The sequence below is a fragment of the Balaenoptera acutorostrata genome, chromosome 3 (genome assembly GCF_949987535.1).
Source record: "Balaenoptera acutorostrata chromosome 3, mBalAcu1.1, whole genome shotgun sequence".
In the NCBI taxonomy this organism is placed as follows: Eukaryota; Metazoa; Chordata; class Mammalia; order Artiodactyla; family Balaenopteridae; genus Balaenoptera; species Balaenoptera acutorostrata.
This window is the reverse complement of record NC_080066.1, coordinates 171,402,748-171,545,980: the sequence shown is the minus strand read 5'-3', so window position 1 is coordinate 171,545,980 and position 143,233 is coordinate 171,402,748. Positions and strand designations below refer to the sequence as shown.

The window sequence follows — 143,233 nt, the reverse complement described above, 5'->3', positions numbered from 1 at the left end:
GTTTTTGTAACTCTGTTTACAATAAAAAGGACAGAAGAGCGTGTTACATTGACGAGGTCCCGTTCTTTCCTATGAGCATAATCTTCGCTTGTCCATGAGTCTCTTGAATTCAATGTCTTTCTTTAAGGTGAAAATACTAACTTTGCTGGTTTCTGAGCAGGAGAGGTGCTATTTCTCCAGTCCTTGTTTTGAGGGGTTTATGATGTTACAACCCCTCACTTCTCCCTTAAGAGAGGATGGCATTGGAGCGCTGAATACCAATGAAATTATCAGCACTGAAAGACCTTCTCATAGCAGCTCTACACACGTCTTTGTATTCGTCGTCACACAATCTGGAAATGGCCTAGGAAAGTCAATCAGGTAGAACATAGGTATAATTAGGGGGGGGAAAAATGTTCGGACCTTAAAAAAACAAAAAAAGCATCATTGATAAGCCACACATCTACATTCGTTTAGATAGTTCATAGTTACTGCTACTTTGGATAGCTGATATCTACACTAACTGACAATTCCCTAAGGTAATAACCTTTAAGGGCTATGATTAGATTGCTGGGGCAAGGGGTAACTTGCCCTAATAACTTAGAGTTACTTAAAAATTGGGTTCCTAATGATAGGCTCCTAATAGCAATATCATCTGTTACCTACACACGTGATCCTTAAACGTAATGGACATACACTTGGGCAAAATCAGTGTTTACTCAGCTATTCAACTTCTATTCAGTTTTCATTAGTTATTACATACTCTAAGAAAATTTTAATCAGGTAGGTATGTGCTGAAGGTAGGAGAGGTCTAATGACAAGCTCTGAAAGGTGCTATTTCACTTGCACATAAATTATGGTAGAAAAACATCTTATTCTAAAGTACCACCAAGGTACCACAGAAAGTATCCATTTTAAATGTGTTCATTTCAGTTGTGAATTTTGCTGTATACCCACCAAAAATCATAAGCCATAAGTATTACTTTGTTCCATGTACGTTACCATTTATATTAAAAACTCATGTACTTTCTACAGCCAGTATCTGAATCCACATTATACCTTCCAAGTATAGGTCTCTCAGGTTAGCCACGGATGCTTTGTCTAATAAACTCATGGGACTGAACTGTGATACACATACACACACACACACACACACACACACACACACACACACACACGAACTGCAAGCTGAGTAAAAAACAGTTAAGAGGGAATTCCCTGGTGGCGCAGTGGTTAAGAATCCGCCTGCCAATGCAGGGGACACGGGTTTGAGCCCTGGTCCGGGAAGATCCCACATGCCGAGGAGCAACTAAGCCTGTGTGCCACAACTACTGACCCTGCGCTCTAGAGCCCGTGCTCTGCAACAAGGGCAGCCACTGCAATGAGAAGCCTGCGCACCGCAATGAAGAGCAGCCCCCGCCCGCCGCAGCTAGAGAAAGCTCGCGTGCAGCAGCGAAGACCCAATGCAGCCATAAATAAATAAATACATTTATTTATTTATTCAAAATATCAAGACAGTAGAAATAGTCCAAAACATCAATTATTAAAAAAAAAAAAAGACAGTTAAGAGTGGTAAGTAGATTATGTAGGTACATATGATTAGGGATACAATTTTAAGAAATTATTCATGTATGGTTATATGTAAGTGTAGAGGTTCAAATGGAAAACCATTAAGAACAGATTAAATATGATTTAAAGTATTCTGAATTATGGTTACAGAAGAGACAATTTTTTTTTTTATAATGTGGGATCCCTGTATAAACCACAAAAGACACAGGAAATATGATGCCAACGGGTCAATAAGCTCTTCAAACTGTTAACAGCTTTCCATTTTCCTAATCACTGCTTAATATAATTTAACTACAGATGTGGCTTCAGTGGCTGACAGAAAACCCCAGTTAGTGACTTCACAGCCTTACCTTTAAGTTCTGTGCTCTTTCTTCGCTAAGAGGAGTGAATAGAACATTCAGGTTGTTGTCATCTGCTAAGGAGCGAAGGTCAAAGTAGTATTTGGCATACACACTGAAAGGAACATTAATATTAAAATGAAGTAGCTCCAGGCAGTGCCTTTCCATCTCATTCCTGGGGGAGGAGGAGAAGACAAAACCAACACAGGACAATTTCAGTCAAATGGGCTATCTTCAAAAATACCATTCTGAGCTACTAGGATGGCTCTAAATACTGTTCTGAAACAAATAATGGCTACCCAGCTGGATTAATACCCTAATGTTCAAACAAGGTACAGCTATTTGTGGTCCTTTCTGCGTCCCAGCACTTTGAGTCTGGGACAAGGGGGAAGAGGTTATGGCCCTCTTATGCACTCATGCTGCTGACTCAGGGGCTCATTCTTCAGAGTTCCATTAGTGCAGCTGTACGAGTCATGCTCCACACTCACTCACAAGGCCCCGCTATAGTGATCAGATGAAAGGAATGATGGATGCTGTTTATTAGCTCTGAAGAGCTTGCAGACATTTGCACGGGGCTGAGGACAGGAAGGGGCTCACTGAGGTGGAGACGAGCCAACACAAGGCGTGGGCACATCACCACGGCAACCAAGGGATCCCTCGAGAGCCACTGCTATTATCTCTGAGGGGGGAAAACTCTTGAGGCAACAAGGATTCATCTCAAGTAAATAAATAAATAAGCTACATTCGATGGGAAAGGGAATCCCCCCACCCCCACCCCGTGCATGGGGCTGTGTCAAAGGGCATAACGCAAGTTTCTGTTCACCTTAAAACCTTACTAGGGTGAGTTGTCGTCACCATGACAGGACAGGATGCACTTTTGAAGCTTAGGAAGGCAGTAAGATTATGTCTCAGCTAGACTAAACCCACTTTACGACACGACCTCTGATAGAGCAGTTGTTTCCCCCGGTGTTAGGAGAGCAGCCCAGAATGTTCAGACCTACCGCCCCTTGCCAGGACAGACTGCACACGCCCACAGAGGACGAATTCAATGAAGTGGGAAAGTAGAGTGCTGGGAGCAGGCTTCTGCTATATGACCATATCCAGCCATTTGCTTGCCAAATGTTTAAGTAAATAAATATAAAATTAGAGTAAATCTTACCACTTTCCACAGCAATCACTTTAGAGAGTTGATTATATAAAAATGATAAATACCCAAACAAACATGCAAGTGGCTTATTTTACAATACATTTGGTTTCTTGGTTTTAAAGTGTTAATATTTTATCCATTGGATAAATCAACAAATGCTCCATGTTCTCCTGTATGGAGAGCAGAGTATGAGCAGAAATGAGGTTTCTCATTTGTTGAACTTTAAACCTAACTGAACCTACTTCCAAAATTCATTTCCTGTTCATACGGCCAGAAGTCGATAGCAATGTAAATCAGATAATGTTTTGATAATCAGCTAATCAGGACTTAATTTACTACAGGAATAAATGCACTTCACGATCCCTTTTATATTTTCTCCACTAATACATTTTAATTGTGTGGAAATACAGTACTTCATAGGATTAACATGTCTATTAATAGAGCTTTCATCACTGAAGAAAAGCATTATGCCTACAGAATATGCATCTTCTGTGTTTTCTGCTGTTCTTAAATGGCTAGGTGGCTGAAGAGCCTACCACTTACAGGCGCAGCAAACTGTCTGAACGGCAGCTGCTCAGTTTAACTTACTCTTTTGAAGGGAAATATATATTTAACAAGACACAGAGATGTTAGAAAGTTTTAAGGAAAAGCTGATAGACAGCAATTTTTCAATTCAGACTCAAAATGAGACCATTACAAATAGTAGTCAACAGCAGAGGGATGAAACAAATGTGTATTAGACACTTTGTTGTAATGCTTCCCAACTCCCAAAGATCATAAACAAAAGCAGCCTATTATAAACATAACTCCTGGTGATTCTCCGTTCTACACAGAAAAGCGTTGTTTAGAATTAGTTTCTTCATAGCTGGACAGTGCCGCCAATGCTCCTGGGCTCAATGTCTGTGAACACCCACACGTTTCCCTGCATGTTCTCGGATGTTGTACCTGGAGAACCAGAGCCCCAGTCAGCTCAGTTGCAGATTCTGGGAAAATTTCAGCTGCCATCATGGCAGGGATGGTGTTCACGATTACAAATTTTCCTTCCTTCAAGGGACCAGTTTAAAGACTGATGATAGTGTTGGTCAACGTCACTTTAGTTTCTGCAACTTCCAAAAGTACTTCTGTTCATTTCAAATTCATTATCTGCTGTTACACTGTTCGCTAAGATCGCTACCAGCAATATCACCATGACCACCTGGTTTACATGATCACCAAAGTGGGCATTTTCACCAAAAGCCACTTTGACAGCTACTGACAGTCACCGGTCCCTTCTCTTAGTCACAACTTTCCTCGCTTCAGCTGTAAATATGCACTTTGGTAATTGTGAATTATCCAGAGTAAGGGGCAAAGGTAACAAAAACAAACTCTTGCCCCTGCCTGCCATCTTGATCGGCCTCTGCTGTCCAATATAATCAAGAGGTGTCCTTTCCCATTTTCCTGAATGCCACCCACAAAGACAGGTTCACTGTCAAGCGGGCACTTCGAGAGTCTGCTGGAATTACCTCTCTGGCTCATCCTGCTTCCCACCCTTGGGGCCCTTCACCAGAGCCAGATTGGAAGCCTGGCGTTTCATGCCCATGTGAGCGTGCCATCCGTGAGGAGAACCTGCCTAGTTAACTCAAGGCCCCACAAAGTGCCGCTGTGTTTGCTGAGTGCCCTGGGTGAGGCCCCAGGGATGCTTCCCGGACTACCTGAGAGGTAGGTGTTTCCTAACTCAGCAGACTTTAGGGGAGGAGACAGGAACACAGGGATCTGAAACCTTTATATGTGGCTACCTGTACATCCTAGTTTCTGTAACAACAGAACCTCAGATCAAAAGGAGAAAAAGACCAGCAAAAGCAAATACACAATGGGTGACTCAGGTTGAAATTAGAACCTGTCAGTAGTCTAGAGGCCCTAAGACCTTAACAGTGGCCACTTGCTGCAAAGACCAGGCATGTGCCCCTTAAAAATGGACTGGACCTGGTAGACAGCTTTAAGAAAGCTGTCAAGTTACTGACTGTACCATGTTGTTCTGGTAGTGAGCTTGTAAAATGTTTGGCAAAAACCACCAGAAAAATAATTTCAATTTATCAAGCAGAATATTACAACAATAACACATCAAGACCTACCAATTAATGAGGGGAAATACAAATTGTTATACTACAGCTAGATAGAAAGAAGTCTGTAATTTTATGTCTATTTCAGCTCTCTGCACAAGGTAACCTTTCTTAAAATGTAACATTTCTTAAAAATGTAAACTTTATGAGAGCAAATGAGGTATTGGAAAATGGTTAGAAAGTTCACGGTAACCTTACAAACTCACATGTCCTCAACTGTAACGTCCTCGAGGATCTGGCAGTAGTCCACATCCCATACAGCCTGATCGTCCCAAAGCTTGGAGGCAAGAAGAATGGCTCCCAAAACAATTCTTTTCCAGTTAGTGGGGCACATGTCGATCTCAGCATAAGTTAAAAGCCTTTCTAAGTAAACCTGCAAAAGTAGAGCACTGATCTTTGATTTTAGTTCAGTTTAAGTGCCGTGATAAGAATTGTTAGGAATGACAGATTTCATCTCTTTTTGACACCCCTTTTATTCCTAGGTTCTACAAAGACTTTGCTCAGCCAAGCCAAGGCCAGAGGCCAGGTCACAGTTGTAAGTCAGATATTTCTGTTAGTCTGATATTTCTACTCTGCCCGTGTGAATTTCCAACCCAATTTTGGTCACAGGAATGAAAGGACATCTCAGCAAAGGGCATTCTAAAGACACGCATTGTGTTATTACCTTCCCACTTGTCAAGGGCAGCACATACAGCCCAGTGTCGACTTCAACTGTTCAGTAAATGCTTGAGTGCCTATCACGTGCAATGTTAACTACAAGACTGGTGGTGGTTGCATGGCGATTTTACATAACGCTTGAGTGTGTAAAATTCTGGTCAGACTGAGCACATCTTTACCTTCTCTTCAGAGTCACCAGTCCTTTTGTGGCATGAACTTGAAGATAAAAACTGGTGGTCAAGAGAGCCTCCCAGTGGCTGCTGCGTGGCACAGCAGGACAGGCAGTCCAAAGGGGCTTGACAGCTAGCTGGCAAGTATTCCCATATTTTAGTGCCTTTTTAAGGAACACACATGCATACAAAGGGTAGTCCTTTTCAGATCCCCAATTTTTCACATCTCCATTATCATTTCATTATTCATTTCTGTCTTACATAATCTGCAGCTTAGTCAATTCTTTTGGTTTTAAGGTGGGAAGACCTGCCTGTGTCTGTATCCCTGGGGCTCCTCTAAACCTGCCGGTTTGTGAGATGATTTCATGGTTTCTTTTACATGTATCAAATGTCTACCCTACAAAGAACTGGATGGAGTTAACAGCTGAGCAAAGATTAGAGAGGTAAGCTGTGATTTGTTGTTACCTCTGTAGAAGAGTGTATATGCCATTTGACAAAAAGAAAAATGTCCAGTTTTTAAAGAGTCTGTTTCCTCTCTGAAGGGTTATCAGATTGACAGCTCAGATTCGCCCATGCCCTCCAAACTCTACTGTGTTTTCAAACACGGGTATTGAGATTATATGTTCTTAGTGAAATTCGGCTCCCATTCCCCAAAGAACTCAGCACTCTCTAGTACCCTAAGAACGACTCTCCCCGCAAGGTTCAACTCTCTACTTTATGGGACTAATCAGAGGCACTGAAACGACACTGGCAATCTCTCAACTTCCTCTCACCTTTGTACTGGCAAACTTGGTACACGTGCCGATATTCATTTATCCCACTTGCCCTCCTGTCTCGGAGGAAGCGAGATTTCTTTCTTTTCACTGAAGCTAACTCTCCTATGAATGCAGTTGATCCCACCTCACTTCTGCAGAGCACTGTGCCCACAGTTAGTCTCTTTTTGAACAACTTCTCCCTCTCTGTCAGAGGCTTCCTCCAGTGGGAATGCTTCCATGTCCCCAGCCTGTCCCCCACTGCCCCTAGACGGCGTCCTCAGGGCTGAGGCCAGCTCCTCATCTCCCATCCTCTCCTTAACCCACTTCAGTCAGCCTCCTGCTGCTACCACTCTACAGAGACTACTCTTGCCGTGGTCACCGGTGCCTTCACACAAACAACCCAGAGCTCTTCGTCCCAGAGCTCCACTCCCCAGGCCTTCCCTCATAAATGAAAGAGCACTGCCACACGCCCAGTCGCTGAGACCAAAAACCTGCACTTGAGTGTATCCTGCTCCAATCTGTTAGAACTTCTTGTTATCTCTACCTTCACTGGTACCCTGACCGCTTTTCTGTCTGTCACTTCTGACTTGTATCGCTGCCACTGCCTAACTTCTCTGCCTCCCAACAGACTACAGTCTGTTCTCCCCAAAGCAGCCAGGAGAGCCTCTTAAATTAAGAGTACTTTATGCGCCTGCTCCAGATCTGCCAGAGGTTTCCCATCAAACAAATACCTTCTTCCCGTGGCCTGCAAGTTACGAGGCCCTGTGCGGTAAGGCCTTGTCCTTCCGTGACCTCATCACCTATGCTCTTTCCCTCATTCCCCGCTCGGATCACAATGGCCACCTTGCTTTTCCTTGAACACACAGAACAAGTTCCTGTCTCAGAGCCTTGCACTTGTCCCCTCTGCCCGTAATGCCAGCGTACCTGATCTTCCTCAGTTCAGCCAGGTCCTGGGTTCAAACATTACCTCTTTAAAGAGGCTCTTCCTGAGCTTTCTAGTACGCCCCTCTAATCACTTTATCCCTTTACCTTGCTTTCTCTTCATGGTTTTGACCACTACTTGAAATAGTCATCTCTTAAAAAACACTCATTAAAAAAAAACACTTATACTTTGCTATACACCTGAAACTAACACAACACTGTAAATCAACTGTACTCCGATAAAAAAAAAAAAAAAAAAAAAATTACGTCTTCCACACTTGCTCCATAAAGGCAAGAACTTTATTTATCCAACTTGTTCTCTCCTCCACCCCCCACATGTAGAAAAGTGACACAGAGTAGGTATTCAGTGACATGGTATTTATGACATGAGCAACTTCTTGGTAGCATTTAGCGTTTGGACCATACTCTCCTTCTTGAACCTCTCCTGGTGCCTCTTAGGGTTCTCTGCTGGGTTTCCTACCACTGTAGCCACTCCTCTGGGGATCTGTCCCTTAAGTGCTGACAGTCCCTACAGATCTATCTTCTACCCACTTTTTATTTTACATACTTTCTCTGCATTTGAACAGCTACACTTAATTCCCTCCCTCTAGCTCAGATTCATGCTCCAATCCCATATATTCAAATGATTACTAGACACTGCCATTCTGCTGTCTCGCAGGTACATCAAGCTTAACTTGTCTACAAAGAAATGCCCCTCTTCCAACCCAAATACTCTCCTTCCTGCATTTCCTAGCTCTCCATATGCAAGCACCATTCCTGCCTCTCTCAAGCATGTGCTAAGCACTCCAAGTGGCCTGTAGCTCCAAGAAAAGGCCTGTGTCTGATCCAGTACCCACTGAGGGGTCTCTTTTCAAAAGGACAAGCTTCCTGTCCTAAATTCTGCCTTGATAGGAGCAGGCAGTGAGTGGCCTAAGTATTCCTTCCCTGCAGACCACGCAGCTGACTTTCCCCCCTACAGGTTTGCTATAGGGAGGAGTAAAACAATCCCAACTACCTCTCACTTGAATATGATTTATTATTCAAATGATAAAATCTTACCATAGGAATTAGGAATGGATGACAAAAAGGTCCTTACACAGCTGTAGCTTAGCAGGCTAACTAGAGTAAAGCCTTCTGAAGTCCTACTGGCACCCTAGTCCTGGGCAACTTCACATGCAGGCAATAAGAGGACAGCAGGGATGGTTAACACCATTATCCATTACCCAAGGAACAGAGAACTGAGGGCAGTAGTTCTCAATCAGGACACACATCAGAACTGCCTAGGCAGTACAGTCTGGGACTCAGCTTCAAACTACCCGGAACCTGTTTCTGCCTGTGGACCAGAGCGTTCAGTTATTGCCCCGCCCTACCACCACAACATGCGTCGTCTGTGTGTGCGTGTGTGCACTGTGCGTGCATGTGTCCCCTCAGGTGTGGAAGGAGAAACCAGAAATCTCTCCTGCTGCCTTTAATAGCAATTGTTTTGTGATGAGAAAAGCAATGGCAACATTTTAAATCATAATGATTATTAAAGCTCAAATGTGTATACTTTACTTTCTTTTGATAGCTTTCTCTTAATAAAGTTCTAATGATCATTTCAGGAACCTACTTTCATTTGGGAAAAACAGGACCATACCATGTGTACAAGACAGAAATTTCTACAGATGCTTTATGAAAGAAAAAATATCTTACCAAAGTTACTACTGCACATTCAGCAGTTAGCAGTGCGGCACTAAAAAGAGTACGAACAAATCTGTAAATGAATTCGTGTTCAGGATCATGCTCGAAGTATTCCTCTGGAATCTTTTCTCGCTGAAAGGAGAAAAAATGCAATTTAAGTATCCATGGAAGAAAAATACTTAAAAGTACCCTTAAGATAGCAGTCTTCACACTTGGGCCCACGTGCCCCTTAAAATAATTTTGATTGGGTGACATGTCTTGTAGTCTTTTAAATATAAACAATGGGATCCTAAAATACCACAGTGATCCAGTACTCACCACCATTCATTAAAGAAAAATACAGGCACAACCGCAGAGAATTTATGTATTTCCACGTTCCTCCCCACAGAATTCTAACCAAATGTAAACTATTGGGTTGGCCAAAAAGTTCATTTGGTTTTAAGTACAAATAAAAGACACAGTTTTCATTTTCACCAAGCATTTTATTGAACAATATATTCACTAACCAAACAAACTTTTTGGCCAACCCAATATTTTTAGGCTCAGAAGTCTTGCTGATCACCATATGTCATACTTTTCTGTCATCAACTTTGAAAACACATTCCCAGTGTCCTGTAACCATAAGGCTCTAAGAATGCGCTGTCCTGTACAGCAGTCGCCAGCCACGTGTGGCTACAGAGCACCCGAAGAAGTGAATTTTAAAACTTTGTCATTTTAATTCGTTTAAAATTTAAACAGTTTTCTAATTTTCTTCTTACAGGCCTTATCATATTAGGTTTATTTACAAATATTTATATTGTTTGATGCTAGGGAAAATCATCCTTTAAAAAGATACATTTTCTGTTACTTGGGTATGTTTACTTACCTGCTCACTATTCATACAAAGTGCAACTCGGTTCATATCCATCAACCCCTTATCCAACACGCCTTCGGGAAAATGACTAGACACAACATGGCGTGGGGAAGAAGACTTAAAGGAAGATGAATTTGACTTCGAGCTGGAGGAAGTAATTTTCTTCTAGTAATTAATTTCAAAGCAAATCAGCGTGAAATAAACACAACTGTATAAGAGAAAAATACAACTTCAATAAAACTGACACTTACTGTGAGTGGATGTAATCTCTCATCAAAAATATCCAAGGATCTATCTGCAGCTCTATAAAATAAGAATGTGTATTTAAAAAATTAATTCAGGAGTTACTATCTTAGTAAAATATCTGCTAGGAGTAGAGAGAGGGGTAGAGGAAGCTTAACCTTCAACAAAGCAAACAGTTTTATCAATTCTTCTCCTGGATTCCACCCTTCGAAAGGTTTCCTGACCTGTTTTTACTCAGCACATCAAGTTCTGTGAAATCTTTTCTACAACAACCAGCCAGAGTTGCCTCTATAAGCACTGACCCTCCCTAACAGGCAATGCTAGTAAACCAATATATTTTCACTCCTCTAACCTCACACTGGAATATGCAAGAACATTTTATAAAGCAGTGGTGGTGGGCAATAAATTCTTCTAACTTCAATGAATGTGAATATGAGATTCATGGTTTTTTCCCGTTTTTTTCTCTTTAGTTCTGTATATTCTTATTGTGCATTTCTTCTTGTCTCTTTTAAATAGTTTGAGTTAAAAATGTAATTGTCTTTTTATTTTAAAAGAAACCAGGCTTTTTAATTTAAAATTTCACCACACTAATACACTGCGCTCATTTGAACAGTGGTTCTCTAAATGTGGTCTGCAGGCCTCTGGGATTCTCCCCTATCCCCTCCTTCAGGAGGCCCAAGAGGTCAAAACTGCTTTTATAAGAATACTAAGACACTACCTGCCCTTCACATTGTGTGACATTTGCTATGGATGTATAAAAGCAAAAGTGGGTAAAACTGCTGGTTTCTGAGCATGAATCAAGGCAGTGGTACCAAACTGAATTAGAAGTCATTCAATTATTCACTGCCACTTGCAGTTAAAAATCTGCTTTAAGAACATCCTTGATAAAAGAGTAAAAATTAATAGTGTTCTTAAACCTTGGTCCTTCTTTTTAATATTCTGAATAAGTGGAAAGTATGCATTAAGCACTTTTACATACTGAAATATGGCTGTGTTAAGGAAAAGCACTTGTGACTTGGCGGTAAGTCATTTTTTTCATAGAACACCATCTTTATTTGAAACACTTTTTTCATCGAACACCATCGTTATCTGAATGTACAACTGACACAGTCATTCTTTCAAAAATGAACAAAGTGAGCCTGTCACTTCAAGGAAAATAACTCTAAAGTTATTTGTTGCCAATGATAAAATTCAAGCCATCAAGCTAAAAATATCAGGATTTTTGGAAAACTTCTACCTTCTATTGTGAACTTGACAACTTCTCAACACTTAAAAGACTTTTCTGGTAAGACTGGTGGTGATACCAATAACAAAAGTGAGTTTTTGACACTGTCTAAAGAAATGTGAACCAATACTTTCCAAATGACCAACGTATAATATTATAAAGTCAGGTACAGGTAAAAAGATCTACTCAGTATGCATGACAGATCAATGGGTATTAATTTAACATAGTATTTATTACAAGTTCATTGATATGATTTAGAATTCCATTTTAACTAATTTAAGAAACTAGCACATGCAGACTTTTGGTACAGTATCAAAGAATATACCAAATTATCTGAAGGCTTTAAAAATACATCTTTTTCCAACTATGTATCTGCAAGCGGCTGGATCTTCTTCATATTGTTTCTTCAAAACAAATGACTGAAGACAGAATAGATATGAGAATCAGCTGCCTTCTATTAAGGAGATACTTTTCTCTCAATATTTTTTGTTGTGGAAAATAGTTATTATTCATTAAAAAAAAATGACTTATGTTAAACACTGGGGCTCCCAATCAGGGGTGATTTCGTCCCCCAGGGGACTTCTGGCCATGGCTGGAGACAGTTTTGGTTGTCGTAATGTGGAGGGAAGAAGGTGCTACTGGCATCTAGTGAGTAGAGGCCAAGGGTGCTGCTATATATCCTATAACACACAGGACGACACCCCACAACAAAGCATTATCTAGCTCAAAATTTCAATAGTGCTAAGGCAAACCCTGTTTTAACATACAATGGATTTAAGTTTTTAAATTCTCAATTTCAATTTCTAATACAGTAAATTATCAATATAACCCATATAAACAAATACTCTTTGGGATGCTCAGTAACCTAAGAATTAAGGGTCCTAAGATAAAAATAAATGATTCACTTCTATATTGTAATAAAAGCACTCTAATAATAAAAGCTTATGCCAGTAACATCTATAGTTATTACCTAACACTAAACTTGATACCTTGTAAATTAATTAGCTGGAATAACAAGATAGGTTTTAAAAGAGCTCACCTGTTCTTTATGTGGTAATATATTGCTAAGGTCATACTGTGGAGGAAAAAAAAATACATTGTAATAACTGATTTTTATCATATCAGGCCTGAAGACAGTTTTAAAAAGGGGTTAGCAAGGAGGGAAGACCTTCCAGAGGCCCAGTGGCCCCGAAATCCTCGAATTCAGAACAGTACCACATGGGTGCTTTCCCCCTTGTTTTAGGTTCTTCAGCTTTTAGCAAAATTAGGAGACCCAAAATGCTAGATATGCTGTTAGAAGGCATGTTTTGGTTGATTATTATAATATATAAATTATTACATATTTCCCCTGTCATTTGTCCTTCTACCCACAAAACCTTCTGTCCTGTACAAGTTATATCTATCTATACACATGCTTAAATTTAAGCCATATAGTAGTTGTTTGTGTGTGGGGGTGTGTGTGTGTGTGTGTGTGGTTTTTTTGTTAGCCCCTGCATTTCAGTTGATTTAGTTCGCTATCCACCTACCCATCCGTTTTCCATTATTTCCCTAAAAGTAAATAATAAAAGTGCTCTATACCAAAATGATTTAAAATCACTTTTACATAATTACTAGAAAATTTAATAGCAAAATTTTATAGCCACAAAACTGATGATAGGTCTAGCTATCCTGAAATAAGCAGTGCTAATAATACAGCATAATACTACACAGTATACTATTAATGACAGGTATTTCCAAATTATTTTAAATAAAGTATTAATGAACAGATAGATACAAGTCCTTAGGTAGTCTTTTTTTCTTTTTTTAAAGACAATTTTTTTTAAAGCAGATATTCATTTTAAATTATTTATTTATTTTTTGGCTGTGTTGGGTCTTCGTTTCTGTGCGAGGGCTTTCTCCAGTTGCGGCGAGCGGGGGCCACTCTTCATCGCGGTGCGCGGGCCTCTCACTATCGCGGCCTCTCTTGTTGCGGAGCACAGGCTCCAGACGCGCAGGCTCAGTAGTTGTGGCTCACGGGCCCAGTTGCTCTGCGGCATGTGGGATCTTCCCAGACCAGGGCTGGAACCCGTGTCCCCTGCATCAGCAGGCAGACTCTCAACCACTGCGCCACCAGGGAAGCCCGGTAGTCTTTTTTAAGTTACTATATTCCTAAGTTATTCACAGATGTTGTATATTAGGCAACAAAGGGGTTCTCTGGTTAAGTTATATGCTCCCCTTTGTTCTCAGTGTCTAAAATGAAACTCAAAATAATTGAGGGAAGGCAAATCTGAATTTTATAATAGGTCTATAGAATCTTAGCACTTGTATAAAGGCCTGTAACACCGTTAGCATCAGAGATGGATACTTCTATAGTGCTTCAAAGTTTCATCTTCAAATGGATTTTAAAATCACAGCATTAGAAGTTTTATGATGGAAAGGACCACTGAACCGTAGATGACATTTAATTAAACAACCCATTTTACAGATAAGGGAACCAAGGTTTAAAACTGACTTACCTAAGGTCCCACTAATTATCAGAAGCAGTTCTCTTTCTCCTGCCCTCTAACCAAATAGTGGCTCCCAAGCTCAGCTGCACACTGGGATCATCTGAGAAGCTTTAAAAACTGCCTGGCTTCTGCTTCAAGATGTTCTGATTTAACCGGCACTGGGTATGACTTGGGCATCAGGACTGTTTTTAAAGATCCCCAGATGACTGCAGCGTGCAGCAAAGTTTAGGGATGAATGAGTTAGGGTTAAGATCGGAGAATCACTCGGGATGCTTTTGTCCATATAATCATGCTTCACATCATTCCCCATCTTGTCAGAAGGTGTGTGTCCGTGGGTGAGAGAGAGAGAGACAGACAGACAGACACACAGACACTGTGTCTTGGAGGCGGGGGCAGGCGGGTGGACTTTGTGCATCCAGAAACATATATCTTGAAAAGTTGCATAAGTGATACTAATAAGGTTCACCTACCCCACTGAGAACAACTACCCCACTGAAAACTAAGCCCATGATAAACATTTTCAAAATCATTCCTAAAAGCCAATTGGCCCTATTAATTTTCTCAGTAAACCTTTATTTCACCAATAATGAATGTGATGAATGATCATTTTTAAAACTTAATGAGAGCAAATTAAAATTTACTGTACTTCCAAAAATTAGACTAGGTCGGGAAAAAAAAGGATGAAACCTACTTGTCTGAGCAAGGTTAATCTTTTTTTTTTTTTTAATTTTATTTAATTTTACTTATTTTTGGCTGCATGGGGGTCTTTGTTACTGTGCGCGGGCTTTCTCTAGTTGCCAAGAGCGGGGGCTGCTCTTTGTCGTGGTGCGCGGCCTTCTCACTGTGGTGGCTTCTCTTGTTGCACAGCACGGGCTCTAGGTGCGTGGGCTTCAGTAGTTGTGGCACACGGGCTCAGTAGTTGTGGCTCGCGGGCTCTACGGCACAGGCTCAGTAGTTGTGGCGCACGGGTTTAATTGCTCTGCGGCATGTGGGATCTTCCCAGACCAGGGCTGGAACCCGTGTCCCCTGCATCAGCAGGCAGACTCTCAACCACTGCGCCACCAGGGAAGCCCGGTAGTCTTTTTTAAGTTACTATATTCCTAAGTTATTCACAGATGTTGTATATTAGGCAACAAAGGGGTTCTCTGGTTAAGTTATATGCTCCCCTTTGTTCTCAGTGTCTAAAATGAAACTCAAAATAATTGAGGGAAGGCAAATCTGAATTTTATAATAGGTCTATAGAATCTTAGCACTTGTATAAAGGCCTGTAACACCGTTAGCATCAGAGATGGATACTTCTATAGTGCTTCAAAGTTTCATCTTCAAATGGATTTTAAAATCACAGCATTAGAAGTTTTATGATGGAAAGGACCACTGAACCGTAGATGACATTTAATTAAACAACCCATTTTACAGATAAGGGAACCAAGGTTTAAAACTGACTTACCTAAGGTCCCACTAATTATCAGAAGCAGTTCTCTTTCTCCTGCCCTCTAACCAAATAGTGGCTCCCAAGCTCAGCTGCACACTGGGATCATCTGAGAAGCTTTAAAAACTGCCTGGCTTCTGCTTCAAGATGTTCTGATTTAACCGGCACTGGGTATGACTTGGGCATCAGGACTGTTTTTAAAGATCCCCAGATGACTGCAGCGTGCAGCAAAGTTTAGGGATGAATGAGTTAGGGTTAAGATCGGAGAATCACTCGGGATGCTTTTGTCCATATAATCATGCTTCACATCATTCCCCATCTTGTCAGAAGGTGTGTGTCCGTGGGTGAGAGAGAGAGAGACAGACAGACAGACACACAGACACTGTGTCTTGGAGGCGGGGGCAGGCGGGTGGACTTTGTGCATCCAGAAACATATATCTTGAAAAGTTGCATAAGTGATACTAATAAGGCTCACCTACCCCACTGAGAACAACTACCCCACTGAAAACTAAGCCCATGATAAACATTTTCAAAATCATTCCTAAAAGCCAATTGGCCCTATTAATTTTCTCAGTAAACCTTTATTTCACCAATAATGAATGTGATGAATGATCATTTTTAAAACTTAATGAGAGCAAATTAAAATTTACTGTACTTCCAAAAATTAGACTAGGTCGGGAAAAAAAAGGATGAAACCTACTTGTCTGAGCAAGGTTAATCTTTTTTTTTTTTTTAATTTTATTTAATTTTACTTATTTTTGGCTGCATGGGGTCTTTGTTACTGTGCGCGGGCTTTCTCTAGTTGCCAAGAGCGGGGGCTGCTCTTTGTCGTGGTGCGCGGCCTTCTCACTGTGGTGGCTTCTCTTGTTGCACAGCACGGGCTCTAGGTGCGTGGGCTTCAGTAGTTGTGGCACACGGGCTCAGTAGTTGTGGCTCGCGGGCTCTACGGCACAGGCTCAGTAGTTGTGGCGCACGGGTTTAATTGCTCTGCGGCATGTGGGATCTTCCCAGACCAGGGCTCGAACCTGTGTCCCCTGCGTTGGCAGGCAGATTCTTAACCACTACACCACCAGGGAAGTCCCTGAGCAAGGTTAGCCTTCAAAGTACTTTTGAATTATATACTGGACATCAGACTCTTTTGAATTCAAAAGAAGCTGCGACTCTAGCCAAAGTAGAGTGGTTTTGGTACCCACAGATTCAGTGTCTTGGCTGAATAAAAACATTCAGTGATTCTGTGATAAGTGCCCAAACTCAGGACTTTAGAGATGGGGCTCAGTTTTTGCTGAAACATGATTTGACTGCAACTATTATTGTAAGCAAGAGAGGAAAGTTACATTATTATGACTGTGAACTTGCTGTCTTTAATTAAAGTAGAAGTTACTGATCATTTAAATAGCTAAAAAAAAAGCTGGCACATTAAAAACCAATTAAAAATATAATTAGCTTATAAAATTAAGACAACAAATAAAATTAAGGATAAGGACATTAATATTTTCAAATAGCATTTCCCAAACTGTGTTCTGGAAAATCAACATTCATATCCTAAGGAGATGTTAATGTTTCGTGGACAACCGCGAGGGAGGAGGCAAGAAGCTCTGCATCCCGTTTGGTTTTTTTCTCCTAAATAAGCTTGAAAGGTTCATCATTAGGGTGTTTTGAAAGTGCATCTCCAATTGTGGACTATGAGGTGCTCCCAGAAATTAAAGAACAGTTTCCATCATCATGACACTGTTCGTGTCTCCTTAAGTATAAGCCTGACCACAGCCATGTTTCCGAAACCTCACCTCTTTTCTTGTTCTCTGCTGTGATTGATACAGTGTGTTGGAGATATATTTATATATATAAACAAAAATTAAATGTGTCTATTAAGTTAAAACCTCAGTTGAACAAATTTCATCTACAAAGAAATTAAGCTTGAGTGTGTATTTCTTAAGACTGGTTTGATATATTCTCCCCCTCTCTGGGGGACAGGAAGGAGAAGTAAAATTTCATACAGAAATAGTGCAGGAAAAAAAAAAATGCACAGTGGGATAAATCTGACAAAATCCAATTAAATTTAAATGCAGATTCGCTTTGGTGCCAGTAGGGGACAAGCTGTTCCTTCTTCTAAGAGTAGCTTCCAAAGTAGTATACATTGTTTGAGGACTACAACTCATAAAGAAATAATTTTTTCTAGAAATAGCCAATAAAAAGTACCTCTCTTTCTCATTATGTTCAACAATGGCTTAACAACAGAGATGCGTCAAATAAAGATTTATACTTTTTCTGGGATTTCTTATTTGCTAACTGGCTTTCCCTTCTATCATGCGCTCTAAGATTAAAATGGAAACTGAAAATTCATATTTAGGTCCTTGAAATCAATATATAGTTGACACCAGTTTTTTAACCTGATCACTGAAAAGGACAATTCAAATGAATGAAATTATGTATGGCTAGGATGCTTTTAGCGATAAGGGGGTCTGTCACTCAGCCCTTGGCAACCTAGTTGTACTCACCGTTTTATTGTGGTTCTAAGATTAGGCTGGCTGACTATGCTGTCATCTAGAAATATTGTTGAGCATGAGTTATACTTTTTAGTAAGCTGCCCTGGAGATACCTGAAGGGGAAGGGAAATAGAAGAAAATGTCACAGTAAGTTAAACCTATAAAGTGTTTTTTCCTTGGTTAAAATGTCAAACGATAAAGCATTAAGATTTTTCTTACACTCCATGAACTGCCTGAGTGTGATGTCATGTGCAGCTCTATGGGAAACCTCTATACTCTGACTTCCACAGACGAGCTTTGAGAAATGGGTTATAAAATGCTGCCTTGATATAGTACCTATAATCAAACCTGGCAAGCACCTATTATAAATTACCTTTATAATAATGTAAAAAGTTTAGAATAAGATTTCAGGGTTTTTTCCTTAAGCAATGAAATGCAGCTGAGATTTCCTATTTCTATTCATTTACTACAATAAAACGTAATGCTTTCTATAATACCGATGTAGGAGCATTTCACTGCAGTAAATGAACACCAATAATAAACGTATTAGTTCGGGAGACAGTGTGACGAAACAAACGTTTTCGAATCAGAGGCTGGGCATGCCAGGGCTGCTCTATCACTAAAAAGCTGGGGGCCATAAGTCTCTCTGGGCCTCAATTTCCTTATCTGGAGGACAAAAAGGTACTGCTTGAAGATTCTCTCACATCCAAAAAAAACGGATAAAACAACTCTGAGAATTTAACTTCTCACTTCATGTTTAAGTAAGACTGCCATGACATTACTCAAGTGAGAACCTCAGAGAATACTTGCCATTCATTTCAAACTTGTACTAATTCGGTTCTACGTGTTATTTGACACTCCTGCCTCACCCATGCTGCTCTCTGCCTGCAGTGCCTTTTTCTTCCTCCTGTCCCAGCAAGCTTGACCCCATCTTCCTCTAGGATCCCTCTGCCAGCAGGCACACCACAACACTTCTCACTTTCTGCACACTCACACGTCTAATTTACCAACTGTTCCATGGTCTCAGCTGCTTGCATAGTACCACCCTCTTTAGTAAACAAGCTTCTCCAGGTTAGGAAGATTCTTCTCCTACCTCCAGCTACTGAGCACAGAATCTGGGACAAATTAGGATTCAACAAGTGTTTGAGAAATTATTTAAGATCAGTTACAACTGGAGGTAAATCTTACTAAAGATACAAATTCGTGAGAATTTATCTACAGTGGTGTTGGATAGGTGACAAAGAACTTTTTGAGACCCTCTAGAGAATGAACTATCTTTAAAACACTTTAGAAGTATCCATTTATTTGTGAAGAGCCCATGAACACGGCAATAGTCAAATACTAAAATGGCCTAAACTATGTTAGGACAACTCTCTTCCTTAAAGTAAGGCCAATAACCAAATCCCAATCACTGAAAGCCACTGGAAGGAAGAGTAGCATTCTTTAATACCACAGAATACAAACAATTTTAAAGCTGGGTTTTGTTTTTGGTTTTTGTTTGTTTACTAATTCAGATGAGCCTTCCTTCCTCCTATTAATATAAAACAGTTTTCACCATGCTGTCACACTCTCCCATCAGTGTCCGCCACAAATACATGAAAGGTGAGGCAGGGAGAAAATCTAGTTGATGCTTTTGAAAATACAGAGCATTTAAATAAAAATTGCCAGTATCCAATCATCAGAAATATCCAAAGGGCATATATAAAACACCATTTTGCTTGTTTCAGATGCTTTATGCAAAGCCACTTATTCCTTATTAACAAAAAGTTCTAGATGTAACATATTTGAAAAGTATCACTATTTGGAAGACTAATTTCTCCTTCAAGTTAGAAATGTTTTAAACTAAAACTCTGATATGGTCCTTAAGCTATTTGGTTAATGTGTAATTTTAGAATCTCAAAAAACAAGATACAGCATGAAAAATGAAAATTCACTCATTCAAATACTTTGATTCTAAACGAAGCAGGTTATCTTTTAAGGTCACTACTATTAGGGTATAATATGACATACACTACACGTAATAAAAGTCAATTCTGACCAAAACTCTATATATATGAGGGGAATAAAAATAGTAAGGAAATGTACCAAAATATAGACTAGTTGGTAGAGCTTTGGGTGCTATTTATCCTGTTTTCCTCTATTAAAAACTTTTTTTTCTATTATGAATGTATATTGATTTGTCTTTGGAAATATTACTGCTAAAACATTTAAAATTTTTAATTAGATGTGGTCTATAGTCCTACGGGGGCTCATTTAACGTATCAGCAACTTACAGTCTCCTGGCTCGATCCTACAAAAGAAACACTTCCACAGGCCTACTCCTGAAACTATTCAAACTTTCCAGCATCTAGTGTTCACTAAAGGATGGCAGAATTGAAGCCTCTGAGCAAAGCCTAGATATGTTAGCTGCCAGCAGATTACTTTCCTCTCATCTTGCTTGAAAATTTAAGATAACTGTCCTTTATGATTAAAGCCTTACCATTGCTGGCTCACAACCTCAATAAACTGCACTGACACACATAAGGGTATAAAATGCAAATACAAAAAAAAAAACAACAAGTAGCAAAAAACACTACTGACAGTTTAATGTTCATAGGTATTATTTCAATTGGTCACTGAAGAAGAGTATTTATCTTCATTCAGCACTAAGGACAAAATACATGGACTTTTACAATCTTTATAAGGGGAAAGGTTGCTTAGTAGACTTCAGGTTTAATGGTGAAGACTAGAAAATAATCATACCTAGGAGGCTAGTAAGTAACAACCCTCAAAGCTTATCATTAAAGGTCAAGTACCTGTTGAAATCCCGCCCCCACCCAATGACTCTTCCCATTGTGCCTACTGCCTCTGATTTTAACCCATTAAAAGAATAAAGCTGGAGAGAGCGAGAGTACGAAGCGCGGCAACCCGAGTCATGGCAGGACAGGCATTTAGAAAGTTTCTTCCCCTCTTTGACCGAGTATTAGTTGAAAGAAGTGCACCCGAAGTTGTAACCAAAGGAGGCATTATGCTTCCAGAAAAATCGCAAGGAAAAGTATTGCAAGCAATGGTAGTAGCTGTTGGATCAGGCTCTAAAGGAAAGGGTGGAGAGATTCAACCAGTTAGTGTGAAAGTTGGAGATAAAAGATAAAGTTCTTCTCCCAGAATATGGAGGCACCAAAGTAGTTCTAGATGACAAGGATTCTTTCTTATTTAGAGATGGTGACGTTCTTGGAAAAGATGTCGACTAAAATAAGTCACTATTGAAATGGCATCACGTGAAGCTGCCCGTTCCCCCAATGGCATCACGTGAAGCTGCCACTGAAGTTCTGAAATCTTTCATCCTGTAAATAATTTCCGTGTTTCTTTTATAATAAAGTAATGATATCCAAACTAATGATATTCAGTGTCTCTGAGATTTAGTTTTCTCTGTATTGATTTAAACATTCCCAAATAAAAGTATATAAATGAAAAAAAAAGAAAAAAAAAAAGAATAAAGCTGAAGTTCACTTTTTTCTTCCCCCTTTTCACAAGTTTTGGATACGTTTATTAAGAATCAATGACTTTGGGCTTCCCTGGTGGCGCAGTGGTTGAGAATCTGCCTGCTAATGCGGGGGGCGCGGGTTCGAGCCCTGGTCTGGGAAGATCCCACATGCCACGGAGCAGCTGGGCCCGTGAGCCACAATTGCTGAGCCTGCGCGTCTGGAGCCTGTGCCCCGCGACGGGAGGGGCCGCGATAGAGAAAGGCCCGCGCACCGCGATGAAGAGCGGTCCCCGCACCGCGATGAAGAGTGGCCCCCGCTTGCCGCAACTGGAGAAAGCCCTCGCACGAACCGAAGACCCAACACAGCCAAAAATAAATAAATAAATAAATAAATAAATAAATAAAATCAAGTAAAACTTTAAAAAAAAAAAAAAAGAATCAATGACTTTAACTGAAAAATCTGTAATACTCCATCTATGTTGCACATTAATGGACAATATGGTAGGGTGAGTGGTTTGAATAGAATTCATACTCAAGGCCTTAGTAGAAAAGTATAATATTCTAATTATAGGTATAATCAAAAATATTGTCTGAATTAATATCGTTAATTATATTCAATTAAACTTCAAACTCAGAACCTATATTCAAAGAATAAATCTAAGTTTGAGTAGGCTGACCACAAATCTATTTCCTCTCCCCCTTCTTTCAGATATCATCTCATTAGAATTAAAGGCATTTTTTAAAAAAGCTATACATAAGACAGGATAAACAGCAGATGATTTTTAATGTTTGAAAGGTGAAAAGACTAGATAAAGGAGTGGTAACTGACATGGCAGAACAGAGGAAGCACAACCTTGGTACCTACAGAGAGTGACTTGGACAGGAACAAGAAAACCAGTTTGTCTTACAGAACCCAAGGCAGGCTCAGAGTTCAGAGGCGTGGTCCCCAAATCCTTGCAGTGAGGCCCATCAGTTAACGAGTTGTCCAAGTGATGCTTCCAATTAGATCTTAACAGACAGCCAAGGACCATCACACGTTTGAGGGAAGCCCCCAACAAGTAAGAGATCAAAACAGGAAGAAGGAATGGGACTTCCCTGGTGGCGCAGTGGTTAAGAATCCGCCTGCCAATGCAGGGGACACGGGTTCGAGCCCTGGCCCAGAAAGATCCCACATACCACAGAGCAACTGAGCCCATGCGCCACAATTACTGAGCCTGCGCTCTAGAGCCCATGAGCCACAACTACTGAAGCCCACACGCCCTAGAGCCTGTGCTCCGCAACAAGAGAAGCCACTGCAATGAGAAGCCCACGCACCCAACAAAGAGTAGGCCCAGCTCACCGCAACCAGAGAAAGCCCACGTGCAGAAACCAAGACCCAATGCAGCCAAAAAATAAATAAATAAAATAAAATATAAGGATGCTTTAAAACAAAACAAAACAAAACAGGAAGAAGGAATTGATGGGAGTGATAAAAACTCCGGAGCAAATGAAAACTTGAAATTGCATCAGTGAAAAAAAGAATGACAGGATATAAGAGAACTCTATGAATTGAAAATAAGGTAGACAAAACAATATATTCAATAGAAGGATTAGAGCACAGTCAAGGAAATCTCCAGGAAGCAGGACAAAAAGACAAAATGCAAAGCAGGAGGGGAAAAAAGTTAGCGATCTTGTAAGTCTCAGACTTCCAACATCTGAATAATAGGAACCTGGAAGAAAAAAACAGAATAACAAAGAAACACACAAAAAAGGTCTATACGAAACCAAATTATGAAATTTCAAAATCCCAGGGAGAGGGAAGGTACTAAAAGGTTCCCGAGAAGGAAGGGATGGGGGAAAATGACTAAAATCGGTAATGTACAATGTACCATACAATGTCAACAGGTTTAAGAGCAACAGTGTAAATGAGAAGATGAGAGGGAAATGTCTTTAGAACTGCAAAAATTAGTTTCAACTGAGAATTCTATACTTTATCAAATAGAAGGAGTTTCAGAGAGGCTAGATCTCTATAAACTTTCTGCCCTTGTGCCCTTTTCCCAGGAAAATGTGCTCCAGTAAAACAAGGAAGTATAACAAGAGGGAAACAGAATCTAGGACATAGGGGATCCAACATAAGAGAGCAGAGTTATGTGAGATCCCAGATGACTTCACACAGATATCCCAGGAAAAGAGGCATAGAGCAGGCCTAGGGGAACACTAGTCTATATGGGAGTAGGAAGACAAAAGATTGGGGAAAAGTGTCTCCAAGAAAAAAAATGGAACAGATGTGGCTTAGTAGACGGAAAATAGTTTTGATAGGCATGTGACAAATGTTAAAACATTTGGGGAAAAAAATAGCTGTTAGAAAACAGGCAAGTGAATATAGTCAGGAAATTAATTCCACAGAAGAAATGAAGAATGTGAAAGCAGGGAGACCGGGCAGGGAGCTGCTTACTGCATTTGGCTGTGTGAGATCACGTTGGCTAGGAAAAGGGGGATTGGGTTATCCTAGAGAAGTGCAGAAGGGCTCCAATTTCATTAATATTGAAGAAAAAGAATGAAGGGTGTACAAGGAGGAGGCACAGTCAGAGAACTATATGGCTCAGCAATGCACAATATTTGCAGAGTCGTAGTAATGTAAACATTGATTCTGATTTAATAAAAACTGATACATGTTGAGGGAACACAGGGAGGGAAATAACATCATGGTGGACTGAAGAAGCTAAGCTTTCACCTGCTATGACAAGAAGTCAATGGACAGTGCTAAAAATTAACTTACCTGTCATACTTTTATTACTTTGGTTAAAAAATAAGATCAAAAAAAGAAGGCAAAAGAATTTAAGGCAGATCTTTATACTACAACCATATGAGTGAAATTTAACTTAAATGTCAGAACCCTTAAAAAATGGGCACTACTAAGTCAAAGACTTTCCTGAATACATTTGATAATTAGGAAAATAGAGATTTAGAAAATCTACAAAAAAGAGGTCCATGCTAACAGTATTGGATCCATCATATTTTTAGGAATCATGGCAGACATATTTTTAATTCAAACTATTAATTTCTTAACTTTTCAACTGTTTACTTACATGGTTTAAATGGTTGCTCTTCCGCTTTTGCCGCACTAAGAATAAAAAAAATTAACTGATGAATTCTGATACAAATGCCATAGAAAAATAAAAGTAGTCACTAATTATTTGATGGATTACCAATAACACAATGAGATAAAATTCCATTCTATTTTTTAAAATAATTTCCAACAAAATATATAATTTAAATCACCCAGCAAGATGAGTCCTATAAATAAAATCTAAAAACTTAGTTTCACTTTTTTGACCTAATAGATATTCTGTATTAGGTACAAATGAAAGACTCCCCATTTACAAAAGAAAAGGACAAAGCAAGTTAGGCCAGGTGAGAAACTTAGCTAATAAAAAAATTTACCTGCTGCATAGCTGAACTACTAGCCAGGAGTATTTTCTAATGCTTCATTTACACACAGCTTACTTTCATTACCACAATCTACAGATGACAACTCTAAGAACCAGTTTCTGGCCAGGCACTCATCTCCGAACGCACCAGTAGCTCTGGAAGCATCCTGAACCACTTAATGGTAACCTACTCAAATACCTTACTGAAAAAATACACAACTGGAAAGTAACCTATGTTAAACGTAAATTTTAAAATGAGTGTGCTGACCTAAATGAACATGTCTACAGCACACAAAACTGTTTTGCTCCAACAAAGGCCAGAAGAATAAAAGCCTGAAGAGGGTCTTAGGCCACACTCTTGCTCACATTGCCTCCTTTAACTCCAGACAGGCATCACAGGCACGGATTCCTTAAGGCTGAAGAGAGAGACAGGCATGGGACAGCTTTTCTTTTACTGTCTCCAGCGCCCCTCTACATGTGAGCAGCTCATGGCTCTGGAAGAAACTGAGAAATAGAGCAATCCTAACCAGAAATGAGTGGCTCAAGTACACACACGAGAAAAATGCAAGTTAGAAACCCCAGGAGCTTCCAGGTTGGTGAACATGTAGTACCCTTGCAGAGGGCATCAAAGCTCTGTGCCCTGTCCCCATGCCTGGCCCTATGCATCTCTTCCATCTGGCTGTTCCTGAGTTATATCCTTTTATAAAAACCAGTGATCTAACGGAAAAACACAAAAAGCAAAACAACAACAACAAAAAACCAAACCTCCGTTTTTTATGGTGCTGCATCACTTTAAATATTATGGAATGTTCACTTCTTGTATTCCTGCTCTCGTAATCAACTCAAAAACTTGGTCACGTATGGCTTTTTAGCAAATAAACTAGGATTTAACATAACATTAAGGAAGACAGGCAGGCAAGCAGGAGTGCAAAAAATTCTACGGTTCTGATTCTCATCTTAAAACAAGGAGGACACAGGAAATTTATATGAGTTTCACATGCTGAGGATAATCTTCTGGAAAACCCCATATGGCATGTTGCTCTTATTACCCTGGCACAGCACTACATTGGGATGAGAAAGTTTTGAATAGCTTAAAAGTTCTGAGTAGCATAAATCTGGATGTGAGATAGGCTTGTCTGGTTGAACACTGTGTAAAACAGGGCCAAAATCACAAGGCTCAATTCCCATATATAATAACTGATTTTTCTGATTTGATCAAATGAAAACCTAACTGTGACCTAAACCCTATCATTTGTCTTTAACATATGTGCTCTTCGGAGCAAGGGGAAAAGGACAAAGTAGCATGGAGAAATAGACCACATCTAAATCATGTGGCCAGTTGACTATGTTGATAAAGAGGTGGCAAAATGTATAAACAGATAGTCTAAGTGTTCTCCTCCCTAAAACACTGACAACTAAAGGAAACTGTATCATCAACATATTAAAATAAGACAAGTGAATACATAAAAAAGTGAAACATTTAAACCACTGTAAGAGTTTTTCTAAATACCTCCTATAATACACAAAACAAAAACAGTTTTCACTCTTTTTCTCAGGGAAAAAAAAGCATTGTCTTACCAGCTGTTTGAGATTTGCTCAGAAAGATTGTGCTTGCTCTTGGGTGGTCAGAAGGGTTTGGTTCCAAAGCTAAGTCTGTAGAGGAAGAAGAGAAAAAGGTGTGGTGATTTAGTTGAGTAGAAAAATACATGATTTTAAAGATAGCTACACATTGATTGAAACCACTTTTAATAGTCTTGAGAAGAGCTTTTAGTAATGACAAAAAGGCAATTTTAGTAAAGGCACAATATAAAAATTCTATTGGGAAACAGCAAAATTGTAGAAACTCTCCATACATGTGGAATAAAACCATGGCTATGTCTTAGACTTCTTTAACTTGCACCTAAATAATCTATGCCATTTTTAGATGAATCATATATGTGACTCCCCTCCTATTGATCAATTAAAAATTCAGTCACCCTCTTTTAAAGCTGATATTACTAGCACATTCCAGGAACAGTCTCAAGAAGCAAGTTATGCTGTGGCCAACTACTGTCAATACCAGCTCAATATATCAAATATGCCAAAACGAAGTGAGTTGCTTTTGGCAAATGTTCTTCAGACAATCAAATGGCTAATTCTAACTCCATTCAACAAATGAACTCATTTAATTGGCTGTGGTTTATCTGGGGGCTATTCATCATGGCAGATTTAAGAGGACTACATAAAAGTTCAATGTTCTAATCTATCGGAACACTTCCATGGTAGTGATTTTTAACTTTGCCCTCTATTTCCAAAGCTAAACTCACTTCTTCATTCCACGCTGCATGATTAATTTGGGGCTTCAATAAGAGTACTTTCTGGAGCAGATCATAGGGCTACTGGAAAAAAATTTTGGCCATACCTACACGAAAAGGTGGGTCTGCCTGTAGCCCACCTTGCACCAACGTGGGATAGCGTCTTCTATTTAGGCAGAAATACAAAACAAGCACAAGCTACCACACAGGATAGTAAGGTTGTTGTTTAAAACAAACAACCAAACATAAAAGCCCTATGACACTTCCTCAGCAAAGTCCATCTCAAACCATTTAACCACTCGTTTAAGAAACTGGACCAAGATTCAGATAAAGAGTAATGGTTAAGGCAATTATTTCCCAAACCACATAATAACTGATCTGTTTTTGAAAGATGGGTTTGATGGTCAAAGTGAAATACAAATATATCCCTGCCTCTTAGAGAATCCGAAGAATACACACATTGATGTATTAAAAACTAATTAGTCTAGTAGTGAATTCTGTCTAACCCAGCATTTCACAAATGTATCTACCTAGAAGCCCCTTTTCCCACCCAGAAAGAATTTTGCACGAACAGTAATTTTGGACTTCCCGTTTTAACAGGAATCTGAGCCATCCATTTTAATGTCATTGCCAGCACTAGTAATTTACATAGCTAAACCAACTGCTTTGTTCTTCATGAAAATTCCTTCACTGAATTTGAAGTTTATCAAGCTGCTTTTGGAGAAAATATTCTATTCAACATTTTTATGTAAAAGACACATATAATTATTTTAAAGTTTTTTTCTCCTACATATTTGAAAAATTAAGACAATGGGAAAATAAATTATTTCAGCTGTACACAAAATGGCAGGCAGAGACTTTCACAGCTGCCTCTAACCTATAGCTTCCGAAAGAATTCATGACTACTTACCTATACCAAAAAGAAAGTAAATAGACTACATTTGAATCTAAAAAGTAAGCAGAAATGTTTGCAAAGTAGCTGTATTATTTATCAGTGTCTATGGCATGGTAAAACTTAACAATTTTCAATGGAAGTCCAGGAAAATTAAGTGCCAGAATCAAAGAGAAGCAAGCTTTAACACACACACACACACACACACACACACACACACACCCGCCAAACCAAGATGTGCTACTACAGATCTAAATACAAAAATCAAGAAGGCTGGGATAAAAGAAATGACAACATGCAAAAAAAAAAAAAGTACACTTAGCCCAAGTGACCAGAAAAAAGCTGGCACTCTCCCTACTCTATCCTAGGGGGTTCAAAGGTAGGCACAGGACCCAGGACCGGCCAATCAATCACAGCTGTCCTGGGACTTCCCAAGAAAAGAGAAAGGCAGAACTGTACTCTAGGATCCTGAGCTAGTCTTGAGCTGCTGGACACTCCCCTTGCTATCATGAGGGGAAAGGCTTTTCAGGAGACATCAACAGAGGAGAGCAGAACTGAGGAGATCATTTAACTCCTGGGTCAAGTAGTGCTTAACTCTGTGATTTTCTTTTAACTTGCAACTGAAGGAGACCTGGTTAATCAGCAGTACTGATGATCACACTAAAGGTGGGGAAAGGTAAAAGTCACTTGCTCATTCCTTTAACAAATATCATGAACAAAAATCTGCATGAGACAAAACGATGCTCTGTTTAAAAATTAAACGCGGGCTTCCCTGGTGGCGCAGTGGTTGAGAATCTGCCTGCTAATGCAGGGGACACGGGTTCGAGCCCTGGTCTGGGAAGATCCCACATGCCGCGGAGCAGCTGGGCCCGTGAGCCACAATTGCTGAGCCTGCGCGTCTGGAGCCTGTGCCCCGCGACGGGAGGGGCCGCGATAGAGAAAGGCCCGCGCACCGCGATGAAGAGCGGTCCCCGCACCGCGATGAAGAGTGGCCCCCGCTTGCCGCAACTGGAGAAAGCCCTCGCACGAACCGAAGACCCAACACAGCCAAAAATAAATAAATAAATAAATAAATAAATAAATAAATAAGAAAATCCTTAAAAAAAAAAAAAAAAAAATTTAAACGCAACCATTCACAATCATTAACACACAATGATTCACAACCGTTACTTTTAGTTGCTTTTCTTATACATTAAAAAAAAGCTCTAATTAGTGTACAATCTATGTCTTCTTGTTACTAACAAGCGCTCTCCACCCCACTGTTGCATATTTATTGTTTAATGAATACACACTGGCCCATCAAGTGTTATTCCTATACTGGACTTAGCCAATCCCCTATTGCTGGGGATTGGTGCTTACAAAGTTCTATTCTTAAAATATTATGAGGAAAATCTTCATGTACATAGTTTTTTAAAATAATGGTTTTATCTCCTTAGCAAAGATCTTCGGAAGTGGAATGACTAAGCCAAAAGGTTAGATCACTTTCACGGCTCCATGTACAATGCTAAATTGCTTCCTAAAGAAGGTGGGGGGCACATTAGGGTATAATGCTACCAATCATGACATTTTGAGTTCCTACCCTTGCTTTGGATACTTGAAAAAAAAAAAAAAAATTCCTACTGATATGAATGAGGAACCTCACTGTAGATCTAATTTGTATTTCTTTTGATTACACAGTTTGACCATTTTCCCACAGTTATCAGTGTTATTTCCACTTTGGTGAGTTGGCCTATCATTTCAATGTACTGTAAACACCAGGGCCCTACTGCTGTCAGTTTGCATGAGGTTTTCAGAAAATATTAATCTTTTGTTTATAGCCTATATAACTAACAATTTTCGATATAACTTGCACTTTTTGCTAATGAAAAACACCACATCACTATTTTATAGAATGGACATGTGAGCCATTAGACAGTAAACTCATACATACACACAATATTTCTGCACTTCCCATTAACTATCTTCCCAAGAGCCTAAGGAGACTATGATAAAACCTACCACACTCTTCACTATCACAAAGGTAAGACTGCCAACTATTAAGCAAAGCTTTACCACCCACCATCCCTCTCATCCCTCTCCCCACCACATGCACACACAGTAATTTAGAGACTTCAGGAAATTACTGTGCATTCAGGAAATTACATGGATTCTTCCGAAAGTTATTTCTTTAGAAACCTCTAAGAATGTTTTACCCAGGAGAAATATTCTTGAGCTCATGATTAGGGGTTATGATTAAAACTGTATTTTAAGACCCATCATTTTTGTATTATCAATTTAAATTGCAACTTATTTGACAGCATGATAGGTCGATGTAGAAAAAGTATGATTAAAAAAAAATTAAACTCGGTCTCAATGTACACATTCCTCAGAGGAAACCTGTAAAACACCACCGACACTGAATACTGTTTTTCCTCCAATCTAAGATTCTACCAGTTGTTAAGATCCATCTCAATTGCAGTTGTTAAAAGTGTGAAAATATAGGCAACTTAGAACAAATGAAATGCGCTACTGAAGGCTAAAAGTGTTAAAAACTATGCTATCCAACTGTCGATAAATGATTTTTCCTTGTTAAAATATTAGAGGGAGAGGGAAGTGACCAAGAAAGCATCTGACAGAAGCAGCATATTTCAGAAAGCGATTAATATCACCATATTGGTTTCAATATCTTCCAAAGAAACAGGCGACGTCAGCAGTTTCTGGGCAGCTGCTGAGCACCAGTTTACTTAACGGTAACCACTGCACTTACTGACCTGCCCGAGCATCCCTACACTGGACAGTGTAGTAGTTTTATGGCTCATAATACAAACATTACAATCTTTACAATTACCATGTAAACTGATGACTTCATCTCTTTGAGTCCACACTTGCCACCGCAGTCAGGGAGTTCCTGCCAGCCAGCCCTGAGCTGGGCTGCCTCACCAGAGGGGACACAGCAGGCTCCTGCACCTGCCAGGCTACGGCTCACCCACGCCTTGACCCTGCTTCCCTAGCTTCTGACAATCCTGGCTTCCCAACTTCCCAGCTCTGGTTTCCAACTGCTTCTGTACCTGCCTCTACCCTGGTTCTCAGTTTTGCCTTATTTTAATCCTCAATCAGTGGTACAGTGATCATGACTGAGGGGTGACACATAGGTAAGTACACCTGGCTTTATATATTTCTGAAGAGTACTTTACTCAGTTTCTTGGACTTTTAAGAACCTTTCTGGGTTGCAAGTTACCTTCATTTCATTTCACATTATGCAGTGTTACTGTTTTAACTCTTAAGTTTTATTACTTTAATACACTAAAACAACAACAACAAAAAAGGGTGAGAAAAAAGGTAGTATTCCAAAGAAGCTCACATAATGTCAACAATAAATCCTCTTCCTATATGCCATGCATTTGGAGTTTACAGTCCTACTCTCTATCAATACTCATTTTTAAAACCTTGGACAACTCAATTTATACCTAAGAGAAGAATTCCTACACTACCTAACTCAGAACATGGTGAGAATCAAATGAAATGCAAGAGCAATCTATATACTACAGCCTATTTTAGACCCTTATTAATATCGCTTTTTTGTTCAAGCCACTGCTGGCTCTCACCTGAGCTACCGCACCAGCCTCCTAACTGGTCTCCCTCTCTGCTTCCTTCCACCCTTACAGTCTATTCTCACACAGTAGCTGGTCTGATCTCCCTCCACCCTCTCTACCCCCCTTCCCTTTTTCTAAGAATTAACATCATTCCCCTGCATATAATCCTTCAATGGTTTCCCATTACAATGAGACTAAAATTCATATTTTTTTGTCAAGGCCCACTAGGCATACAAGGTCTTAATCCCCCATATTCCTCCTGGCATTCATTCACTCAGCTGCAGCCACCCATCTTTCTGTCCTTGGCACGCATCAAGCATATTCCCTTCTTAGGAACTGCACAGAAGCCTCTTCTCCCACAGCCTCACATGGCTCTCTTAGGACTGCTCGTGGGTCGCTTAAGGAGAGAAGCTGTCTTTAACCACCCCTTGTAAAACTGTCCTCCTCCCCAGCCCATTACACCTTCATTTTCTTTCTTAGTGTTCTCACTACCTGATGTTATTCTTGTGTCGTCAGCCCCCAGGCACCTCTAGAAAGTAAGGACCTGAGTTAGGATACGGGTTTTGTCTTGTCTAACCACTGTTTGTCCTGCCTCTGGAATGGTGCCTAATAATCATGTTTCAGTGTACCCAAAACCAGTTAAGTTTCTCCCAATTTTCCCACATCATCTAAGATTTCTTCTAATGCTGTCTTTTGATGTGTCTGTCACCTAAGACCAGAGTTAATTTCAGATCTCTTAGAGTAGTAGTTTAGTGACTCAGAATCAAAGACACAAGACAGGTTACCAAGAACCACGAAAACCTAAAAGAGGAAATCTAATGTTCAGTGAAAAATCAATGGTAACTTTAATTTGGGAAAAGAACATTTAATGTTAAAATACCTTTACTACAAAATGACTCACCCTATGAATTTAATTAAGTCGTAAGACAAAGTGTACAATCAGAATGCTATAGGGAAGTATCAATACAATGCATCCGTTTTTATCTGTGTCCCCTGAATAAAGCATTAGAATGGGATTATAAAAGATGCTCAACCATAAAGGCTGGTAAATGAATTATGCGCCAACCATTCGATGGCACAGTAAACAGTTGGTAAAAGGCAGGCTGTAGAGCTATGCGCAGTTGCATGGAAATACATCACCCTGGAGCACTCTCTAGGTGTCAGCACAGTTCCAGGAGCTTCATGTCGTTACTTTTGTTTATAACAAAAAGTTACAAAGTGGCACATAAAGAACAATCCCATCTTTGTAAAATAAACACAGTGCTATGTTTATATGCATACAAAAGGTTCAGGAAGAATCAACACCAAAATATTAATAAAAATACTGGATATTCTGAGTGTGAGTGAAAGGCTTTTCTGTGTTTTCTAAATCTTTTACATCAAACGTTTATTAATACTGTCACCAAAAAAAGGAAAGATCTGTTGCTCAGAGGTTTTTCCACATCATATTGCCAATTCCTTCCCTACCCACTCTTCAGGGGGATGGGAGGTAGGGGTCACTTGAGAGAGCACCTTTCACCAGAAAATTAGCAAAGCTCCTAAGGTCAGAACATAAAGGCTGTATGAAAAGTTGATGAATAAACATAAAATCAGATAACAGGACCGTAGCATCTTATTTTCTATTATGACACTACCATCAGTTATATTAGATATACTGTTAAAGACAAAGTAGTAAAAAATTCTTTTGAGTCTATCTGAAATCTATACTACGTTCTTAGGAGTTACTTTTTTGAGATGGCTTGAAGAAATCATGTTCTTCTCCAATGTTTCTGAAGAACAAGACAGAGCATCATTTATGTACGATTTTCTCTAAGTAACCAAATAATTCTTCCCTGTAGAAAAGCCAAAATGTTTTATATCTGAGTAGGTATTTCTCAGTTTCCAGGGAAACTGATACAAAATTGTCTGAAATAAAGACATTAAGAGCAAACTTCCAATGTGCCTGTACTTTATATTTGGTGTTCTGACCTTGTTTCTATGGAAACTTAATTAATAGGCAAATGCTGAAATTGAGGTTTCTCTTATCACTTTATTGAATGCCCCCCCAAAAAAGACAAATTGAAATGAAATTTTAACAATCATGTTAAACATAAAAAAGTAAATTCTGTACTCATGAACTCTATTTTTCCAGGTCCTGATTTAGCACTCCTTCCTTATCATACATAGTCGTATGCTAAATGCTTAGTACCTTACCTGCCCGCTTACCAGCTTCCCCTAATGTCCCTCTGTCCAGGGCATTCTCGGCTTCAATTGGATTTCACCAGAACAAACTCTTTAAATTATATCAACGTGTTTACCTGACTGATAAATTTAGGCTATTTCATGACTTCTACTTTTATTCATATCCATTGCAATGTATGTACAGACAGAGAATGGAGAGGTAAATGTTGCTTCTGAGTTGTGTACAATAAACTGGAATGGCAATAATCAAAACTGGAGTATGCTGAGATAGGCCTAACTTATGGATAAATTATAAAATATAAGGTGCACTCTAAACAGTTTCTTAAGCATCCCAAGAACTGAATTTGGCATATCTACCACCTCCCAAGTCTGTCTCTTCTGTTCAGTAGCTGTGTTACACAGTCATTTCAGATCTCCAAGTCTTGGCTTCTTCATCGGCAACAGAGGGAGAATATATACGGGCCTTATTTGTAGATGGAAGGGCCAAGTGAAATACACAAGAAAATGCATTGTAAATCTGAAAAGAATTCTATAAAGGTCCAATTTTCGTCTCTCATCCTACACTAGCCAACTACTAACTGTTTTTAAAAATCATTTAGAGGCTTACCTTATACCAACAAGCAGAGCAGTTTTCACAAGTACTTACATGCTTTGTGTTTAAAGCTACAATTAATTCACATAATGTGTTCATTCTTTCACAATATCTAACTATTCTGAAAAGGGAGTACTTTCCACTTACAAAGCCACGTCCATCATAAGGGTGAATCCACAGGCTTAATTATTCTAACTTTTAAAGAAATTAAATAAACCCAACTAAAATTTAAATAGAAGAGCTGTAAGACATTTCGTCTATGAAATAATGAAATAATCTCTGGCATTTCAATGAAACAAATGGGCCAGTGGGGCTTTAACATCTTTATGATACAATGTTTTATACTTCAAAGAACAGTCTTTATTAAAGTGCCACTATGCTACCCAGAATTTTTTTTTTTAACCTAGAGCCATCCCTTTCCAAAATTCTAGAGGCAAAAATCAAACATTTCCTCTCTTCTCTCTCTCCTCTCCTCCTCGACAACACCCACCCCCAGCCACTTAGTCTTCAGAACTTTTACCTGAACATTGTTAAAGTTGAATAGTATTCTACTGGGCGGGGGGGGGGGGGCGGAGGAGGGAGCCATGGAGACATTTTTCTGCAGGATGGATGTGGTATGTTAACTCCCAAACCTTTATATCACAAATGACAATCTGAATTTGTTTTTTCTCCTTTGAAACTTCTGTCCAGCAGTCTCAGGAACCACCTCACCCCTCCCTTACAACAGGCAACGTGCAAAAGAAGTCGGTTAAGGCTGTGCAGCTGAAGACATACTTGTGTCAAGGTGGGAATTTAAAAGTAATCAGAACTCCATGGGGTCTCCTTTGGTAAAGAAAAAAAACCCAACAACTATTCTCTGCAGCCGTGGCAGTAACGTTTCACACCGTTCCCAGTTATTTTAAGCCCCTCTCCCACCATTTTCTTTCCTATCGTGTTCAAATTATAGTTAGAAGAGATAAAGTAGCTTCTATCAGGGCGACTGAAAACATTAAAATCCAAAGAATTTTAGTTAAGAACACCACACTGACTCTGTCCATCTCTATTTTGAATTTAAATGACAAATCCTCTAATGTTTGTCTTAATTGTCTCGAGTATCAACTACCTTAACGAACAGAAGTCTATCATCAGGCCCTTACCTAGTTCCTTCGCTTAGGTACCATCTGGATAGGGAGACGGGATGGATACGCCGAAGTTAGAGTATTTAAGTTTTCATTAAGAAAAGAGAGAATACACCAGAAAGTCTCTGCTAAGTCCCACGAGATGTTAAATAGAACCACGAACAGGAAGGGCTGCGGATTGGAGGGTCTCAGGCCGGGCTGGGAAATGGGAACGGGGGAAAGAATTGGGCATTCGGGTAGGGAAGAGGGAAGGAGACTGGCCGGACGCGACTGGTAAAGAATAAGGGGTGGGGACGCCAAGCAGAGCCAGCCTTCGTCCCCGGTGCCCAGCCCTGGGAGAGCCAACTCCGGGCAAGAAGGAGCCCTAGGCGGCGTCTCCCTCCCGGCGGACCCTGGGGGCGGCGGAGGCCAGAGGTAAGCCTGAGAGCAGATGGCGCCTACCCCGCGAGGGGCGAGGCGCGCCAGCCGCTTCTTACCTTCGGGCATCTCCCGGTCGCTGATGTGCTGCAGGTGGTGGCCTTCGCCACCTGCGAAATCCAACTCGGCGGGTTCCACGGTAGCCGCCGCCGGAGCTACTGCCACCGCGTTCCCGGCCGCCGCCTTGTAGACCTCAGACTCACAGTCCGGCTCCGCTGACCCCCTGCGCCGGCCCAACTTGGGGCTGGCATTGGGGCACAGGCAACAAGACAGCGAGTTCCCCATGGGGCGCCTTCACTCCTCGCCGCCGCCGCCTCCGCTCGTCCCCCGACTCCGCCGAGCTCAGAAGCCGCCCCCTCCCCCAACAATGGCGCGGCGGGCACTGGCAGCCCCGGGCTATGCCGGGGCTGTGCCGCACATGCAGACGCGACTTCGCCCGCCACTCTCCTGTCCGCCTAGCCGCCGGGCCCCGGGCAGGGGCGGCAGGGGCAGCCGCACCCCCGCCGCCGCCGCCTCCCCGGAGCCAACTAGTCTGTGAGGGCGGTGACCAGACCGGCTTATTTAAAAGGGGTGGGAACCAGACAAGCGCTGAGACGCGCAGCCACTGCAGGGAGAGAGCGCAGCCGGAGCTCCTCCTCCTTCCGCCACCGCCTGCCCGACTGAAAGTAGCTAGGCTACCGGAATGTGTCCTTCGGTCACCTGGTTACGACGGACCAATCACGACCAGAGTTCCCTCAGAGCGCAGGCATGTGACTCACAATGCCCCGCCCCCGCCCGCGGCTGCCCCGCCCCCCGAGCGGCGCCCCCGGACTCTGGTTTCCATTCATCTCTCGCGCTCCAAGCTTTCCGGTCCTGCGGGAAGCGCCGTGGGAGTTTGTTAATCGAAGCCGTCCTGAGTCAGTGGGCTCTGTAGAAAGCCCCTATTCCTAAAATGCCAGTTCAGTTAGCAACTCGGTTTCACCGGGTCGACAGTTGACTCATTTGATGTATTGCTCAACGAACTTAGTTTCACCCCAATTTTTGACCGTTTTTTATAACTGAATGCTCCTCCGGTCTTGCCTTCCAAAGAGTGTTAGTTTCCGCCTACAGTTTAACCATAGCAACCCCCGGGGCCCTGGTCCTACTCTCAATAAAGAGCTGTGGCTGTGTCTTGAATGAGACTCGAGGACACGTCACCCCTCCACTTCCTCATCAGTAAATTAGGTACCGAACTCCTCCCTCCCACCTCTGAGGCGCTGGGATTCAGCAACTCGCTTTTCTCGCCTGTTTCTCTCTTCCACGGCAGGAGTTTCCAGGTTTCCCTACTTTAGCCAACAACAACGCATAAAGCACGATTTTCTCATACAAACTTGAGAGTCACAAAGTGAAGTACCACGGTCTTGATTTGATGAAGATGATAACGATAGTTAACATTTGGCAAACACTATGCGCCCGCCCCCGTTCCAAGTGAGGTACTCATTTAACCCTCGGGAACAAAATCCTCAGAAACCTTCATTTTACAGATTTTACAGAAGCTAAGTAACATTCCCAAGGTCACATGATTGCTCAGGGGTGTGGCCAGGATTTGATCCCTGATTGTGTGGATCCCCAAAGGCACCTTATTGTGATCATCAGAAAATAAAGGTAGAAGTCAAATTTGGTTGGAAGTGGCATAGTGTATCAGGATTTTCTTTTTTTAAGGAGGAACAATTTTTTGATGTGGATTTTAAAATACTTTCCCTTCATGCAACATTGATTAGTCTCTCCTACATGCCAGGCACCCGTGTGTGAAAAATAGTCCTGCCCTCAGTGACCTCAGGCACGGTGAGAAAACAAAGGCTTAGAAAGCCCAATAGTCTGAGGTCACACTGCTGCAAAGTACTTAAACCTGAAATTCAAACCTAGATCTATTAACCCCAAGTAGATGCTGGGGTAAAGAGCTTGGTTTTCTTCCCAGAAACCTGAGAGCCATTGAATGTTGTGAAGTTAAGGAGTCACTATCAGGTGGTTTGTAGTGAGGTCACGCTTGAGAATAAGTAGGACTGATGGAAGCAACAAAACCCATTAAGAGACTTTATATTCATCTAAGAGAGGAGTGAGGGTTCAAACTAAAGGCAGTGGCAGAGATTGGAGTGGAGGGAAAGGATCTGAGGTCATTTGGGAGGTAGAATAGAAGTGCTCAGTGACTAGATATGGAGCAGGAAGGGGAAAAGAGAAGCAAAAATGGCTGCTAGGGTTCTGGCTTAGGGAACTATGTAGAGTGTGGTTACTTTTTCTTAGATAGTGCAGGAAAAGGAAGAGGTTTGGGAAGGAAGATCATTTTGGGTTCTCTTAAGCGGAACACGGAAATGGAGCTCTCTGGTTGAAAGTAAGCCTCTGCAGGCTAAGTCCATTTTGTGATATCCCAACTTATGTTTTCAAAAATAACACATTAAATCAATTTAAAAATGTGATTGGGGAAATTCCCTAATGTTGACAGCTAAGAATATCACATTTTTCATGGAGCAACTTGGAATCTATGGTTTTAGTAAATGAGGCATCCTATGTAAAATAAAACTGGTAAATGAGAGCTCTACCCACCACCAGAGCCTCCCATCAAGCCTCTTAGATAGCCTCAACCACCAGAGGGCAGACAGCAGAAGCAAGAAAAACTACAATCCTGCAGCCTGTGGACCAAGAAACACAGTTAGAGAAAGATAGACAAGATGAAAAGGCAGAGGGCTATGTACCAGATGAAGGAACAAGAAAAAACCCCAGAAAAACAACTAAATGAAATGGAGATAGGCAACCTTCCAGAGAAAGAATTCAGAATAATGATAGTGAAGATGATCCAGGACCTCGGAATAAGAATGGAGGCAAAGATTGAGAAGATGCAAGAAATGATTAACAAAGACCTAGAAGAATTAAAGAACAAACAAACAGAGATGACCAATACAATAACTGAAAACTACACTAGAAGGAATCAATAGCAGAATAACTGAGGCAGAAGAACGGATAAGTGACCTGGAAGACAGAATGGTGGAATTCACTGCTGCGGAACAGACTAAAGAAAAAAGAATGAAAAGAAGTGAAGACAGCCTAAGAGACCTCTGGGACAACATTAAACGCAACAACATTCGCATTATAGGGGTCCCAGAAGGAGAAGAGAGAGAGAAAGGACCAGAGAAAATATTTGAAGAGATTATAGTCGAAAACTTCCCTAACATGGGAAAGGAAATAGCCACCCACGTCCAGGAAGCGCAGAGAGTCCCATACAGAATAAACCCAAGGAGAAACACGCCGAGACACATAGTAATCAAAGTGGCAAAAATTAAAGACGAAGAAAAATTATTGAAAGCAGCAAGGGAAAAACGACAAATAACATACAAGGGAACTCCCATAAGGTTAACAGCTGATTTCTCAGCAGAAACTCTGCAAGCCAGAAGGGAGTGGCATGATATACTTCAAGTGATGAAAGGGAAGAACCTACAACCAAGATTACTCTACCCGGCAAGGATCTCATTTAGATTTGATGGAGAAATCAAAAGCTTTACAGACAAGCAAAAGCTAAAAGAATTCAGCACCTCCAAACCAGCTCTACAACAAATGCTAAAGGAACTTCTCTAAGTGGGAAACACAAGAGAAGAAACGGACCTACAAAAACAAACCCAAAACAATTAAGAAAATGGTCATAGGAACATACATATCGATAATTACCTTAAACGTGAATGGATTAAATGCCCCAACCAAAAGACATAGACTGGCTGAATGGATACAAAAACAAGACCCATATATATGCTGTCTACAAGAGACCCACTTTAGACCTACGGACACATACAGACTGAAAGTGAGGGGATGGAAAAAGATATTCCATGCAAATGGAAATCAAAAGAAAGCTGGAGTAGCTATACTCATATCAGATAAAATAGACTTTAAAATAAAGAATGTTACAAGAGACAAGGAAGGACACTACATAATGATCAAGGGATCAATCCAAGAAAAAGATCTAGCAATTATAAATATACGTGCACCCAACATACAAGCACCTCAATACATAAGGCAACTGCTAATAGCTATAAAAGAGGAAATCGACAGTGACACAATAATAGTGGGAGACTTTAACACCTCACTTACACCCATGGACAGATCATCCAGACAGAAAATTAATAAGGAAATACAAGCTTTAAATGACACAATAGACCAGAGAGATTTAATTGATATATATAGGACATTCCATCCAAAAACAGCAGATTACACGTTCTTCTCAAGTGCGCACGGAACATTCTCCAGGATAGATCACATCTTGGGTCACAAATCAAGCCTCAGTAAATTTAAGAAAATTGAAATCATATCAAGCATCTTTTCTGACCACAACGCTATGAGATTAGAAATGAATTACAGGGAAAAAAATGTAAAAAAGACAAACACATGGAGGCTAAACAATACGTTACTAAATAACCAAGAGATCACTGAAGAAATCAAAGAGGAAATCAAAAAATACCTAGAGACAAATGACAATGAAAACACGACGACCCAAAACCTATGGGATGCAGCAAAAGCGGTTCTAAGAGGGAAGTTTATAGCTATACAAGCCTACCTAAAGAAACAAGAAAAATCTCAAGTAAACAATCTAACCTTACACCTAAAGAAACTAGAGAAAGAAGAACAAACAAAACCCAAAGTTAGCAGAAGGAAAGAAATCATAAAGATCAGAGCGGAAATAAATGAAATAGAAACAAAGAAAACAATAGCAAAGATCAATAAAACTAAAAGTTGGTTATTTGAGAAGATAAACAAAATTGATAAGCCATTAGCCAGACTCATCAAGAAAAAGAGGGAGAGGACTCAAATCAATAAAATCAGAAATGAAAAAGGAGAAGTTACAACAGACACCGCAGAAATACAAAGCATCCTAAGAGACTACTACAAGCAACTTTATGCCAATAAAATGGACAACCTGGAAGAAATGGACAAATTCTTAGAAAGGTATAACCTTCCAAGACTGAATCAGGAAGAAACAGAAAATATGAACAGACCAATCACAAGTAATGAAATTGAAACTGTGATTAAAAATCTTCCAACAAACAAAAGTCCAGGACCAGATGGCTTCACAGGTGAATTCTATCAAACATTTAGAGAAGAGCTAACACCCATCCTTCTCAAACTCTTCCAAAAAATTGCAGAGGAAGGAACACTCCCAAACTCATTCTATGAGGCCACCATCACCCTGATACCAAAACCAGACAAAGACACTACAAAAAAAGAAAATTACAGACCAATATCACTGATGAATATAGATGCAAAAATCCTCAACAAAATACTAGCAAACAGAATCCAACAACACATTAAAAGGATCATACACCACGATCAAGTGGGATTTATCCCAGGGATGCAAGGATTCTTCAATATACGCAAATCAATCAATGTGATACACCATATTAACAAATTGAAGAATAAAAACCATATGATCATCTCAATAGATGCAGAAAAAGCTTTTGACAAAATTCAACACCCATTTCTGATAAAAACTCTCCAGAAAGTGGGCATAGAGGGAACCTACCTCAACATAATAAAGGCCATATATGACAAACCCACAGCAAACATCATTCTCAATGGTGAAAAACTGAAAGCATTTCTTCTAAGATCAGGAACGAGACAAGGATGTCCACTCTCACCACTATTATTCAACATAGTTCTGGAAGTCCTAGCCACGGCAATCAGAGAAGAAAAAGAAATAAAAGGAATACAAATTGGAAAAGAAGAAGTAAAACTGTCACTGTTTGCAGATGACATGATACTATACATAGAGAATCCTAAAACTGCCACCAGAAAACTGCTAGAGCTAATTAATGAATATGGTAAAGTTGCAGGATACAAAATTAATGCACAGAAATCTCTTGCATTCCTATACACTAATAATGAAAAATCTGAAAGAGAAATTATGGAAACACTCCCATTTACCATTGCAACCAAAAGAATAAAATACCTAGGAATAAACCTACCTAGGGAGACAAAAGACCTGTATGCAGAAAACTATAAGACACTGATGAAAGAAATTAAAGATGATACCAACAGATGGAGAGATATACCATGTTCTTGGATTGGAAGAATCAACATTGTGAAAATGAGTATACTACCCAAAGCAATCTACAGATTCAATGCAATCCCTATCAAATTACCAATGGCATTTTTTACGGAGCTAGAACAAATCATCTTAAAATTTGTATGGAGACACAAAAGACCCCGAATAGCCAAAGCAGTCTGGAGGCAAAAAAATGGAGCTGGAGGAATCAAACTCCCTGACTTCAGACTATACTACAAAGCTACAGTAATCAAGACAATATGGTACTGGCACCAAAACAGAAACATAGATCAATGGAACAAGATAGAAAGCCCAGAGATTAACCCACGCACCTATGGTCAACTAATCTATGACAAAGGAGGCAAAGATATACAATGGAGAAAAGACAGTCTCTTCAATAAGTGGTCCTGGGAAAACTGGACAGCTACCTGTAAAAGAATGAAATTATAATACTCCCTAACACCATACACAAAAATAAACTCAAAATGGATTAGAGACCTAAATATAAGACTGGACACTATAAAACTCTTAGAGGAAAACATAGGAAGAACACTCTTTGACATAAATCACAGCAAAATCTTTTTTGATCCACCTCCTAGAGTAATGGAAATAAAAACAAAAATAAACAAGTGGGACCTAATGAAACTTCAAAGCTTTTGCACAGCAAAGGGAACCATAAACAAGACGAAAAGACAACCCTCAGAATGGGCGAAAATATTTGCAAATGAATCAACGGACAAAGGATTAATCTCCAAAATATATAAACAGTTCATTCAGCTCAATATCAAAGAAACAAACACCCCAATCCAAAAATGGGCAGAAGACCTAAATAGACATTTCTCCAAAGAAGACATACAGACGGCCACGAAGCACATGAAAAGCTGCTCAACATCACTAATTATTAGAGAAATGCAAATCAAAATTACAATGAGGTATCACCTCACTCCTGTTAGAATGGGCATCATCAGAAAATCTACAAACAACAAATGCTGGAGAGGGTGTGGAGAAAAGGGAACCCTCTTGCACTGTTGGTGGGAATGTAAACTGATACAGCCACTATGGAGAACAATATGGAGGTTCCTTAAAAAACTAAAAATAGAATTACCATATGACCCAGCAATCCCACTACTGGGCATATACCCAGAGAAAACCATAATTCAAAAAGACACATGCACCCGAATGTTCATTGCAGCACTATTTACAATAGCCAGGTCATGGAAGCAACCTAAATGCCCATCAACAGACGAATGGATAAAGAAGTTGTGGTACATATATACAATGGAATATTACTCAGCCATAAAAAGGAACGAAATTGAGTCATTTGTTGAGACGTGGATGGATCTAGAGACTGTCATACAGAGTGAAGTCAGTCAGAAAGAGAAAAACAAATATCGTATATTAATGCATGTATGTGGAACCTAGAAAAATGGTACAGATGAGCCAGTTTGCAGGGCAGAAGTTGAGACACAGATGTAGAGAATGGAAATATGGACACCAAGGGGGGAAAACTGCAGTGAGGTGGGGATGGTGGTGTGCTGAATTGGGCGATTGGGATTGACATGTATACACTGATGTGTATAAAATTGATGCCTAATAAGAACCTGCAGTATAAAAAAACAAACAAAACAACTAATACTAAACTTTCATTGGGTTATTTGTATGGAAATATGTTAATATAAATGTTTCAGACGTTGCATGAAATTTCTAAAAATCTTATATTTGTATTTGTATGGAAATATGTATGGAAATATGTCAATATAAATGTTTCAGACATTACATGAAATTTCTAAAAATCTTATATTTGTATGGAAATATGTATGGAAATATGTTAATATAAATGTTTCAGACATTACATGAAATTTCTAAAAATCTTATATGCTCTGGTATAATGTTATAAGTAATAATCCTAGTTATTACTTTAAAATGTATATCTCAGAAATAACTAATTTTCTTGTCAACTGCATTATTATGAACTTTCATCAAATCTTTAACCGTGGTCATTTTTAAGTCTTTTGTCATTTACAGACAGTTCTGGGTGTACTCTGATGATTTTGCAAATATGTTCCTATAAAAGGGTTTCATCTTCAAGAAATTCATGGAAAAGACTCTGACAAGTACAGGTTTCTGGTAACTGACTGTACTGCTGAACTGAATGAATAAGCATTTTCAGAACTCTAATGAAAAACTGATGAACTCATAAAAGTGCTAACAAAAGATCAAGATGAAAAAAAAAATTAATTACATGGGACTGAGTGAACTGATGAGGATGAGTATAATTTTTGTGACTTTCTGTCTGAATTAATTTAAAAAAAAAATCCCACAAGGACTCAGAGGCAAAGAATATACAAATCAATTTTCACTGCAAAGTAAAGGAGCTGTTACAGTGGAGGATTACTGGACTGAATGTCAATATTATGACATAGTATGAGTGTGTTTCATGTTTGGTAACTGCAATCATTGTTGCTTTTGTTGTGGTCATCCATGTACAATGCTTGGTGTCAGTCTATTTATCTCTTGTAAAAAAAAAAAAAACTGTTAACAGAGTTGGCTCTGTTGGATGTTGGTATTGGCAAAATCATTGGTAAGTTTTGCCACTTCCATTTGTGTGAGCTGCACAATGGCACCAACATTGTTACACGTGTTTTGTTAGTTCATGCTGATCCTTACAGGGTTTCAAATTTCTTTTCATTTGGAGAAAGAAATGTAAGCAAGTGAGTTACTCTACCTACGTCTTGAATCTTTTTTGCCTGGCTGGGTAGTTCCAGTATTAAATACACAGCAGAAAATGGGGGTCTGTAATTTCTCTGTCTAGAAAATTGCCAAAGATCAGACAGCCATCTTGGCCTATCCAGGCACAGGCATAAAAGCTGGAAAAATCTATTGAGAAGTATCAAGCCTCAAAGAAATATCAACCAAGGAAGCTGTTATTTTTCTTTTCAACTGAGAAAGATTATAAAAACTTAATTTTCACCTAGCTTTGAAGATGACTTTGTGATTAAAATGACTTAGGCATCCCCCAAAGGTACCAAATATCGAAATTCCATCTACTGTTGGACAGTTCTTCATCTGGCAGCCCAAATTTCCAAATAAAATCTATCAAAGACCAAAGAGCATTCCTAGGACTCCTGACATCCTAATGAGGTATTTGTCCCTCTTTCTGTGCATCACAATAGTCTCTGTGTGCCATATCCTGCTCCAGTGATCTGCAGGGTAACAAGGTACAAGAGACATCCTTTGGTAGAATGGAGAAGGCTGCATTACCCAGGGGAAATGTAACCAGCACAGGGACTCCTGTGATGTTGTTTAGTCTTGTGCCTGTGTTTTTTGATGTAATATGATTGGCTCTTGTTAGTTTAGTCAATTAAGGATTGGAAAGGTGGAACTTAAATCATAAATGATTTTGTAGTCTGTATCTTTTTACTTAATAAGTCATCCAAAGAGATAATAAATACCCTGTTTGTGAAATTATACCATTTCTATTGTCATGGAGGCCTAACTCCAACAGAGAAGGTGTGCCAGCCCCTAAACACTGCAGCCAAAGTTCTAAGGAAACCCATCCAAAGCAGAAGGATGAAGACACACTGATGATAATACTGACCAGGTTCCTGGATCCGGGAAGCCCTGGCTGTCCTGGAGGGCCGGGTGGGCCTGGAATGGCCACAGCTAAGACAAAGCAGAAAAGAGAAGTTACAAAAAAGCATACTCTCTGCAAAATGCCTCCGAGGTTCAGCTGGTCACTGAGGGGAGCGTTCACCACCCCACTCACGGTGCTTAAAAGTGTTGCACCTCGTAACCGAATCTTAGGAACTCTGTGCCCAGCATATGACTCAGCCACATTAACTGGTTTGGGGGAGAACTGAGATTCTTGACTGTAGCCCTGGATGAAGTCATGCCTAAGACTTTCCAGTTTTATAAGTGAATAAATTCCTGTTGTTTCAATTGTTTGTATAAAAAAAAAAAAAAAAAGAACAGAGCTGGGAGCTCGATTGGCACTGCCTGCGGGGGAGGAGCGCCGCCGCCGCCGCCGCCGCCTTCGCCGCCGCGAGCTGGGAGCTCGATTGGCGCTGCCTGCGGGGGAGGAGCGCCGCCGCCGCGGCGAGCTGGGAGCTCGATTGGCGCTGCCTGCGGGGGAGGAGCGCCGCCGCCGCCGCCGCCGCGAGCTGGGAGCTTGATTGGCGCTGCCTGCGGGGGAGGAGCGCCGCCGCCGCCGCCGCCGCCCCCGCCCCCGCCGTCGCAGTCGTCGTGAGTGAGGAAGCGCCTCGGTCACTCCTGCTGAGGGCCCTCGCCGACGCCTGGGTTTACCCGCCGCCCCGCCAGCTCCGCTCGTTTCCCGTCCCCCGCGGCCCGGCGCGGGGCAGGCCTGCCGGGGCCGTGGAGGACGAGGTGGTCCGCACTGCCAAGAAGATGGACAAGATGGTGCAGAAGAAAAACGCGGTGAGCGCGGCGGGCGGCGCGGGCCGGAGGGAGGCCGGGCGGCGGGCGGGGGCCAGTCGGCCTGAGGGTGCTCCCGTCCCGCGGTGAGCGCGGCGGGTGCCGCGTGACGGCGGCGAGGCCCGCGCTCTGGGGAGGGGTTCCTGGGGAGGGGGGAGCTTCGTGTCCCGCGGCCGCGTCCCGGGCAGGGGTTCTGGGGGGCGTCCTGTCCCGCAGCTGCGTCTCGGGCAGGGGTTCTGGGGGGCGTCCTGTCCCGCGGCCGCGTCCCGGGGAGGGGGTCCTGGGGGGGGGGTCCCGGGGAGGGCGTCCGGTCCCGCGGCCACCGGCGCTGGGACCCGCTCTGGGCGCCCGAGGCCCCTCGTGATTAGCACAGCCCGGTAAACTCCATCGAGGCGTCCTCCTCATTATTTTAAACGTGACGGTGGTAAAGCCTCGCTGGTTTAGCTGAAGAGTGCAGAGAGCCCTCCCTGTTGGAAAGAATTCGTTGTCTTTCCCGGGCTCATTGGCTAGCAGCGAGAAGACAACATCAAACAGAGGTTTGTGATCAGTTTTAGACATGAAACTGTTCAAGCAAAACGTGAATTTCCTGGATCTTATTTTTGAGGAAGGCTGAACATTCCCTTGATTGTCTCAACTCCCCTGCATGTTTGCTTAGCAATTAAAAAAGGTGAACTATGCCAGTGTACTTGGCAAGTTGCTAAACTTTTTTGAAAAAGTGGATCTTGTTAGGCCGCGGAGTGCGGGGAGCTGTGTTTAAGGCACTGCCGCCGACGAGGCTGTGCTGCCGGCTGGATTTGGACACATGTCGTTGCTGGTCCTCTCAGTGGTTTACGGTTGCTACCGGTGGCGTTTTCTGTTACTGATAACGTGTGCACGTGAACGTGTTCTCTTGTGGTTTGTATGAGGTGCTCCAGTTTCTGCATTTCTGTCCACCTGTGTGGGCCACTCTCAGTCCCTTGCTTCCGAGTCGTCTATATTTTCAGCTAAACTTCTGAAATTCTAAGTCAAACGAATGTGAAGGAGAGAGGGGCTGCTCTGATTTGCACAGCACTTTGGAGTTACAAAGCGTTTGTGCAGAATTCTTTGGGGACTCACGACAGCTGTGTTGCATTCATTTTACAGAATAAGAAACTGAGTCAGACCAAGCAGTTCACCTCCTTAAATGAAGTGTGCGTTGTGGCTTAAGCCAGGACCCGAGTTTTCTGCTGGGCAGCATGCAGAAGTAGTGTTAACACCGAATTCTTAAGACTTCAGACTTGGTGTGCGCCTCTTTTCCTTTAACAGGTGCATTGCCCGGCGTGTAATTTCATACCCTGTTCATCTGGATTTGCAATTTTGGCTTTTTAAAGGATTTCCTGTTTGTTTTCTGTTCCAGACGTTGCCTGTGCCATTTATTTTTTCTGTTGATACAGGCCTTTGATTCCTCACTGCAAGTGATGAGCTCTGTATACTTGATTGGCTGAACGTTTCTGTTATTCTGTTTAAACTGGCAAGTTTTTTTTCTTTGCCTAGAGAACCCTAGACTCCCCTAGTAGAAGCTGGCTCCTAGGGAAAAAGGCCGTTTCTTGGGTAATTTTTTTCTCGAACTCAGGCTATAAAATGTGTACCTTTTAATCATCTAGTGCACTAGGTGTTTTTGTTTGTTTCCTTTCCTTGAAATAGACGTTTCCTAGAAATGAGGAATTCCTTAGTGAGCAAGTATGGAGAAGACCAGTTTGTATTTATCTGCAGTTCTCAAATTATAAACACATAATGCGTCAGCAGGAGAATGAGGATAAGCTCCACAGATAATCCTCAAGTCTCATTTTTCTTTTCAAATCTTATATTTCTAATAGTACAGAACTTTACCAGTATAAAAACTTGCCACCCCCCCCCCAAAAAAAAGAACAGAACTGCAGGAAAGAACAAAGAGCACTTAAAGTGTGTGTGTGTGTTTAATATATACATGTACATATACCCAGGTACATACACCTTTATATTTATATGTTATTTTGTAAATAAATGACAATAATAATGTCTTGTGGAGATGTAGAACAGAAGTATACAACAAAAGCACAAACAGCAGGAGGGGGCAAATGGAGTTAAACTGTTAAACCTCCATGGGATGGTTCCATGGAGGAGGCAGAGAGGGGGATGGGATCCTCGAAGAGCTGCTGAAGACCTTGCATTTTTTGCAGATCTCTTTAGAATGCTACTTGCATATTGTGCTCTCACTGAATGCACCTGGCTGAGCTATGGCACATTAGCACGGTAAACATTTGTCAGATTTGCCCTAGTCAGAAAATTTTCTATACCTGCCATCCTGCTTGGCACTTAAAATAATTTTTTTTTTTTTAACCTCTCTATGATATAGGGATGATGGGTGAAGAAGGCAGGCTGCAGGGTAATATGTAGTATGTATGATCCCATTTTGATACAGTAAACAGAAAGTATTAAATGCATGCCTGTTTGTATGAGCAGTGAGTTTGCATGGTTATCTCAAGAGGGAGGGAATGGGACGGGTAGAGAAAGAGGTTGACCACAGACTATTGTTTTACTTGTTACAAGAGGCATGTGTTGCCTTCATTTCTGATTAAACTTTTTGTTTACAGATTATTGTAGGTTTACATGCAGTTGTAAGAAATAATAGTGAGATAGCTCCTGTGTGTCCTTTACCCAGTTTTCCCCAATGGTAACATCTTACAGAACCATAGTATACTGTCACAACCTGGGTATTGCCATTGACACAGTCAAGATACAGAACATTTCCATCCCACAGGATCTCTCCTGATGCCATTTTATAGCCACTGCTGCTCCCCCACTCCCCACCAAATCATAATGATCTGATAGTGCAGTGGATAAAGTTGCAATAAAGTTTTTGTGCAGATGATCAAGGGAAAATACCCCCTGGGGAAGATGGCCCATCTCCCACTCCCCCGGCCCTATCTGTCCCTGGCAACCTGTCATTTCAAGAATGTTATGTGGGACTTCCCTGGTGGCGCAGCGGTTAAGAATCTGCCTGCCATTGCAGGGGACATGGGTTCGATCCCTTGTCCGGGAAGATCCCACATGCCGCGGAGCAACTAAGCCCATGCGCCACAACGACTGAGCCTGCGCTCTAGAGCCCGGGAGCCGCAACTACTGAGCCCACGTGCCACAAGTACTGAACCCGCGTGCCTAGAGCCCGTGCTCTGCAACAAGAGAAGCCACCACAGCGAGAAGCCCGCGCACTGCAACAAAGAGTAGCCCCCGCTCGCCGCAACTAGAGAAAGCCCACACGCAGCAACGAAGACCCAACGCAGCCAAAAATAAAATAAATTAACTAATTAATTAAAAAAAAAAGAATGTTATGTGAATAAAATCATATAGTGTGTAACCTTTTTTTTTTTCTTAAGTAAAAAAAATTTTTTTTTGGCTGCGCTGCCGGTTATGCGATCTTAGTTCCCCGACCAAGGATTGAACCCAGCCCAGGTAGTGAAAGTGCTGAGTGCTGAACACTGGACCGCCAGGGAATTCCCAGTATGTAACCTTTTGGATTGGCCTTTTTCACTCAATGTAATTCCCTGGAGAGTCATCCAAATTGCATGAATCAATAGTGCTCCTTTTTAAAAAAAAAAAAAAAATTATTTATTTATTTATTTATTTGGCTGTGCGGGTCTTTAGTTGCAGCATGTGGGATCTAGTTCCCTGACCAGGGATGGAACCTGGGCCCCCTGCATTGAGAGTGCAGAGTCTTAACCGCTGGAACACCGGAGAGGTCCCAGTGCCGCTTTCTTTTTAATTGCTGAGTAGTATTCCATGGTTTGGCTATATACTTCAGTTTGTTTAATCACTTGCCCATTGAAGAACATCTGAGTTTTTTTCCCATTTCTTGACTATTACTGATAGAGATGCTGTGGACATTTGTGTACCTTTTTTTGTGCGAACATGCGTTCTCTGGGATAAATGCCGTATGGTATGTGTTGCTTTTTTTTTTTTTTTTTTTTGGCTACGCTGTGCCACATGTGGGATCTTGGTTCCCCAATCAGGGATCGAGCCCGTGCCCCCTGCATTGGGAGCTTGGAGTCTTAACCACTGGACTGCCAGGGAAATTCCTGTATTGCTCCCCCCGCCCCACTTTATTGATTGATTGATTGATTGGTTGATTGGCTGTATTGGGTCTTAGTTGCGGCACGCGCGGGACCTTCGTTAAGGCATGTGGGATCTTTTTTGTCGTTGCGGCGCACGGGCTCTTCATCGCAGCATGAGAGCTTCTCTCTAGTTGTGGCGTGCGGGTTTTCTCTCTCTAGTTGTGGCACGTGGGCTCTGTAGTTGTGGCGTGCAGGCTCCAGAGCGCGTGGGCTCTGTAGTTTGCTGCACGTGGGCTACCTCATTGAGGTGTGCGAGCTCAGTAGTTTGGCGCGAGGGCTTAGTTGCCCCGCGGCATGTGGGATCTTAGTTCCCCGACGGGGAATCGGACCCGCTTCCCCTGCATTGCAGGACGGATTCTTTACCACTGAACCACCAGGGAAGTCCCTGTATTGCTTTTTTAAATTAAAAAAAAAAAAGAAAGGAAAAGCAATTAGAGGTAAAGCAACTAATTATATGATTGCCTTTCAAAGTACATCTTCAAACCCTACATTCTTGGTGTACATAAGTTATTTATGTTGATTTCTGGTGTTTAGCTCTAGCAACAAGGCAATAATAATAACGCTGTAGTTTTCCTTGTTTCTTTCAACTGATGATCTGTGTATTTATTACAAATAATAATTAACACTCACAAGCTACCAGGAGGCAAGTAATGGTTAGCGCTGGTGTGGTTAACTCCTTTATAGATAGGGAGGTTGAGGCATGGGTATTGTGGAATTTGCCATGTTGAGGCATGGGTATTGTGGAATTTGCCTAAGGTTATAGCACTGTGTTCTGACTCAGAATCATTCAGATTTATTCCTTCTCTTTCTGTCTCCTGAATTAACGCTTTGTAATTTTGACCTAGGTGTGAGGACACGAAAAGGGTTTTTTTTCTGTATCTGAGACTTAGTGCTTGTTTTATAGAAGCAATATAGTATAGTGGTTATAGTATACACTTTAGCATCTGATTTTTTTTTCTTAAGTCTTTAATGAATTTATTACAATATTGCTTCTGTTTAATGTTTTGCACATGCCGGAAAGGTAATAGGCCTTGGCCCCTGGGCCTGGGCTTCGTCTCTTGTGCTGTCTCCTGTCCCTGTTGCCCCCGCGCGCTGGCCCGTCCGCGCTGTGCCAGGGGGTATTGGTCGTCTCGCGGCTCAGATCACAGTAGCTGAAAGGGACAGTGTGTGATGTTCTGATTTCTGCCCATCGTTTTCAAAGGGAGGCTCTGGCCATTGCTCCTCGGGTAAAATGCAGAGGGAGTGCTTTTTAAGATGGGACTGTCAGTGTTGGGGACACTCCTTAATTAACAAAACGGAATCCCCTTCAGTTCCTCCAGCTGTGTTGTTTTGGCACAGAAAATGTGAGTAATAGGAACTGGAACTAAGTTGGAGTGAAAAAACGCACCGGTCCCGCCGAATTTTCCATCGAAACAGTTGATTTGTGTTGTCTCCAGGAATTCTAAAGGGCGTACCGTTGCTTCCTAACCGGTGTCATTTGGGAGATCTACCTCTGTACGTTCAAATGATTAATTTTGAGACTTTGCTCATGTGTGCAGTAAACCCTTGAATTCCCTACGACCTTCCTTTCCTCCATCTCATACCCCATTAAGCCCGCTTCAGTTTATCTCCTGCATTTCTTTGGAATCTGTCAGCTCTTCCTCAACATCCTAATACTGAACTTGCCTGTCTGTTGCGACTAGGTCCTAACTAGTGTCCATATATCTTGTTTCCTTCCAATCCATTCTTCACACAAGAAAGCTTCAAAGCAAGTTGGAACATTGCTCATAAACATCGCTCACAAACATTGTTTGGAGAATAGAAAACACAGTGTTGGCCTTGAAGACTCTGCGTGGTCTAGAATCCTCTCTGCTCCTCTAGCCCCATCTTGTGCCACTTTTGCCCTCACTTTCTATGCTTCAGATACACTGAATTAACCTTAGTTCTCACTCATCTGACAGAAGTCAGTTCAGATATTATTTTTCACTGTGATTCCTCGCATTAAGGAATTTGATTATCAGGTTTTGTATGAGGACTAAAACTAAACTGGGAAGTGGAAGAATTGAGTTTCAACTGTTTCAGTCAACACGCATGTATTAATGATACCTACGTATTGAACACCGGGCTAGGTTTCATGAGGGATACAGAAGTTCTGGCCATCTCTGGTTTTGGATATCCCTTATTTGTTGAGACCTTTGCGTTGTTTGGTTGCCTTTTGTCTGTTTTCCAGATGGGAAAACAGGAACAAGGGAAGTATAGGTTATTACTAGGTGGGGTTGAACAAGTGGAGCAGCAAACTGCCAAGCAGAAAGAAGAGAGATGTACTCTAGAGGGATATGATTTCCATTTTCAAGGCGCCTGCATCCTGTGCAGGGAGACAGCCTAACATAAAATGTGCCTAACAACAAATATATTGACTTCTTACTAAAAATCTCCAGTTCATGTAACCAAGGGGTTTATAACTTCTCCTTTAAAAGTGATATTCCTGGGACTTCCCTGGTGGTCCAGTGGTGAAGACTCTGCGCTTCCAATGCAGCAGGCGTGGCTTCAATCCCTGGCTGGGGAGCGAAGATCCCACATGCTGCGCAGCCAAAGAAATGTTTTTCGAAAGTTATATTCCTGTATTATTGAATTTAGTGGTTTAGATTTTGTTTTAATGTTAAGAAGATTACAGTTTATTTACCAGGAACAAACAAAACATAATGTAAAAATAGTTTCCCAGAAACGATTTCCATCATTCTCTTCTTCCCTTTCTCCCGCAGACTGGTGTTTCATCTTGACAAGTTCTCTGTCAGTCCATAGGAAAGCTGTCTGGCTTGGAGGTTGCAATCCCAGGGAATTTTTCATCAGCGGGGAAGTCTCCATCACTACAGAGGAATCAAGGGAGAAGTCAGTCCCTGGTAAGTGAGATGCTCCCCCTAAACACCAACACAGCAGTCGTGTACCTTTCAAGGGGTTCAGGGGCAAGATGGGCAAGGCATTTCTGCTAACTCTTCTTAAGGATCATGGACAGTGCCCTATGCTACGAGGTAAGCGGTGACTGTTGTAATTCTTACTGGTGATCATTTCATGTCACTGATTCTTGGCTTTCTTTGTATTTCATAGGACTGTTGTAAGTCCAATACAAAATGAGTCTTATTTTTAAAAAACTGAAATGTTTTACAAAGCCTAGCATTCTCATATAGAGTCCTTTCAATTCTCCCCACTTTCCTGAGAGGCTAAGAACACTTCACACCATGAACTAGGAGAGGGGGTAGAGCCCTTTCTGATGAAATATATCAACAAAGACAAGAGTCTTAGCCTGCTTGCTCTCTGGACAGGATCTCAGACCACAAGGTCTTAAATCCTGGTATAAATTAAGGAAGTGAGGACAGTTCAACTGGCACTCTCACAACAAGAGTTCTGAAACACCTTCCAAAGAGACTATAGCAGTAGATGAGGGAAGGGAGTGCTACAGTGTGGTATAGTACAGGGGGAATGATCGGCTACAGCAGTGAAAAATGTGGTACCTATTGGTGTGCTCTCGGGGTTCTTGTACATGTAGCATAGATGACCTTTACAGTGGCCCTCCCACCTTCCCTCCTGCATTAGATGTTCTTTTTTTTTTAATTTATGTTTATTTATTTATTTATTGTTTGAACTTATTTATTCTACGTATTTATTCTTTTGGCTGCACTGGGTCTTCATTGCTGTGCACGGGCTTTCTCTAGTTACGGCTAGCGGGGGCTACTCTTGGTTGCGGTGTGCGGGCTTCTCATCGCGGTGGCTTCTCTTGTAGCGGAGCATGGGCTGTAGGCACGTGGGCTTCGGTAGTTGAGGCTCACGGGCTCTAGAATGCAGGCTCAGTTGTTGTGGCACATGCGCTTAGTTGCTGCACGGCATGTGGGATCTTCCCAGACCAGGGCTCGAACCCGTGTCCCCTGCATTGGCAGGCGCCACCAGGGAAGCCCTAGGTGTTCTTATATAGAGTCTAAAAACAGAGAGCACTGAGAGAAGGTAGTGGTTATTAAAGGCTCAGGATCTAAATTCTACCTGTCTCTACACCACTTCCCAGCTGTCGATTTGACCCCATTTTTGAACGCTGACCTCATTCTTCAACTTTCTCTGCCGTTTGTATACTCACCTTGAAAACTTGTTTCTGTGATGCGTTGAGCAGACACAGGGTGGCCGATTGCAGAGGTGGAAGCTGGTGGTCGGATATTTGTGGGCTGAATCTCCTTCAGTCCCATTCCCATTTCTGGTTACACAGAGGCCCTACTTCCTGTGTATGACGCAGAGCCATAGGATTGCGGGCAGGAGCCAAGTTCTCCATACAGTAAAGACCCCAGTGTGCCTTGGTTATAGTAATATACCTGGCTTCCTTCCTGGTAGGGAAGTGACAGGCGGCTATGCCCCTGATTTGTTCGTGGGCCTCCTGATCCAGCAGTTCCCTTGGCTCTGCCCCTGTCGTCAGCTGCCCCTAGGATAACTGTGAGCCCTAGCCACTTCTCTGGTAGATTTCCCTATTCCCCCACTATAATCACACCTGAATAAGGCAACTCAAACCTTTCAGAGATGTGTCCTGAACCTCTTGTTTTCTGAAATACCTATCTGGTGGTTGTGAGACTTAAGGACAACGTCCCCAAGAGACTTTTTCTATTTCTCCTAGTAAACCTAGACTCATCTTTTGTCACCTTCAACTCTACTCAAATTGTGTTCTTTCAACCCAGACCTCTGACCCTGCTTTTTACTTCTGCCATTTCATCCTCACTCCTGCTTCCTTTCCTAAATCCATACCTCTCTGTTGGCCTTCCTAGCCCTGGGCCAAGTTCCTTCCTCTTTCCTCAGTTTTTAGAAAGATAGAGAAGATGAAAAAGCAGAGGGCTATGTACCAGATGAAGGAACAAGAAAAAACCCCAGAAAAACAACTAAATGAAGTGGAGATAGGCAACCTTCCAGAAAAAGAATTCAGAATAATGATAGTGAAGATGATCCAGGACCTCGGAATAAGAATGGAGGCAAAGATTGAGAAGATGCAAGAAATGATTAACAAAGACCTAGAAGAATTAAAGAACAAACAAACAGAGATGACCAATACAATAACTGAAATGAAAACGACACTAGAAGGAATCAGTAGCAGAATAACTGAGGCAGAAGAACGGATAAGTGACCTGGAAGACAGAATGGTGGAATTCACTGCTGTGGAACAGACTAAAGAAAAAAGAATGAAAAGAAGTGAAGACAGCCTAAGAGACCTCTGGGACAACATTAAACGCAACAACATTCGCATTATAGGGGTCCCAGAAGGAGAAGAGAGAGAGAGAAAGGACCAGAGAAAATATTTGAAGAGATTATAGTCGAAAACTTCCCTAACATGGGAAAGGAAATAGCCACCCACGTCCAGGAAGCGCAGAGAGTCCCATACAGGATAAACCCAAGGAGAAACACGCTGAGACACATAGTAATCAAAGTGGCAAAAATTAAAGACAAAGAAAAATTATTGAAAGCAGCATGGGAAAAACGACAAATAACATACAAGGGAACTCCCATAAGGTTAACAGCTGATTTCTCAGCAGAAACTCTGCAAGCCAGAAGGGAGTGGCATGATATACTTCAAGTGATGAAAGGGAAGAACCTACAACCAAGATTACTCTACCCGGCAAGGATCTCATTTAGATTTGATGGAGAAATCAAAAGCTTTAGAGACAAGCAAAAGCTAAGAGAATTCAGCACCACCAAACCAGCTCTACAACAAATGCTAAAGGAACTTCTCTAAGTGGGAAACACAAGAGAAGAAACGGACCTACAAAAACAAACCCAAAACAATTAAGAAAATGGTCACAGGAACATACATATCGATAATTACCTTAAACGTGAATGGATTAAATGCCCCAACCAAAAGACATAGACTGGCTGAATGGATACAAAAACAAGACCCATATATATGCTGTCTACAAGAGACCCACTTTAGACCTAGGGACACATACAGACTGAAAGTGAGGGGATGGAAAAAGATATTCCATGCAAATGGAAATCAAAAGAAAGCTGGAGTAGCTATACTCATATCAGATAAAATAGACTTTAAAATAAAGAATGTTACAAGAGACAAGGAAGGACACTACATAATGATCAAGGGATCAATCCAAGAAAAAGATCTAACAATTATAAATATACGTGCACCCAACATACAAGCACCTCAATACATAAGGCAACTGCTAATAGCTATAAAAGAGGAAATTGACAGTGACACAATAATAGTGGGAGACTTTTAACACCTCACTTACACCCATGGACAGATCATCCAGACAGAAAATTAATAAGGAAATACAAGCTTTAAATGACACAATAGACCAGAGAGATTTAATTGATATTTATAGGACATTCCATCCACAAACAGCAGATTCCACTTTCTTCTCAAGTGCACATGGAACATTCTCCATGATAGATCCCATCTTGGGTCACAAATCAAGCCTTGGTAAATTTAAGAAAACTGAAATCATATCAAGCATCTTTTCCGACCACAGCGCTGTAAGATTAGAAATCAATTACAGGGAAAGAAAACGTAAAAAACACAAACACATGGAGGCTAAACAATACGTTACTAAATCTCTTCACCAAGAGATCAGTGAAGAAATCAAAGAGGAAATTAAAAAATACCTAGAGACAAATGACAATGAAAACACGATGATCCAAAACCTATGGGATGCAGCAAAAGCAGTTCTAAGAGGGAAATTAATAGCAATACAAGCCTACCTCAAGCAACAAGAAAAATCTCAAATAACCAAGCTAACCTTACACCTAAAGGAACTAGAGAAAGAAGAACAAACAAACCCAAAGTTAGTAGAAGGAAAGAAATCATAAAGATCAGAGCAGAAAGAAATGAAATAGACACAAAGAAAATAATAGCAAAGATCAATAAAACTAAAAGCTGGTTCTTTGAGAAGATAAACAAAATTGATCAACCTTTAGCCAGACTCATCAAGAAAAAGAGGGAGAGGACTCAATGAAATTAGAGATGTAAAGGAGAAGTTACAACGGACACCGCAGAATTACAAAGTATCATGAGAGACTACTACAAGCAACTCTATGCCAATAAAACGGACAACCTGGAGGAAATGGACAAATTCTTAGGTATAACCTTCCAAGAGTGAACCAGGAAGAAATAGAGAATATGAACAGACCAATCACAAGTAATGAAATTGAAATGGTGATTAAAAATCTTCCAACAAACAAAAGTCCAGGACCAGATGGCTTCACAGGTGAATTCTATCAAACATTTAGAGAAGAGCTAATACCCATCCTTCTCAAACTCTTCCAAAAAACTGCAGAGGAAGGAACACTCCCAAACTCATTCTATGAGGCCACCATCACCCTGATACCAAAACCAGACAGAGATACCTCAAAAAAAGAAAACTACAGACCAATATCACTGATGAATATAGATGCAAAAATCCTCAACAAAATACTAGCAAACAGAATCCAACAACACATGAAAACGATCATACACCATGATCAAGTGGGATCTATCCCAGGGATGCAAGGATTCTTCAATATACGCAAATCAATCAATGTGATACACCATATTAAGAAACTGAAGAAGAAAAACCATATAATCATCTCAATAGATGCAGAAAAAGCTTTTGACAAAATTCAACACCCATTTCTGATAAAAACTCTCCAGAAAGTGGGCATAGAGGGAACCTACCTCAACATAATAAAGGCCATATATGACAAACCCAAAGCAAAACATCATTCTCAATGGTGAAAAACTGAAAGCATTTCCTCTAAGACCAGGAACAAGAAAAGGATGTCCACTCTCACCACTATTATTCAACACAGTTTTGGAAGTCCTAGCCACAGCAGTCAGAGAAGAAAAATAAAAGGAATCCAAATTGGAAAAGAAGAAATAAAACTTATTGTTTTTAGATGACATGACACTATACATAGAGAATCCTAATGATGCCACCAGAAAACTACTAGAGCTAATCAATGAATTTGGTAAAGTTGCAGGATACAAAATTAATGCACAGAAATCTCTTGCATTCCTATACACTAACAATGAAAGATCAGAAAGAGAAATTAAGGAAACAATCCCATTCACCATTGCAACAAAAAGAGTAAAATACCTAGGAATAAACCTACCTAGGGAGACAAAAGACCTGTACTCACAAAACTATAAGACACTGATGAAAGAAATCAAAGATGACACAAATAGAGGGAGAGATATACCATGTTCCTGGATTGGAAGAATCAACATTGTGAAAATGTCTCTACTACCCAAAGCAATCTACAGATTCAATGCAATCCCTATCAAACTACCACTGGCATTTTTCACAGAACTAGAACAAAAAATTTCACAATTTGTATGGAAACACAAAAGACCCCGAATAGCCAAAGCAATCTTGAGAACGAAAAATGGAGCTGGGGGAATCAGGCTCCCTGACTTCAGACTATATTACAAAGCTTCAGTAATCAAGACAGTTTGGTATTGGCACAAAAACAGAAATATAGATCAATGGAACAGGATAGAAAGCCCAGAGATAAACCCACACACATATGGTCAACTTATCTTTGATAAAGGAGGCAAGCATATACAGTGGAGAAAAGACAGCCTCTTCAATAAGTGGTGCTGGGAAAATTGGACAGGAACATGTAAAAGTATGAAATTAGAACACTCCCTGACACCATGCACAAAAATAAACTCAAAATGGATTAAAGACCTAAGTGTAAGGGCAGACACTATCAAACTCTTAGAGGAAAACATAGGCAGAACACTCTATGACATACATCACAGCAAGATTCTTTTTGACCCAGCTCCCAGAGAAATGGAAATAAGAACACAAATAAACAAATGGGACCTAATGAAACTTAAAAGCTTTTGCACAGCAAAGGAAACCATAAACAAGACCAAAAGACAACCCTCAGAATGGGAGAAAATATTTGCAAATGAAGCAACTGACAAAGGATTAATCTCCAAGATTTACAAGCAGCTCATGCAGCTCAATAACAAAAAAACGAACAACCCAATCCAAAAATGGGCAGAAGATCTAAATAGACATTTCTCCAAAGAAGATATACAGATGGCCTACAGACACATGAAAGAATGCTCAACATCATTAATCATTAGAGAAATGCAAATCAAAACTACAATGAGATATCATCTCACACCGGTCAGAATGGCCATCATCAAAAAATCTAGAAACAATAAATGCTGGAGAGGGTGTGGAGGAAAGGGAACACTCTTGCACTGTTGGTGGGAATGTAAATTGATACAGCCACTATGGAGAACAGTATGGAGGTTCCTTAAAAAACTACAAATAGAACTACCATACGACCCAGCAATCCCACTACTGGGCATATACCCTGAGAAAACCATAGGTCAAAAAGAGTCATGTACCAAAATGTTCATTGCAGCTCTATTTACAATAGCCAGGACATGGAAGCAACCTAAATGTCCATCGACAGATGAATGGATAAAGAAGATGTGGCACATATATACAATGGAATATTACTCAGCCATAAAAAGAAATGAAATGGAGGTATTTGTAATGAGGTGGATGGAGTTAGAGTCTGTCATACAGAGTGAAGTAAGTCAGAAAGAGAAAAACAAATACAGTATGCTAACACATATATATGGAATCTAAGGGAAAAAAAAAAAAAGGCCATGAAGAACCTAGTGGCAAGACGGGAATAAAGACACAGACCTACTAGAGAATGGACTTGAGGATATGGGGAGGGGGTGGGGTGAGATGTGACAGGGTAAGAGAGTGTCATGGACATATATACACTACCAAATGTAAAATAGATAGCTAGTGGGAAGCAGCCGCATAGCACAGGGAGATCAGCTCGGTGCTTTGTGACCACCTAGAGGGGTGGGATGGGGAGGGTGGGAGGGAGGGAGATGCAAGAGGGAAGAGAAATGGGAACATATTATATATGTATAACTGATTCACTTTGTTATAAAGCAGATGCTAACACACTATTGTAAGGCAATTATACTTCAATAAAGATGTTTGAGAAAAAAAAAAAAAGATGACACAAACAGATGGAGAGATATACCATGTTCTTGGATTGGAAGAATCAATATGGTGAAAATGACTATACTACCCAAAGCAATCTACAGATTCAATGCAATCCCTATCAAAATACCAGTGGCATTATTTACAGAACTAGAACAAAAAACCTGAAAACTTGTAGGAGACACAAAAGACCCCAAATAGCCAAAGCAGTCTTGAGGGAAAAAAAACAGAGCTGGAGGAATCAGACTCCCTTACTTCAGACTATACTACAAAGCTACAGTAATCAAGACAATATGGTACTGGCACAAAACCAGAAATATAGATCAATGGAACAGGATAGAAAGCCCAGAGATAAACCCACACACCTATGGTCAACTAATCTATGACAAAGGAGGCAAGGATATAAAATGGAGAAAAGACAGTCTCTTCAATAAGTGGTGCTGGGAAAACTGGACAGCTACTTGTAAAAGAATGAAATTAGAACACTCCCTAACACCATACACAAAAATAAACTCAAAATGGATTAGAGACCTAAATGTAAGACCGCCGGACACTATAAAACTCTTCGAGGAGACATAGGAAGAACACTCTTTGACATAAATCACAGCAAGATCTTTTTTGTTCCACCTCCTAGAGTAATGGAAATAAAAACAAAAATAAACAAATAGGACCTAATGAAACTTAAAAGTTTTGCACAGCAAAGGAAACTACAAACAAGACGAAAAGACAACCCTCAGAATGGGAGAAAATATTTGCAAATGAATCAACGGACAAAGGATTAATCTCCAAAATATATAAACAGCTCATGCAGCTCAATATTAACAAAAAACAAACAACCCAATCAAAAAATGGGCAGAAGACCTAAATAGACATTTCTCCAAAGAAGACATACAGATGGCCAAGAAGCACATGAAAAGCTGCTCAACATCACTAATTATTAGAGACATGCAATCAAAACTACATTGAGGTATCACCTTACGCCGGTCAGAATGGGCATCCTCAGAAAATCTGCAAACAACAAATGCTGGAGAGGGTGTGGAGGAGAGAGAACTCTCTTGCACTGTTGGTGGGAATGTAAATTGATACAGCCGCTATGGAAAACAGTATGGAGGTTCCTAAAAAAACGAAAAATAGAATTACCACATGACCCAGCAGTCCCACTACTGGGCATATACCCACAGAAAACCATAATTCAAAAAGACACATGCACCCCAATGTTCACTGCAGCACTATTTACAATAGGCAGGATATGGAAGCAACCTAAATACCCATCAGCAGACAAATGGATAAAGAAGATGTGGTACATATATACAATAGAATATTACTCAACCATAAACAGGAATGAAATTGGGTTATTTGTAGTGACGTGGATGGATCTACGTCATACAGAGTCTGTCATACAGAGTGAAGTTAAGTCAGAAAGAGAAAAACAAATATCGTATATTAACGCATATATGTGGAACCTCGAAAAACCAGTTTGCAGGGCAGAAATAGAGATACAAGTGTAGAGAACAAGGGGGGGAGAGTGGTGGGGGGGTGTTCTGGTGGGATGAATTGGGAGACTGGGAGTGACATGTATACACTAATATGTATAAAATGGATAACTACGAAGAACCTGCTGTATAAAAAAAATAAATTAAATTAAATACAAAAATTAAAAAAAAAAAATAGAGAAGTCACCCTGCTCCTTGTGTGTATCCTGCCTTGTGGCTGAAGCCCCTGGCACCACGGGGCAGAGCATGCCTGGACCATGTTGAATTGCTGAGAGCTATTGGGGCTGGCAGGGACATATGACAGGGGCAGGGACTGGGGTGCTGGGGCAGCTGGGACCAGGAGTTCTGGAGATTTCAGGAGTTGCAGGAGTGAGCTCAGCCAGCTCCCCACAAAGAGGAGCCTTGGTCCCAGGCAAGGGAGAGAAGGTACGAAATCAGGCTCAGACCTGCAGTCATTTCTTGAAGTTTGCAGCTCATGGCTCACCATCACCTCTCCTCTCCATCAGTACCCCTGACCTGTCTTGAGGGTTTCCGTTTCTGCACAGATGATATTTCCAACAAACTGGCCTTGAAGTTCTCATGCCTCACTTCCAAAGATCTTGAACTCTCTGCCACACACACCCAAGGTCATACACTAGGCCCATGCTGGCCACTATAGGAACCACTAGCCATGTGTGCTATTTAAATCTTAGTTAATTAAAATGAAATAAAATTTAAAACTCAGGTCCTCAGTCCCACGGCCCACATTTCAGGGACTCGACAGTCACACGTGGCTAGTGGCTACCATACTGGATCACGCAGAGAGCATGCTTACCACCGCAGAAAGGTGTATTGGACGGTGCTGCCCTAGACCCTGTCACTAACAGAAACTGCCCCCTTTCTATTACCAATGTCCAGCACCCCCCTAGAGACTCCCACCTCCTCCTTGTATAGACTCTGACTCTAATGCAGCCTTCAACCACAATGGGATTTTCAATCTCTGTCCAGGGACACCTCAGAGATACTGAGGGGTCGGTTCCAGACCACCGCAAGAAAGCGAATATCACGTGAAGTTTTTGGTTTCCACAGCATATAAAAGTTATGTTTATACCATACTGTAGTCTACTAAATGTGCAATAGCCTTTTGTTTAAAAAGACACGGAGTATACCTTAATTTAAAAATACTTTATTGCTAAAAATGTGAACCAATATCTGCCAATGCTAGGTTGCTACAAACCTTCAACTTGTAAAAAACGCAGTATCTGCAAAGTACGATAAAATGAGGTCTGCCCGTATTAGTTTCCTGAGGCTGCTGTAATTAACTACCACAAACTGTGTTGATTCTCTCATGGTCCCTCACAGTTCTGGAGGTCAGAAGTCTAAAATCAAGGTGTAGGCAGGGCCAGGCTCTCTCTGAAAGCTCTAGGGGAGGATCCTTCCTTGCCTCTTTCTAGCATCATTGTCTAGGGGTTGCCAACAATCCTTGGCTTGTGGCTGCATGACTCCAATCTGTCTCTGGCTCCACCACTGCCACCCTAGTCACCATCACCTCTATGGAAAATGTACGGCAGTTCCTGAGAAAATTAAAAGTAGAAAACCATATGATCCAGCAATCCCATTTCTGGATATATATCCAAAGAAATGGAAAGCGGGGTCTTGAAGAGATATTTGCACCCCCGTGTTCACAGCAGCATTGATCACAATTGCCAAGAGGCGGAGGCAACCCAAGTGTCCATCAACGGATGAATGGATGATCACCATGTGGTATATACACACAATAGAATATCATTCAGCCTTACACAGCAAGTTCTGACAGACAGGTGAACCTTGGGAACCTTATGCTAAGTACAGTAAACTAGTCACAAAAAGACAAACACGGTATGATACCACCTCCGTGGAATTTAGATTAGATTAGTCAAATTTTTAGAGCCAGAAGGAACTGTGGTTGCCAGGAGCTGGGGGCAGGAGGATATGGGTAGTTAATGTTTAATGAGTACAGAGTTTCACTTTGGGCAGATGAAGAGAGTTCTGGAGGTTGGCTGCATGGTAATGCGAATATAGTCAACAGTACTGAACTGCACGCTGACAAATGGTTACCTTGGTAAATTTAATGCTGTGTGTATTCTATGGGCCCCCCCCCCAAAAAATAAAACAAAAAGCCTGTGTCTTTTGCTGCCCTGGCCCCAGGCTAGCCCCACCCTTACACGTGACACTGCTCTGCGAGGGTGTGTCCTGGGTGGACTTTAACAACCAGGCCCTGGGGCATCACGGGAGGAGGGAAAATGGAGAAAGGGTACTCACCCGCCTTGGGTGCTATGGGGCCAAAAGGTCGGGCACGGCCAGTGGACTTAACCGGCAAGGAGCCGTGCCTGAGCCTGAGCCTGCGCCTGCTGGCTGCCCTGGAGCCTGAGCAGCACCTCCGTCCCTCCTAACAGAATATGACCTGGCTCTGGGAAAGCCCTAAGAGGGACCTCATCCTACACTGTGCTTAAAAGGAAACCATTCAAGGCCCAGAGAGGGCAAGTGACTGGTTCTGGGTCACTCAGCAAGTCAGAGGCAGAGCCAAGTCCTGAAGTGTGGCTCCTCTGATTCTAGAGCGTCATTTATTTCATCTCTCATGTATACTGTGCCCTTTTTCTGACAATGTGAGTGTCAGAGCGATTCTATCAGGAACGTGGGCCTGACACTGACAACTCAGAAGGCTGAATTAAGCAGTGGGGAGTTGGGTGAGGGCCCGTGGATTGATGGTCAGGGATCAGTTACCTGCTTTATGGGAGAAATTGCTGCCTCCATCCTTGGGTGGGTCTCTGGGGTCAGAGCCAGATCCATCTGGCCCCTGGGGTGGCCCCTGTGGTGGCTTGCCAGGAGAACCATCAGAGGCCTGGTTGGATGACTGGGAAGGTTCATCCTCCTCTGGAAAAACAAAAAAAAGAGGTGGGGGAGCTCCCAGCAGGGTGGGCAGCTGAGGGACCAGAGGCCCCACACGGTGCCCTCCACCATCTCCCGAAACTCCCAAGAACTCTGATGTTGGGAGGGGACCTCAATGGCAGCTGTGCTAAGAGGTGACAAAGATGCTTGGAGGTGAACCCAAGGAGAAGACAGAGAGAGGGAGACCCAGCACCAACGCGGAGCTGGCAGGTTCCAGACTTCACAGAGCAGGAGTGTGAGGCCCAGGAGGTTAGAGACCTGATGGGGCACAGTGCACCTGGTGGCAGCTCCAGGCCAGAACCCAGACCCCCTCCGCCCTCGTTCAGGTACCCCAAGCCCTGGGCCACCCCGCCCTCTGGAGCTTCCCTAGGGCACTCACCATCAGAGGGGGATTCCGGCCGGAAGGGGTCAGTGGCATCTCCTCCCCCGCTCTCTATGTCTTTAGCTGACATCTTGGAGGCAGTGTGGGAACACTAGGTGGAGAGCCAAGGACACCACTATCTTTCCGAGAAACGGAGTGTGAAAATCAGAAGTGCTCTGCCTGATTTATGATGGACTGGTGGGGGGAGGGCAGGGGCACCTCTCTGTTGCCCCAGACTTGTCCTCTGTCCTATAGGAGCCTGCGGGCACTTCCAGCCTGCCCCCCAAATCTGCACAGACCACAGCTTTTAAAGTTAATAATGACTTTACTTGGCTCCCTGATCTCCAGAATCCTGTTCACCTCTAATAATCCATCTTTCCCCGCCCACTGCCCACCCAGCCTAAGTCTTAGGGCTTCAGAGTGACCTGGGTTGATACAAGACTGGAGGTTCCCAAAGTCTCCTGGTAAAGGTGGGCTCAAGCCCCTTCCCAGCACACTCACCTCTGGTCACAGTGACAGCAGCCCTGGATGGAAGCAGAGAGGGATACAGTGAGTGGAGTCCTGTTGCTCTCTCCCCCCCCCACCTCCTGCGCCCCTGCCTACCCTGCGAGGTCACTATCTGCGAAAGAAGAGCAGTGTCAGAAGTTCTGCAGGTAGTGAGGCTGCCGAGGACGCCAGCTGGGTGTTAACGTCCCCTACTGTGACTGTGTTACTGTCAGCTTCCCCTTTCATGGCCGTTAGCATTTGCCTTATGTATTGAGTTGCCCCTATGTTGGGGGCATAAATATTTACAATTGTTATATCTTCATCTAGGACTGATCCGTCGGTCATTATGCAGTGTTCTTCTTTGTCTCTTGGAAGAGTCTTTCTTTTAAAGTCTATTTTGTCTGATATGAGAATTGCTACTCCAGCTTTCTTCTGATTTCCATTTGCATGGCATCTCTTTTTCCATCCCCTCCATGCTGGATGACGTCTAAGCCCAAAAGTCCAAGGAGGAAGTGAATCTATCTCTTCCCAGGCTTGGTGCCAGGTAGAACTCACCTTTGCACGCTAATGCAAGGGTGAGGCCCGCGTGGGTGAGTCTTCCGCGGGAGCATTATTTTCCCTTTCAAAATCCCTTCTTGGATATGTGAGAAATCCATAGTCCTCCTTTTCATAAAACTCGACTGCAATTCTTGTGAACTTTATTTTATATGAGATTGTCCTTCCCCTGCCTGCCATGATTTACAAATTCGTAGCACAAAACATTTTACCTTGGCTGACAAATGGCACAGAGCCCTAATCTCATATCTGTAATAACCAAGGAGGCAGTATGGGTTGCTGGTTAACAGCATGATCTCTGACCAGTGCCTGGGTTGGAATCCTTAGTTGTGACCTTTGGCAAGTGAATTACCCTTGATGTGCCTTAGTTTGGACGCACATAGGCACTCACAAAATAGGTGCTATTATTACACTTACTTCTTTCTGTTCCTTACCCCTAGTGGAATAAGTCTCATGAGAAGTGTAGATTTGTCTGTCTTCTTCCCCTGGGTCAGGAGCTCAGTAAATTTTTTTTTTTTAAGATTTTTTTTGATGTGGACCATTTTTAAAGTCTTTAATGAATTTATTACACTATTTCTTCTGTTTTATGTTTTGGTTTTCAGACCGTGAGGCATGTGGGATCTTATCTCCCCGACCAGGGATCGAACCTGCACTCCCTGCATTGGAAGGCGAAGTCCTATCCACTGGACCGCCAGGGAAGTCCCAGTAAATGTGTTTTGAATGAAAGAATGAATAAGGAGAAAAAAGGGGAAAGTGAGAATCTCAGTGTGAAGCTGGGGGGAAAAGGAGGGGCAGGAAATGAAAGAAGGGGCAGAATCAGGGGTGGAAGAGGCCTCTGCTTGGAATATGCTTGAATGTCCTGGGAAATGAGGCTTTGTCCCTTGTGCAATACAAGGACATGAGGGACCAGACCTAGGACCTGTCTGTCCCCCACCCCCACCCCTGCTTAGCTTTAGGACAACAGCCCCAAACAGCTCAGCAAAAACTGCTCCAGTTTCCCCTGGGATACTGGGTGACACTGTCCATGGGACACAGAGGGGAGAGGTTTTCACAGCAAGGTTGCAGGAGCCCCTCCTCCGCGTCACTTGGTATCCAGTCTACTTTCCTGGCAGAATTCAGGGCATGAGGGACATCCCCCTCCTGGAGAAACAGGCCTATTGGTTTCTCTGAATTTCCTGTCACTAGAAGACAGCTAGAAAGACAACCTATGGAACAGTAGAGATTGGTACCATCAGACCACATGTGACATTAAAAACACCACAAACAAGGGTAAGAGACATGGAATCTACTGAGGGGAAAAAAAAAAACACGCAATACTCTTTGCATCATTAGAATCCCCAATGTAAAGAGAGTTCTTATGAAACAGTTTTTCAAAAGAACTGTCTTTAAACAGGAACTCAGATTATAAGACGTGGTTCCTAAAAAGAGAATTATACATGGCCGATAAATATTTGAAAACGTGTTCAATCTTGCTAATACTAAAAATCATTTTTAAGAGATAACTTTGTGCGTGCGTGCGTGTGTGTGTGTGTGTGTGTATGTGTTCAATGCATCTATTAGTCAGGGTTTGGCTGCAGATAACGGAAGTCACTCTAGGTAACTTAAGCAGAACAGGTTTTTTGGGTTGTTTTGGTCGTGCAGCGGTCTCCATGGGTCACCGACCATGGGACTGGCCTCTGTCTGGGCGGCCTGAGGAGCCTGAGGGCCCTTGGGGTTCTGGGAGCCTGGGTCCCTCAGTGATGACAGCTGGGCAGCGTTTGGGGACCTGGCCCTGCGGGCGCCAGCAGCTGAGATCTGCCTCCTTAGCGGGGCCTGGGCACTGGCGGGAGGACCCAGACCGGCTGCTGGACTAAGGCTCCCGGGCAGGGTAACCTGTCTGCACAGGGAACCCCTCCTCTTAGGCAGTGCCTGGACCTCGAAGGGTGAAAGTTGTGCCCTGGGACCTTGCCCTTCCTTGTCAGAACAGAGAATAACATTTGTTTGGTGGAGGCTAACAGGAACATGGTGACCCGACCGTGACCTGACCTCAAGAACAAGGGATGTGACACCAGGAAGTCTGCAACCACTCACCACGCCCCTCCCTCACCTTTCCTATAAAAGGGCTTTGCTGAAAGCTTGGGGAGTTCTGGGTTTTTAAGGCATGAGCCACCCGTCTCCTTGAAGGGCCCTGCAACATACCTTTCTCTGCTCCGAACTGACGTTTTGGTATTGTTTGGCCTCACTGTTTGTCAGGCACACAGACTAGCCTTCCGTAACATGACCTCTTCCTTGGGTTTGATAATTTGCCAAAAGGCTCACAGATCTCACGAAAGCACTTTACTCACCATTACTGATTTATTACAAAGGATATTAAAGGATACAAATGAACAGCCAGATGGAAAAGTACCTATGAGGAAGTCCGGAGCACAGGAAGTGCAGTCCCCGTAGGCTTCAGGCACCAGTTGGGCACAGACTATGCCACCCAGGCTCTTGGGGACACACTGGCAAGTTCCTCCAAGAAATGAGTTCAGCTGTGTCCCATGCTGGCTCCGGGGTGGTGGGGAGGCTCACTCGACCTAAGCTTAGTGAATTTCCCCGTTGTCCTTTAGGACTTCCCAAAGTCACCGGACATAGAGACAGTGCGTGGGAAAGGTTTCCCAGATGGTCTGGTGGTCCCCACATCGAAAAAAAGATTAACTACCGTGAAGCTGATTTCTCTGCATATAACAAAGGACCCAGTTTAGCTTGATTATTGGAGGCAGCCAGACCTTCCCCAACCATCAGTGAGCAACAGGCGAGGCATGAAAACCTGCGGAAAACAACACCTCCAATACAGGCTGGTTGAGTTGTAAATTAAATGCTAAAACGTTTGCGAGGCTTCAGGCACACAGCTAGTACGTAAACAGCCCCTGCGCTAAAACCAAAGCAAGAATACAAGAACTTACGTTCCCATACATGAGCTAGAACAGAGCCCCTTCAGAGGAGGTACGGCGGGCTCCACCTGTTGCTCCCGCTCCCTAAGCCCGAGAGGAGGACCTACCCGCGCAACCCATTGCACCCACCGTCCGCGCTCTCGGTACCCGGACTGCGAAAGCCGCCCCGCGCAGCGAATTAAGGGCGGGGTCTAGAATGGGGGCGGGACTTCCTTCCCAACGCAAAGGCATGCGTGAGCGCAAGCCCCTCCCCGGAACTGCGGTGGACTCGGCCGAGGAGGGCTGGTGCAGCAGTGTGTGAGGTGGTTGGTCGGCGTCCCTCTACGGTGAGTACCGAGGCCGGAGCCGTAGTGGGGCCGGGGCCGGAGCCGGCACCCGAGAGCAGCTGGAGGCGGCCTCCCAGCGCGGGGCTCTCCAGGCCGTTGTGTTCTCGGGACCAGAGAGGGCGGCCGCCGGCCTCGTCAAGCGGCCTGGTCGACCCTGCGCCGGGGGCCCCTCGGTTTCTCTGCTTCGTGAGCCGGTTCGTGCCTGACGCGAGGCGCCAGCGCCGGGCTCCTGGCCGGGCGCCAGGAGGAGGGACCCCACCCCCACCCCCACCCCGCTTGCTCTCTCGGTCGCAGTCCGCGTCCTCGCCCCCATGTGCCTCCTCCCTTCGCCCCATCGTTGATCCGGGTTGCTTGTGATCGCGGCGTAGCCCATGATGGGGGTGAACCTTCGTTGCGCTCTGGGTTGCTTTGCCGGCGGGGCGCCATGCTGAGCGGTTCTGGGCGTGCGTCACCTTTTTGTCTTCGCGTGACGATCCAAGGAGACACACACCCTCATCATCCCCATTTTCCAGACGAGGAACGAGGCTCACAGTGATTAATACGTGCACCCCAGACCCAGAGCTGGCCAGTGACGGGTCCAGATTTGAACCAAGGTTTCCCTTTGTCTTTCCACAGGATCTATTTTTCTCGGCCTTTCTGAAAAGGGAGAACGTGGCTCGAGTTCCAGTCTGACGACTTGTGCATAGATCACTTGTTTTTAAATCACTTAAAAGGTAATGAAAAAGCTGGTTGGGTTTTAAGCCATCTGGCAAAGGTCAGAGTGGTGGCAAAGGCATCTGCCCTCTTGGGGCAAGGCTTGAGAAGGAAGAAGGCTCTGTGCACTCTTAATAAAGCTGTCCCCCTCACCCACCCTCCAGCGACCCCCTCAGATTCTTATTCAACCTTCAGAGTGGCTTGGGAGTGGCAGGCTTCACCCACCATGCTTTAGAGAATGTTATTTATTGCAGAGAACATTTTGTGACCTAGCTAGTAAACCCCTCCCCCCTTTTAAAAATATGAGAACGCTGAGGTTCAGAGAGGATTAAGCAGGAGCTGCCAAGGGCACACGAGCGGTCGTCATTGCATCTGGAATGCACACCAGATCTCGCTCATGTGTCTTTGCCACACCTCCTGTGTCCCCTCTGTTGCAGGCCAAGCTGCCCGCTCTGCGGGTACATTTCTTTCCTTCTTTGATCTTCTCTAGCTGGCAGCATCAGCGTTAGAGCCATCTTTGTGTCTTCACTTCTTTGCAGGGCGTGATACTCTGTAGGCTGCTTAGAAACTATCTGTTGCCTCAGAACCCTGTGCTTCTCAGTTGCCAATCTAATGGAACATTTCTCTCCTTTTCAGCAACCATGAAGCTGAAAGAGAAAAAATCGAGGCCAGAGCCACCAAACTATGGCAGAATTCAGAGGAAGGGCATCAGAGTTGTGGGAAAATGGAAGCAGGTGAAGATTGACCCAAATATGTTTGCAAACGGACAGATGGATGACTTGGTGTGCTTTGAGGAACTGACGGATTATCAGTTGGTCTCCTCTGGGGAGGGTTCCTCCAGTCTCTTCTCAAAGGAGGAGCCCAAGAAGAGAAAGTCACAAGCTGTTTCAGAAGGAGAGGAGGAAGGAGAGTCTACCTCCTCAAAGAAGAAGATGAAGTTGAAGAAGAGTAGAGCTGTGGAAACTGAAGGAAGCAGTGCCCAGAAAGTGTTTGAGGGCAAAGATACTGAGCCAGGGCCCCAGGGAGATGGCACAGTTTGTCCTGATCCAGAGGTAGGGGAGATGGCATCAGAAAGCCCGGCCCAGACGGTTCCAAAAAAGAAGAACAAGAAAGGGAAAAAAAAATCAGAGCCTCCCCAGGGTACTACTCCAAAGGTGCCCAAAAGAGCAAAGACGTGGATGCCTGAAATGCGTGATCGCAAGGCAGATGTATCAGCTTGGAAGGATCTGTTTGTACCCAAGCCAGTTCTCCGAGCGCTCAGCTTCCTAGGCTTCTCTGCGCCCACACCAGTCCAAGCTCTGACCTTGGCACCTGCCATTCGTGACAAACTGGACATCCTTGGGGCTGCTGAGACAGGTAAGGGCATCCTTATCTGGCCAGGGCAAGATTGCTTCTGGATTGAGCTTGTGGCTGCTAACAGGCTGGTTGGCTGGGAGACGGGAATGTTGGGGGCATGACCACAAAAGCACTGTTGAGTGAAGGTTTTCAGAGGTCGGCTAGCTCTGGGTTGAAAGAGGCCACTTCCTGATTGGTGCCCTAGGCAGGTCACTTTATTTCTCTGCGCCCTGTAGACCCTATTATAAAATGGAGATGGACAACTACAGTACCTGCTTCTTTTGCTATGTGGGTTAAATGTAAGTGCCTACTAAATTTATACATTTACACAATAGCAAACGAGTAACAAAAAACAATAGTAAACTAAAATTTACACAGTGCATTGTAAGTGATCTGTAAATGGTAGTTTTTTTCCAGGTCTTGAGCCTTTTCTGAATGGCTCAGAGGTAAAGTAGGGCTAAGATCAGCCCTCTGGAGAGGTAGATCTTCATTAGTATAAGGAAGAAGTGTCTCATTCACAAGAGTTGTCCAAAGATAAAAAGGGCTGCGTTGGGAGTTGGTGGGTTTATTGGCATTGGAAGGATTTGCGTTTGTGATAACCTTTGGGTGGATTTGGTAGGCAGATTTGGGCAGGAGGTGACTGTTGGGACTAGGCATTGTTTGAAGATCCCTCATTCCTTGGGCCATCTAAGACTTTGTGAAGCCAGGACAGGTTGACTCACCCTGGGGAGACTCAACTACTGATGGGGGAAAGAGCAATACAAGCCTGGAGCTATTAGTCTAACTTGACCAGCAATAACCAATAGAAATATATATGTAATGTGAGCCACATATGTAACTTAAAATTTCCTAGGAGCCATATTAAAAAAGGTTTTTAGAAAGTGAAAATTAATTTTAACAATATATTTAACCAACTACATAGCATATTTCAGTACGCAATGAATGTAAAATTATTGAGATATTTTACATTCTTATTTTTATACTGTTTTCAGACTCTGATGTGTATTTTCAACTTGCCGCCCATCTCAGTTTAGAGTAACCACCTTTTAAGAATGTGACAGCTGTGTGTGGCTAGTGGCTACTATATTGTATGGCATAGAACTGTAACCAAAAGTGGGTCCAGCTGCTCGCCGCTCAAAAGCCAATAAAGAGGCCAGCTTGGTGGAAAGGAAAGTTAGCTTTATTTTGGATGCCGGCAACGGGGGCGGTGGGGGGGCAGGGTGGGGGGTGCTCCTGTCTGAAGGCCGACCCCCCGCCCCCATCCAGTGGACAAGAGCTGTTATAGATGGAGGGGAGGGGGCCGCATGCAGAAACAGCAGAGTCAGCTGTTGACAGTCATCTTGAAATTGGTCATTGGTGGTCTGACCAGCATCGTCTTCATTGTTTTAAGTACAGTCAATCTTCAGTTCCAGGGTCGGTTTGTTTCCATTTTCTTGAGGCCAGTTCTCGGAATGGCAGGTTATGTCATGGCTACAGTCTGGTCATCATGTAGTTAACTTTTTCCACCTGGTGGGCGTTTTATCTGTAGATACACAGAAGGTATCTACAAGACAGCTCACAGGATATGGCTCAGAATATTATCTATAGCCCTTGAGAAGGAACTAAAGGTCCTTAGCTATGCTTATTGACTAAACTTTTATGATTTGGTCTTGTTGGACTGCTTTCCTTTGCTTCTGCATTTTCTCACTTCTTTGATTAAACTTATTCTTTGGCTGAAGTTTTTCCACAGACAAAGGCAGGCAGAGGACATGGGAGGTGAGGACCATAGGGTCCTGCTCCATTTCAGAGCTAGACCATGTAGACCAGCGGTCCCCAACCTTTTTGGCACCAGGGACCGGTTTTGTGGAAGACAGTTTTTCCACGGAAGGGGATGGGTGGTGGTTTCAGGATGGTTCAAGTGCATTACATTTATTGTGCACTTTATTTCTATTACTGTTAGTTACATTGTAATATATAACGAAATAATCATACAGTTCACCATAATGTTGACGGGAGGCCGAGCTCAGGGAGTAATTTGAGCAATGGGGAGCGGCTGTAAATACAGATGAAGCTTCGCTAACTCGCCGGCCGCTCACCTCCTGCTGTGCGGCCTGGTTCCTAACAGGCCACAGACCGCTACCGGTCCATGGCCTGGGGGTTGGGGACCCCTGATCTAGACACTCTGTGCCTTGGATTTCTGGAAGTGTGGTCAGGAAACTTGAGGTGAGGTCCTGTATAAGAGTCATAAAAATGGAAGAGGGAGAAAAAGCCAGGAAAGGGGGATGGAGGTAACAGTAATAGCTTAGAACATTTATTTAACATTTAAAATACGTCACGCCCTGTGTTACCTGCATGAACTCAGTTTCTCAAAACTACCCTGAGGTAGGTTCCGTTATTATTCCCATCTTACTGAAGAGGAAACTCGGCCTCATAGAGGGTAGACAGTGTCCCTAAAACTGCCCCACTGAAAAGCGGTAGTGCTTGAATAGTTCTAGACTAGGTCTATGTGCTGTTAAGCATTCGGCTACACTACTTTGGTATGTGCAGAGAGGCCTGGAAGTCTGTTTCCGGAAGGCAGAGGAGAGATGTGAGCCACTGTGGCTAGAGATTGACATTTGGATTTATACCACAGCTCCTATCAGGCTATTTCTATGGAATGCTGTGAATCCACAGGTCCTAGTCTCAAAGACTTTTGGGGCTGTGGGCAAACTGCTGCCAATGCAGATAATGAATATATCCATCACCCCCAAAAGATGTTTGGGCCCCTTAATAATCCCTCCTTCCCTACCTAGGCTCCCCTCCTTGTTCATCCCCAGGTAACCTCTGATAGTCTTTCTATCGCTATCAATTAGTTTGCATTTTCCAGAATTTTAAAATGGAATCATACAATATGTATTTTGGGGAGGGAGAGTGTCTGCTCTTTAACTCAGCATACTTTGAGGTTCAGCCATGTTACTGCAAATACCAATGGTTCGTTTCTTTTTATGGATGAGTAGTATTCCACTGTATGGATAGAGTACAGTTTGTTTATCTATTGATGGATATAGTTCTGTTCTTCCTAGTTTTTGGCATTTACAAGTAAAACTATCATAAATATTGGTGTATCAGTCTTTGTATGGATATATGCTTTGATTTCTGTTGGGTAAATACCTAGGTGTGGAATGGCTAGGTCTTATGGTAAATGTAACTTTTTAGGAGTTTTCCAAAGTGATTGTACCATTTTACATAATCACCAGGTTATGAGAGTTCAGATTGGTCCATGTCCTTGCCAGTACTTGGTGTGGTCAGTCTTTAATTTGATTTAGACTTTAAAAATTTTAGTGATATTTCCTGGTGGCTTTCATTGGTATTTCCCTAGTGACTCGTTGAGCAGCGTCTTTTCCAGTGCCTAATTGTATCCATATTATCTTCTTTGGTGGTGTCTGTTTAGTTCTTTTGCCCATGTTTTAATTGGGTTGTGGTTTTCCTATTATTGAATTCATAATATATTCTAGATACACCTCCTTTATCAGATATGTGATGTGCTTTTTTTTCTCCCAGTCTGTGGCTTATTTCTTCATTCTCCTTGCAGTGTCTTTCGAAGAGCAAGAGTTACTTATTTTGATGAAGTTTAAGTGATCACTTTTTCTTTTACAGATGTGCTTACCTAAGAATCCTTTGCCTAACACAAGATCACAAAGATTTTCTCCTATATTTTCTTGTAGAAGTGTTACTAGTTTTAGGTTCTGTGTTTCAGTCTGATCCTTCCTGTGTTAACTTTTATGGGGAGAAATACAGATCAAAGGTTTGGTTTTGTTTTGCATGTGGCTACCTAATTATTCCAGCACCGTTTGTTGAAAAACTACTCTTTCTCCACTGAATTGCCTTTGCATCTTTTTTGAAAATCAGTGACCATATAGGTGTGGGTCGATTTCTGGAGTCTTTTCTTTGCCATTGATCTATTTGTCTATCTTTACTGTTTTCCCAATACGTCACTATGTTGGATACAGCAGCTTTAGAATAAGTCTTAAAATCAGGTAGCATAAGTCCTCCAGTTTTGTTCTTTTTAAAAGTTATTTTGGCTATTCTAGGCCCTTGGCGTTTCAAGGTGAATTTTAAAGTCAGTTTTTCAATTTCTACAAAAAAGTCAGCTGGTATTCGGATTGGGATTGCATTGGTTATAGAGCCAACTGAGGACATGACATCTGGACAATATAGAATCTTCCAGTCCATGAATGTGGTATAGCTCTCCATTTTTTTTAGGTCTTCAGTTTTTCTTAGCAGCGCTTTGTAGTTTTCAGTGTATGCACATCTATTAGATTTATCCTTAAGTACGTCATATTTTCGATGCTTTTGTAAATGGTAATTTAAGATTTCCTATTTCTGATGCTAATAAATAGAAATCTGCATTTTTGTATATTGATCTTGTATCCTGCAACTTGGTACCATCAACTGGTTTCTTGAAGATTATATAGGATTTTCTTCAAAGATGATTATTCATCCAGTCTGGGTGCCTTTTGTTTATTTTTGTCTTATGTGTTGCACCGGCTAAAACTCCAGTACAACTGGAATTGAAGTGCTATAGTGGGCATCATTGCTTCGTTCCTGATCTTTGGGGAAAGATATTCAGTGTTTCATCATTAAGTGTGATGTTAGCAGTAGGTTTTTTCCTATTTGTCCTCTGTCAGGTTGAGAAAATTCTCTTCTGTTTCTAGTTTGCAGAAAGATTTTTATCAGGAATGGTTACTGTGTTCTTTTAAACGCCTTTTCTGCGTATATTGAGATATATGTTTTTTTTATTTTCAGTTTGTTGATAATGATGATAAACTGAACTTAGTCGCAGTGTATTATTTGTACATTGTTGGATTTGATTTGCTAAAATTTTGTTAATGGTTTTTGAATTTCTGTTAATAGGATATTGGTTTGTAGTTTTGTCTTCTTGTAATGTCTTTGACTGATTTTGGAATCAGAGTAATGCAGGCCTCAGAGTGAGTTGAAGTATTCCCTTCAATTTTCTGAAAGAGTGTGTATAGAATTGGCATTTTCCTTCCTTAAATATTTGGTAGAATTCATCTGTGCTTGCACTTTTCTGTATAGGATGGTTTTTAATTATGAACTTAATTACTTTACCATATTAGAAATATTTTTATTTTTTCTTGAGTGATAGTTTACTACTTGCAGTTCAGTTAGTTTTTGTTTTGTGAATGTTGAAACCCTGTTATTAGATGCATAAATGTTTAGGACTATTGTATCCTCTAAATGAATTCAGTTTTTTCATTATGAAAAGGCCCTCTTTTTCCCTGAAGTATTCTGTGTTCTAAAATCTCCTTTGTCAGGTTATTAATGTAGCTTTTCCAGCTTTATTTTGATGAATGTTAGCATGGTGTGTCTTTTTCCATACTTGTACTTTTGTCCTATTTATATCTTTCTATTCAAAGCGAGTTTCTTATAGGCAGCATACAATTGGGTCTTGCTGTTTAATCCAACTATCTGTCTTTTAATTGTGTTGAGGTCGTTTACATTTCATGTGATTATTGATAATGGTTGGGTTTTAATCTGTTTTGCTATTTGTTTTCTATTTTTCCCAACTATTGTTTATTCCTTTGTTACTCTTCTACCTTCTTTTGGATTGAATATTTGTGATACCATTTTATCTTTTTATTGTCTTATTAGCTATAACTCTTTGTTATGTCCTTTTGGAGGTTGCTTTTGGGTTCGCAGATGATGTCTTTAGTATATCATACTCTGCCTTCAAGTGATAATATACTACTTTACATGTAGTACAAGAACGTTAACAAGAGTATAATTCCATTTTTTCTTTGCTTTGTGCTTTTTGTTTTATACTTTATGTGTTAGAAATCCCCAAACACATTTTTATTATTTTTGCTTTAAATAATCCATTATTTTTTAAAGAAGTTTTAATAAGAAAAAGACATTTTTAATATTTATCCATGTCACCGTTTCTGGTGCTCTTCATTCCTTCGTGTTGATCCAGATTTTCAGCGAATATCATCTTTTGTTTTACATGAAAGACTTTCTTTAATATTTCTTGTATACTAGGTCTGCTGATGATAAATTCTTTCAGCTTTTGTATACCTACAAAAGTCTTCAGTTTGCATTTTGTTTTGAAAGAGATTCTTGCTAAGTGTAGAGTTGTAGATTGTCAGATTTTTTTCCCCAGGTCTTCAGATAAAGATGTCATTGCACTGTTTTGTAGCATTTGTTGTTTCTGATGAAAAGTGCTGTTTTTCTTATCTGAAGTTTTATGAGTTTGTTTTTGCTTTCTTTTTTGTTGTTGTTATAGTTCTTGCTTATAGTACCTCGTTCCTGAGAGATGCTCATTTTCCTCTGAAAATTACCTCTGAGAGTTCTTTGAGTTCTGTGATAAAAGTTTCTTCATAAAGAGATCACTTATTTGCTTCTGCTTGAGGCATTTTAATTTTGGAACCACTTTAAATTCTCAGCTTGAAGTGTTTTGTTTTGTTTGTTTTTGTCCACACAGATGGTGTGAATACTTGGGCTCCATATACGTTCAAAGGCTAGTTTGAAAATGTTCAAGCATAGACAGAAGTTTTAAAGTTTTCTCGAAAACTAAGAAAATTTTCTTTTACTCCCTCCTTCCCCACCAGAGAAAGGTTTTGGGAAAGTATTGTACAGATGTTCATTCCTTACCCTTCAATTTTGTGTTCCTTCACAACAGCAACAGACACACACACACACACACACACACACACAACTTGCCCATCTCTTTAGGGTTTCATTGTTTGGACATTTGTCTGTAGTTTATTGGTGACCTCAGCCCGCAATGCCAGTCTGTCAGACTTTTCCTCAGACTCCTAATTACAGGTGCCCTCTGGTTGCAGAGCTGTAGGGGTGCTGTACCTGTGTAGGGTAGAAGGAGCTTTGGATTGGTCAGGGTGGCACTTGGCTATGTCAGGGTCCCTCATTCCGTGTAAAGGATAGAACCTCAGGCAAAAGTATGTACATCTGTTGATTGACACTGTTTTTGTTTGTTTTTTGTTCTGCTTCTAAGGAAGTGGGAAAACTCTTGCCTTTGCCATTCCAATGATTCATGCGGTGCTGCAGTGGCAGGTGAAGAAGAAGCCTATCCCAGCTCTAAGTAACACAGGAGCACCACTTGGGGAGACCAGTAATGAGGCTGGCGTTGAGACAGGATCACCAGGCAGGGCTGGAACTGAGTCTGGAGCTTTGCCTGTTGAGATTGGAAGCACTGCCCAGGGAGGCTGGAGCGAAGGCTAGAGCACCACGCAGCCAGGCAAGAGCCAAGATTGGAGCTACAGTCTCAAACCAGGTGCTGCCCTCCTGTGATGATGCTGATGATGATGCCGGTGAAGGACCTTCTTCCCTGATCAGGGAGACGCCCATTCCCAAACAGGATGAAAACAAGGAGGACAAGCTTGATGAAGAGCAGACTAGAAAGTTCAAACAAGAATTGGGTGGCAGAATTGCACATCCAAGGCGTCCTCTGCTTGGACTGGTTCTGGCTCCCACTCGAGAGCTAGCCGTTCAAGTCAAACAACACATTGATGCTGTGGCCAAGTTTACAGGTGAGGTTTAATTCCGTTTAATAAATGTTGCCTGAAAGGATTCCAGTAGCTGGGGTGGCAGAGGTGAATCAGCTGTGCCCGCCCTCTAGGGGGAATCTTTCTCTCCTGCCAGAGAATTAAGCCCGACAGAAAACTGTTTGAGTGACACATTCTTTATTCTCCCAAGGATAACACATAGCTAATGCTATTCTAGCTGCATAGGAAATTGGTTAACTTACTGGATACAGTAGATACTTGGGGCAGCGTTTGGCAAACCACTGTTTGGGTTTCTTTTTTTTTTTTTTTGTAAATAAAGTGCTGCCACACCCACTTATTTACATATGTCTATGGTCACTTTTGCATCACCAATGCAGAGCGGAATAGAGGTAGTAATTGTACAGAGACCATTTAGCCCACAGGGCCAAAAATGTTTACTGTTGGAAAGGTTTGCTGACTCCTGCCTTAGGGCATTAGAACTTAACTTTTTCAGGGAATTCTTTGGGGAAGGCTGCAGAGTCGGGGTTTCAATTTTATAGTAAAAGGAGCAGTTACTTATCAAGCTCTGACTGTGTATTACAAGGCACTTTACTAAGCGCTTTGCTTGCATGATCCTTTGTGTTCCTTCCATACTGGCTACCTTGCGAAGTCCTCCACTAGAGAGGAGAAGAGAACACTAGCCATCAGAGGAGATTCAGTTTAATTTTAATTGAGGGGCATGGGCAGGAACTCCTAGGGGAGGTGTGTCACAGCTACAAGTTACATCTTTCCCAGCACTGTGGTGCACCACTGCTCATTTTTTCCAGAGCTTTGGATGTCACCATGCCTGGGTTCAAATCCAGCCCTACTGGTGTGGTTGGAGGGGAAAGAGTAGAAAAAAATGAGGTTGGGGAAATAGTCAGGGCCTAGATCATATAGAAGACCTGGTAAGCCCTCTAGCAATGGCATCAACAGGGCAAGCCAGCTCTTAGCACCCCCCTGGAGAGGGGAGCTGTGCTGGTGACTGGCAGCCTTTACTAATCTGGGGGCGCCTGTGTCAGCGTTGGAAGAACTGAGCAATTAGTCTGAATAACAGTGTCCCTTTTGTTTTGTGTACCATAGGCATTAAAACTGCTATTTTGGTTGGTGGAATGTCCACACAGAAACAGCAGAGGATGCTGAACCGTCAGCCTGAGATTGTGATTGCCACTCCAGGCCGGCTGTGGGAGCTAGTTAAAGAAAAGCACCCTCATTTGAGCAACCTTCGGCAGCTCAGGTGAGAAACAGTACCTCCCCCTTGCCCCCACCCCCTGTTCTGAAGCGGACCTGAGGTGACATGGTACAGTGTGCAGTGCCTTCTCCCTGTTACAAAGTGCCATGGTGTGGTACTAGCCAGACTTGGGCCTTTAGAAAACCGAGCATGTGTGAGGGAGATTGGTTGAGGGCCCTGGGGGTGGTGGGGTGGTAGAGTATGCTGTGGATGACTCCTCTTACCTGCTGCTAACCAGGTGATGTGGGTCTGTCTGGATCCGTAGGTGCCTGGTGGGCGATGAGGCTGACCGCATGGTTGAGAAAGGCCACTTTGCTGAGCTCTCAAAGCTGCTAGAGATGCTCAGTGATTCCCAGTACAACCCAAAGAGACAGACACTTGTTTTTTCGGCCACGCTGACCCTGGTACATCAAGCTCCTGCTCGAATCCTTCACAAGAAGCACGCTAAGAAAATTGACAAAACTGCCAAACTTGACCTCCTCATGCAGAAGATTGGCATGAGGGGCAAGCCCAAGGTCATCGACCTTACAAGAAAGGAGGCCACGGTAGAGACACTTACAGAGACCAAGATCCATTGTGAGACTGATGAGAAAGACTTATATCTGCACTACTTCCTGATGCAGTATGCAGGCCGCACCTTAGTGTTTGCCAACAGTATCTCCTGCATCAAACGCCTCTCTGGGCTCCTCAAAGTCCTGGATATCATGCCACTGACCCTACATGCCTGCATGCACCAGAAGCAGAGGCTCAGAAACCTGGAGCAGTTTGCCCATCTGGAGGAGTAAGTCAGGCCTGCGCACAGATTAGCCATTGGGTCTAGGTCACCAGGATGGTGGGAAGCTACCTTCTCTCGTGGGAGCCTTATCGGTAGAAGGTAGCCTTTTTTTTTTGCACAGCGTGAGGCAGGCTTACTCTCATCTAGTACATTTGGTTGCTGGGAATGCCCAACAGAAACTTCTTTAATAATGAGTAATGGTGACAATAATACCTATTATTATTGAACACTTAACAACAGATTAAGTATTGTGCTTGCATTTTAGATACATTATTACATTCATTCACTTGTAACATCCTTGAGAAGAAGAATAGAGTCATGGTTAAGAGCACAGACTGGAAGCGGACTGCTTGAGATCAAATCCTGGCTGTGTCACTTCTAGCTGGTCAGATTACTTTGTGTTTCAGTTTTCTCATAATCAGTATAATAATAGAAGTTATGGCAGAGGGTTGCTCTGAGGAGTAAGTGAACTTATGCATTTGAAGTGTTCGGAACAGTGCTTGGCACATGGTATGAGCTTGCTAAATGTTAGCTTTAATACTTACCACTTGTCATTATTCTTATTTTATAGATTAAAAAAAGTAAGGTTTAGAAAAGCACATAAGCTTGCCCAAGGTTTCTCAGCTTGGAAGTGGTAGAGCTGGGCCTCAGACCAGCCTGTCAGACTGCGGAGCTCACGCTGTCGTGTCCATCTGCTCTTGGGCCAGAGTGATGGTCAGGCAGGCAGCACGGGGCAGATTGTCAAAATGAGGGCCTGGGAAGCTGGGCTTTAAATTGGCTTCTGCCCACATTGTTTTGTCAGGTTACCGGTTACAGATTAGTTTAAAGAACAAGTGGTTCACTTCCCTCTGAATGTTAGTAAGTAGAGTTAGTGGTTCATTGGATCAGGAGTTGGCAAACGATAGCCCATGGGCCAGATCTGGCTTGTTGCCTGTTTTTATAAGTAAAGTTTTATCGGAACACAGCGAGGCCTATTTATGTATTGTCTATAGCTGTTTTTGTGCTATAATGGCAGAGTTGAGTAGTTTCAACAGACATCACCCACGAAGCCAAAAATAGTTTACCCTCTGGCCCTTGACAGAAAAAGTTTGCTGACCTTGACTTAGAGCGGTGGTTTAATATTTTACAAACTTTAGTTTGCATCATATTCCGCAGCCCTATCTCAGAGATACAGGAAGTGGGGACCCTGAAGGGCCTAAAATCTTAAGTTTTTAAGACATACGTCAGGTGCTTTTGACTCCCCTTAAACTACACATACATTAAGAAACATCACCCAGTACATATTATTGAGTGCTTGCTGTGAACCTGGCACTGTTCTAGGGGCTGGTAATAGAATAGTGAGTAGTACAAAGTCCCTGCTGTCATAGAGTTTACATCCCAGGGGAGGGAGGTAATAAACTGAGAAGTAAGTATGCAGTTCGTCAAGTGGTGCTAAGTGCTAAGAAGTAAAGTTGTATAGGGAGTTGTGCAGACTGTGGGTGTGTGGTCTGGGAGGCTTTTCTCATAAGGTGAGATTTGAGCAGAGAGTAGAAGAAAGTAAGGAAATGTGAATATCTGAGGAAGACCTTTATGGCCTAAGGTGCACTAAGTGCACAGGCTGGGAGGCAAGAGCAGGTTTGGCATGTTTGAGGAAGAGCGAGGAGAGCAAGGACGCCTGTGCGACTGGAGGGAATTAAGTGGGAGGGTGATAGGAGATGAGGTCACCGACCTAGAGTATGGCCCCATTTAATGCACTTGAGGTAGTCTTTATTATTGCAGCGTGTGGCTTGTCGATTGCGGCCAGTGAAACCCAGGTTTGGATCCTGGCTCCACAACTGAACAGCCATATATATACCTTGGGAAGTTAATCTCTCTGAGCCTCAGCTTCTTTATCTGTCAAAGGGACATATGTAATAGTATTGTCTCGTAGAGTGTTTGTAAGGATTGTTGTGTTTAGAGTACTCAGTGGTAAGAATTTGATAAATGATAGCCGTTAGTTATTATTAATGAGCTTTCTCTCTCCACCACAGTTGTGTTCTCCTGGCAACAGATGTGGCAGCTCGGGGCCTGGATATTCCTAAAGTCCAGCATGTCATCCATTACCAGGTAGGGACATCAGGGAATTTGTAGGCATCTCCCAGCATTGAGTGGGGAATTTTTAAAGCAAGGGTTGAGGGAGGAGGAATTGTTGGTCCCAAGGCCTCACGCAACAGAGAATACCACGAGCATCTAGTGACCAACTGGCTGCTGCCACTTTTGGAACACTGTGGTGAGAGTTATTCTCCAAAACCTCTTGACACTGTCTGATGTCAAATATCTGATAGCCCCTTTCTTTTTGAGTTGGGCAGGCTACTTAGTATTGGCAGGTTAGAGTCTTAGTTTCTTCCATGAAATGGGCATCATAAGTTTAGCATGTAAAATGATTACCCTGCTTGTAGAGAAATAAAAGAGTGTGGTAATTAAGTCCTGCCTGGGCTTAAATCCCAGCTGTGTACCCTTGAGCAAGTTATTTAGTGTCTTTGTGCCTCAATTTTTTCATTTGTTAAATGGCAGTTATTACAGTATCGACTTCTTAAGTTCTTATTAAGGTGAAATAAGTTATTACGTGTGAGGAGTTTAGAAAGCCAGGTGGCACTTCCTAAATGTTAGCTGCTGTTGATCCTGACATTAATATCAGCACATGTACCTGGTAAAGATTAGCATAGAGTGGTGGTTAGGCATATGGGCTCCGGGACCACACTTCCAGTGTTTGAATGCTTCTTGGCTGCTGCTTAGTGGGTGAGCTTTCGGCATGTGACTTAGTATGTCTGGTTTCAGTGTCATCATTTGTAAATTGGGAGTAATAACGCTACCTACGCCATAGGGTAATCACCGAATTAAACGAGCTAATGCTGACGGATCGCATAAATAAATAAAGTAAAATAAAGACTCTTCACTGCATAATGACCGAGGGATCAATCCTAGACGAAGATATAACAATTGTAAATATTTATGCCCCCAACATAGGGGCAACTCACTACATAAGGCAAATGCTAAGGGCCATGAAAGGGGAAGCTGACAGTAACACAGTCACAGTAGGGGACGTTAACACCCAGCTGGCGTCCTCGGCAGCCTCACTACCTGCAGAACTTCTGACACTGCTCTTCCTTCCCAGACAGTGACCTCGCAGGGTAGGCAGGGCCGTAGGAGGTGGGGGAGGGGAGAGAGCAACAGGACTCCACTCACTGTATCCCTCTCTGCTTCCATCCAGGGCTGCTGTCACTGTGACCAGAGGTGAGTGTGCTGGGAAGGGGCTTGAGCCCACCTTTACCAGGAGACTTTGGGAACCTCCAGTCTTGTATCAACCCAGGTCACTCTGAAGCCCTAAGACTTAGGCTGGGTGGGCAGTGGGCGGGGCAGAGATGGATTATTAGACGTGAACAGGATTCTGGAGATCAGGGAGCCAAGTAAAGTCATTATTAACTTTAAAAGCTGTGGTCTGTGCAGATTTGGGGGGCAGGCTGGAAGTGCCCGCAGGCTCCTGTAGGACAGAGGACAAGTCTGGGGCAACAGAGAGGTGCCCCTGCCCTCCCCCCGCCAGTCCATCATAAATCAGGCAGAGCACTTCTGATTTTCACACTCTGTTTCTCGGAAAGATAGTGGTGTCCTTGGCTCTGCACCTAGTGTTCCCACACTGCCTCCAAGATGTCAGCTAAAGCCATAGAGAGCGGGGGAGGAGATGCCATTGACCCCTTCCGGCCGGAATCCCCCTCTGATGGTGAGTGCCCTAGGGAAGCTCCAGAGGGCGGGGTGGCCCAGGGCTTGGGGTACCTGAACCAGGGCGGAGGGGATCTGGGTTCTGGCCTGGAGCTGCCACCAGGTGCACTGTGCCCCATCAGGTCTCTAACCTCCTGGGCCTCACACTCCTGCTCTGTGAAGTCTGGAACCTGCCAGCTCCGCGTTGGTGCTGGGTCTCCCTCTCTCTGTCTTCTCCTTGGGTTCACCTCCAAGCATCTTTGTCACCTCTTAGCACAGCTGCCATTGAGGTCCCCTCCCAACATCAGAGTTCTTGGGAGTTTCGGGAGATGGTGGAGGGCACCGTGTGGGGCCTCTGGTCCCTCAGCTGCCCACCCTGCTGGGAGCTCCCCCACCTCTTTTTTTTGTTTTTCCAGAGGAGGATGAACCTTCCCAGTCATCCAACCAGGCCTCTGATGGTTCTCCTGGCAAGCCACCACAGGGGCCACCCCAGGGGCCAGATGGATCTGGCTCTGACCCCAGAGACCCACCCAAGGATGGAGGCAGCAATTTCTCCCGTAAAGCAGGTAACTGATCCCTGACCATCAATCCACGGGCCCTCACCCAACTCCCCACTGCTTAGTTCAGCCTTCTGAGTTGTCAGTGTCAGGCCCACGTTCCTGATAGAATCGCTCTGACACTCACATTGTCAGAAAAAGGGCACAGTATACATGAGAGATGAAATAAATGACGCTCTAGAATCAGAGGAGCCACACTTCAGGACTTGGCTCTGCCTCTGACTTGCTGAGTGACCCAGAACCAGTCACTTGCCCTCTCTGGACCTTGAATGGTTTCCTTTTAAGCACAGTGTAGGATGAGGTCCCTCTTAGGGCTTCCCAGAGCCAGGTCATATTCTGTTAGGAGGGACGGAGGTGCTGCTCAGGCTCCAGGGCAGCCGGCAGGCGCAGGCTCAGGCTCAGGCACGGCTCCTTGCCGGTTAAGTCCACTGGCCGTGCCCGACCTTTTGGTCCCATAGCACTCAAGGCGGGTGAGTACCATTTCTCCATTTTCCCTCCTCCCGTGATGCCCCAGGGCCTGGTTGTTAAAGTCCACCCAGGACGCACCCTCGCAGAGCAGTGTCACGTGTAAGGGTGGGGCTAGCCTGGGGCCAGGGCAGCAAAAGACACAGGCTTTTTGTTTTATTTTGGGGGGGTAGCCCATAGAATACACACAGCATTAAATTTACCAAGGTAACCATTTGTCAGCGTGCAGTTAGTACTGTTGACTATATTCGCATTACCATGCAGCCAACCTCCAGAACTCTCTTCATCTGCCCAAAGTGAAACTCTGTACACATTAAACATTAACTACCCATGTCCTCCTGCCCCCAGCTCCTGGCAACCACAGTTCCTTCTGGCTCTAAAAATTTGACTAATCTAATCTAAATTCCACGGAGGTGGTATCATACCGTGTTTGTCTTTTTGTGACTAGTTTATTGTACTTAGCATAACGTTCCCAAGGTTCACCTGTCTGTCAGAACTTGCTGTGTAAGGCTGAATGATATTCTATTGTGTGTATATACCACATGGTGATCATCCGTTCATCCGTTGATGGACACTTGGGTTGCTTCCGCCTCTTGGCAATTGTGATCAATGCTGCTGTGAACACGGGGGTGCAAATATCTCTTCAAGACCCCGCTTTCCATTTCTTTGGATATATATCCAGAAATGGGATTGCTGGATCATATGGTTTTCTATTTTTAATTTTCTCAGGAACTGCCGTACATTTTCCATAGAGGTGATGGTGACTAGGGTGGCAGTGGTGGAGCCAGAGACAGATTGGAGTCATGCAGCCACAAGCCAAGGATTGTTGGCAACCCCTAGACAATGATGCTAGAAAGAGGCAAGGAAGGATCCTCCCCTAGAGCTTTCAGAGAGAGCCTGGCCCTGCCTACACCTTGATTTTGGACTTCTGACCTCCAGAACTGTGAGGGACCATGAGAGAATCAACACAGTTTGTGGTAGTTGGTTACAGCAGCCTCAGGAAACTAATATGGGCAGACCTCATTTTATCGTACTTTGCAGATACTGCGTTTTTTACAAGTTGAAGGTTTGTAGCAACCTAGCCTTGGCAGATATTGGTTCACATTTTTAGCAATAAAGTATTTTTAAATTAAGGTATACTCCTTGTCTTTTTAAACAAAAGGCTATTGCACATTTAGTAGACTAGAGTATAGTATAAACATAACTTTTATATGCAGTGGAAACCAAAAACTTCACGTGATATTCGCTTTCTTGCGGTGGTCTGGAACCGACCCCTCAGTATCTCTGAGGTGTCCCTGGACAGAGCTTGAAAATCCCATTGTGGTTGAAGGCTGCATTAGAGTCAGAGTCTATACAAGGAGGAGGTGGGAGTCTCTAGGGGGGTGCTGGACATTGGTAATAGAAAGGGGGCAGTTTCTGTTAGTGACAGGGTCTAGGGCAGCACCGTCCAATACACCTTTCTGCGGTGGTAAGCATGCTCTCTGCGTGATCCAGTATGGTAGCCACTAGCCACATGTGACTATCGAGTCCCTGAAATGTGGGCCGTGGGACTGAGGACCTGAGTTTTAAATTTTATTTCATTTTAATTAACTAAGATTTAAATAGCACACATGGCTAGTGGTTCCTATAGTGGCCAGCATGGGCCTAGTGTATGACCTTGGGTGTGTGTGGCAGAGAGTTCAAGATCTTTGGAAGTGAGGCATGAGAACTTCAAGGCCAGTTTGTCGGAAATATCATCTGTGCAGAAACGGAAACCCTCAAGACAGGTCAGGGGTACTGATGGAGAGAGAGGTGATGGTGAGCCATGAGCTGCAAACTTCAAGAAATGACTGCAGGTCTGAGCCTGATTTCGTACCTTCTCTCCCTTGCCTGGGACCAAGGCTCCTCTTTGTGGGGAGCTGGCTGAGCTCACTCCTGCAACTCCTGAAATCTCCAGAACTCCTGGTCCCAGCTGCCCCAGCACCCCAGTCCCTGCCCCTGTCATATGTCCCTGCCAGCCCCAAGAGCTCTCAGCAATTCAACATGGTCCAGGCATGCTCTGCCCCGTGGTGCCAGGGGCTTCAGCCACAAGGCAGGATACACACAAGGAGCAGGGTGACTTCTCTATTTTTTTTTTTTTATTTTTGTATTTTATTTTATTTATTTTTTTTATACAGCAGGTTCTTCTTAGTTATCCATTTTATACATATTAGTGTATACATGTCACTCCCAGTCTCCCAATTCATCCCACCAGAACACCCCCCCACCACTCTCCCCCCCTTGTTCTCTACACTTGTATCTCTATTTCTGCCCTGCAAACTGGTTTTTCGAGGTTCCACATATATGCGTTAATATACGATATTTGTTTTTCTCTTTCTGACTTAATGTCACTCTGTATGACAGACTCTGTATGACGTAGATCCATCCACGTCACTACAAATGACCCAATTTCGTTCCTGTTTATGGTTGAGTAATATTCTATTGTATATATGTACCACATCTTCTTTATCCATTCGTCTGCTGATGGGTATTTAGGTTGCTTCCATATCCTGCCTATTGTAAATAGTGCTGCAGTGAACATTGGGGTGCATGTGTCTTTTTGAATTACGGTTTTCTGTGGGTATATGCCCAGTAGTGGGACTGCTGGGTCATGTGGTAATTCTATTTTTCGTTTTTTTAGGAACCTCCATACTGTTCTCCATAGCGGCTGTATCAATTTACATTCCCACCAACAGTGCAAGAGAGTTCTCTCTCCTCCACACCCTCTCCAGCATTTGTTGTTTGTAGATTTTCTGAGGATGCCCATTCTGACCGGCGTAAGGTGATACCTCAATGTAGTTTTGATTGCATGTCTCTAATAATTAGTGATGTTGAGCAGCTTTTCATGTGCTTCTTGGCCATCTGTATGTCTTCTTTGGAGAAATGTCTATTTAGGTCTTCTGCCCATTTTTTGATTGGGTTGTTTGTTTTTTGTTAATATTGAGCTGCATGAGCTGTTTATATATTTTGGGGATTAATCATTTGTCCGTTGATTCATTTGCAAATATTTTCTCCCATTCTGAGGGTTGTCTTTTCATCTTGTTTGTAGTTTCCTTTGCTGTGCAAAACTTTGAAGTTTCATTAGGTCCTATTTGTTTATTTTTGTTTTTATTTCCATTACTCTAGGAGGTGGACCAAAAAAGATCTTGCTGTGATTTATGTCAAAGAGTGTTCTTCCTATGTCTCCTCGAAGAGTTTTACAGTGTCCGGCGGTCTTACATTTAGGTCTCTAATCCATTTTGAGTTTATTTTTGTGTATGGTGTTAGGGAGTGTTCTAATTTCATTCTTTTACAAGTAGCTGTCCAGTTTTCCCAGCACCACTTATTGAAGAGACTGTCTTTTCTCCATTTTATATCCTTGCCTCCTTTGTCATAGATTAGTTGACCATAGGTGTGTGGGTTTATCTCTGGGCTTTCTATCCTGTTCCATTGATCTATATTTCTGGTTTTGTGCCAGTACCATATTGTCTTGATTACTGTAGCTTTGTAGTATAGTCTGAAGTAAGGGAGTCTGATTCCTCCAGCTCTGTTTTTTTCCCTCAAGACTGCTTTGGCTATTTGGGGTCTTTTGTGTCTCCTACAAGTTTTCAGGTTTTTTGTTCTAGTTCTGTAAATAATGCCACTGGTATTTTGATAGGGATTGCATTGAATCTGTAGATTGCTTTGGGTAGTATAGTCATTTTCACCATATTGATTCTTCCAATCCAAGAACATGGTATATCTCTCCATCTGTTTGTGTCATCTTTGATTTCTTTCATCAGTGTCTTATAGTTTTGTGAGTACAGGTCTTTTGTCTCCCTAGGTAGGTTTATTCCTAGGTATTTTACTCTTTTTGTTGCAATGGTGAATGGGATTGTTTCCTTAATTTCTCTTTCTGATCTTTCATTGTTAGTGTATAGGAATGCAAGAGATTTCTGTGCATTAATTTTGTATCCTGCAACTTTACCAAATTCATTGATTAGCTCTAGCAGTTTTCTGGTGGCAGTTTTAGGATTCTCTATGTATAGCATCATGTCATCCGCAAACAGTGACAGTTTTACTTCTTCTTTTCCAATTTGTATTCCTTTTATTTCTTTTTCTTCTCTGATTGCCGTGGCTAGGACTTCCAGAACTATGTTGAATAATAGTGGTGAGAGTGGACATCCTTGTCTCGTTCCTGATCTTAGAGGAAATGCTTTCAGCTTTTCACCATTGAGAATGATGTTTGCTGTGGGTTTTTCATATATGGCCTTTATTATGTTGAGGTAGGTTCCCTCTATGCCCACTTTCTGGAGAGTTTTTATCATAAATGGGTGTTGAATTTTGTCAAAAGCTTTTTCTGCATCTATTGAGATGATCATATGGTTTTTATTCTTCAATTTGTTAATATGGTGTATCACATTGACTGATTTGCGTATATTGAAGAATCCTTGCATCCCTGGGATAAGTCCCACTTGATCGTGGTGTATGATCCTTTTAATGTGTTGTTGGATTCTGTTTGCTAGTATTTTGTTGAGGATTTTTGCATCTATATTCATCAGTGATATTGGTCTGTAATTTTCTTTTTTTGTAGTGTCTTTGTCTGGTTTTGGTATCAGGGTGATGGTGGCCTCATAGAATGAGTTTGGGAGTGTTCCTTCCTCTGCAATTTTTTGGAAGAGTTTGAGAAGGATGGGTGTTAGCTCTTCTCTAAATGTTTGATAGAATTCACCTGTGAAGCCATCTGGTCCTGGACTTTTGTTTGTTGGACGATTTTTAATCACAGTTTCAATTTCATTACTTGTGATTGGTCTGTTCATATTTTCTGTTTCTTCCTGATTCAGTCTTGGAAGGTTATACCTTTCTAAGAATTTGTCCATTTCTTCCAGGTTGTCCATTTTATTGGCATAAAGTTGCCTGTAGTAGTCTCTTAGGATGTTTTGTATTTCTGCAGTGTCTGTTGTAACTTCTCCTTTTTCATTTCTGATTTTATTGATTTGAGTCCTCTCCCTCTTTTTCTTGATGAGTCTGGCTAATGGCTTATCAATTTTGTTTATCTTCTCCAAGAACCAACTTTTAGTTTTATTGATCTTTGCTATTGTTTTCTTTGTTTCTATTTCATTTATTTCTGCTCTGATCTTTATGATTTCTTTCCTTCTGCTAACTTTGGGTTTTGTTTGTTCTTCTTTCTCTAGTTTCTTTAGGTGTAAGGTTAGATTGTTTACTTGAGATTTTTCTTGTTTCTTTAGGTAGGCTTGTATAGCTATAAACTTCCCTCTTAGAACCGCTTTTGCTGCATCCCATAGGTTTTGGGTCGTCGTGTTTTCATTGTCATTTGTCTCTAGGTATTTTTTTATTTCCTGTTTGATTTCTTCAGTGATCTCTTGGTTATTTAGTAACGTATTGTTTAGCCTCCATGTGTTTGTCTTTTTTATGTTTTTTTCCCTGTAATTCATTTCTAATCTCATAGCGTTGTGGTCAGAAAAGATGCTTGATATGATTTCAATTTTCTTAAATTTACTGAGGCTTGATTTGTGACCCAAGATGTGATCTATCCTGGAGAATGTTCCGTGCGCACTTGAGAAGAACGTGTAATCTGCTGTTTTTGGATGGAATGTCCTATATATATCAATTAAATCTATCTGGTCTATTGTGTCATTTAAAGCTTCTGTTTCCTTATTTATTTTCATTTTGGATGATCTGTCCATTGGTGTAAGTGAGGTGTTAAAGTCCCCCACTATTATTGTGTTACTGTCGATTTCCTCTTTTATAGCTGTTAGCAGTTGCCTTATGTATTGATGTGCTCCTATGTTGGGTGCATATATATTTATAATTGTTATATCTTCTTCTTGGATTGATCCCTGGATCATTATGTAGTGTCCTTCCTTGTCTCTTGTAACATTCTTTATTTTAAAGTCTATTTTATCTGATATGAGTATAGCTACTCCAGCTTTCTTTTGATTTCCATTTGCATGGAATATCTTTTTCCATCCCCTCACTTTCAGTCTGTGTGTGTCCCTAGGTCTGAAGTGGGTCTCTTGTAGACAGCATATATATGGGTCTTGTTTTTGTATCCATTCAGCCAGTCTATGTCTTTTGGTTGGGGCATTTAATCCATTCACGTTTAAGGTAATTATCGATATGTATGTTCCTATGACCATTTTCTTAATTGTTTTGGGTTTGTTTTTGTAGGTCCTTTTCTTCTCTTGTGTTTCCCACTTAGAGAAGTTCCTTTAGCATTTGTTGTAGAGCTGGTTTGGTGGTGCTGAATTCTCTTAGCTTTTGCTTGTCTGTAAAGCTTTTGATTTCTCCATCAAATCTAAATGAGATCCTTGCCGGGTAGAGTAATCTTGGTTGTAGGTTCTTCCCTTTCATCACTTGAAGTATATCATGCCACTCCCTTCTGGCTTGCAGAGTTTCTGCTGAGAAATCAGCTGTTAACCTTATGGGAGTTCCCTTGTATGTTATTTGTCGTTTTTCCCTTGCTGCTTTCAGTAATTTTTCTTTGTCTTTAATTTTTGCCACTTTGATTACTATGTGTCTCGGCGTGTTTCTCCTTGGGTTTATTCTGTATGGGACTCTCTGCGCTTCCTGGACTTGGGTGGCTATTTCCTTTCCCATGTTAGGGAAGTTTTCGACTATAATCTCTTCAAATATTTTCTCTGGTCCTTTCTCTCTCTCTTCTCCTTCTGGGACCCCTATAATGCGAATGTTGTTGCGTTTAATGTTGTCCCAGAGGTCTCTTAAGCTGTCTTCATTTCTTTTCATTCTTTTTTCTTTAGTCTGTTCCGCAGCAGTGAATTCCACCATTCTGTCTTCCAGGTCACTTATGCGTTCTTCTGCCTCAGTTATTCTGCTATTGATTCCTTGTAGTGTAGTTTTCATTTCAGTTATTGTATTGGTCATCTCTGTTTGTTTGTTCTTTAATTCTTCTAGGTCTTTGTTAATCATTTCTTGCATCTTCTCAATCTTTGCCTCCATTCTTATTCCGAGGTCCTGGATCATCTTCACTATCATTATTCTGAATTCTTTTTCTGGAAGGTTGCCTATCTCCACTTCATTTAGTTGTTTTTCTGGGGTTTTTTCTTGTTCCTTCATCTGGTACATAGCCCTCTGCCTTTTCATCTTCTCTGTCTTTCTGTAACTGTGGTTTTTGGTCCACAGGCTGCAGGATTGTAGTTTTTCTTGCTTCTGTTGTCTGCCCTCTGGTGGTTGAGGCTATCTAAGAGGCTTGATGGGAGGCTCTGGTGGTGGGTAGAGCTCTCATTTACCAGTTTTATTTTACATAGGATGCCTCATTTACTAAAACCATAGATTCCAAGTTGCTCCATGAAAAATGTGATATTCTTAGCTGTCAACATTAGGGAATTTCCCCAATCACATTTTTAAATTGATTTAATGTGTTATTTTTGAAAACATAAGTTGGGATATCACAAAATGGACTTAGCCTGCAGAGGCTTACTTTCAACCAGAGAGCTCCATTTCCGTGTTCCGCTTAAGAGAACCCAAAATGATCTTCCTTCCCAAACCTCTTCCTTTTCCTGCACTATCTAAGAAAAAGTAACCACACTCTACATAGTTCCCTAAGCCAGAACCCTAGCAGCCATTTTTGCTTCTCTTTTCCCCTTCCTGCTCCATATCTAGTCACTGAGCACTTCTATTCTACCTCCCAAATGACCTCAGATCCTTTCCCTCCACTCCAATCTCTGCCACTGCCTTTAGTTTGAACCCTCACTCCTCTCTTAGATGAATATAAAGTCTCTTAATGGGTTTTGTTGCTTCCATCAGTCCTACTTATTCTCAAGCGTGACCTCACTACAAACCACCTGATAGTGACTCCTTAACTTCACAACATTCAATGGCTCTCAGGTTTCTGGGAAGAAAACCAAGCTCTTTACCCCAGCATCTACTTGGGGTTAATAGATCTAGGTTTGAATTTCAGGTTTAAGTACTTTGCAGCAGTGTGACCTCAGACTATTGGGCTTTCTAAGCCTTTGTTTTCTCACCGTGCCTGAGGTCACTGAGGGCAGGACTATTTTTCACACACGGGTGCCTGGCATGTAGGAGGGACTAATCAATGTTGCATGAAGGGAAAGTATTTTAAAATCCACATCAAAAAATTGTTCCTCCTTAAAAAAAGAAAATCCTGATACACTATGCCACTTCCAACCAAATTTGACTTCTACCTTTATTTTCTGATGATCACAATAAGGTGCCTTTGGGGATCCACACAATCAGGGATCAAATCCTGGCCACACCCCTGAGCAATCATGTGACCTTGGGAATGTTACTTAGCTTCTGTAAAATCTGTAAAATGAAGGTTTCTGAGGATTTTGTTCCCGAGGGTTAAATGAGTACCTCACTTGGAACGGGGGCGGGCGCATAGTGTTTGCCAAATGTTAACTATCGTTATCATCTTCATCAAATCAAGACCGTGGTACTTCACTTTGTGACTCTCAAGTTTGTATGAGAAAATCGTGCTTTATGCGTTGTTGTTGGCTAAAGTAGGGAAACCTGGAAACTCCTGCCGTGGAAGAGAGAAACAGGCGAGAAAAGCGAGTTGCTGAATCCCAGCGCCTCAGAGGTGGGAGGGAGGAGTTCGGTACCTAATTTACTGATGAGGAAGTGGAGGGGTGACGTGTCCTCGAGTCTCATTCAAGACACAGCCACAGCTCTTTATTGAGAGTAGGACCAGGGCCCCGGGGGTTGCTATGGTTAAACTGTAGGCGGAAACTAACACTCTTTGGAAGGCAAGACCGGAGGAGCATTCAGTTATAAAAAACGGTCAAAAATTGGGGTGAAACTAAGTTCGTTGAGCAATACATCAAATGAGTCAACTGTCGACCCGGTGAAACCGAGTTGCTAACTGAACTGGCATTTTAGGAATAGGGGCTTTCTACAGAGCCCACTGACTCAGGACGGCTTCGATTAACAAACTCCCACGGCGCTTCCCGCAGGACCGGAAAGCTTGGAGTGCGAGAGATGAATGGAAACCAGAGTCCGGGGCGTGCCGCTCGGGGGGCGGGGCAGCCGCGGGCGGGGGCGGGGCATTGTGAGTCACATGCCTGCGCTCTGAGGGAACTCTGGTCGTGATTGGTCCGTCGTAACCAGGTGACCGAAGGACACATTCCGGTAGGCAAGGGCCGGCCGGGCTAGCTACTTTCAGTCGGGCAGGCGGTGGCGGAAGGAGGAGGAGTTCCGGCTGCGCTCTCTCCCTGCAGTGGCTGCGCGTCACAGCGCTTGTCTGGTTCCCACCCATTTTAAATAAGCCGGTCTGGTCACAGCCCTCACAGACTAGTTGGCTCCGGGGAGGCGGCGGCGGCGGCGGCGGGGGTGCGGCCGCCCCTGCCGGCCGCCCCTGCCCGGGGCCCGGCGGCTGGGCGGACAGGAGAGCGGCGGGCGAAGTCGCGTCTGCATGTGCGGCACAGCCCCGGCATAGCCCGGGGCTGCCAGTGCCCGCCGCGCCATTGTTGGGGGAGGGGGCGGCTTCTGAGCTCGGCGGAGTCGGGGGACGAGCGGAGGCAGCGGCGGCGAGGAGTGAAGGCGCCCCATGGGGAACTCTCTGTCTTGTTGCCTGTCCCCCAATGCCAGCCCCAAGTTGGGCCGGCGCAGGGGGTCAGCGGAGCCGGACTGTGAGTCTGAGGTCTACAAGGCGGCGGCTGGGAACGCGGTGGCAGTAGCTCCGGCGGCGGCTACCGTGGAACCCGCCGAGTTGGATTTCGCAGGTGGCGAAGGCCACCACCTGCAGCACATCAGCGACCGGGAGATGCCCGAAGGTAAGAAGCGGCTGGCGCGCCTCACCCCTCGCGGGGTAGGCGCCATCTGCTCTCGGGCTTACCTCTGGCCTCCGCCGCCCCCAGGGTCCCCCGGGAGGGAGACGCCGCCTAGGGTTCCTTCTTGCCCGGAGTTGGCTCTCCCAGGGCTGGGCACCGGGAACGAAGGCTGGCTCTGCTTGGCGTCCCCACCCCTTATTCTTTACCAGTCGCGTCCGGCCAGTCTCCTTCCCTCTTCCCTACCCGAATGCCCAATTCTTTCCCCCGTTCCCATTTCCCAGCCCGGCCTGAGACCCTCCAATCCGCAGCCCTTCCTGTTCGTGGTTCTATTTAACATCTCGTGGGACTTAGCAGAGACTTTCTGGTGTATTCTCTCTTTTCTTAATGAAAACTTAAATACTCTAACTTCGGCGTATCCATCCCGTCTCCCTATCCAGATGGTACCTAAGCGAAGGAACTAGGTAAGGGCCTGATGATAGACTTCTGTTCGTTAAGGTAGTTGATACTCGAGACAATTAAGACAAACATTAGAGGATTTGTCATTTAAATTCAAAATAGAGATGGACAGAGTCAGTGTGGTGTTCTTAACTAAAATTCTTTGGATTTTAATGTTTTCAGTCGCCCTGATAGAAGCTACTTTATCCCTTCTAACTATAATTTGAACACGATAGGAAAGAAAATGGTGGGAGAGGGGCTTAAAATAACTGGGAACGGTGTGAAACGTTACTGCCACGGCTGCAGAGAATAGTTGTTGGGTTTTTTTTCTTTACCAAAGGAGACCCCATGGAGTTCTGATTACTTTTAAATTCCCACTTTGACACAAGTATGTCTTCAGCTGCACAGCCTTAACCGACTTCTTTTGCACGTTGCCTGTTGTAAGGGAGGGGTGAGGTGGTTCCTGAGACTGCTGGACAGAAGTTTCAAAGGAGAAAAAACAGATTCAGATTGTCATTTGTGATATAAAGGTTTGGGAGTTAACACACCACATCCATCCTGCAGAAAAATGTCTCCATGGCTCCCTCCTCCGCCCCCCCCCCCCCCCCCCCGCCCAGTAGAATACTATTCAACTTTAAGAATGTTCAGGTAAAAGTTCTGAAGACTAAGTGGCTGGGGGTGGGTGTTGTCGGGGAGGAGAGGAGAGAGAGAAGAGAGGAAATGTTTGATTTTTGCCTCTAGAATTTTGGAAAGGGATGGCTCTAGGTTAAAAAAAAAAATTCTGGGTAGCATAGTGGCACTTTAATAAAGACTGTTCTTGGAAGTATAAAACATTGTATCATAAAGATGTTAAAGCCCCACTGGCCCATTTGTTTCATTGAAATGCCAGAGATTATTTCATTATTTCATAGACGAAATGTCTTACAGCTCTTCTATTTAAATTTTAGTTGGGTTTATTTAATTTCTTTAAAAGTTAGAATAATTAAGCCTGTGGATTCACCCTTATGATGGACGTGGCTTTGTAAGTGGAAAGTACTCCCTTTTCAGAATAGTTAGATATTGTGAAAGAATGAACACATTATGTGAATTAATTGTAGCTTTAAACACAAAGCATGTAAGTACTTGTGAAAACTGCTCTGCTTGTTGGTATAAGGTAAGCCTCTAAATGATTTTTAAAAACAGTTAGTAGTTGGCTAGTGTAGGATGAGAGACGAAAATTGGACCTTTATAGAATTCTTTTCAGATTTACAATGCATTTTCTTGTGTATTTCACTTGGCCCTTCCATCTACAAATAAGGCCCGTATATATTCTCCCTCTGTTGCCGATGAAGAAGCCAAGACTTGGAGATCTGAAATGACTGTGTAACACAGCTACTGAACAGAAGAGACAGACTTGGGAGGTGGTAGATATGCCAAATTCAGTTCTTGGGATGCTTAAGAAACTGTTTAGAGTGCACCTTATATTTTATAATTTATCCATAAGTTAGGCCTATCTCAGCATACTCCAGTTTTGATTATTGCCATTCCAGTTTATTGTACACAACTCAGAAGCAACATTTACCTCTCCATTCTCTGTCTGTACATACATTGCAATGGATATGAATAAAAGTAGAAGTCATGAAATAGCCTAAATTTATCAGTCAGGTAAACACGTTGATATAATTTAAAGAGTTTGTTCTGGTGAAATCCAATTGAAGCCGAGAATGCCCTGGACAGAGGGACATTAGGGGAAGCTGGTAAGCGGGCAGGTAAGGTACTAAGCATTTAGCATACGACTATGTATGATAAGGAAGGAGTGCTAAATCAGGACCTGGAAAAATAGAGTTCATGAGTACAGAATTTACTTTTTTATGTTTAACATGATTGTTAAAATTTCATTTCAATTTGTCTTTTTTGGGGGGGCATTCAATAAAGTGATAAGAGAAACCTCAATTTCAGCATTTGCCTATTAATTAAGTTTCCATAGAAACAAGGTCAGAACACCAAATATAAAGTACAGGCACATTGGAAGTTTGCTCTTAATGTCTTTATTTCAGACAATTTTGTATCAGTTTCCCTGGAAACTGAGAAATACCTACTCAGATATAAAACATTTTGGCTTTTCTACAGGGAAGAATTATTTGGTTACTTAGAGAAAATCGTACATAAATGATGCTCTGTCTTGTTCTTCAGAAACATTGGAGAAGAACATGATTTCTTCAAGCCATCTCAAAAAAGTAACTCCTAAGAACGTAGTATAGATTTCAGATAGACTCAAAAGAATTTTTTACTACTTTGTCTTTAACAGTATATCTAATATAACTGATGGTAGTGTCATAATAGAAAATAAGATGCTACGGTCCTGTTATCTGATTTTATGTTTATTCATCAACTTTTCATACAGCCTTTATGTTCTGACCTTAGGAGCTTTGCTAATTTTCTGGTGAAAGGTGCTCTCTCAAGTGACCCCTACCTCCCATCCCCCTGAAGAGTGGGTAGGGAAGGAATTGGCAATATGATGTGGAAAAACCTCTGAGCAACAGATCTTTCCTTTTTTTGGTGACAGTATTAATAAACGTTTGATGTAAAAGATTTAGAAAACACAGAAAAGTCCTTCACTCACACTCAGAATATCCAGAATTTTTATTAATATTTTGGTGTTGATTCTTTCTGAACCTTTTGTATGCATATAAACATAGCACTGTGTTTATTTTACAAAGATGGGATTGTTCTTTATGTGCCACTTTGTAACTTTTTGTTATAAACAAAAGTAACGACATGAAGCTCCTGGAACTGTGCTGACACCTAGAGAGTGCTCCAGGGTGATGTATTTCCATGCAACTGCGCACAGCTCTACAGCCTGCCTTTTACCAACTGTTTACTGTGCCATCGAATGGTTGGAGCATAATTCATTTACCCAGCCTTTATGGTTGAGCATCTTTTATAATCCCATTCTAATGCTTTATTCAGGGGACACAGATAAAAACGGATGCATTGTATTGATACTTCCCTATAGCATTCTGATTGTACACTTTGTCTTACGACTTAATTAAATTCATAGGGTGAGTCATTTTGTAGTAAAGGTATTTTTTTTTAATGTCTGAAACATTTATATTAACATATTTCCATACATATTTCCATACAAATACAAATATAAGATTTTTAGAAATTTCATGTAATGTCTGAAACATTTATATTAACATATTTCCATACAAATAACCCAATGAAAGTTTAGTATTAGTTGTTTTGTTTGTTTTTTTATACTGCAGGTTCTTATTAGGCATCAGTTTTATACACATCAGTGTATACATGTCAATCCCAATCGCCCAATTCAGCACACCACCATCCCCACCTCACCGCAGTTTCCCCCACTTGGTGTCCATATGTCCATTCTCTACATCTGTGTCTCAACTTCTGCCCTGCAAACTGGCTCATCTGTACCATTTTTCTAGGTTCCACATACATGCATTAATATACGATATTTGTTTTTCTCTTTCTGACTTACTTCACTCTGTATGACAGTCTCTAGATCCATCCACGTCTCAACAAATGACTCAATTTCGTTCCTTTTTATGGCTGAGTAATATTCCATTGTATATATGTACCACAACTTCTTTATCCATTCGTCTGTTGATGGGCATTTAGGTTGCTTCCATGACCTGGCTATTGTAAATAGTGCTGCAATGAACATTCGGGTGCATGTGTCTTTTTGAATTACGGTTTTCTCTGGGTATATGCCCAGTAGTGGGATTGCTGGGTCATATGGTAATTCTATTTTTAGTTTTTTAAGGAACCTCCATATTGTTCTCCATAGTGGCTGTATCAATTTACATTCCCACCAACAGTGCAAGAGGGTTCCCTTTTCTCCACACCCTCTCCAGCATTTGTTGTTTGTAGATTTTCTGATGATGCCCATTCTAACAGGAGTGAGGTGATACCTCATTGTAGTTTTGATTTGCATTTCTCTAATAATTAGTGATGTTGAGCATCTTTTCATGTGCTTCGTGGCCGTCTGTATGTCTTCTTTGGAGAAATGTCTATTTAGGTCTTCTGCCCATTTTTGGATTGGGGTGTTTGTTTCTTTGATACTGAGCTGAATGAGCTGTGTATATATTTTGGAGATTAATCCTTTGTCCGTTGATTCATTTGCAAATATTTTCTCCCATTCTGAGGGTTGTCTTTTCGTCTTGTTTATGGTTTCCTTTGCTGTGCAAAAGCTTTGAAGTTTCATTAGGTCCCACTTGTTTATTTTTGTTTTTATTTCCATTACTCTAGGAGGTGGATCAAAAAAGATCTTGCTGTGATTTATGTCAAAGAGTGTTCTTCCTATGTTTTCCTCTAAGAGTTTTATAGTGTCCAGTCTTATACTTAGGTCTCTAATCCATTTTGAGTGTACTAAAGGTATTTTAACATTAAATGTTCTTTTCCCAAATTAAAGTTACCATTGATTTTTCACTGAACATTAGATTTCCTCTTTTAGGTTTTCGTGGTTCTTGGTAACCTGTCTTGTGTCTTTGATTCTGAGTCACTAAACTACTACTCTAAGAGATCTGAAATTAACTCTGGTCTTAGGTGACAGACACATCAAAAGACAGCATTAGAAGAAATCTTAGATGATGTGGGAAAATTGGGAGAAACTTAACTGGTTTTGGGTACACTGAAACGTGATTATTAGGCACCATTCCAGAGGCAGGACAAACAGTGGTTAGACAAGACAAAACCCGTATCCTAACTCAGGTCCTTACTTTCTAGAGGTGCCTGGGGGCTGACGACACAAGAATAACATCAGGTAGTGAGAACACTAAGAAAGAAAATGAAGGTGTAATGGGCTGGGGAGGAGGACAGTTTTACAAGGGGTGGTTAAAGACAGCTTCTCTCCTTAAGCGACCCATGAGCAGTCCTAAGAGAGCCATGTGAGGCTGTGGGAGAAGAGGCTTCTGTGCAGTTCCTAAGAAGGGAATATGCTTGATGCGTGCCAAGGACAGAAAGATGGGTGGCTGCAGCTGAGTGAATGAATGCCAGGAGGAATATGGGGGATTAAGACCTTGTATGCCTAGTGGGCCTTGACAAAAAAATATGAATTTTAGTCTCATTGTAATGGGAAACCATTGAAGGATTATATGCAGGGGAATGATGTTAATTCTTAGAAAAAGGGAAGGGGGGTAGAGAGGGTGGAGGGAGATCAGACCAGCTACTGTGTGAGAATAGACTGTAAGGGTGGAAGGAAGCAGAGAGGGAGACCAGTTAGGAGGCTGGTGCGGTAGCTCAGGTGAGAGCCAGCAGTGGCTTGAACAAAAAAGCGATATTAATAAGGGTCTAAAATAGGCTGTAGTATATAGATTGCTCTTGCATTTCATTTGATTCTCACCGTGTTCTGAGTTAGGTAGTGTAGGAATTCTTCTCTTAGGTATAAATTGAGTTGTCCAAGGTTTTAAAAATGAGTATTGATAGAGAGTAGGACTGTAAGTTCCAAATGCATGGCATATAGGAAGAGGATTTATTGTTGACATTATGTGAGCTTCTTTGGAATACTACCTTTTTTCTCACCCTTTTTTGTTGTTGTTGTTTTAGTGTATTAAAGTAATAAAACTTAAGAGTTAAAACAGTAACACTGCATAATGTGAAATGAAATGAAGGTAACTTGCAACCCAGAAAGGTTCTTAAAAGTCCAAGAAACTGAGTAAAGTACTCTTCAGAAATATATAAAGCCAGGTGTACTTACCTATGTGTCACCTCTCAGTCATGATCACTGTACCACTGATTGAGGATTAAAATAAGGCAAAACTGAGAACCAGGGTAGAGGCAGGTACAGAAGCAGTTGGAAACCAGAGCTGGGAAGTTGGGAAGCCAGGATTGTCAGAAGCTAGGGAAGCAGGGTCAAGGCGTGGGTGAGCCGGAGCCTGGCAGGTGCAGGAGCCTGCTGTGTCCCCTCTGGTGAGGCAGCCCAGCTCAGGGCTGGCTGGCAGGAACTCCCTGACTGCGGTGGCAAGTGTGGACTCAAAGAGATGAAGTCATCAGTTTACATGGTAATTGTGAAGATTGTAATGTTTGTATTATGAGCCATAAAACTACTACACTGTCCAGTGTAGGGATGCTCGGGCAGGTCAGTAAGCGCAGTGGTTACCGTTAAGTAAACTGGTGCTCAGCAGCTGCCCAGAAACTGCTGACGTCGCCTGTTTCTTTGGAAGATATTGAAACCAATATGTTGATATTAATCGCTTTCTGAAATATGCTGCTTCTGTCAGATGCTTTCTTGGTCACTTCCCTCTCCCTCTAATATTTTAACAAGGAAAAATCATTTATCGACAGTTTGATAGCATAGTTTTTAACACTTTTAGCCTTCAGTAACGCATTTCATTTGTTCTAAGTTGCCTATGTTTTCACACTTTTAACAACTGCAATTGAGATGGATCTTAACAACTGGTAGAATCTTAGATTGGAGGAAAAACAGTATTCAGTGTCGGTGGTGTTTTACAGGTTTCCTCTGAGGAATGTTTACATTAAGACCGAGTTTAATTTTTTTTTAATCATACTTTTTCTACATCGACCTATCATGCTGTCAAATAAGTTGCAATTTAAATTGATAATACAAAAATGATGGGTCTTAAAATACAGTTTTAATCATAACCCCTAATCATGAGCTCAAGAATAGTTCTCCTGGGTAAAACATTCTTAGAGGTTTCTAAAGAAATAACTTTCGGAAGAATCCATGTAATTTCCTGAATGCACAGTAATTTCCTGAAGTCTCTAAATTACTGTGTGTGCATGTGGTGGGGAGAGGGATGAGAGGGATGGTGGGTGGTAAAGCTTTGCTTAATAGTCGGCAGTCTTACCTTTGTGATAGTGAAGAGTGTGGTAGGTTTTATCATAGTCTCCTTAGGCTCTTGGGAAGATAGTTAATGGGAAGTGCAGAAATATTGTGTGTATGTATGAGTTTACTGTCTAATGGCTCACATGTCCATTCTATAAGATAGTGATGTGGTATTTTTCATTAGCAAAAAGTGCAAGTTATATAGAAAATTGTTAGTTATATAGGCTATAAACAAAAGATTAATATTTTCTGAAAACCTCATGCAAACTGACAGCAGTGTTGTTTACAGTACATTCAAATGATAGGCCAACTCACCAAAGTGGAAATGACACTGATAACTGTGGGAAAATGGTCAAACTGTGTAATCAAAAGAAATACAAATTAGATCTACAGTGAGGGTCCTCATTCATATCAGTAGGAATTTTTTTTTTTTTCAAGTATCCAAAGCAAGGGTAGGAACTCAAAATGTCATGATTGGTAGCATTATACCCTAATGTGCCCCCCACCTTCTTTAGGAAGCAATTTAGCATTGTACATGGAGCCGTGAAAGTGATCTAACCTTTTGGCTTAGTCATTCCACTTCCGAAGATCTTTGCTAAGGAGATAAAACCATTATTTTAAAAAACTATGTACATGAAGATTTTCCTCATAATATTTTAAGAAGAGAACTTTGTAAGCACCAATCCCCAGCAATAGGGGATTGGCTAAGTCCAGTATAGGAATAACACTTGATGGGCCAGTGTGTATTCATTAGACAATAAATATGCAACAGTGGGGTGGAGAGCGCTTGTTAGTAACAAGAAGACATAAATTGTACACTAATTAGAGCTTTTTTTAACGTATAAGAAAAGCAACTAAAAGTAACGGTTGTGAATCATTGTGTGTTAATGATTGTGAATGGTTGTGTGTAATTTTTAAAAAGAGCATCGTTTTGTCTCATGCAGATTTTTGCTCATGATATTTGTTAAAGGAATGAGCAAGTGACTTTTACCTTTCCCCACCTTTAGTGTGATCATCAGTACTGCTGATTAACCAGGTCTCCTTCAGTTGCAAGTTAAAAGAACATCACAGAGTTAAGCACTACTTGACCCAGGAGTTAAATGATCTCCTCAGTTCTGCTCTCTTCTGTTGATGTCTCCTGAAAAGCCTTTCCCCTCATGATAGCAAGGGGAGTGTCCAGCAGCTCAAGACTAGCTAAGGATCCTAGAGTACAGTTCTGCCTTTCTCTTTTCTTGGGAAGTCCCAGGACAGCTGTGATTGATTGGCCGGTCCTGGGTCCTGTGCCTACCTTTGAACCCCCTAGGATAGAGTAGGGAGAGTGCCAGCTTTTTTCTGGTCACTTGGGCTAAGTTTACTTTTTTTTTTTTGCATGTTGTCATTTCTTTTATCCCAGCCTTCTTGATTTTTGTATTTAGATCTGTAGTAGCACATCTTGGTTTGGCGGGTGTGTGTGTGTGTGTGTGTGTGTGTGTGTGTTAAAGCTTGCTTCTCTTTGATTCTGGCACTTAATTTTCCTGGACTTCCATTGAAAATTGTTAAGTTTTACCATGCCATAGACACTGATAAATAATACAGCTACTTTGCAAACATTTCTGCTTATTTTTTAGATTCAAATGTAGTCTATTTACTTTCTTTTTGGTATAGGTAAGTAGTCATGAATTCTTTCGGAAGCTATAGGTTAGAGGCAGCTGTGAAAGTCTCTGCCTGCCATTTTGTGTACAGCTGAAATAATTTATTTTCCCATTGTCTTAGTTTTTCAAATATGTAGGAGAAAAAAACTTTAAAATAATTCTATGGGTCTTTTACATAAAAATGTTGAATAGAATATTTTCTCCAAAAGCAGCTTGATAAACTTCAAATTCAGTGAAGGAATTTTCATGAAGAACAAAGCAGTTGGTTTAGCTCTGTAAATTACTAGTGCTGGCAATGACATTAAAATGGATGGCTCAGATTCCTGTTAAAACGGGAAGTCCAAAATTACTGTTCGTGCAAAATTCTTTCTGGGTGGGAGAAGGGGATTCTAGGTAGATACATTTGTGGAATGCTGGGTTAGACAGAATTCACTACTAGACTAATTAGTTTTTAATATATCAATGTGTGTATTCTTTGGATTCTCTAAGAGGCAGGGATATATTTGTATTTCACTTTGACCATCAAAGCTATCTTTCAAAAACAGATCAGTTATTATGTGGTTTGGGAAATAATTGCCTTAACCATTACTCTTTATCTGAATCTTGGTCCAGTTTCTTAAAAGATTGGTTAAATGGTTTGAGATGGACTTTGCTGAGGACGTGTCATAGGGCTTTTATGTTTGTTTGTTTGTTTTAAACAACAACCTTACTATCCTGTGTGGTAGCTTGTGCTTGTTTTGTATTTCTGCCTAAATAGAAGACGCTATCCCACCTTGGTGCAAGGTGGGCTACAGGCAGACCCACCTTTTCGTGTAGGTATGGCCAAAATTTTTTTCTAGTAGCCCTATGATCTGCTCCAGAAAGTACTCTTATTGAAGCCCCAAATTAATCACGCAGCGTGGAATGAAGAAGTGAGGTTAGCTTTGGAAATAGAGGGCAAAGTTAAAAATCACTATCATGGAAGTGTTCCTATAGATTAGAACATTGAACTTTTATGTAGTCCTCTTAAATCTGCCATGATGAATAGCCCCCAGATAAACCACAGCCAATTAGATGAGTTCATTTGTTGAATGGAGTTAGAATTAGCCATTTGATTGTCTGAAGAACATTTGCCAAAAGCAACTCACTTCGTTTTGGCATATTTGATATATTGAGCTGGTATCTGACAGTAGTTGGCCACAGCATAACTTGCTTCTTGAGACTGTTCCTGGAATGTGCTAGTAATATCAGCTTTAAAAGAGGGTGACTGAATTTTTAATTGATAAATAGGAGGGGAGTCACATATATGATTCATCTAAAAATGGCATAGATTATTTAGGTGCAAGTTAAAGAAGTCTAAGACATAGCCATGGTTTTATTCCACATGTATGGAGAGATTCTACAATTTTGCTGTTTCCCAATAGGATTTTTATATTGTGCCTTTACTAAAATTGCCTTTTTGTCATTACTAAAAGCTCTTCTCAAGACTATTAAAAGTGGTTTCAATCAATGTGTAGCTATCTTTAAAATCATGTATTTTTCTACTCAACTAAATCACCACACCTTTTTCTCTTCTTCCTATACAGACTTAGCTTTGGAACCAAACCCTTCTGACCACCCAAGGCCAAGCACAGTTTTTCGGAGCAAATCTCAAACAGAGGGTAAGGCAATGCTTTTTTTTCCCTGAGAAAAAGAGTGAAAACTGTTTTTGTTTTGTGTATTATAGGAGGTATTTAGAAAAACTCTTACAGTGGTTTAAATGTTTCACTTTTTTTATGTATTCACTTGTCTTATTTTAATATGTTGATGATACAGTTTCCTTTAGTTGTCAGTGTTTTAGGGAGGAGAACACTTAGACTACCTGTTTATACATTTTGCCACCTCTTTATCAACATAGTCAACTGGCCACATGATTTAGATGTGGTCTATTTCTCCATGCTACTTTGTCCTTTTCCCCTTGCTCCGAAGAGCGCATATGTTAAAGACAAATGATAGGGTTTAGGTCACAGTTAGGTTTTCATTTGATCAAATCAGAAAAATCAGTTGTTATATATGGGAATTGAGCCTTGTGATTTTGGCCCTGTTTTACACAGTGTTCAACCAGACGAGCCTATCTCACATCCAGATTTATGCTACTCAGAACTTTTAAGCTATTCAAAACGTTCTCATCCTAATGTAGTGCTGTGCCAGGGTAATAAGAGCAACATGCCATATGGGGTTTTCCAGAAGATTATCCTCAGCATGTGAAACTCATATAAATTTCCTGTGTCCTCCTTGTTTTAAGATGAGAATCAGAACCGTAGAATTTTTTGCACTCCTGCTTGCCTGCTTGTCTTCCTTAATGTTATGTTAAATCCTAGTTTATTTGCTAAAAAGCCATACGTGACCAAGTTTTTCAGTTGATTACGAGAGCAGGAATACAAGAAGTGAACATTCCATCATATTTAAAGTGAAGCAGCACAATAAAAAACGGAGGTTTGGTTTTTTGTTGTTGTTGTTTTGCTTTTTGTTTTTTTCCGTTAGATCACTGGTTTTTATAAAAGGATATAACTCAGGAACAGCCAGATGGAAGAGATGCATAGGGCCAGGCATGGGGACAGGGCACAGAGCTTTGATGCCCTCTGCAAGGGTACTACGTGTTCACCAACCTGGAAGCTCCTGGGGTTTCTAACTTGCATTTTTCTAGTGTGTGTACTTGAGCCACTCATTTCTGGTTAGGATTGCTCTATTTCTCAGTTTCTTCCAGAGCCATGAGCTGCTCACATGTAGAGGGGCTCTGGAGACAGGAAAAGAAAAGCTGTCCCATGCTTGTCTCTCTCTTCAGCCTTAAGGAATCCGTGCCTGTGATGCCTGTCTGGAGTTAAAGGAGGCAATGTGAGCAAGAGTGTGGCCTAAGACCCTCTTCAGGCTTTTATTCTTCTGGCCTTTGTTGGAGCAAAACAGTTTTGTGTGCTGTAGATATGTTCATTTAGGTCAGCACACTCATTTTAAAATTTACGTTTAACATAGGTTACTTTCCAGTTGTGTATTTTTTCAGTAAGGTATTTGAGTAGGTTACCATTAAGTGGTTCAGGATGCTTCCAGAGCTACTGGTGCGTTCGGAGATGAGTGCCTGGCCAGAAACTGGTTCTTAGAGTTGTCATCTGTAGGTTGTGGTAATTAAAGTAAGCTGTGTGTAAATGAAGAATTAGAAAATACTCCTGGCTAGTAGTTCAGCTATGCAGCAGGTAAATTTTTTTATTAGCTAAGTTTCTCACCTGGCCTAATTTGCTTTGTCCTTTTCTTTTGTAAATGGGGAGTCTTTCATTTGTACCTAATACAGAATATCTATTAGGTCAAAAAAGTGAAACTAAGTTTTTAGATTTTATTTATAGGACTCATCTTGCTGGGTGATTTAAATTATATATTTTGTTGGAAATTATTTTAAAAAATAGAATGGAATTTTATCTCATTGTGTTATTGGTAATCCATCAAATAATTAGTGACTACTTTTATTTTTCTATGGCATTTGTATCAGAATTCATCAGTTAATTTTTTTTATTCTTAGTGCGGGAAAAGAGGACGAGCAGCCCTTTAAACCATGTAAGTAAACAGTTGAAAAGTTAAGAAATTAATAGTTTGAATTAAAAATATGTCTGCCATGATTCCTAAAAATATGATGGATCCAATACTGTTAGCATGGACCTCTTTTTGGTAGATTTTCTAAATCTCTCTTTTCCTAATTATCAAATGTATTCAGGAAAGTCTTTGACTTAGTAGTGCCCATTTTTTAAGGGTTCTGACATTTAAGTTAAATTTCACTAATATGGTTGTAGTATAAAGATCTGCCTTAAATTCTTTTGCCTTATTTTTTTGATCTTATTTTTTAACCAAAGGAATAAAAGTATAACAGGTAAGTTAATTTTTAGCACTGTCCATTGACTTCTTGTCATAGCAGGTGAAAGCTTAGCTTCTTCGGTCCACCGTGACGTTATTTCCCTCCCTGTGTTCCCTCAACGTGTATCAGTTTTTATGAAATCAGAATCAATGTTTACATTACTACGACTCTGCAAATATTGTGCACTGCTGAGCCATATAGTTCTCTGACTGTGCCTCCTCCTTGTACGCCCTTCATTCTTCTTCTTCAATATTAATGAAATTGGAGCCCTTCTGCACTTCTCTAGGATAACCCAACCCCCCCTTTTCCTAGCCAACGTGATCTCACACAGCCACATGCAGTAAGTAGCTCCCTGCCCGGTCTCCCTGCTTTCACATTCTTCATTTTTTCTGTGGAATTAATTTCCTGACTATATTCACTTGCCTGTTTTCTAACAGCTATTTTTTTCCCCAAATGTTTTAACATTTGTCACATGCCTATCAAAAATATTTTCCGTCTACTAAGCCACATCTGTTCCATTTTTTTCTTGGAGACACTTTTCCCCAATCTTTTGTCTTCCTACTCCCATATAGACTGGTGTTCCCCTAGGCCTGCTCTATGCCTCTTTTCCTGGGATATCTGTGTGAAGTCATCTGGGATCTCACATAACTCTGCTCTCTTATGTTGGATCCCCTATGTCCTAGATTCTGTTTCCCTCTTGTCTTGTTATACTTCCTTGTTTTACTGGAGCACATTTTCGTGGGAAAAGGGCACATGGGCAGAAAGTTTATAGAGATCTAGCCTCTCTGAAACTCCTTCTATTTGATAAAGTATAGAATTCTCAGTTGAAACTAATTTTTGCAGTTCTAAAGACACTTCCCTCTCATCTTCTCATTTACACTGTTGCTCTTAAACCTGTTGACATTGTATGGTACATTGTACATTACCGATTGTAGTCATTTCCCCCCATCCCTTCCTTCTCGGGAACCTTTTAGTACCTTCCCTCTCCCTGGGATTTTGAAATTTCATAATTTGGTTTGGTATAGACCTTTTTTGTGTGTTTCTTTGACATTCTGTTTTTTTCTTCCAGGTTCCTATTATTCGGATGTTGGAAGTCTTAGACTTACCAGATCGCTAACTTTTTTCCCCTCCTGCTTTGCATTTTGTCTTTTTGTCCTGCTTCCTGGAGATTTCCTTGACTGTGCTCTAATCCTTCTATTGAATATATTGTTTTGTCTACCTTATTTTCAATTTATAGAGTTCTCTTATATCCTGTCATTCTTTTTTTCACTGGTGCAATTTCAAGTTTTCATTTGCTCCTGAGTTTTTATCACTCCCATCAATTCCTTCTTCCTGTTTTGTTTTGTGTTTTTTTAAAGCATCCTTATATTTTATTTTATTTATTTATTTTTTGGCTGCATTGGGTCTTGGTTTCTGCACGTGGGCTTTCTCTGGTTGCGGTGAGCTGGGCCTACTCTTTGTTGGGTGCGTGGGCTTCTCATTGCAGTGGCTTCTCTTGTTGCGGAGCACAGGCTCTAGGGCGTGTGGGCTTCAGTAGTTGTGGCTCATGGGCTCTAGAGCGCAGGCTCAGTAGTTGTGGCGCATGGGCTCAGTTGCTCTGTGGTATGTGGGATCTTTCTGGGCCAGGGCTCGAACCCGTGTCCCCTGCATTGGCAGGCGGATTCTTAACCACTGCGCCACCAGGGAAGTCCCATTCCTTCTTCCTGTTTTGATCTCTTACTTGTTGGGGGCTTCCCTCAAACGTGTGATGGTCCTTGGCTGTCTGTTAAGATCTAATTGGAAGCATCACTTGGACAACTCGTTAACTGATGGGCCTCACTGCAAGGATTTGGGGACCACGCCTCTGAACCCTGAGCCTGCCTTGGGTTCTGTAAGACGAACTGGTTTTCTTGTTCCTGTCCTAGTCACTCTCCGTAGGTACCAAGGTTGTGCTTCCTCCTTTCTGCCATGTCAGTTACCACTCCTTTATCTAGTCTTTTCACCTTTCAAACATTAAAAATCATCTGCTGTTTATCCTGTCTTATGTATAGCTTTTTTAAAAAATGCCTTTAATTCTACTGAGATGATATCTGAAAGAAGGGGAAGAGGAAATAGATTTGTGGTCAGTCTACTCAAACTTAGATTTATTCTTTGAATATAGGTTCTGAGTTTGAGGTTTAATTCAATATAATTAACGATATTAATTCAGACAATATTTTTGATTATACCTATAATTAGAATATTATACTTTTCTACTAAGGCCTGGAGTATGAATTCTATTCAAACCACTCACCCTACCATATTGTCCATTAATGTGCAACATAGATGGAGTATTACAGACTTTTCAGTTAAAGTCATTGATTCTTAATAAACGTATCCAAAACTTGTGAAAAGGGGGAAGAAAAAAGTGAACTTCAGCTTTATTCTCTTTTTTTTTTTTTTTTCATTTATATACTTTTATTTGGGAATGTTTAAATCAATACAGAGAAAACTAAATTTCAGAGACACTGAATATCATTAGTTTGGATATCATTACTTTATTATAAAAAAAACACGGAAATTATTTACAGGATGAAAGATATCAGAACTTCAGTGGCAGCTTCACGTGATGCCATTGGGGGAACGGGCAGCTTCACGTGATGCCATTTCAATAGTGACTTATTTTAGTCGACATATTTTCCAAGAATGTCACCATCTCTAAATAGGAAATAATCCTTGTCATCTAGAACTACTTTGGTGCCTCCGTATTCTGGGAGAAGAACTTTATCTCCAACTTTCACACTAACTGGTTGAATCTCTCCAGCCTTTCCTTTAGAGCCTGATCCAACAGCTACTACCATTGCTTGCAATACTTTTCCTTGCGATTTTTCTGGAAGCATAATGCCTCCTTTGGTTACAACTTCGGGTGCACTTCTTTCAACTAATACTCGGTCAAAGAGGGGAAGAAACTTTCTAAATGCCTGTCCTGCCATGACTCGGGTTGCCGCGCTTCGTACTCTCGCTCTCTCCAGCTTTATTCTTTTAATGGGTTAAAATCAGAGGCAGTAGGCACAGTGGGAAGAGTCATTGGGTGGGGGCAGGATTTCAACAGGTACTTGACCTTTAATGATAAGCTTTGAGGGTTGTTACTTACTAGCCTCCTAGGTATGATTATTTTCTAGTCTTCACCATTAAACCTGAAGTCTACTAAGCAACCTTTCCCCTTATAAAGATTGTAAAAGTCCATGTATTTTGTCCTTAGTGCTGAATGAAGATAAATACTCTTCTTCAGTGACCAATTGAAATAATACCTATGAACATTAAACTGTCAGTAGTGTTTTTTGCTACTTGTTTTTTTTTTTTTTGTATTTGCATTTTATACCCTTATGTGTGTCAGTGCAGTTTATTGAGGTTGTGAGCCAGCAATGGTAAGGCTTTAATCATAAAGGACAGTTATCTTAAATTTTCAAGCAAGATGAGAGGAAAGTAATCTGCTGGCAGCTAACATAGCTAGGCTTTGCTCAGAGGCTTCAATTCTGCCATCCTTTAGTGAACACTAGATGCTGGAAAGTTTGAATAGTTTCAGGAGTAGGCCTGTGGAAGTGTTTCTCTTGTAGGATCGAGCCAGTAGACTGTAAGTTGCTGATACATTAAATGAGCCCCCATAGGACTATAGACCACATCTAATTAAAAATTTTAAATGTTTTAGCAGTAATATTTCCAAAGACAAATCAATATACATTCATAATAGAAAAAAAAGTTTTTAATAGAGGAAAACAGGATAAATAGCACCCAAAGCTCTACCAACTAGTCTATATTTTGGTACATTTCCTTACTATTTTTATTCCCCTCATATATTTAGATTTTTGGTCAGAATTGACTTTTATTACGTGTAGTGTATGTCATATTATACCCTAATAGTAGTGACCTTAAAAGATAACCTGCTTCGTTTAGAATCAAAGTATTTGAATGAGTGAATTTTCATTTTTCATGCTGTATCTGTTTTTTGAGATTCTAAAATTACACATTAACCAAATAGCTTAAGGACCATATCAGAGTTTTAGTTTAAAACATTTCTAGCTTGAAGGAGAACTTAGTCTTCCAAATAGTGATACTTTTCAAATATGTTACATCTAGAACTTTTTGTTAATAAGGAATAAGTGGCTTTGCATAAAGCATCTGAAACAAGCAAAATGGTGTTTTATATATGCCCTTTGGATATTTCTGATGATTGGATACTGGCAATTTTTATTTAAATGCTCTGTATTTTAAAAAGCATCAACTAGATTTTCTCCCTGCCTCACCTTTCATGTATTTGTGGAGGACATTGATGGGAGAGTGTGACAGCATGGTGAAAACTATTTTATATTAATGGGAGGAAGGAAGGCTCATCTGAATTAGTAAACAAACAAAAACCAAAAACAAAACCCAGCTTTAAAATTGTTTGTATTCTGTGGTATTAAAGAATGCTACTCTTCCTTCCAGTGGCTTTCAGTGATTGGGATTTGGTTATTGGCCTTACTTTAAGGAAGAGAGTTGTCCTAACATAGTTTAGGCCATGTTAGTATTTGACTATTGCCGTGTTCATGGGCTCTTCACAAATAAATGGATACTTCTAAAGTGTTTTAAAGATAGTTCATTCTCTAGAGGGTCTCAAAAAGTTCTTTGTCACCTATCCAACACCACTGTAGATAAATTCTCACGAATTTGTATCTTTAGTAAGATTTACCTCCAGTTGTAACTGATCTTAAATAATTTCTCAAACACTTGTTGAATCCTAATTTGTCCCAGATTCTGTGCTCAGTAGCTGGAGGTAGGAGAAGAATCTTCCTAACCTGGAGAAGCTTGTTTACTAAAGAGGGTGGTACTATGCAAGCAGCTGAGACCATGGAACAGTTGGTAAATTAGACGTGTGAGTGTGCAGAAAGTGAGAAGTGTTGTGGTGTGCCTGCTGGCAGAGGGATCCTAGAGGAAGATGGGGTCAAGCTTGCTGGGACAGGAGGAAGAAAAAGGCACTGCAGGCAGAGAGCAGCATGGGTGAGGCAGGAGTGTCAAATAACACGTAGAACCGAATTAGTACAAGTTTGCAATGAATGGCAAGTATTCTCTGAGGTTCTCACTTGAGTAATGTAATGGCAGTCTTACTTAAACATGAAGTGAGAAGTTAAATTCTCAGAGTTGTTTTATCCGTTTTTTTTGGATGCGAGAGAATCTTTAAGCAGTACCTTTTTGTCCTCCAGATAAGGAAATTGAGGCCCAGAGAGACTTATGGCCCCCAGCTTTTTAGTGATAGAGCAGCCCTGGCATGCCCAGCCTCTGATTCGAAAACGTTTGTTTCGTCACACTGTCTCCTGAACTAATACATTTATTATTGGTGTTCATCTACTGCAGTGAAATGCTCCTACATCGGTATTATAGAAAGCATTACGTTTTATTGTAGTAAATGAATAGAAATAGGAAATCTCAGCTGCATTTCATTGCTTAAGGAAAAAACCCTGAAATCTTATTCTAAACTTTTTACATTATTATACAGGTAATTTATAATAGGTGCTTGCCAGGTTTGATTATAGGTACTATATCAAGGCAGCATTTTATAACCCATTTCTCAAAGCTCGTCTGTGGAAGTCAGAGTATAGAGGTTTCCCATAGAGCTGCACATGACATCACACTCAGGCAGTTCATGGAGTGTAAGAAAAATCTTAATGCTTTATCGTTTGACATTTTAACCAAGGAAAAAACACTTTATAGGTTTAACTTACTGTGACATTTTCTTCTATTTCCCTTCCCCTTCAGGTATCTCCAGGGCAGCTTACTAAAAAGTATAACTCATGCTCAACAATATTTCTAGATGACAGCATAGTCAGCCAGCCTAATCTTAGAACCACAATAAAACGGTGAGTACAACTAGGTTGCCAAGGGCTGAGTGACAGACCCCCTTATCGCTAAAAGCATCCTAGCCATACATAATTTCATTCATTTGAATTGTCCTTTTCAGTGATCAGGTTAAAAAACTGGTGTCAACTATATATTGATTTCAAGGACCTAAATATGAATTTTCAGTTTCCATTTTAATCTTAGAGCGCATGATAGAAGGGAAAGCCAGTTAGCAAATAAGAAATCCCAGAAAAAGTATAAATCTTTATTTGACGCATCTCTGTTGTTAAGCCATTGTTGAACATAATGAGAAAGAGAGGTACTTTTTATTGGCTATTTCTAGAAAAAATTATTTCTTTATGAGTTGTAGTCCTCAAACAATGTATACTACTTTGGAAGCTACTCTTAGAAGAAGGAACAGCTTGTCCCCTACTGGCACCAAAGCGAATCTGCATTTAAATTTAATTGGATTTTGTCAGATTTATCCCACTGTGCATTTTTTTTTTTTCCTGCACTATTTCTGTATGAAATTTTACTTCTCCTTCCTGTCCCCCAGAGAGGGGGAGAATATATCAAACCAGTCTTAAGAAATACACACTCAAGCTTAATTTCTTTGTAGATGAAATTTGTTCAACTGAGGTTTTAACTTAATAGACACATTTAATTTTTGTTTATATATATAAATATATCTCCAACACACTGTATCAATCACAGCAGAGAACAAGAAAAGAGGTGAGGTTTCGGAAACATGGCTGTGGTCAGGCTTATACTTAAGGAGACACGAACAGTGTCATGATGATGGAAACTGTTCTTTAATTTCTGGGAGCACCTCATAGTCCACAATTGGAGATGCACTTTCAAAACACCCTAATGATGAACCTTTCAAGCTTATTTAGGAGAAAAAAACCAAACGGGATGCAGAGCTTCTTGCCTCCTCCCTCGCGGTTGTCCACGAAACATTAACATCTCCTTAGGATATGAATGTTGATTTTCCAGAACACAGTTTGGGAAATGCTATTTGAAAATATTAATGTCCTTATCCTTAATTTTATTTGTTGTCTTAATTTTATAAGCTAATTATATTTTTAATTGGTTTTTAATGTGCCAGCTTTTTTTTTAGCTATTTAAATGATCAGTAACTTCTACTTTAATTAAAGACAGCAAGTTCACAGTCATAATAAGGTAACTTTCCTCTCTTGCTTACAATAATAGTTGCAGTCAAATCATGTTTCAGCAAAAACTGAGCCCCATCTCTAAAGTCCTGAGTTTGGGCACTTATCACAGAATCACTGAATGTTTTTATTCAGCCAAGACACTGAATCTGTGGGTACCAAAACCACTCTACTTTGGCTAGAGTTGCAGCTTCTTTTGAATTCAAAAGAGTCTGATGTCCAGTATATAATTCAAAAGTACTTTGAAGGCTAACCTTGCTCAGGGACTTCCCTGGTGGTGTAGTGGTTAAGAATCTGCCTGCCAACGCAGGGGACACAGGTTCGAGCCCTGGTCTGGGAAGATCCCACATGCCGCAGAGCAATTAAACCCGTGCGCCACAACTACTGAGCCTGTGCCGTAGAGCCCGCGAGCCACAACTACTGAGCCCGTGTGCCACAACTACTGAAGCCCACGCACCTAGAGCCCGTGCTGTGCAACAAGAGAAGCCACCACAGTGAGAAGGCCGCGCACCACGACAAAGAGCAGCCCCCGCTCTTGGCAACTAGAGAAAGCCCGCGCACAGTAACAAAGACCCCCATGCAGCCAAAAATAAGTAAAATTAAATAAAATTAAAAAAAAAAAAAAGATTAACCTTGCTCAGACAAGTAGGTTTCATCCTTTTTTTTCCCGACCTAGTCTAATTTTTGGAAGTACAGTAAATTTTAATTTGCTCTCATTAAGTTTTAAAAATGATCATTCATCACATTCATTATTGGTGAAATAAAGGTTTACTGAGAAAATTAATAGGGCCAATTGGCTTTTAGGAATGATTTTGAAAATGTTTATCATGGGCTTAGTTTTCAGTGGGGTAGTTGTTCTCAGTGGGGTAGGTGAACCTTATTAGTATCACTTATGCAACTTTTCAAGATATATGTTTCTGGATGCACAAAGTCCACCCGCCTGCCCCCGCCTCCAAGACACAGTGTCTGTGTGTCTGTCTGTCTGTCTCTCTCTCTCTCACCCACGGACACACACCTTCTGACAAGATGGGGAATGATGTGAAGCATGATTATATGGACAAAAGCATCCCGAGTGATTCTCCGATCTTAACCCTAACTCATTCATCCCTAAACTTTGCTGCACGCTGCAGTCATCTGGGGATCTTTAAAAACAGTCCTGATGCCCAAGTCATACCCAGTGCCGGTTAAATCAGAACATCTTGAAGCAGAAGCCAGGCAGTTTTTAAAGCTTCTCAGATGATCCCAGTGTGCAGCTGAGCTTGGGAGCCACTATTTGGTTAGAGGGCAGGAGAAAGAGAACTGCTTCTGATAATTAGTGGGACCTTAGGTAAGTCAGTTTTAAACCTTGGTTCCCTTATCTGTAAAATGGGTTGTTTAATTAAATGTCATCTACGGTTCAGTGGTCCTTTCCATCATAAAACTTCTAATGCTGTGATTTTAAAATCCATTTGAAGATGAAACTTTGAAGCGCTATAGAAGTATCCATCTCTGATGCTAACGGTGTTACAGGCCTTTATACAAGTGCTAAGATTCTATAGACCTATTATAAAATTCAGATTTGCCTTCCCTCAATTATTTTGAGTTTCATTTTAGACACTGAGAACAAAGGGGAGCATATAACTTAACCAGAGAACCCCTTTGTTGCCTAATATACAACATCTGTGAATAACTTAGGAATATAGTAACTTAAAAAAGACTACCGGGCTTCCCTGGTGGCGCAGTGGTTGAGAGTCTGCCTGCTGATGCAGGGGACACGGGTTCCAGCCCTGGTCTGGGAAGATCCCACATGCCGCAGAGCAACTGGGCCCGTGAGCCACAACTACTGAGCCTGCGCGTCTGGAGCCTGTGCTCCGCAACAAGAGAGGCCGCGATAGTGAGAGGCCCGCGCACCGCGATGAAGAGTGGCCCCCGCTCGCCGCAACTGGAGAAAGCCCTCGCACAGAAACGAAGACCCAACACAGCCAAAAAATAAATAAATAATTTAAAATGAATATCTGCTTTAAAAAAAATTGTCTTTAAAAAAAGAAAAAAAGACTACCTAAGGACTTGTATCTATCTGTTCATTAATACTTTATTTAAAATAATTTGGAAATACCTGTCATTAATAGTATACTGTGTAGTATTATGCTGTATTATTAGCACTGCTTATTTCAGGATAGCTAGACCTATCATCAGTTTTGTGGCTATAAAATTTTGCTATTAAATTTTCTAGTAATTATGTAAAAGTGATTTTAAATCATTTTGGTATAGAGCACTTTTATTATTTACTTTTAGGGAAATAATGGAAAACGGATGGGTAGGTGGATAGCGAACTAAATCAACTGAAATGCAGGGGCTAACAAAAAAACCACACACACACACACACACACACACACACACAAACAACTACTATATGGCTTAAATTTAAGCATGTGTATAGATAGATATAACTTGTACAGGACAGAAGGTTTTGTGGGTAGAAGGACAAATGACAGGGGAAATATGTAATAATTTATATATTATAATAATCAACCAAAACATGCCTTCTAACAGCATATCTAGCATTTTGGGTCTCCTAATTTTGCTAAAAGCTGAAGAACCTAAAACAAGGGGGAAAGCACCCATGTGGTACTGTTCTGAATTCGAGGATTTCGGGGCCACTGGGCCTCTGGAAGGTCTTCCCTCCTTGCTAACCCCTTTTTAAAACTGTCTTCAGGCCTGATATGATAAAAATCAGTTATTACAATGTATTTTTTTTTCCTCCACAGTATGACCTTAGCAATATATTACCACATAAAGAACAGGTGAGCTCTTTTAAAACCTATCTTGTTATTCCAGCTAATTAATTTACAAGGTATCAAGTTTAGTGTTAGGTAATAACTATAGATGTTACTGGCATAAGCTTTTATTATTAGAGTGCTTTTATTACAATATAGAAGTGAATCATTTATTTTTATCTTAGGACCCTTAATTCTTAGGTTACTGAGCATCCCAAAGAGTATTTGTTTATATGGGTTATATTGATAATTTACTGTATTAGAAATTGAAATTGAGAATTTAAAAACTTAAATCCATTGTATGTTAAAACAGGGTTTGCCTTAGCACTATTGAAATTTTGAGCTAGATAATGCTTTGTTGTGGGGTGTCGTCCTGTGTGTTATAGGATATATAGCAGCACCCTTGGCCTCTACTCACTAGATGCCAGTAGCACCTTCTTCCCTCCACATTACGACAACCAAAACTGTCTCCAGCCATGGCCAGAAGTCCCCTGGGGGACGAAATCACCCCTGATTGGGAGCCCCAGTGTTTAACATAAGTCATTTTTTTTTAATGAATAATAACTATTTTCCACAACAAAAAATATTGAGAGAAAAGTATCTCCTTAATAGAAGGCAGCTGATTCTCATATCTATTCTGTCTTCAGTCATTTGTTTTGAAGAAACAATATGAAGAAGATCCAGCCGCTTGCAGATACATAGTTGGAAAAAGATGTATTTTTAAAGCCTTCAGATAATTTGGTATATTCTTTGATACTGTACCAAAAGTCTGCATGTGCTAGTTTCTTAAATTAGTTAAAATGGAATTCTAAATCATATCAATGAACTTGTAATAAATACTATGTTAAATTAATACCCGTTGATCTGTCATGCATACTGAGTAGATCTTTTTACCTGTACCTGACTTTATAATATTATACGTTGGTCATTTGGAAAGTATTGGTTCACATTTCTTTAGACAGTGTCAAAAACTCACTTTTGTTATTGGTATCACCACCAGTCTTACCAGAAAAGTCTTTTAAGTGTTGAGAAGTTGTCAAGTTCACAATAGAAGGTAGAAGTTTTCCAAAAATCCTGATATTTTTAGCTTGATGGCTTGAATTTTATCATTGGCAACAAATAACTTTAGAGTTATTTTCCTTGAAGTGACAGGCTCACTTTGTTCATTTTTGAAAGAATGACTGTGTCAGTTGTACATTCAGATAACGATGGTGTTCGATGAAAAAAGTGTTTCAAATAAAGATGGTGTTCTATGAAAAAAATGACTTACCGCCAAGTCACAAGTGCTTTTCCTTAACACAGCCATATTTCAGTATGTAAAAGTGCTTAATGCATACTTTCCACTTATTCAGAATATTAAAAAGAAGGACCAAGGTTTAAGAACACTATTAATTTTTACTCTTTTATCAAGGATGTTCTTAAAGCAGATTTTTAACTGCAAGTGGCAGTGAATAATTGAATGACTTCTAATTCAGTTTGGTACCACTGCCTTGATTCATGCTCAGAAACCAGCAGTTTTACCCACTTTTGCTTTTATACATCCATAGCAAATGTCACACAATGTGAAGGGCAGGTAGTGTCTTAGTATTCTTATAAAAGCAGTTTTGACCTCTTGGGCCTCCTGAAGGAGGGGATAGGGGAGAATCCCAGAGGCCTGCAGACCACATTTAGAGAACCACTGTTCAAATGAGCGCAGTGTATTAGTGTGGTGAAATTTTAAATTAAAAAGCCTGGTTTCTTTTAAAATAAAAAGACAATTACATTTTTAACTCAAACTATTTAAAAGAGACAAGAAGAAATGCACAATAAGAATATACAGAACTAAAGAGAAAAAAACGGGAAAAAACCATGAATCTCATATTCACATTCATTGAAGTTAGAAGAATTTATTGCCCACCACCACTGCTTTATAAAATGTTCTTGCATATTCCAGTGTGAGGTTAGAGGAGTGAAAATATATTGGTTTACTAGCATTGCCTGTTAGGGAGGGTCAGTGCTTATAGAGGCAACTCTGGCTGGTTGTTGTAGAAAAGATTTCACAGAACTTGATGTGCTGAGTAAAAACAGGTCAGGAAACCTTTCGAAGGGTGGAATCCAGGAGAAGAATTGATAAAACTGTTTGCTTTGTTGAAGGTTAAGCTTCCTCTACCCCTCTCTCTACTCCTAGCAGATATTTTACTAAGATAGTAACTCCTGAATTAATTTTTTAAATACACATTCTTATTTTATAGAGCTGCAGATAGATCCTTGGATATTTTTGATGAGAGATTACATCCACTCACAGTAAGTGTCAGTTTTATTGAAGTTGTATTTTTCTCTTATACAGTTGTGTTTATTTCACGCTGATTTGCTTTGAAATTAATTACTAGAAGAAAATTACTTCCTCCAGCTCGAAGTCAAATTCATCTTCCTTTAAGTCTTCTTCCCCACGCCATGTTGTGTCTAGTCATTTTCCCGAAGGCGTGTTGGATAAGGGGTTGATGGATATGAACCGAGTTGCACTTTGTATGAATAGTGAGCAGGTAAGTAAACATACCCAAGTAACAGAAAATGTATCTTTTTAAAGGATGATTTTCCCTAGCATCAAACAATATAAATATTTGTAAATAAACCTAATATGATAAGGCCTGTAAGAAGAAAATTAGAAAACTGTTTAAATTTTAAACGAATTAAAATGACAAAGTTTTAAAATTCACTTCTTCGGGTGCTCTGTAGCCACACGTGGCTGGCGACTGCTGTACAGGACAGCGCATTCTTAGAGCCCTATGGTTACAGGACACTGGGAATGTGTTTTCAAAGTTGATGACAGAAAAGTATGACATATGGTGATCAGCAAGACTTCTGAGCCTAAAAATATTGGGTTGGCCAAAAAGTTTGTTTGGTTAGTGAATATATTGTTCAATAAAATGCTTGGTGAAAATGAAAACTGTGTCTTTTATTTGTACTTAAAACCAAATGAACTTTTTGGCCAACCCAATAGTTTACATTTGGTTAGAATTCTGTGGGGAGGAACGTGGAAATACATAAATTCTCTGCGGTTGTGCCTGTATTTTTCTTTAATGAATGGTGGTGAATACTGGATCACTGTGGTATTTTAGGATCCCATTGTTTATATTTAAAAGACTACAAGACATGTCACCCAATCAAAATTATTTTAAGGGGCACGTGGGCCCAAGTGTGAAGACTGCTATCTTAAGGGTACTTTTAAGTATTTTTCTTCCATGGATACTTAAATTGCATTTTTTCTCCTTTCAGCGAGAAAAGATTCCAGAGGAATACTTCGAGCATGATCCTGAACACGAATTCATTTACAGATTTGTTCGTACTCTTTTTAGTGCCGCACTGCTAACTGCTGAATGTGCAGTAGTAACTTTGGTAAGATATTTTTTCTTTCATAAAGCATCTGTAGAAATTTCTGTCTTGTACACATGGTATGGTCCTGTTTTTCCCAAATGAAAGTAGGTTCCTGAAATGATCATTAGAACTTTATTAAGAGAAAGCTATCAAAAGAAAATAAAGTATACACATTTGAGCTTTAATAATCATTATGATTTAAAATGTTGCCATTGCTTTTCTCATCACAAAACAATTGCTATTAAAGGCAGCAGGAGAGATTTCTGGTTTCTCCTTCCACACCTGAGGGGACACATGCACGCACAGTGCACACACGCACACACAGACGACGCATGTTGTGGTGGTAGGGCGGGGCAATAACTGAACGCTCTGGTCCACAGGCAGAAACAGGTTCCGGGTAGTTTGAAGCTGAGTCCCAGACTGTACTACCTAGGCAGTTCTGATGTGTGTCCTGATTGAGAACTACTGCCCTCAGTTCTCTGTTCCTTGGGTAATGGATAATGGTGTTAACCATCCCTGCTGTCCTCTTATTGCCTGCATGTGAAGTTGCCCAGGACTAGGGTGCCAGTAGGACTTCAGAAGGCTTTACTCTAGTTAGCCTGCTAAGCTACAGCTGTGTAAGGACCTTTTTGTCATCCATTCCTAATTCCTATGGTAAGATTTTATCATTTGAATAATAAATCATATTCAAGTGAGAGGTAGTTGGGATTGTTTTACTCCTCCCTATAGCAAACCTGTAGGGGGGAAAGTCAGCTGCGTGGTCTGCAGGGAAGGAATACTTAGGCCACTCACTGCCTGCTCCTATCAAGGCAGAATTTAGGACAGGAAGCTTGTCCTTTTGAAAAGAGACCCCTCAGTGGGTACTGGATCAGACACAGGCCTTTTCTTGGAGCTACAGGCCACTTGGAGTGCTTAGCACATGCTTGAGAGAGGCAGGAATGGTGCTTGCATATGGAGAGCTAGGAAATGCAGGAAGGAGAGTATTTGGGTTGGAAGAGGGGCATTTCTTTGTAGACAAGTTAAGCTTGATGTACCTGCGAGACAGCAGAATGGCAGTGTCTAGTAATCATTTGAATATATGGGATTGGAGCATGAATCTGAGCTAGAGGGAGGGAATTAAGTGTAGCTGTTCAAATGCAGAGAAAGTATGTAAAATAAAAAGTGGGTAGAAGATAGATCTGTAGGGACTGTCAGCACTTAAGGGACAGATCCCCAGAGGAGTGGCTACAGTGGTAGGAAACCCAGCAGAGAACCCTAAGAGGCACCAGGAGAGGTTCAAGAAGGAGAGTATGGTCCAAACGCTAAATGCTACCAAGAAGTTGCTCATGTCATAAATACCATGTCACTGAATACCTACTCTGTGTCACTTTTCTACATGTGGGGGGTGGAGGAGAGAACAAGTTGGATAAATAAAGTTCTTGCCTTTATGGAGCAAGTGTGGAAGACGTAATTTTTTTTTTTTTTTTTTTTTATCGGAGTACAGTTGATTTACAGTGTTGTGTTAGTTTCAGGTGTATAGCAAAGTATAAGTGTTTTTTTTTAATGAGTGTTTTTTAAGAGATGACTATTTCAAGTAGTGGTCAAAACCATGAAGAGAAAGCAAGGTAAAGGGATAAAGTGATTAGAGGGGCGTACTAGAAAGCTCAGGAAGAGCCTCTTTAAAGAGGTAATGTTTGAACCCAGGACCTGGCTGAACTGAGGAAGATCAGGTACGCTGGCATTACGGGCAGAGGGGACAAGTGCAAGGCTCTGAGACAGGAACTTGTTCTGTGTGTTCAAGGAAAAGCAAGGTGGCCATTGTGATCCGAGCGGGGAATGAGGGAAAGAGCATAGGTGATGAGGTCACGGAAGGACAAGGCCTTACCGCACAGGGCCTCGTAACTTGCAGGCCACGGGAAGAAGGTATTTGTTTGATGGGAAACCTCTGGCAGATCTGGAGCAGGCGCATAAAGTACTCTTAATTTAAGAGGCTCTCCTGGCTGCTTTGGGGAGAACAGACTGTAGTCTGTTGGGAGGCAGAGAAGTTAGGCAGTGGCAGCGATACAAGTCAGAAGTGACAGACAGAAAAGCGGTCAGGGTACCAGTGAAGGTAGAGATAACAAGAAGTTCTAACAGATTGGAGCAGGATACACTCAAGTGCAGGTTTTTGGTCTCAGCGACTGGGCGTGTGGCAGTGCTCTTTCATTTATGAGGGAAGGCCTGGGGAGTGGAGCTCTGGGACGAAGAGCTCTGGGTTGTTTGTGTGAAGGCACCGGTGACCACAGCAAGAGTAGTCTCTGTAGAGTGGTAGCAGCAGGAGGCTGACTGAAGTGGGTTAAGGAGAGGATGGGAGATGAGGAGCTGGCCTCAGCCCTGAGGACGCCGTCTAGGGGCAGTGGGGGACAGGCTGGGGACATGGAAGCATTCCCACTGGAGGAAGCCTCTGACAGAGAGGGAGAAGTTGTTCAAAAAGAGACTAACTGTGGGCACAGTGCTCTGCAGAAGTGAGGTGGGATCAACTGCATTCATAGGAGAGTTAGCTTCAGTGAAAAGAAAGAAATCTCGCTTCCTCCGAGACAGGAGGGCAAGTGGGATAAATGAATATCGGCACGTGTACCAAGTTTGCCAGTACAAAGGTGAGAGGAAGTTGAGAGATTGCCAGTGTCGTTTCAGTGCCTCTGATTAGTCCCATAAAGTAGAGAGTTGAACCTTGCGGGGAGAGTCGTTCTTAGGGTACTAGAGAGTGCTGAGTTCTTTGGGGAATGGGAGCCGAATTTCACTAAGAACATATAATCTCAATACCCGTGTTTGAAAACACAGTAGAGTTTGGAGGGCATGGGCGAATCTGAGCTGTCAATCTGATAACCCTTCAGAGAGGAAACAGACTCTTTAAAAACTGGACATTTTTCTTTTTGTCAAATGGCATATACACTCTTCTACAGAGGTAACAACAAATCACAGCTTACCTCTCTAATCTTTGCTCAGCTGTTAACTCCATCCAGTTCTTTGTAGGGTAGACATTTGATACATGTAAAAGAAACCATGAAATCATCTCACAAACCGGCAGGTTTAGAGGAGCCCCAGGGATACAGACACAGGCAGGTCTTCCCACCTTAAAACCAAAAGAATTGACTAAGCTGCAGATTATGTAAGACAGAAATGAATAATGAAATGATAATGGAGATGTGAAAAATTGGGGATCTGAAAAGGACTACCCTTTGTATGCATGTGTGTTCCTTAAAAAGGCACTAAAATATGGGAATACTTGCCAGCTAGCTGTCAAGCCCCTTTGGACTGCCTGTCCTGCTGTGCCACGCAGCAGCCACTGGGAGGCTCTCTTGACCACCAGTTTTTATCTTCAAGTTCATGCCACAAAAGGACTGGTGACTCTGAAGAGAAGGTAAAGATGTGCTCAGTCTGACCAGAATTTTACACACTCAAGCGTTATGTAAAATCGCCATGCAACCACCACCAGTCTTGTAGTTAACATTGCACGTGATAGGCACTCAAGCATTTACTGAACAGTTGAAGTCGACACTGGGCTGTATGTGCTGCCCTTGACAAGTGGGAAGGTAATAACACAATGCGTGTCTTTAGAATGCCCTTTGCTGAGATGTCCTTTCATTCCTGTGACCAAAATTGGGTTGGAAATTCACACGGGCAGAGTAGAAATATCAGACTAACAGAAATATCTGACTTACAACTGTGACCTGGCCTCTGGCCTTGGCTTGGCTGAGCAAAGTCTTTGTAGAACCTAGGAATAAAAGGGGTGTCAAAAAGAGATGAAATCTGTCATTCCTAACAATTCTTATCACGGCACTTAAACTGAACTAAAATCAAAGATCAGTGCTCTACTTTTGCAGGTTTACTTAGAAAGGCTTTTAACTTATGCTGAGATCGACATGTGCCCCACTAACTGGAAAAGAATTGTTTTGGGAGCCATTCTTCTTGCCTCCAAGCTTTGGGACGATCAGGCTGTATGGGATGTGGACTACTGCCAGATCCTCGAGGACGTTACAGTTGAGGACATGTGAGTTTGTAAGGTTACCGTGAACTTTCTAACCATTTTCCAATACCTCATTTGCTCTCATAAAGTTTACATTTTTAAGAAATGTTACATTTTAAGAAAGGTTACCTTGTGCAGAGAGCTGAAATAGACATAAAATTACAGACTTCTTTCTATCTAGCTGTAGTATAACAATTTGTATTTCCCCTCATTAATTGGTAGGTCTTGATGTGTTATTGTTGTAATATTCTGCTTGATAAATTGAAATTATTTTTCTGGTGGTTTTTGCCAAACATTTTACAAGCTCACTACCAGAACAACATGGTACAGTCAGTAACTTGACAGCTTTCTTAAAGCTGTCTACCAGGTCCAGTCCATTTTTAAGGGGCACATGCCTGGTCTTTGCAGCAAGTGGCCACTGTTAAGGTCTTAGGGCCTCTAGACTACTGACAGGTTCTAATTTCAACCTGAGTCACCCATTGTGTATTTGCTTTTGCTGGTCTTTTTCTCCTTTTGATCTGAGGTTCTGTTGTTACAGAAACTAGGATGTACAGGTAGCCACATATAAAGGTTTCAGATCCCTGTGTTCCTGTCTCCTCCCCTAAAGTCTGCTGAGTTAGGAAACACCTACCTCTCAGGTAGTCCGGGAAGCATCCCTGGGGCCTCACCCAGGGCACTCAGCAAACACAGCGGCACTTTGTGGGGCCTTGAGTTAACTAGGCAGGTTCTCCTCACGGATGGCACGCTCACATGGGCATGAAACGCCAGGCTTCCAATCTGGCTCTGGTGAAGGGCCCCAAGGGTGGGAAGCAGGATGAGCCAGAGAGGTAATTCCAGCAGACTCTCGAAGTGCCCGCTTGACAGTGAACCTGTCTTTGTGGGTGGCATTCAGGAAAATGGGAAAGGACACCTCTTGATTATATTGGACAGCAGAGGCCGATCAAGATGGCAGGCAGGGGCAAGAGTTTGTTTTTGTTACCTTTGCCCCTTACTCTGGATAATTCACAATTACCAAAGTGCATATTTACAGCTGAAGCGAGGAAAGTTGTGACTAAGAGAAGGGACCGGTGACTGTCAGTAGCTGTCAAAGTGGCTTTTGGTGAAAATGCCCACTTTGGTGATCATGTAAACCAGGTGGTCATGGTGATATTGCTGGTAGCGATCTTAGCGAACAGTGTAACAGCAGATAATGAATTTGAAATGAACAGAAGTACTTTTGGAAGTTGCAGAAACTAAAGTGACGTTGACCAACACTATCATCAGTCTTTAAACTGGTCCCTTGAAGGAAGGAAAATTTGTAATCGTGAACACCATCCCTGCCATGATGGCAGCTGAAATTTTCCCAGAATCTGCAACTGAGCTGACTGGGGCTCTGGTTCTCCAGGTACAACATCCGAGAACATGCAGGGAAACGTGTGGGTGTTCACAGACATTGAGCCCAGGAGCATTGGCGGCACTGTCCAGCTATGAAGAAACTAATTCTAAACAACGCTTTTCTGTGTAGAACGGAGAATCACCAGGAGTTATGTTTATAATAGGCTGCTTTTGTTTATGATCTTTGGGAGTTGGGAAGCATTACAACAAAGTGTCTAATACACATTTGTTTCATCCCTCTGCTGTTGACTACTATTTGTAATGGTCTCATTTTGAGTCTGAATTGAAAAATTGCTGTCTATCAGCTTTTCCTTAAAACTTTCTAACATCTCTGTGTCTTGTTAAATATATATTTCCCTTCAAAAGAGTAAGTTAAACTGAGCAGCTGCCGTTCAGACAGTTTGCTGCGCCTGTAAGTGGTAGGCTCTTCAGCCACCTAGCCATTTAAGAACAGCAGAAAACACAGAAGATGCATATTCTGTAGGCATAATGCTTTTCTTCAGTGATGAAAGCTCTATTAATAGACATGTTAATCCTATGAAGTACTGTATTTCCACACAATTAAAATGTATTAGTGGAGAAAATATAAAAGGGATCGTGAAGTGCATTTATTCCTGTAGTAAATTAAGTCCTGATTAGCTGATTATCAAAACATTATCTGATTTACATTGCTATCGACTTCTGGCCGTATGAACAGGAAATGAATTTTGGAAGTAGGTTCAGTTAGGTTTAAAGTTCAACAAATGAGAAACCTCATTTCTGCTCATACTCTGCTCTCCATACAGGAGAACATGGAGCATTTGTTGATTTATCCAATGGATAAAATATTAACACTTTAAAACCAAGAAACCAAATGTATTGTAAAATAAGCCACTTGCATGTTTGTTTGGGTATTTATCATTTTTATATAATCAACTCTCTAAAGTGATTGCTGTGGAAAGTGGTAAGATTTACTCTAATTTTATATTTATTTACTTAAACATTTGGCAAGCAAATGGCTGGATATGGTCATATAGCAGAAGCCTGCTCCCAGCACTCTACTTTCCCACTTCATTGAATTCGTCCTCTGTGGGCGTGTGCAGTCTGTCCTGGCAAGGGGCGGTAGGTCTGAACATTCTGGGCTGCTCTCCTAACACCGGGGGAAACAACTGCTCTATCAGAGGTCGTGTCGTAAAGTGGGTTTAGTCTAGCTGAGACATAATCTTACTGCCTTCCTAAGCTTCAAAAGTGCATCCTGTCCTGTCATGGTGACGACAACTCACCCTAGTAAGGTTTTAAGGTGAACAGAAACTTGCGTTATGCCCTTTGACACAGCCCCATGCACGGGGTGGGGGTGGGGGGATTCCCTTTCCCATCGAATGTAGCTTATTTATTTATTTACTTGAGATGAATCCTTGTTGCCTCAAGAGTTTTCCCCCCTCAGAGATAATAGCAGTGGCTCTCGAGGGATCCCTTGGTTGCCGTGGTGATGTGCCCACGCCTTGTGTTGGCTCGTCTCCACCTCAGTGAGCCCCTTCCTGTCCTCAGCCCCGTGCAAATGTCTGCAAGCTCTTCAGAGCTAATAAACAGCATCCATCATTCCTTTCATCTGATCACTATAGCGGGGCCTTGTGAGTGAGTGTGGAGCATGACTCGTACAGCTGCACTAATGGAACTCTGAAGAATGAGCCCCTGAGTCAGCAGCATGAGTGCATAAGAGGGCCATAACCTCTTCCCCCTTGTCCCAGACTCAAAGTGCTGGGACGCAGAAAGGACCACAAATAGCTGTACCTTGTTTGAACATTAGGGTATTAATCCAGCTGGGTAGCCATTATTTGTTTCAGAACAGTATTTAGAGCCATCCTAGTAGCTCAGAATGGTATTTTTGAAGATAGCCCATTTGACTGAAATTGTCCTGTGTTGGTTTTGTCTTCTCCTCCTCCCCCAGGAATGAGATGGAAAGGCACTGCCTGGAGCTACTTCATTTTAATATTAATGTTCCTTTCAGTGTGTATGCCAAATACTACTTTGACCTTCGCTCCTTAGCAGATGACAACAACCTGAATGTTCTATTCACTCCTCTTAGCGAAGAAAGAGCACAGAACTTAAAGGTAAGGCTGTGAAGTCACTAACTGGGGTTTTCTGTCAGCCACTGAAGCCACATCTGTAGTTAAATTATATTAAGCAGTGATTAGGAAAATGGAAAGCTGTTAACAGTTTGAAGAGCTTATTGACCCGTTGGCATCATATTTCCTGTGTCTTTTGTGGTTTATACAGGGATCCCACATTATAAAAAAAAAAATTGTCTCTTCTGTAACCATAATTCAGAATACTTTAAATCATATTTAATCTGTTCTTAATGGTTTTCCATTTGAACCTCTACACTTACATATAACCATACATGAATAATTTCTTAAAATTGTATCCCTAATCATATGTACCTACATAATCTACTTACCACTCTTAACTGTCTTTTTTTTTTTTTAATAATTGATGTTTTGGACTATTTCTACTGTCTTGATATTTTGAATAAATAAATAAATGTATTTATTTATTTATGGCTGCATTGGGTCTTCGCTGCTGCACGCGAGCTTTCTCTAGCTGCGGCGGGCGGGGGCTGCTCTTCATTGCGGTGCGCAGGCTTCTCATTGCAGTGGCTGCCCTTGTTGCAGAGCACGGGCTCTAGAGCGCAGGGTCAGTAGTTGTGGCGCACAGGCTTAGTTGCTCCTCGGCATGTGGGATCTTCCCGGACCAGGGCTCAAACCCGTGTCCCCTGCATTGGCAGGCGGATTCTTAACCACTGCGCCACCAGGGAATTCCCTCTTAACTGTTTTTTACTCAGCTTGCAGTTCGTGTGTGTGTGTGTGTGTGTGTGTGTGTGTGTGTGTGTGTGTGTATGTGTATCACAGTTCAGTCCCATGAGTTTATTAGACAAAGCATCCGTGGCTAACCTGAGAGACCTATACTTGGAAGGTATAATGTGGATTCAGATACTGGCTGTAGAAAGTACATGAGTTTTTAATATAAATGGTAACGTACATGGAACAAAGTAATACTTATGGCTTATGATTTTTGGTGGGTATACAGCAAAATTCACAACTGAAATGAACACATTTAAAATGGATACTTTCTGTGGTACCTTGGTGGTACTTTAGAATAAGATGTTTTTCTACCATAATTTATGTGCAAGTGAAATAGCACCTTTCAGAGCTTGTCATTAGACCTCTCCTACCTTCAGCACATACCTACCTGATTAAAATTTTCTTAGAGTATGTAATAACTAATGAAAACTGAATAGAAGTTGAATAGCTGAGTAAACACTGATTTTGCCCAAGTGTATGTCCATTACGTTTAAGGATCACGTGTGTAGGTAACAGATGATATTGCTATTAGGAGCCTATCATTAGGAACCCAATTTTTAAGTAACTCTAAGTTATTAGGGCAAGTTACCCCTTGCCCCAGCAATCTAATCATAGCCCTTAAAGGTTATTACCTTAGGGAATTGTCAGTTAGTGTAGATATCAGCTATCCAAAGTAGCAGTAACTATGAACTATCTAAACGAATGTAGATGTGTGGCTTATCAATGATGCTTTTTTTGTTTTTTTAAGGTCCGAACATTTTTCCCCCCCCTAATTATACCTATGTTCTACCTGATTGACTTTCCTAGGCCATTTCCAGATTGTGTGACGACGAATACAAAGACGTGTGTAGAGCTGCTATGAGAAGGTCTTTCAGCGCTGATAATTTCATTGGTATTCGGCGCTCCAATGCCATCCTCTCTTAAGGGAGAAGTGAGGGGTTGTAACATCATAAACCCCTCAAAACAAGGACTGGAGAAATAGCACCTCTCCTGCTCAGAAACCAGCAAAGTTAGTATTTTCACCTTAAAGAAAGACATTGAATTCAAGAGACTCATGGACAAGCGAAGATTATGCTCATAGGAAAGAACGGGACCTCGTCAATGTAACACGCTCTTCTGTCCTTTTTATTGTAAACAGAGTTACAAAAACCACTCCAAAGCTAAAAGCTCCCAATCCATGCACAGATATCTGCTCCCAATCGACACACAGATATCTGATAGCTGAGAACTATGTGAGGTTTTTTAATTAATAGCTTAAATTTTTAGACTTTAAAGACTTTAGACTTTAACTATATAAAGACTTTTAACTATTTAAAGACTTTAGACTTTAACTATATAAAGACTTTTAACTATTTAAAGACTTTAGACTTTAACTATATAAAGACTTTTAACTATTTAAAGACTTTAGACTTTAACTATATAACTTCTATGTTTTTCTTGCCTCACTGTCCCATACTGCTGCATATTCCTTTAGAATCAGTGCAGTATTACCATCAAAAAATGGGACTCCAAAAAAAAACAAAAAAAAAACAAAAAAAAGAAAAAAACAAAAAAAAACAAAAAAAAGAAAAAAACAAAAAAAACAAAAAAAAGAAAAAAACAAAAAAAAGAAAAAACAAAAAAAACAAAAAAAAGAAAAAACAAAAAAAAACAAAAAAAAGAAAAAACAAAAAAAAACAAAAAAAGAAAAAAAACAAAAAAAGAAAAAAACAAAAAAAACAAAAAAAAGAAAAAACAAAAAAAAACAAAAAAAGAAAAAAACAAAAAAAAAAAAACAAAAAAAACAAAAAAACAAAAAAAAACAAAAAGAAAAAAACAAAAAAAACGAACAAAAGAAAAAAACAAAAAAACGAACAAAAGAAAAAAACAAAGAAAAACGAAAACAAACAAACAAAAAAAAACAAAAAAAAAAACAAAAAAAAGAAAAAACAAAAAAAAACAAAAAGAAAAAACAAAAAAAACGAACAAAAGAAAAAAACAAAGAAAAACGAAAACAAACAAACAAAAATCAAAAAAAAACAAAAAAAGAAAAAAAAAGAAAAAAACAAAAAAACAAAAGAAAAAACAAAAAAACAAAAGAAAAAACAAAACAAAAAAAAGAAAAAAACAAAAAAACAAACAAAAAAGAAACAAAAAAAGAAAAAAACAAACAAAAACAAACAAACAAACAAACAAACAAAAAAAACACACACTAAAAAAACATGGGACTCCTAACAACTCATAAAGCCAAACTTCGGAACAGACTGTTGTAGCATCGTTAGGTTTTGCAGGGTTCTTCCTCCCTACTAGATCATTGAAGCTGCTAGTCATTATTGGCAATCAATTTAAACCAAAAAGCTGCTGAATAACACATGTCATCCAAATTCTTTGCAGGCAGTACTTATTAGCATATTAGCATGCTTGCGATCATAAACAGAGAAAGTAGGTTATTTCCTTCTATTGGGTCCATGCTGCATTTCTTGTTAACTATAATGGTGCTTCTGATTTTGTGATGATTTTCCTCTTTGTTCTATACTTGTATTAAAGGATATTTTCATAATTCCAGCCAACATGGTGGTCCAGTAATTAACAAGCCGGTGATGAAATAGAAGGTGTCCCAAAAGTCTTACAACAATTTTAAGCTTTAATATAGTGTGCTTGGATACTCCAGAACACTGTCGCAGAAGTATAAATGCTAGACTGGCAAAACATCACTTGAAACTTTAATCGAATTTCTTCTAAACTCATTTACTTTTGTACATTTTAAACATTAAGCTTTTATTTTTTAATTTTTTATATTTTTAAATTAATGAATTTATTTAATGGCGTGTTGGGTCGTTTCTGTGTGAGGGCTTTCTCTAGTTGTGGCAAGCGGGGGCCACTCTTCATCGCGGTGCGCGGGCCTCTCACTGTCGCAGGCTCTCTTGTTGGGGACACAGGTTCGAGCCCTGGCTTGGGAAGGCCCGTGAGCCACAATTACTGAGCCTGCGCTCCGCAACAAGAGAGGCCGCGATAATGAGAGGCCCGCGCACCGCGATGAAGAGTGGCCCCCACTTGCCACAACTAGAGAAAGCCCTCGCACAGAAACGAAGACCCAACACAGCCATAAATAAATAAATACATAAATTGTAAAAAATAAAAAATAAAACAATAAACGCTTAACGTTTAAAATTTACAAAACTAAATGAGTTTAGAAGAAATTCGATTAAACTTTCAAATGATGTTTTGTAAGTTTGTGGCATTTATACTTCTACAAGTATCAAAGCTTAAAATTGCACTAAGACTTGAGGGGATACCTCCCCTCCTCTTTTTAAAATAGTCCTTTGCAAGGCTGGGCTGCTTACCTGCTTGATCACCTAAGTTTCTTTTTTCTAGATTTGGTAAAGGAATTATGAACAACAGTGTTAATTCACATGTAATAAATTGAAAGGAACTGGACCCTAATAGTAGGGACAGGAGAGTAAGTGATACGAAACAGCTTTTCTATCCTGTGTGTTAACCTGGCTGTAGGTGTCTCACTTCAATTTCTATTTAAGAGGAAACATATAAACCTTAGGAACCCTTACCTCAGGCTTTAAAAGGCAGGAGGTCCAGTAATCAGTCTTTTTGGAGATTGGTAACGATGTCACCTAAACTTGAAATATTAAAAAAAAAAAAAAAAGTGTTCTCAACTATGTGAAATCTTTCTCCTCCTACCTTCTCAGATGTAATCCTAGGAATTTTGCCTGTAAACAAAGCATTTCTGGGCCAGAAGTACTTTCTCTCTTTATAGCAAGGCTTCACATTCTACTGAGTGCTGCAGGTTCCATCATTTTTAAGGGACAGAGACATAAATGATAAATTATGGTATATAAAATACTACAATCTACCACCTCAAAAAATATTGTTTATGGAGTTTGGAGCTTGGAAATTCAAGTACTGATTGCAGTTTTATTTTGAAAAGAATGCTACAACTTACGTGGTTTTTCTTCCTCATGTTTATATTAAAAGAAAAGCTAATAAACTATTTTAATTCAAATATATGGCTACTGTGTTTGTAACACTTCTCACTATTCACATAACATTACAACTCTGCCTAACTCAAATGTTTTCAGTCAGCTCTGATAGTCGGGCCTTAAAGCATTTTCAAACTAACCATTCATAAGTTGTTTTGACCCCTGCCTTTAGTTAAGATGTAGACATTTATTTCTTCAGCTTACGCTCTTTTCAACCTGAAGATAATCTAGTACACTTAAAATCACTGGCTACAGTGCTCAGTGGCATAATGCATTAGATGGCATTTTTGAATTGTTTGTTATGGTGCCAAGATGGAAATGCACATTGAAAGATAAAAGTAGGTAAATACACAGAGAAAGGAATTACAGGAATACTGTAGAATCAGAACTTGTTGTGTGAGGGTTTCAAGCAATTGAACAGGAAAGAAAATGGAAGAACAGGAAGCAGTAGAATTGTGGTTGCTGTTAGGAGGGTGACTTTTACACAAGCCACGTCATTTGACGTTAACCTGCTACTTCACTTAGCATTCAGCTGGAAATACACCAGATCGCGAAAGTTTCTTTTAGACCCTAGCCACCGCACTTGAGCAATATTCCATCAGTCCTGATAGTATTGCCGTAGTATTTCATCCACCTTAGTTACCTTCCTAAGGTCACATCTTTAACTTTGTTCTTGTGAAGTTGCTGATGAGGAGAAATGATCTGATTTAGTACAGAAGGGGAGAAAAATCTATCACAAGTCACTGTTTATATCAATAGTTTGCACCGCGTAGTAATATGCCAGTTACTAAGCAGAAATGCTGACCTATCTCGAGTGGTCGAAGGTTTAAATTTATTTATTTATTTATTTTTGCTGTGTTGGGTCTTCGTTTCTGTGCGAGGGCTTTCTCTAGTTGCGGCGAGCGGGGGCCACTCTTCATCACGGTGCGCGGGCCTCTCACTATCACGGCCTCTCTTATTGCGGAGCACAGGCTCCAGACGCGCAGGCTCAGTAGTTGTGGCTCACGGGCTTAGTTGCTCCGCGGCATGTGGGATCTTCCCAGACCAGGGCTCGAACCCGTGTCCCCCTGCATTAGCAGGCAGATTCTCAACCACTGCGCCACCAGGGAAGCCCGGTCGAAGGTTTAAAAAAAAAAAAAAAAATTGGGGGTAGGAACATTGGGCATGACTGTAGCTTCAAGAACAAGTTGGTAGAATAAGGGGAATCGCTAAAAATTGCTTTTCCCCTTCAGCTTTAATTCTAGAGGCAATACAGCCATTTTAATAAATGGGAAATTGAGGCAACTTAAGGTAAAAATTTAAACATCACAAAGTAGGTTCTCCAACAAATATGGGGCATGGAAACTAGTTATTAATAGGGTGGCAACTATGGCATTTTTTTCCAGATTTTTATACCTAGGAAGGGTTTGTTCCCTAAAGTAGTAAGACTATAAAAGAATATCTGACTACCTGAACTCAAATTTTATTTTTTCGCTTTAAAAAAAAAAATGATTTTTCTCTATTGGAATACTGACATCTGTGCAATTTTAACTCTGGTATACCGTGAACTGAACTTTATTCTTTACAAGGAAAAGACAAAAGTTTGAAATGTATGTTTGAACCAAATTAAATTGCCATTTTTGTATGTTAAATTCATGTGGTTGACCCTAAGACAACTTCTTAGGGCCCAGTGTTTCTGGTTAAGAGAAATGTTTTCCACCCTGTATCAGAGTCCATCATGACCCTATTCTTTCACATTTACTCCTAATGTACCCTGTATGCCCATTATTGAAATTCAACAGCACTAAATCCTAGTTTTACAACAGGTCAAATTTCATTTCTTAGTTTTCCCATTCTATAAAATATACCATTCCTTGATTTTTGAAAAATGCTGAAGCCGGTATTTACTGGAAAACAATTCACTCTGTATTCAGGTTATGCAATGTTTTTGGAAATGTTTACCTATAGCGTGTAGGTTAGCTAAAATCTTTCATCACCCAAGACTTCTCTCTAACCACATGTAAAATGACTACGACTGTTCCCTCACCCAGAAGCCGCATTCTTGAGTATAGAGCTATTTGGTAAAGCACTTGACAGCTGGTAGGGGCTCTCCCAGGGGTAAGTGCTAATTTCTATGCAGAATCTGTAGATTACACCCAGCATCTATCAAGTTAAGGATTAGATCACCTAAAATCTGAACTGTTAGCCACTCACCAGCCTGGCCAGCCTGACACCGTGCCAGCAAGAATACAAAAGATCTAGGAGCCCTTCAGAGACACCTGGTCCCTTGTACACAGGTGCAATCTGTTTGGCTTCTTAGGCAATTTCCACTAGTCCATTTTAAATGGGTTTGGCAGATGAGATAACATGTACTTCATGTGAAAGAAATGTTATGAATACCAGTTTATGGTTTAGGATCTCTAACATGCAGAAAGAACCAGGAAAGTGAAGTAGTATAGAAATTAAGAGAAATCCAGAGTCAAATGAAAAGAGGTTAATGTTCTTTAAAAAAAAAAAAAAGGAACAGGTTAGGTGATTACTTAACTGCTGTGAGGGCAGCTAAATAATTTGAATGTGATTAGAGAAAGTCAGTGACAGCCTCAGAACCTAAGGTCCTCAAGAATATGTCGATCTCTACTTCAAGACCTCAAATTACTCTGCTAGCTTTTTCTTACATCTATTCCTTCATCTTACCGTTCTCAATTCTACTGACCTTTACTTCTAGCTCCCCAGATGGCGGCCCTTGATCTCCTCCTCACTGTGGGAACCGACTCTTCCAAACGCAGGGCATCAGTGTTTTGTCCACCTCCCACTGCCCTCTCTCAACAAGGTCATCTCAGCTTCACCCTTTGACTCTCTGCTCGTGTCCAATGTGGCAGTGCTTGATGTTGGTTACTACTGTGACCCATTTCTAAAACACTATCACCAGGTTCCAGGAAATACAGGATTTATATGGCTCACGGGCTAACTGGCCCCTTGTAATCCCCTTTAATCAACTACTTGAGCCCTCCTGTGTTCCCACAAAGTAGTTGTTCCCAATTTGCTGCACTCACTCCCCTGATCTGCCCACAACCCTAGATGTATCTCCTCAGGCTAGGCAGCAACCCCACCTTCCAAACTCCAAAACTCATTTCATCTGGCATTAGGAATAGATGCCTCACTTCTTAAGGTAACCCCTCTCATCTAAGGGAGAGGATTCCATCCCAACTCTTCAAATCAAATTTCTATATCCAACACCCCCACCACCAGGATGGTGGTGAGGATGGGGCAATTTGACCTTCCTCAGCCCTTGACATGTCCTAGTGTTTCTCAAGATGTGGTCTCCAGACCACCTGCCTCTCATGGGCTGAAAGTCCCTGTAAGAAATGAAGCTTCTCTAAATGCAATGTGGAATCCTAGAACAGATAAAGAACATCAGTGGAAAATCTGGTGAAATCCAAATGAAGTCTGGAGTTAACAGTAGTGCGTTAATGTTGACTTCTTAGTTTAACAAATGTGCTATGATAATATGTTACTATTAAGGCAAAATGGATATATCTTTGCAACTTTTCTGTAAACCTAAAATAATTCTAAAAGTTTACTAAAACAGAACCAAAAGACCTAATTCTTGGATCCCAAATTAATCTCAATTCCTGGAGCTGAAGCCTGGGAATCTACATTTCTAATAGGAACCCCAAATGATTCTTATGCAGACACAAATTTGAAAACTAGTCTTTCAATTCCCTTTCCATTCCATGCCTGAATGGCTGCTTCCTCCTTGTTTTACTTACCTTAACCTGATTGAATCTTTTAGATCCTCTCAACCCTAAAATATAAGTACTATCATTATCCCCCTTTCACAGATGAGAAAGTACTAAGATGCAGTACACAAATGAAGTACTAAGAGCTAAGTAATTTGTTCAGGATCAACAGCCCATGAATGATGGAGCTGGGAGTTGAATCCCTAATCAGTCTAGCTCCCAAATCTATGCACAGAACCATTCTACTTCCTCTCATTCTGTTGCACGTAAGAGCTCTGTGACTAAATCACGAAAAGAAGCATTATTACCTATTTCTCCAACTTCCTAAGTCCAGCAGTGCCCCCCTTTTCCACTGGGGGGAATGAACAATGAGAAAGCATTGGGAAGACGTGCCCACTAGAGACCTGTCCGGGTCAGGCACAGCGGCTCTTGCACCAGGATCCAGCTCAACTGCTGTATTTTCTGTTCTCCCAAATGCCCTAACATGTACCAATCTAATAATGCTCATAGTACTCACTTTGATGCTAAATTAACTATCTCAGGTTTACTAAGCATCTGTCCAGATTGTCAGGGAAGTGCCAACTCTAAATCAATTTACAGTTGGCCCTCCGTATCCACAGGTTCTGCATCAGTGGATTCAACCAACCATGGACTGAAAATATTTAGGGAAAAAAATTTCAGAAAGTTACAGAAAGCAAAACTTGAATTTGCTGCACACCACCAACCATTTGCATTATATTTACAACTACTTACTTAGGATTTGTATTTGGTGTTATAAGTAATCTAGACATGACTTAAAGTATAAAGGAGGGTGCGGGGGAAGATGGGAGGATTGTGCGTAGGTTATATGTAAATACTGCACCGTTTTATATAAGGGACTTGAGCATCCATGGATTTTGGTATGGGGTGGCACGGGGGGGGAGGGAGACGACTGGAACCAATTACCCACAAATACAGAGGGAGAACCATATAGCCTCTTACCTTATCTGGGTTCCCTGACTTGTATTTAGACCTTAATACAAAGTTGTGGATCTAACTGCTGAATGATGAAGTTTTGGGAGTTTCTGACTGCAAACCAGACACACACAACAACAGCAGCACTTCTATCCAAATTGCTTCAGTACAGAGTATAGATGGAGGGTTGATAAAATAGAACACAGTCTCAGGTAATGTCTCTGTTCTTATGTGTATTTTCCTTCATTTCTTCAAGTGAATCATGAAACAATCACAGGATCAGCAGGAGAAACCTATGAAGTATATTCAGGTAAAACATGTTTTCATTAGTTCTCCTTCTGGTGATTGGAATTTCTTTGATTTTATTATCAATAAAAACGTTGCCACTTATATTCAAAGTACATCCGAGAAATCTGATCATGAAGTTAGAATGCACATACCTCCTTCAGATACTCTTAGAAAACAGTGTCTCTCCATGAAAGCATGAGAAAAATACTTGTACAGCATCTTATTTGCTTTACCATTGCTTTAATGCACTTTAAAATTTATCTACATTAATTGGGAACAAAGAAACAAAAATAGACATTTCTTTGTTTTTCATAAATAACTACTCTCCATATTTGATAAAAATCTCAAAGCATTATTTTAACTTCCCACAAATATAATACATACAATTTTTTTTTTCTGAAATAATAAGGTCAGCAAATTAAGTATCTTGACACTAATATAACCACATACAACTGCTATTCTACTGACTTCCAGGAACAAAACAAAAACAGAAAACTTCTTATCAAGATGCTCTGGGTTTCCTTTTGCTAGTGTTAGGGATCTGGAATTATAATCACCTGCCAGTAATAATTTTATAGATTCTAGTTGATTGTCTACAAATAAAATATCGCTGACTCTGCTTTGTGAGTTCTGGATTTGACATGACACTGACAATACCGCATGGGACAGGCACTATACACACATGGAAATCAGAAAAAGTACTGAATGCCCTGGACTCGAACTACTGACTCAGTATGTGCCTCACTTGGCTCAGTAATAAATTCACCTGCACCAAACCCGTATCAAAAGTCACTAAATCTCTCATATATATAATATATATTATTTATGTACACACCCACAACACATACACACTATACATACAGTTTGTAACAACATGAAGTAATATTGTCTTCAAATGATGTACCACAGACTGAAATAAATCCTGTAATTGTCATCAAGCTGCTAGAAGCTTTTGAGAGTTCTGAGCCAGGTTACTTAGTTACTTTCATCCTGCCTACCCTTCATTCACCCTGCTTTAATGTCTTGGTAGCTTTTTCTTTCAAAACCACCCTCCTCAACCCAGGCGTATTTCTTTCCCAGGATCACTTGATTGGACTTTGGAGGCAAGAAAGGGCATGCAGGGGGAGCAGGAAATCCTCAGCCACTGTACCTCACACCTGCCTAGATTTGTGATGTTCTCTGTCCTGTTGGCCACATTCGGTGTTAGAAAGCAGTTATTCAAAGCTTTGTCCCTCCTACCCCCCTTGGTCTTTCTGTAGAGCACAAAAGTGAAAGAAGCCTCTTTAGCAGGGGCAGCAGTTCATTAAAATGTACAACTACATTTCCTAGCTCTGGGGTTCCCATTCTGTACTTGAGACTGCAGGTCACGGATGCTGTTATTAAGGTGCGGTGTGGGATCCATGGGGTTTTCTCCTGGCAGCCGCTGTCAGGATTAGTGCAGCCCTAGCCCAGGAGGAAACGGCCTAATGAATACCAACTTGGAAACAGTGGTGTCAGCACGTTATTTAAGCTTGTACATTGCTCACAATTACACACAACACACACACAGGCTTATCTCTGGAAACGACTACGAGAAAACATGACAAAGGTTTGCAAGGATAAACCAATAAGGCACCAAGAATACTTATTTTCAGCCAATTTAGACAACTTCAAAGTGTGAGGTTAATAATAGAAATTAAAATGACTTCCTAAGTCTTATCAACTGATTTACTGAGAGGTTACCTATTAGTTCCTTCTAAATCTTTACCCCCTAATCTGTGATGGGAGACGTTGCTTACAATTGAACCACGAAAGGGACAGCCCAAAAGCTGTACATGTGAAACTAAACTGGGCCTTAAATCCTCACTAAAATCACAGAGCTGGCTGTGAAGAAGCTGCTAAACCACCCCACAACCTTCCATTTTATAATTGTTTTCACGAGTATGGATTGTTTGCCTAATAAAAATAAAAATCAGAAGAAAACAGCATATGAGATGGAAATAGGGGGCGACCATAAATAGATGGGCTTCTCTGCCCTGGGTAGCGGGAGGGGTGGCTGAGGTAAGACTTGAGGGAAGCAGGTGGGCTTCATCTTTGAGGGAAGGGAGGGGGAGAGCAGCGGTGAGAACAGAGGCTGAAAACACAGGCAGCTCTGAGAGTTGGCCTGGACCTAGACCTCCAAATGCATTACCTGTATTGCCTCTCCTTGGCTTAGTATCCTTTGTCTTAACTGTCTTTTTTTTTTTTTTTTAAAGTAAATTGGTTGTTCTTTTTAGGTTTGTATGTTGCCAAAATGAAAAATAGTTGTTTTAACAGGAAGAATTAAATCACTTCAACCACATCATCCCACAACTTTTAGATACATTCTGCATCATCTTTACACTCCTCCACAAAAAAAAAAAAAAAAAAAAGGAAGAGGAAAAACCCAAATTAGGCACAATGACCTAAGGCAGCAGAATAATCTATGTACTTTCTGGGAAGACATGTTAACTGAGGGAAGAGGTCAAGGTGATCAGAAAAGTTCCTCATTTGAAAAACAAGAGAGGAACTGGCCCTCAGGCAGGGGATCTATTTCAAGGTTCTAAGAAGCTTCTGAACAAGTAGAGGAATTAGATGTGCAAAAAGTTCTGTAGCTCTGTGTACAAGGTTTTGTCGAATATACTGAAATTTTGATTCAGAGGATGAGTGTGTAAGAGCAGTGCATTTTTATAAACGTGAATAGCTTTTGAAAGTCCATGAAAACTATAACACCACTACCTAGCCACTCCCTTCTCTTCAGAGTCAAACCGATCTTCTACTACCTTTCTCAGAATCTCCCCACAATTCTGCCCGGAACACTTTTCTTTCATCTCCCCATCTTCTTTCCTGCAAGGAATTAGGGAAGCTACCTGAAACGGACATGGTGACTTTCCCATCTCCATCCTGGATCATCGTATCTCGCCACTGCTTTCGAAGGCACGTACGTCACATATGACTGTCTGTGCACTTGTTAATGACCTGTGCCTTTGGGGTGGGTATCATGACTTTGTAAGCTTGGCTAAGTGAGCGTTTCTGCCATTGATGTAATATGACGCATCTTTGGTACTGAGGCCCGGAGCGACACTGTGATGGAGAAGGGCACAGTTAACCGTGTCAAGGAGTCCATATGGGCAGATTTAGGAGCTGCAGGGCCAAGAGCCTTGCCCTACACAAGCAGCACCCCTCAGCGAAGTGTTCCCTGACTCCTGACTTCCTCCCCACAGAATCTGAGCCCTTCTACAGTGGCACAAACCACCCAGGCTTCTTAGTGATTCTGTCTCCCAGCTAGACTGCGATGTCGCAGCTAGGGTACCTGGCACATTGTAGGAAATTAAGGAATGTTCGTGAAATGTATGCATGTAATTCACTGTTATGGGCTGAATTGTGTTCCCCTCTCCAAATTCATATGTTGAAACACTAACCCCCCATATGACTGAATTTGGATACAGAGCCTTTAAAGAGGTAATTAAGATTAAACGAGAAGTAAGGGTGAGGCTCTAATGCAACAGGACCCTAACAGGGCCCTAATCCGATAGGACTGGTGTCCTTCTAAGAAGAGGGAGAGACCAGAGGAAGCACACGTACAAAGAAGAGGCCATGTGAGGACACAGAGAGAGGGTGGCCACCTGCAAGCCAGGGAGAGGCCCGGGAAAAATCAAGCCTGCCGACTCCTAGCCTCCAGAACGGTGAGAAAATGAATCTGTGTTGCAGAAGCCCCTCGGTCTGAGGTATTTTGTCATGGCCGCCCTAGCTGATTAATACATTAACTGCCCAAGCATCCTGTATTCTGAAGTGAGGACCCTGGGGACCAACTCTGGCTGCTGAGAGAACTTCTTGAACATCCCGAGGTTGGTTGCTCAAGGTTAATCCTCAACAAAGGGAAGCTGTATCCCATCTTCTCTCTGTCCTTTGTCACCAATGAGGCAAGTCTAGTTAAGGTAATGCATTTCACCGACCCCCACTTTGCCAGGGAAGGTGAATGTCATCATTGCCTAAGATCCTGGGCCTCTGGGAAATTACTTAGCTTGACCGACACCACCATATGCCCTGAGACCTTGGCACCTGTACCCTCATGGATGATGGCCCTTCTTGGGCAAAGAAGAGTCTCAGAGGGGAAGATGTGCACTCAGCCTTCGACCTCCCACTTGATGGCCACGAATACTTGCATATGTAACCTAACATTTTCTTGTCCATTGCCTCGTTTTTTTAAATGGTTGTGCTGTTGTCACGGACAGTTCCTTTCCCCCTCTTTGGGAACTGACCCTGACTTGCAATCTGGAGACCCTTCCATCTCCCCATCCGTCCATGTGCTTCCAAGTGACGCTTCCACCCCCCATGTAAACCAACCGGCGCCTCCCATTCCTCTGATTACGGTCCTGGTTCCAGATGGTCACGTGATGCAAGCTGGTCTCATTACAGTGCTGCTCGTAACTTCTTCTGGGAACACTGGGAAAACGCTAGAGTCAAAGTTTGTAGCCCAAGAGGCTGCAGGCAGCCCCTCTGTAAATTCAATCTGACCCTCTCCGAGCCTATTCCCACCAAAGGCAAAGCTGAGTTGGGGGAACAGAGAGAATAGGTATTATTATTACCATGATCCGACTTTGTCTGTTTAACTCAACTCACCATCTCTGGAAAGCTCTCCAAGCTCATCTTCTTTCAAATGACAG

At 41.5% G+C, this 143,233-nt stretch overlaps 7 protein-coding genes across 28 annotated transcripts in view; 3 read left to right on the top strand and 4 right to left on the bottom strand.

The window, feature by feature from the left end:
- Positions 1 to 9,417, top strand: part of LOC130707527 (EF-hand calcium-binding domain-containing protein 11-like) — a 215,081-nt gene extending 205,664 nt beyond the window's left edge. For 3 of the 11 annotated variants that reach the window (XR_009007431.1, XR_009007432.1, XR_009007440.1), the window contains 4 exons: positions 4,490 to 4,731; positions 5,615 to 5,667; positions 6,257 to 6,402; positions 9,237 to 9,417. Coding sequence is in view for 3 of the 11 variants with exons in the window: in XM_057542540.1 (XP_057398523.1) it covers positions 4,490 to 4,731; positions 5,615 to 5,747 (375 nt within the window). In the remaining 8 variants the exon portion in view is untranslated. Of the gene's footprint in view, positions 1 to 4,489; positions 4,732 to 5,614; positions 5,952 to 5,979; positions 6,094 to 6,256; positions 7,676 to 9,236 lie in introns of those variants that run through there. The other 8 variants (XR_009007433.1, XR_009007434.1, XR_009007436.1 and 5 more) reach the window with 7 other exon arrangements.
- On the bottom strand, positions 227 to 45,986 carry LOC130707526 (cyclin-Y-like protein 1). Of its 4 annotated transcripts, none has more exons than XM_057542514.1 (10): positions 45,612 to 45,986; positions 26,486 to 26,560; positions 24,566 to 24,600; positions 18,047 to 18,147; positions 12,676 to 12,711; positions 10,420 to 10,471; positions 9,328 to 9,447; positions 5,339 to 5,505; positions 1,899 to 2,061; positions 227 to 343 (listed from the first exon to the last, which is right to left on the bottom strand). In XM_057542514.1, the coding sequence occupies exons 1-10, from the start codon at positions 45,712 to 45,714 to the stop codon at positions 227 to 229; spliced, it is 969 nt and encodes a 322-aa protein (XP_057398497.1). In that variant the 5' UTR covers positions 45,715 to 45,986. The 4 variants fall into 4 exon arrangements, with proteins under 4 accessions (XP_057398497.1, XP_057398495.1, XP_057398496.1 ...); XM_057542512.1 differs by lacking the exon at positions 45,612 to 45,986 and adding an exon at positions 36,033 to 36,403; XM_057542513.1 differs by lacking the exons at positions 12,676 to 12,711; positions 45,612 to 45,986 and adding an exon at positions 36,033 to 36,404.
- A 6,880-nt stretch (positions 45,987 to 52,866) lies between these two features.
- On the bottom strand, positions 52,867 to 55,184 carry LOC130707531 (uncharacterized protein C2orf78-like). The gene is made up of 3 exons (XM_057542568.1): positions 54,656 to 55,184; positions 53,216 to 53,399; positions 52,867 to 53,113 (listed from the first exon to the last, which is right to left on the bottom strand). Exons 1-3 carry the CDS (start codon positions 54,765 to 54,767, stop codon positions 53,080 to 53,082), a joined length of 330 nt encoding a protein of 109 aa, XP_057398551.1. The 5' UTR covers positions 54,768 to 55,184; the 3' UTR covers positions 52,867 to 53,079.
- Positions 55,185 to 62,523: 7,339 nt separating this feature from the next.
- LOC130707536 (basic salivary proline-rich protein 2-like) lies at positions 62,524 to 65,397 on the bottom strand. Its single transcript, XM_057542573.1, has 3 exons — positions 65,310 to 65,397; positions 64,766 to 64,915; positions 62,524 to 63,576 (listed from the first exon to the last, which is right to left on the bottom strand). The coding sequence occupies exons 1-3, from the start codon at positions 65,380 to 65,382 to the stop codon at positions 63,554 to 63,556; spliced, it is 246 nt and encodes an 81-aa protein (XP_057398556.1). The 5' UTR covers positions 65,383 to 65,397; the 3' UTR covers positions 62,524 to 63,553.
- A 4,029-nt stretch (positions 65,398 to 69,426) lies between these two features.
- On the top strand, positions 69,427 to 84,313 carry LOC130707518 (ATP-dependent RNA helicase DDX24-like). Its single transcript, XM_057542469.1, is given in 8 exon segments — positions 69,427 to 69,570; positions 70,186 to 70,283; positions 70,900 to 71,619; positions 78,590 to 78,770; positions 78,772 to 79,124; positions 80,202 to 80,355; positions 80,615 to 81,130; positions 83,134 to 84,313. Coding segments are annotated over 6 exon segments (2,019 nt in total). The 5' UTR covers positions 69,427 to 69,570; positions 70,186 to 70,283; positions 70,900 to 70,904; the 3' UTR covers positions 83,234 to 84,313.
- Positions 81,416 to 130,950, top strand: LOC130707524 (cyclin-Y-like protein 1). Of its 9 annotated transcripts, none has more exons than XM_057542494.1 (14): positions 81,416 to 81,509; positions 83,134 to 83,209; positions 84,354 to 84,376; positions 84,743 to 84,860; positions 85,255 to 85,404; positions 106,031 to 106,105; positions 107,992 to 108,026; positions 114,073 to 114,173; positions 118,073 to 118,108; positions 120,313 to 120,364; positions 121,337 to 121,456; positions 125,278 to 125,444; positions 128,722 to 128,884; positions 130,442 to 130,950. In XM_057542494.1, exons 4-14 carry the CDS (start codon positions 84,788 to 84,790, stop codon positions 130,556 to 130,558), a joined length of 1,089 nt encoding a protein of 362 aa, XP_057398477.1. In that variant the 5' UTR covers positions 81,416 to 81,509; positions 83,134 to 83,209; positions 84,354 to 84,376; positions 84,743 to 84,787; the 3' UTR covers positions 130,559 to 130,950. The 9 variants fall into 9 exon arrangements, with proteins under 9 accessions (XP_057398477.1, XP_057398476.1, XP_057398479.1 ...); XM_057542493.1 differs by having other exon boundaries at positions 84,739 to 84,860; XM_057542496.1 differs by lacking the exon at positions 85,255 to 85,404 and having other exon boundaries at positions 84,739 to 84,860.
- LOC130707534 (10 kDa heat shock protein, mitochondrial-like) lies at positions 110,883 to 113,318 on the bottom strand. Its single transcript, XM_057542571.1, has one exon. The coding sequence runs from the start codon at positions 111,270 to 111,272 to the stop codon at positions 110,964 to 110,966; it is 309 nt and encodes a 102-aa protein (XP_057398554.1). The 5' UTR covers positions 111,273 to 113,318; the 3' UTR covers positions 110,883 to 110,963.
- Positions 130,951 to 143,233: the final 12,283 nt, after the last annotated feature.

Coding starts and splice junctions, on each gene's coding strand:
- LOC130707526 (XM_057542512.1), bottom strand. CDS start 36,258: ATGGGGAACTCGCTGTCTTGTTGCCTGTGCCCCAATGCCAGCCCCAAG. Junction 12,712..18,046: donor CTTAGAACCACAATAAAACG/GTGAGTACAACT, acceptor TTTCCTCCACAG/TATGACCTTAGCAATATATT. Junction 5,506..9,327: donor AATGTGCAGTAGTAACTTTG/GTAAGATATTTT, acceptor CTACTTTTGCAG/GTTTACTTAGAAAGGCTTTT.
- LOC130707524 (XM_057542492.1), top strand. CDS start 95,387: ATGGGGAACTCTCTGTCTTGTTGCCTGTCCCCCAATGCCAGCCCCAAG. Junction 108,027..114,072: donor CGAGCAGCCCTTTAAACCAT/GTAAGTAAACAG, acceptor CTTCCCCTTCAG/GTATCTCCAGGGCAGCTTAC. Junction 121,457..125,277: donor AATGTGCAGTAGTAACTTTG/GTAAGATATTTT, acceptor CTACTTTTGCAG/GTTTACTTAGAAAGGCTTTT.
- LOC130707536 (XM_057542573.1), bottom strand. CDS start 65,382: ATGTCAGCTAAAGACATAGAGAGCGGGGGAGGAGATGCCACTGACCCC. Junction 64,916..65,309: donor GCCGGAATCCCCCTCTGATG/GTGAGTGCCCTA, acceptor TTGTTTTTCCAG/AGGAGGATGAACCTTCCCAG. Junction 63,577..64,765: donor CAATTTCTCCCATAAAGCAG/GTAACTGATCCC, acceptor TAATTTTCTCAG/GAACTGCCGTACATTTTCCA.
- LOC130707534 (XM_057542571.1), bottom strand. CDS start 111,272: ATGGCAGGACAGGCATTTAGAAAGTTTCTTCCCCTCTTTGACCGAGTA.
- LOC130707531 (XM_057542568.1), bottom strand. CDS start 54,767: ATGGGAATGGGACTGAAGGAGATTCAGCCCACAAATATCCGACCACCA. Junction 53,400..54,655: donor CACAGAAACAAGTTTTCAAG/GTGAGTATACAA, acceptor ATTCCTCTGTAG/TGATGGAGACTTCCCCGCTG. Junction 53,114..53,215: donor TTATGTTTTGTTTGTTCCTG/GTAAATAAACTG, acceptor TTGGCTGCGCAG/CATGTGGGATCTTCGCTCCC.